Genomic DNA, 110,499 nt, shown 5'->3' with positions numbered 1-110,499 from the left:
CATTCGAGGAAGTGCAATGGAGGAAGTGGCTCTCGAACCCTCACACTACTGTTTAGTGGTAATTGGGGATTTCCTCTGGGAAAAAGTTCCAAATGTGTTTTGAAATGCACACAACGGAGAGTGTCTTTGTCCCTGGTGGGAAACTTAAGCTTTCTGTATTTTTTGAGATCTCCATCAAAAGCAGACAGGGTTGGCTGCTTCTCGTCCCTTAACATCGGTTCCTCTGACCCCCAGGCTTGTCCACCTGTCCTCACCCCTTACCCCGATACCACAGTCACTCCCCAAGGGTGCAGAGAGCATGGGGTTTGGAGTCAAGCCTGGTTTGGCGTCCTGGCTCATTACGTCTGAAGCAGGGCCTAGTTGGGACCCCTGTAAGAGAGGCCTTGCAACGTCTCTGGCTTCACCTCCTCTTCATCCACCTATAGCTTAACGACAGATCACCCCCTGTGGCTTAAGCTCTGGATGTTCCCCATCCTACCCAGTTCCCTATTTTAGAAAATTACCCTGAAATTTATGATTAATACCTTTAGGCTTATTAACCACAATCTCAATGGTCTAGCTTTCTTTCCAGGCTACTCCCATCATTGTTCCTGGGTTGCTGACACCACGAGAACCACGCTGCCAGAGGGAAGGCTCCATGCAGACCCCTGGACCATCCCATAGCCTCTGGAGGAACACCCAGATTTTTCCTTAAACATCCCAGGCTGGGCTGAGAATGTTAAAGCAGTTTTTGGAGCTGTTAACCCGCTGCCTTCTCAGACCACCCTTGCTCTGACGATAAACACTTATCCTATACCTCAGCTCCTGTGTCAGTCTGTTGGCTGAGCTGCGTAGGCAGCACGAGCCCTCTGGTTTCACATCCACACTCTGAACCTCTGCCTCTTCACTGGTGAAACTGAGCTAATGATATCTGCTTGTAGGTCCAGAGAAGAGTTAAAATAATGACTATAAAATGCTTGGCACATAGAAGGTGTTTTGTTTTAGGTCCTGAAATAACCCTGTGTTCTTTCTATTGAAAGTGAAGGTTCTTTCTAATCCTGGGTATTTTCAGAAGTGGCCAAAGTTGTTTCAGTGTGCTGGGACCAGTCTAGATGTGATTTTTCCTTTAATCTGTGAAGCCAGATGTGCCAAACATTCCTTTTGTGATTTATTTCTGGGGGTCCACTTCCTTGTGTTGCTAAAACATAAATAAATAAATAGAGCTGGGTGACAATCTCTGTTTCAGCCCTAAGATTAGATCACTTATAGATAATCAATGCTGCCTCCCACAGACAGCATCATAGGACTGGAAAGGAACTCCTGAGTCATTTAATCCAGTTCCTACAGTAATCGTGTATCACCCACTGCCCATGTGACAAAAACTTGACCGTGATGGGAGGAAAGGAAAGGATCAATGTCACAGTTACTTTGATAGATGATGTTCAAACATAATTTTTTCCATTAATATACCTAGTAAACACCATTTCCTAATTTAATCATCTTGACAATGCTGCCTGCCAACAAAAAAATAGCACACTGAAAAAATAACAGTAAGTTATGGTTATGAACACTTTAACTTGAGACTTGCCTCCATCCAGTAAGTATGTGATTAACAAACAAAGTTAACTCCTCTACTAGCTCTGTGCACTTAATTAAATTCCCACAACATAATTTAGTTCCCTCAGACTTTCTACGAATGTTCCAGGTTCACTGGAGAAAGATCTAGAAAGATTTCCTTTGAATTAAGTGTAGAAGAAAGAAGTGGGAGATTAGCATGTCATTTCAGAGTTTCCACCTCACAGAACAGCTCTTCATTTTAGATCCCTATTTGGTCACTGGACATAGTTACCTAATTGTATTCATTCATTCCTTTCCTCCCCCACTCATTTAACAAGGATTCAATGTGTAAGTGTTGGGAATATACAAATCAGTGAGAGAACTCTTCCAAGTTAAGATAGCAGAATAAATACTGGGGATGCAAAAAAAAAAAAAAAAAAATACACACATTTTAAAAGATGTCATCTATGTATTACTTTTTGAAGTTGAGTTGAATTATGGTAGCAATGTGTAGTATGACACTCGCTCAAAAGATGGCTTCATTGTATTACAATTTTAATACAGTGTTTTTCTTCCTTAAAATGTGTATACATTTTTTTGGCCCCCTCTGTATGTATATACAAAGTAAAAGAGTGAGTCAGATGGTAAATTTGCTAGTAACAGGCAGGCTTGATTCAATGCCATCTCCTAAGAGAAGTCTCTTAATCACAATTAATCTTTCTCTCCTTTACACTCCAACAGGGCTGGTACAGAATCTTTGGTATTAGTAGTTTTCATGGTCTATTTGTGTTTTAGTGAAATTACTAGGATCAGAAGAAGGTACAAAGATAAGTAAGAAGTAGATTTTGCCTTCAAGAAGTTTACAGTCTATTAGCAGCTTTACAACAGGGACAGTAGTGATAATTCAAAGTATCTGGTAAGTGTTAAAGGATGTGTGAGCCAAGAGCAACGGAGGGTCGAATACACGAATCAGAACATCAGTTAGCTATATCAGGGAAAGAGTCAAGTGGAGGAGGCATATTTGATAGGGGACTTGAAGTCTATTTCAACAAGTACAGATGGTTGAAATTGTCACTCTAGAAAGAAAAGGGCATGAACAGTTCTGCTTCAGTATCCAAAAGAGTTTCTCAGTCTGGTTTGGTGTGAAGGTAATGCTGGCCTCATTTATTTAGTGAGAAATGTTTTATTCTTTCCAATTTTCTGGGAGAGTTTGTGTAGAATTAGTTATATTTATTCCTTAAATGTTTGGTAAAATTCAGCAATGAAAGCCATCTAGACCTGGAGTTTTCTCAGCGGGAAAGTATTTAACTACAAATTCAATTCCTTTAACTGATATAGTATAGGCAGGCTATCAATTTATTCTCGATGAGCTTTGGTAGTTTTTATATTTCAATAAATATATTTATCTCATCAGAGTTGTTGAATGTTTTAATATAAAATTTTTCATAGTTCATTATTGTCTATCGAGTCTGTTGTGATATCTTCTGTCTCATTCCTGATATTTGTAATTTGTATCTTCTCTCTCTCTGTCTCTCTCTCTCTCTCTCTCTCTGTCTCTCTCTCTCTCTCTCTCTCTCTCTCTCTCTCTCTTTCTGATCAGTATGGCTAGAGGCTTATCAAATTTATTTATATTCTCAAAGAACTAGCTTTTGGCTTTTAATTTTCTCTATCCTGTTTTTTTTATTTCATTGATTTCAGCTCTTAAATTTATATTTATTTCCTTCTGTTTAGTATGGGCTTATTTTTCTCTTCCTCTTCTTTATTCTTAGGATGGAAGCTTAAGTCATCAATTTGAGATCTTTCTTTTCTTTTCTAGGCATTTGATGCTATTAATTTCCCTATAAGCACTACTAGCTGCATATCACAAATTTCAATGTCATTTTTTTTCATTTTCAAAATGAAATTCATTCAACATACTTTTTTTTTTATTTCCTTTTTTATTTTTACTATAGACTATAGGTTATTTTCAAGTACATTGTTTAGTTTATAAATATTTGGAGATTTTTTTCCAGACAGCTTTCATTATTGATTTCTAATTTAATTCTATTGTGGTCAGAAGAAAAAAACTTTGTATGATTTATATCATTTTAAATATATTGAGAATTGTTTTATGTCCCCAAACATGGTTTATCTTGGTTAATGTTCCCTGTGTTTTGAAAACAATGTGTATTCTGTTGTTGAATGAATTGTTCTATAAAGGTCAATTAGGTTGATTAGATTTATAGTGTTGCTCAGTCTTCTATATTCACTGATTTTCTGTCTACTTATTCTATCAGTTATTGAGTAATACATGTTACAACCTCAAACTATAATAGTGGATTTATCTATTCCTTCTTTCAGTTTTATTGTTTTTTGCTCAATATATTTTGATCCTCTGTTATATGCATGAATAGGAATGGGTTTGGGGAGAAAATCTATACTTCTTTACAGCTCTGTAGCTGGTGAGAATGGGAGGTAGAAGGAAGAATCAAAATAAGCCTGTACTTGCCTGGTATCTGTGCGTTCAGGTATTTATGTAAGTCACTGGGCCAGGATACCGCAGTCAAGGCTAGCGTAGGCCAACGTTTTTTCAAAGTCTGTATTTAGGGCTCATTATTTTGTCATTTTCCCCAGAGCCCAGTGTTCTCTGCTCTCTCTCCCACTCATGTCTTGTTCTCAGATGCTCAATCTTACAAAGATGTAAGCAACTCGTCTTCACTAAGATATAAATGGTAGCTAAGGACTATTACACCTATAGTAAGCATTAGTTTTTTAAAGAAGACTTAAAATTTGAAGGTAACAAGATGTAGTTTAGCCATGAGAATCTCAGGCATTAGCCAGAGGACAACCAACATCTCTAAGGCAAAGGAGCGGAAATCCTTTGGGAACAGCTGTTGACTATTGGCATTTCTACTTGGCTCAGGTCAGCCTGGTTTTGGGTACAATGAGTGCTCAGTGTCCTCCAAGTTTGAATTGCAACTGTTAGCGGAGAGTGGGTTGCTCTTGGCGCAGTGTCCAGCTCCTTTGCATCTCCAGCAAAGACTTGAACGAGACACAGAAATAAAGTGGTGGAAGAATAGTTTATTAGAAGAGATGTACACGCCAAAGAAATAGGACTGGACCGAGCAACAGAGAATGGCTCAAGGGCCTGGACTAATGAGGCCTTGGCGGTTTTTATCCCTTTTTCTCTCAAATGGCTGTTCCTTTCCAGGCAGGATGACTTGATTGACACCTGTGATCGACAAGAAGCTATTAGCTCTGTAGAGCCAGTGGCCATTCAACCAGTCATTTAAGTGGCATCAATTGTCCAGAAGCTGGGCCCAGAATGGATTGGACAATGATTACTGGCCTGGGGGCAATGTTAAAACCTATTTGGTCTCTGGGATGGAATTATCCAAGAGTTAGGTCTGGAATGGCATGAGGGATGTTGGGAAGTCACAGGCTTTTAAGTACTTATCTGAGGCAGGGGTGAGAAACATCCTGTGATTCAGGTTAGGAACAGTCTTTAACCTAGGATTCAGAAACTGATTAGAAGAGTAATCAAAGCTAGGGGCTAAGGAGCTAAGAAACTAGGGAAAAGGAGACTTAAAATTTTTATAGTGAGGGGCTCTCCCATATCATAACTATTTAAGCATCTTCCAACATTTTTACCACTAGAAAAATGAAACGTGCCTTGTTGCTTTGTGTTGAAAATGTAAAGTAACATACTCTTCCTGCTCTCCAGAAAAATCCAGTTCTGACCAAATTCCTTACAGCATATGAATCTGAACCTGAATATAAAATTTCACCATTGCTTTCTCCCAGTATAAATGCATGCTCTGCCACAGGCCTTACGGATTGTGGGGACAGAGCTAGGAGTGCAGTTTCCAGGCTCTCGGTCTCACATAGAAAAGTGCTGGCTCAGGTAGTAAATGGCCATCAACTGTGATTGGATGGGCATCAGCTGTGGCTCGTTGGCCATCAGCTGTAACCAGTGAGCCATTGGCCACTAATATAACTGCCGTGGCTACGCTAGCAGAAAATGGGGGCTAGCAAGAAGATGGTGGCTGAGCTAGCAAGAATGGATTGCAGTTAGCATAGCAGATTGCAGTTAGCAAGTGGGGTTGGTTGGTTGGCACAGAAGTGGACAAAAGGTTGCAGATCGTGTGGATCCTGCTTCCTGTATCTCCAACCCGGCTGCCAGCGAGAATATAGTGGTGTGACTCCCCTATCTATGGCTCCGTGGATGTGTTGGCACGGTTTTTCCTGCAAGCTCCATCCCCTTATTGGAGCTGCCTCCCTCCATCCCCTTATCGGGGATGTCTTCCGCGGGCACTATGGTTAGAGGCCTCCCTGTCAAAACAATGTTGAGTGATCACATCTGCTAGGGACGGACCTCCCCAGCACCCCGGCCAGATTTCCCCTTAACCCGGAGGCCTAACCCTATAAAACAAAGCTCCTGACCCCAGTTAGTGCTCAGTTCTTTGGGAACAATCCCACTGAGCCCGCTGGCTTAATAAAGCTGTGTTCTCCCTGATCTCTGCGTGTCGCTTGAGTCTCTCGGTCCTTGTCATTCTTCCGCAACAGGTGTTCCTTTTTGGCTTTACCATATCCTGCGTTCTTATGCAGGGAGCGGGACCAGAGACCCCGCATGACACCCTGCATGACACAGATCATATTTTTAAAAATCAACAAGAATTTTTTTTTTTTCAATTAAAGTTTATTGGGGTGACAATTGTTAGTACTTACATAGATTTCAGGTGTACAATTCTGTATTACATCATCTATAAATCACATTGTGTGTTCACCACCCAGAGTCAGTTCTCCTTCCATCACCATATATTTGATCCCCTTTACCCTCATCTCCCACCCCCCTCCCCCTTACCCTCGTAACCACTAAAGTATTGTCTGTGTCTATGAGTTTTTGTTTCTCATTTGTTTGCCTTGTTCTTTTGTTGTTTTTGGTTTATATACCACATATCAGTGAAATCATATGGTTCTCTGCTTTTTCTGTCTGACTTATTTCACTTAGCAAAAAATCAACAAGAATTTGTCCCATAATGCTTCAAACTCAAACCAAAGTTTAGAAGCAATAATGGCAGTGAAACAGCCAACCTCTTATCTTATAATTAAACCTGATGAATCTATCAGTCTATTTCTGCTGCCTGATAATTCAGAAACGCAAAGGGACTTTATTCTATGTAGGAGGAGCAGAATAGGGTTAGCTTTGCTGAAGTTATGGGAACAATGAAAAGAAAAGATATAGAATCAACAAGGAAATTGTTGCCAGGAAACAGGCTTGGTTGTTAAACAGACAGCTCTGTCTTCAATAACAATCCCTGAGCAATCTTTGATAACAGCCCCTAAATGCCTGAGCTAGATAGAAAATGTCTACATTATGAGTGGGTTAAGGGAAATACTTTCCCAAAGAACCAAAGCATCCAACTGTCCCATTTCATTCCATAAATATGAACCATCCTGTAAATATAAGGCCTGAGGGTCCTGCACATTTAAGGAGTGTTGTGTCCTTGCTCACTGGAGTATTTTGTGGCTTTTTTCTTTTTTTATAGTTGTTCTCCCACCTGTGCATAACATTTTTACTCAGCACAATGAACTGCGGTCCAGGATACACCCAAATTTTGCCCCCAAATCTTGTTATGCAAACCTGGAGGAGTTTTGCTGGCTTGATCACCAACACGTGGTGAGTGAGTCCCATTTACAAACTGGACCATGACCAGACATGGAGACTACAGGACGTTAGGGTTTGCAGGAACTTACAGAACACTGGGCCCACATTCTTCATTTTCCCAGATAAGGAATGTGGCTCCTGTGACTGATATGCCAATGTCCATTTCCTTTTGCTCTTTGAGTCTACCATTTCAAATAGAACCTGATCTTCATGTTGAGAGTCCTCTGCAGCTGAGCACAAACTGTCATCTTCCTCCCTGAAAGGACTCTTGGGACAGCAAGGGCTCTACTGCACTAGCTATTAGCACAGTGCACTGAAACACTGGTACACGGGAACATTAACACATCAACCTGAGCAGTGATCTTCAAGACAAGCAGTAAATCTTAGTCATCCTGAGCTTGTCTTGAACACATCCCCACCCAGTGTGGTGGCTAAGAGCACAGACTCTGGAGCCAGGCTGTCCAGGTCAAGCCCTGGCTTTTGTGACCCTTAACAACTTGCGTAATATCTCTATGCCTCAGTTTTGTCGTCTGTGAAATGAGGATATTGACATCAGATTACTGAGAGGATGAAACAAGCTCATATCAAGTCTAGAAAAGTTTCTGTCATATAAGCACTATGGAGTATGAGACATTATCTGCCTTTTAGGGTTTGATCTACATCAATATCATCCTTGACCACGTCACAGAAAAATCTCCCCGGGGTTACAGATTAGAGCTTGGAAAGGCTACACTGCAAAGGATCGCCAGAGGGCAAGGAGCAGGGTTTAGGGGAAAGGTGGTGAGAAGACAAGCACCTTTCCTTTACCTTGGGGTTTTTACTCTTCTATATGACCCTCTTGATTGCTGGGTTAGTGATTCATAGCAATACAAATTAAGTGATCGTTTGGCTTTTCCCCACTACTATTTCCCATGTTAATACTAATTTTGATTTAATTTTATTTCTTAAATGTAGCAGGCAAAAAAGCCTTACCAAGAGTTTTATTGATTTTTATAACAAAACTGGTTGAACAGCTCAGAAAGGAAAATGTTCCTGCTTAACTGGTGACAGGATGCTTATATTTAGAAGGCTTTTTTAACAGCCAAGAGAAAAGAGCAAGCTAAAGAAAGAAAAAACAAATAAGGCAAGAATTCCTTATTATCATGTGTATATAAGAGCCAACCAAACACAGAGCTTCAGTTCTAAAAGATTTTGCTTTTTTCACAAGGTAAGTTGGTCATTCAAAGGATTTATCATGGGCTTCACACATACTGGGGAAGCCAAAAAAAAAATGTATACAAGTGGACACTTTGGTCAGCATTGCTCAAGCAGTAGTTCGCCATAATCAGCAGTGTCTGGACACCGATGGTAACCACTTTGAGCACCTCTTGTAATTACAGAATCAAACGTGACTTGTATTCATCTTTTGTTACCAGTGTATATTGAGTATTGCAATTTTATTAGTTTTTTCCCTTTCTTAAAATGTGTATACATTTTTTTGGCACCCTCTGTATGTACGAACAAGCTGTAACATTAATTCCGACAGTATATAGATAAAACTCCTCTAAGGTCTTTAGAAAGTAGAGGAGCGGTTACCCTTTTAGACTTTTAGAATGCAGGGAGAATTCTACTTCTTGATCTGGGTACTGAATGCATAAGTGTGTTCATTTTGTGAAACATTTTGAGCTGTACTATTTAAAAGTATTGAAGCTACTATATAAAACACTAGCTAATTCTTAGCAAATGTTATTTATCAAAATATAGACATTTCTGAAGAGCTTTATCAGTTTTGTATAGTCAATTAAAAGTGATCCTTAGTTAGGAAAATTGACAGTTACAATGACTAAACAAAACAAACATTATCAAAAAGCAATAAAAAGAACTGAATAGTAATGTGTGAATTAGTCACCTAGGTCAAGAATTAACCCACCCTTGCCACCCTGTAGGCAAAATTAGTCATTTCATTTCTCCCTTTGAGAATGCTATGACTCTGTCCTGCACCTCTCATACTTTTCCCATCCCCCTTCTTCTGCCTCACCCCTCTCCAGTTCAAGCCGTTGTTTCTCAGTCTAGTTGTGTAGGACACAGCTCCCTGGCCCATGCTGGTGTTATGGGCAGCTCTCGTCGGACTGCCAGCCACCCACGGCAGCCCACAGCAGTCCGCGGCAATCTCCGGCTGCTCATGGCAGCCCAGCTCCAGGGAGAGCTGTTGTTCACAGTCTTAGTTGTAGAGAGCGCAGCTCACTGGCCCATGCGGAAATCAAACCAGTGACCTCGGCATTAGGAGCACGGCACTCCAACTACCTGAGCCACTGGGCCGGCTCCACCTCTCATACTTGATTGTGCTAATTGTGTTGTGGTACTAGTCTTCCCAAATAGACAGCCACCTTCCAGAAGAACTTGTCTTATTCACCTTTTGCTCTTCAGCATCTGGAGCAATGAGAGACACATACTTTGGTGCACGTTTTCTACCTGTTGAATGGGTGGGTGGACAGAGGGCTTTCCATCTGGTCCTGGTCAGGGAGCTTCCTAGTCCCTGTAGAATCACAGGACCACAGGCCCCCAGTAGTCATCCACTCAGCCCCTGTCCCTGATACATGACATTAAAAAAAAAAATCAGTGGGTTCCTGGGGTGACAGACGTGTTCTATATTTTGATTGGGATGGTGTTTTTGAAGCAGGGCCCAGCTGGATCCCCTGTACTCAGAATGCTCCAGGCGGGATGTCCTGTCCCCATCCAGGTGGGCTTCACAGCCCTGTGGCTGAGCTCAGAATGCCTCCAGGATGTTCTGTCCCGGTTCCAACTCCTTATCTTAGAAGATCACCTTGTAGATGCTTGCTAAGTACAAACTCTATTGCTTAGCATTTTCCTAGGTTACTCCCTCACCATTCCTGGACCACTGGCACCACAAGAGATGCAATGACAGAGGTGGGCATCATGAAAGAACAGATGTCCAGAACAGGACCTCTGGGAGAGTGCCCTGGTTTTCCCTTAAATACCCCCAGCCAGTCGGAGAATGTAAAGCAGTTTTTGGAGGTGTTACCGCTGCCTTCTCAGACCACCGATGCTCTGATAATAAACACTTATTCTGTGACTCAACTCCTGTGTCAGTCTATTGGCTGAGGGGCATAGGCAGCATGACTCCCAGACTCGTTTGGCCTCCAGGTACAGTTTCATGGGTATATACATTTATCAAAATTCCTTTATGCTTAAAATGGGTGATTATATGTAAACTATGCCTCAATAAGTTGGATTAATAAGAAAAAGCAGCTATGCTATTTTATTGCCACAATCTTGCAGTCACAAGTTGTGCTTTGAGCCACTTCCATTTGGCGTCCACTGTCACCATTCTGTATACATTGTCTTGCTAAGACCCCCAGTGATCTCCATCCTGCTAATTCAAAAGGACAGTTTAGTCTTCACCTCATTTGACCTCTCTTTAGAATTTGAGGCAGTTTATGCACTTTCTCCTCCTTGAAGCACTTCTTTGAATGGGTCCACTGACCGCTCCCTTTCCTGGTTCTTCCCATCTTGCAGGCACCTTCCCTTTGGCCTTCTTTGTTGGTCCTCATTTGCCAGCTGGCCCTGAACATCAGGTACTTCTGGGTTCTCCTCCAAGCCTTCTCATTTTCATTGACTCACACCAGGCAATCTCATCCACTCCTGTGGCTTACACGACCAAATGTATAAGTCCTCCCAGACCTCTCTTCTGAGCTCTACATCTGTACATCCAACTGCTTGCATGGTGTTTCCTTCTGGAAGACATAATGTTCATGATTAAATTCCCAACTTTCTAACCGGACCTGCTCTTCCTCCAGTCTTCCCATCTTAGTAGTAGCACGTTTATCCATCCAGTTGCTAGAAACCTGGAAGAAAGTTTTGATAATTTGTTTTCTTTCAGCCTCCACAACTTACCTACTGCCGAGCTCTGCTTCTAAAAACTTCTCAGGTCCATCTTTTAATACCCACCACCAATAGCCCCTGGTTGAAGCCACTCTCATCTCTCACCACTGGAATAGCACCTAAGTGATCCTCAAATTTCCATTCCTGTCTACCCTCCAATCTGTCCTCACCTGGCAAGCAGAGTAAACACCTTTCATGTGAATTAATTCACGTCACTGTCTGCTTTAAAACACCTCAATAGCCATGAGGTCATGGCTTTTCTACTTAGTGTTTTAACTGTTTCATCTTCGGTACCTAAAACAGTGTATGGGACATAACAGGATGAGTGGAGTAGTTGCACTTAAGATAAAAACCCAAGTCCAGCTTGCCTTCACTGCTCCACATGACCCTGCCTCTTTATTCCTAGCCGCATCCTCCTTGCTCTGTCAGTACTTATTAATCCTCAATCACACTAGGGTTTCTTAACACTGTGCCTTTGCATGTTCTCTTCCCTTTGCAGGGGAGTCCCTACCTGTTCCTGGATTAGCTGTGCCTTGGGGATTCACAACTCTGTTTCATCAGTACACCCAGGGGAAGCAGATACCAAAAAGTATGCACTGATAACTAGATAAGCAAAGACGAGCTAATCATGCAGTGCCAATTTACTAAGTAATGTAGAAGATGAAACTTCCCAGAATGTCGGCACTTGATATTGAAAACAACCCCTTGCATTACAACAGAGGGAAGGATACGAGCAAAGACACAGGGTTAATGTGCCAGCTACCAAATTGGTACCATTGCTAACCAGTGGGTCAGTTAATCAAATTAATTATTGCAGAGCTGTTTTATGAGCTAGACCTAAACTAACTTAGAGCAGGGACCTTGTTTGTGTCATTGTTGCGTCCTTAGGTCCTAGTACAGAGCTTAGCACATAACATATGGTGAAAGAATGTTAATTAAATGAACAAATGAATTTAAAACCAGAACAGAGAGAATTTTTTGAACAATCTTGAGAGGTGTTTCATGCTATTTTCATGGTTCAGTAGAAGATTGAGAACCTTGAATATGAAGACTCTTACCTGTTCTAGATTAACAATATTTCTGGAGTTAATATATTTTAACTAAAAAACCTCATGATTAAAAAACATGAACTTTTGAAAATTAGTTCAGCAAGCAATAACAGCAAGTAATGTAGGACATAAAGTATAGTGAGAAATTAATAAATTTAAAAAGCACCTAAGTCCCCACCTTTTAATATGGTTATGTCATGTGAAAGAGATTGTAACAGATTTACAAATGAGAGAAAGACTGGTGCAAGAACTCTGAAAACCTCTTTCAATAACCTCCTCTTTTTCTTGCTATGCACTGTTTTTTTTTGTTTGTTTGTTTTTTATTGTCTCTCCTGTGTACCAGAAAATCACCTTTGTTCTATGACGCATGAAGTCTTACACTACAAGCTATGCTTTGGCAGAGTGATTTTGGACTGATTCATTCACTCCACACCTTTCTACACACACCCTGTGGGTTGGGCCCTAATCACAGCAGCTACTGACTTTTTTTTTTTTTTTTTTCAGATCAGAAAGTGTCTGCTGTTGAAATTCTGTATATGCAATTAGAACCCTGGGAGTTTAGATGAAGAAATGCTTTTATACTTTATAGTCTGTACATGTTTATGAGTCATCGACCTCTGCAAGGTTGAAATATAGCAGATCCTTCCTTAGTCCTGAATTGTTTTCTAAAATGACAAATTTGTCCTCTACTACATTTCTTACCACCAACCAGATGTACAATTTTTTGTAGAACTCTCAGCTCTTCACAGTGACATTGGTGGGGAACAGCGTGCTGAACTTGTGCCATGTAAAAAGGATGACTCTGCAGGTTCTACTGAAATGCCATTTACCTCCTTGTTCTAAGCACTTCCTGGTTATATTCTGCCTTTTCAAAAGCAAGTTTATTTGAGATTGTAAAATTATTGAAGATTTTGCTTTAATTGGCTGAGAATCACAGGTGAGGGTAAAAGCATAACATTAATATTGAAAGACAAGAACCTCTTAGAGTAGCTTAGAGGGGCATTTCTCATTCCTCTAGATGAGACTCAATGGTGAAACTCAGGGACTTCAGCTCATGATGAATCAGGATGATTTAAGCAGAGCTTTGAGATAAGTGTCCCCATTCTTCTCTGAGATCCTAAGCAGGTCACTTATTCTCATCTATAGAATGAAGACAATAACACCGACTTCATGAGGTTGATGTTAATACAAATGTATAGATGCAGGGCTGGACCTGTGTCATTCCTCATTAAGTTTCAGTGAGTCTATCCCTGCCCTAAGCTGGAAGAATAGCTGTGGTCAGATACAGGTCTAGATTACAATGTTATGGTTTCTTTCTGAATAAAGAAGAATTTGAGATGGCAAAATATGGCAGTAATCTGTTAAAAGAAACAAATCAATGCAGAAATCACATGACGAATTTGACTTAATTTTGGTGATTTTATTTTATTTTTTTACTTTTTTTTTTTTAATTTTATTGGAGAGTATTGGGGAACAGTGTGTTTCTCCGGGGCCCATCAGCTCCAAGCCATTGTCCTTCAGTCTAGTTGTGGAGGGTGCAGCTCAGCTCCAAATCTAGTTGCCATTTTCTTATGTATGTATGTATGTATTTATTTATTTATTTATTGGGGTGACAATTGTTAGTAAAATTACATAGATTTCAGGTGTACAATTCTGTATTACATCATCTATAAATCACATTGTATGTTCACCACCCAGAGTCGGTTCTCCTTCCATCACCATATATTTGATCCCCTTTACCCTCATCTCCCACCGCCCACCCCCCTTACCCTCTGGTAACCACTAAACTATTGTCTGTGTCTGAGCTTTTGTTTCTCATTTGTTTGTCTTGTTCTTTTGTTGTTTTTGCTTTACATACCACGTATCAGTGAAATCATATGGTTCTCTGCTTTTTCTGTCTGACTTATTTCGCTTAGCATTACACACTCAAGATCTATCCATGTTGTCACAAATGGCAGTATTTCATCTTGTCTTACCGCCGAATAGTATTCCATTGTGTATATATACCACAACTTCTTTATCCATTCATCTATCGAAGGACATTTTGGTTGTTTCCATGTCTTGGCCACCGTAAACAAAGCTGCAATGAACAGTGGAGCACACGTGTCTTTATGTATAAATGTTTTCAGATTTTTTGGGTAGATACCCAGGAGAGGGATTGCTGGGTCATATGGCAATTCTATTTGTAATTTTTTGAGGAACCTCCACACTGCCTTCCATAACGGCTGCACCAGTCTGCATTCCCACCAACAGTGTATGAGGGTTCCTTTTTCTCCACAGCCTCTCCAACATTTGTTACTATTTGTCTTGTTGATGATAGCCATTCTGACTGGGGTGAGGTGATATCTCATTGTGGTTTTGATTTGCATTTCTCTGATGATTAGTGATGTTGAGCATTTTTTCATATGTCTATTTGCCATTTGTATGTCCTCTTTGGAGAAATGTCTCTTCAGGTCCTCTGCCCATTTTTCAATTGGGTTGTTTGTTTTTTTGTTGTTGAGTTGCATGAGTTCCTTGTATATTTTGGATATTAGCCCCTTATCGGAGGCACTGTTTGCAAAAATCTTCTCCCATTCAGTTGGTTGCCTCTTTATTTTGTCAATGGTTTCTTTTGCTGTGCAGAAGCTTTTAAGTTTCATATAGTCCCATTCATTTATTTTAGCTTTTACTTCCATTGCCTTTGGAGTCAAATTCATAAAATGCTCTTTGAACCCAAGGTCCATAAGTTTAGTACCTATGTTTTCTTCTATGCAGTTTATTGTGTCAGGTCTTATGCTTAAGTCTTTGATCCATTTTGAATTAATTTTGGTACATGGTGACAGATAGCAGTCCAGTTTCATTCTTTTGCACGTGGCTATCCAATTCTCCCAGCACCATTTATTGAAGAGGCTGTCTTTCTCCATTGTATGTTTTTTGCTTCTTTGTCAAAAATTATCTGTCCATATTTATGTGGTTTTATTTCTGGGTTCTCAATTCTATTCCATTGGTCTATGTGTCTGTTTTTCTGCCAATACCATGCTGTTTTGATTATTGTAGCCCTGTAGTACAAGCTAAAGTCAGGCAGTGTGATACCTCCAGTATTGTTCTTTTTCTTAAGATTGCTTTGGCTATTCAGGGTCTTTTGTGGTTCCAAACAAATCTGATGATATTTTTGTTCTATTTCTTTAAAATATGCCATTGGGATTTTGATGGGGATTGCATTAAATCTGTATATTGCTTTGGGTAATATGGCCATTTTAACTATGTTGATTCTTCCAATCCATGAGCACGGAATGTCTTTCCATTTCTTTGTGTCTTCTTCAATTTCTTTCAAAAATGTCTTATAGTTTTCAGCATATAGGTCCTTCACATCCTTGGTTAAGTTTATTCCTAGGTATTTTATTCTTTTTGCTGCAATTGCAAAAGGAATTGTTTTTGTATTTCTTTTTCTGAGATTTCATTGTTAGTATATAGGAATGCAATGGACTTTTGTACGTTGATTTTGTAGCCAGCAACTTTACTGTATTCGTTGATTGTTTCTAATAGCTTTTTGGTGGAGTCTTTAGGGTTTTCTATATATAGCATCATGTCATCTGCAAAGAGTGATAATTTAACTTCTTCATTCCCAATTTGGATGCCTTTTATTTCTTTCTCTTGCCTGATTGCTCTGGCAAGGACTTCCAACACTATGTTGAAAAGCAGAGGTGATAGGGGACAGCCCTGTCGTGTTCCTGAACGTAGAGCAAAGGGCTTCAGTTTTTCACCATTAATTATGAGATTAGCAGAGGGCTTGTCATATATGGCCTTTATTATGTTAAGGTATTTTCCTTCTATACCTATTTTATTAAGTGTTTTAATCATAAATGGATGTTGTATCTTGTCAAATGCTTTTTCTGCATCAATTGATATAATCATATGATTTTTGTCCTTTATTTTGTTTATGTGATGTATCACATTGATGGATTTGCGGATGTTGAACCATCCTTGTGCCCCGGGGATGAACCCCACTTGGTCGTGATGAATAATCTTTTTAATGCATTGTTGTATTCGATTTGCTAGAATTTTATTTAGGATTTTTGCATCGGTATTCATCAGAGATATTGGTCTGTAGTTTTCTTTTTTTGTGCTGTCCTTACCAGGTTTTGGTATCAGGGTAGCGTTGGCCTCATAAAATAAGTTAGGGAGTACTGTCTCTTCTTCAATTTTTTGGAAGAGTTTGAGCAGGATTGGTATTACATCCTCTTTGGAGGTTTGGTAGAATTCACTAGTGAAGCCATCTGGTCCCAGACTTTTGCTTTTGGGAAGGTTTTGGATGATTGATTCAATTTCGTTACTGGTGATCGGTCTGTTTAGATTTTCCAGTTCTTCATGGTTCAGCCTAGGAAGGCTATATGTTTCTAAGAATTTGTCCATTTCTTCTAGGTTATTGAATTTGGTGGCATTTAGTCCTTCATAGTATTCTTGGATGATCCTTTGTATTTTTGTGGTGTCCGTGATAACTTCCCCATTTTCAATTCTGATTTTGTTAATTAGTGTCTTCTCTCTTTTTATCTTAGTGAGTCTTGCCAAGGGTTTGTCAATTTTGTTACTCTTTTCAAAGAAACAGCTCTTTGTCACGTTAATTTTTTCTATTGTCTTTTTGTTCTCTATTTCATTTAGTTCTGCTCTGATTTTTGTTATTTCCTTTCCTCTGCTGACCTTGGGTTTCCTTTGTTTTTCTTTTTCTAGTTCTTTAAGATGTAACATAAGGCTATTTATTTGGGATTTTTCTTGTTTCTTGAGATAGGCCTATAATGATATAAATTTCCCCCTTTAAACTGCTTTCGCTGCATCTCCAAAATTTTGGTAGGATGTATTTTCATTGTCATTTGTTTCTATGTATCTTTTGATCTCTCCTCTAATTTCTTCTTTGACCTGGTCGTTCTTTAAAAGTATGTTGTTTAATCTCCATGTATTTGTGTTTTTTCCTGCTTTCTTTTTGCAGTGGATATCCAATTTCAAAGCCTTGTGATCAGAAAATATGTTTGGTATAATTTCAATCTTCTTAAATTTGTTGAAGCTGATTTTATGTCTCAATGTATGGTCTATCCTTGAGAATGTTCCATGTACACTAGAAAAGAATGTACAGTCTGATGTTTTAGGATGAACTGCTCTATATATGTCAATTATGTCCATTTCACCTAATGTGTCATTTAGGGTTGCTATTTCGTTATTTATTTTCTGTTTGGATGATCTATTCATAGCTGTCAATGATGTATTTAAGTCCCCTAGTATAATTGTGTTTTGGTCAATTTCTCCCTTTAGTTCTGTTAGTAGTTGCTTGGTATATTTTGATGCTCCTTGATTGGGGGGCATAAATATTGATGACTGTTATGTCTTCTTGTTGTATAGTCCCCTTTACCATTATGAAATGTCCATCTTTGTCTCTTGTTATCTTTTTCACCTTGAAGTCTGTTTCATCTGATATCATTATGGCTACACCTGATTTTCTCTGGATACCATTTGCTTGGAGTGTCAATTTCCACCCTTTCACTTTGAGTCTATGCTTGTCCTTGTAGCTGAGATGTGTCTCTTGGAGACAGCATATGGTTGGGTTTAGTTTTTTGATCCAATCTGCTACTCTGTGCCTTTTTATTGGTGAGTTCAGTCCATTTACATTTAGGGTGATTATTGATATGTGAGGATTTCCTGTCATTCTATCTTTAGTTTTCTGGTAAGGCTGTGTCTCCATTGTTTCTTTGCCTTTTGTTGTTGTCTATTATTTCTGTGTGGTGGTATTCTATGATGTTTCCCTCTGTTTCTTCTTTTATTACAGTATATATTTCAGTTCTGGATATTTTTTGAGTGGTTACCTTTAAGTTTATGTAAAAGAAAGTTTGATATTTAGAGTATTACATTTTCTTCAGCACGCTTACTTTCTCCATTCCCATGTTCTGGTTCAGGCCATTACTCTCCCCCTTTTTATGTTTTGGTTGCCACAAATTGTCCCTGTTGATGGTGGTCGAATAGGCTCCTTTAGTATTTCTTATAGTGCAGGTCGTGTATTAGAAAATTCCTTTAGTTTCTGTATGTCTGGAAAGGTCTTTATTCCTCCATATCTAAAGGATATCTTTTCTGGATATATTATTCTTGGCTCATAATTTCTCTCTTTCAATAGTTTGAATATTTGGTTCCACTACCTCCTGGCTTGTAGAGTTTCTGCTGAAAAATCTGATGATAATCTAATGGGCTTTCCTTTGTAGGTTACCGTCTTCTTTTCCCTGGCTGCCTTGAGGATTCTTTCTTTGTCGTTGATTTTAGACAGCTTCAATACAATGTGCCTTGGAGAAGGCCTGTTGGGATTGAGGTAATTAGGTGTTCTATTTGCTTCTTGGATTCGAGGATCCAGTTCTGTCCACAAGTTTGGGAAGTTCTCATCGACAATTTGTTTGAATATATTCTCTGTTCTCTTCTCTCTTTCTTCTCCTTCTGGTATGCCCATTATTCTTATATTGCTCTTTCTGATGGAGTCAGAAAGTTCTTGTAGAGTTCTTTCATTTCTTTTAAGTCTCAAGTCTCTTTCTTCTTCCATCTGTGTAATTTCCAGGTTTCTATCTTCGATGTCACTGATTCTTTCCTCCATCTGGTCAACTCTACTACCTAAGCTGGTTATTTCATTCTTAATTTCTTCTATTGAGTTCTTAACCTCCAGAAATTCTATTTGGTTCTTTTTTAAAATTTCAATCTCTTTCATAAAATGGTCATGTAGTTCTTTGATTGTGTTTGTGAGTTCATTAAACTGCCTTTCTGTGTTTTCATGCATCTCATTGAGTTTTTTCAGAACTGCAATCTTGAATTGTCTGTCATTTAAGTCACATATTTCCATATCTTTAAGTTCCTTTTCTGGAGACTTTTCACTTTCTTTCTGAGCTGTCTTGTTGCCTTGGTTATTCATAGCAATTACTGATTTATGATTTCTCTTCCCGGACATCTACAGGAGTGGGTTCTGCAATAGTTTGATAGGAAGAGGTCTTTCTTTTATTTTCCAGTACTTGTTGGTAGAATGTGTTATTTTCTGTTTGACTGCGGCCTTTTTTTCTTTCTCACACTGTACTGCTATATTTTCTCTGTACTATTCCAGCTTCTCACACAATGGGGGGATTCCCTGGGAGACGGGCTTCTCCTCTGTTAATAGTTCGCCCGGGTCACAGGGCGCAGTGTCCTTGTGGGTATGTGGAGAGCTTTTGAAGTTCCAAAGCTCTTCCTGCACCAGATTCAGAGCCCATATGTTTCAGCAGTTCTGTTTACTCTTGCAGGGATCCGCCCAGATAGGTGGTGCCAGGGGCGGGGTGAGTTGTGAGAGGTGGCCAGAGCAATGGTGGCGACCACCACCACAGCCAGTCTTGCTTCCACAGCTCCCTCACCTTTGCCGGAACTAGTTGGGCTGCGAATCTGTGTCTGCGGTCCACAGTTCTCAGAACAGCAAATATTCTGTTCTTTTGATCTGACACTGCTACTGTTCTGCTTCTAGCAGCGGGCAGGTGGGGGTGGGGTGAGCCCTGGGAGGGTAGGGATGGGGCCACTAGTCTCATTGCATAAGGCTTCCATTCTCTGCTTGGCAGTGAGGGCTTAAACCACCGTTTTCAGCCTTCCTCCCTCAGTCTTTTCTCCGAGGTTTCTGCTGTGAGCTTTGGGTTCAGCCATGTTATATGCTGTCCCCTCAGCCCTGTGGGCCATAAACAGAGCCCTAGCAGTCCAAATTCTTCCCTCTCCCCCCGCTGTGGTAATTGCAGGATGCAGCGAGCTCGGAGCACAGAGCTAGGTCTGCGTCCTGCACCCACGCGGCTCCGTCTCCACAATTCTCCCTCCCCCTTCCCCCCCCCCCCCCCGCTCGCGCGATTCGCCCACCTTTAGGTGAATTCAGTAGTGGGCCTCTTCGTTTTGCCTTTCTGCTGTGCAGGGAGTCCTTTGTGGAGTTATAGTTGTTTGATTAGTTGTAAATTCCAGGGGAGAGTTACAGAGGCTCACCTCACCACCATCCCATGCGGGAATTGAATCAGCAACCGTGTTGAGTGCTCATCCTCTAACCAACTGAGCCAACTGGCTGCCCCTCTGGAAGCTCAGTGGCAGCTCGTTGTCTTCCATCTAGTTGTCTTCAATCTAGTTGTTCAGGGCACAGCCCACTGATGTGTGGCAATCGAGCCAGCAACCCTGTTGTTCAGAGCTCACGCTCTAACCAACTGAGTCATCTGGCTGCGCCAATATTGGTGATTTTAAAAGCACTCTTGACTTTGTAATACTCAACCAGATTGCCCTTTTTTACCTCCTCAAGATGGGCTGCTACTTTCCTTGCATCATCTATGGTAGTGTTTCTGGTATATAAAAATTAAAGATATTTGGAAGCCAGTTCTCCCAAACTGTTACTTCACAAAGTCTGGCTGTTTTCAATATATACAAGGTCTGGCAATTAAGTTCGTGAACTTGCCACCGTGTTTTTACATTGGCAGCACTGTATAAAGAGCTCGGTAAGGTTTCATAACCTTGGTCTATCAGTGTCTCACAGCTATGTTCGGGTCGACATGTGGTGGTGTCTTGCTGAGTGGCATTCATTATTGTTGCTGTATGTTTTTGTGTGCCATACGAGAATGTCTTAGCTTGAATTAGAGCAATGAACAAACATTAAATTTCTTGCTAAACTTGGCAAGAGTGGAAGTTAAATCAGGGACATGTTGGTCCAAGTTTATGGGGATAATGCCATGAAGAAAACAGTAGTGTACAAATGGATTAAATGTTTTTCTGAGGGAGGAGAATGCGTCACTAATGAAGAGAGGTCAGGGTGGCCTGTAATGAGCAGAACTGATGAAAACATTGCAAAAATTCATCAAATTGTATGCCAAAATCATTGGCTGACTGTGAGAAACATGGCAGATCAAGTAAACATTGAGGGAGAAACAGTTAGGAAAACCTTAACTGAAGATCTTAGCATGAGAGAAGTGTGTACAAAAATGGTCCCAAAGGAGCTCAAAGATGAACAAAAGCAAAGGAGGGTCGAAGTTTACCAAGACCTTTTGGAGAGGCTAGAAGATGTTTTGGGCCATGTTATCACTGATGATGAATCATGGGTGTACCAATACGACCCTGAAACAAACTGTCAAAGTGCACAATGGAAGTCAGCCAGTTCTCCACAACCAAAAAATTTCCATCAGTCCAAATCAAGAGTCAAAACAATGTTGCTAATTTTTTTTTATATCAGAGGGATTATTCATTAAGAATTTGTACCAACTGGACAAACAGTTAACCAAGTTTACTATTTGGAAGTGCTGAAAAGGCTGCGTGAAAAAGTTAGACGAAAATGACCTGAACTTTTTGCCAATAATTCATGGCTCTTGCATCATGACAAAACACCAGCTCACATGGCACTGTCTGTGAGGGAGTTTTTAGCCAGTAAAGAAGTAACTGTATTGGAATACCCTCCCTACTCACCTGATCTGCGCCCCAATAACTTCTTTCTTTCCCGGAAGATAAAGGAAATATTGAAAGGAAGTCATTTTGATGACATTTAGGACATCGAGGTAATACTATGACAGCTCTGATGGCCATTCCAGTAAGAGTTCCAAAATTGCTTTGAAGGGTGGACTAGGCACTGGCTTCGGTGCATAGTTTCCTAAGGGGAGTACTTCGAAAGTGACCATAGTTACATTCAGCAATGAAGTATGTAGCACTTTTTCTAGGGTAAGTTCGCGAACTGAATTGTCTGACCCTGTGTGTGTGTGTGTGTGTGTGTGTGTGTGTGTGTGTGTGTGTGTGTGTGTACGTAACCTGGGAGATAACAAAGTGGGAATGGCTCTAGAATTGGAATCCTGCCTTTGGTGACATTCTTCAGACCCTTACTTAGATGTTACCCCTCCTTGGTTTGTTGGCTTATATCAACTTTCCTGAGGCTTGCCTTTTCATTCTCTCAATGGTGTGTTTTGCAGAACTGGAGTTCTTAATTTTCATTTGGTCTAATTTACATAAAAATGTCCAAATGTCTAGGAATAAACCTAACCAAAAAAAGTGTGTGTGTGGTCCTGTTAATAAAACAGTCTATCTACAAGCTCATGAAGATATATTCTTATATTATCTTCTAAAAGCTTTTTTGTTTTGTTTTCACAGTTAAGTCTACCTTCCACCTGGTACTAATTTTTGTTTAGGTTTAAGGCAGGAATCAACTTTAACATTTTTCAATATGTTTTCCCAAATGTCCCAGAATGATTTATTGACAATTTTCTCCCTTCACTCCCAATTTTGAAGTGCCACAGTTTTCAGAAATATGATGACCATATGATTTATTATTCAAATTGATGAAATTTTGAGAGTACAAGAGGGCATTGCTAATAATTACCATAGAACAAGTAATAAACAGACTCTTTTGAGAAAACTGGGATCATGGTCATTCACCATAAAGCGGGTTCATATTGTGTGATGCTATCTCTGGGCTCTCTGTTCTTTTCCATTTCTGACCATCTTTACACCCAAACTCATTCTGTCTTATTTCTGCTGTTTTAGAGTAAGTCTTCATTCTATCAAGTCTCCTCTCCTCTGGTTCTTCTTCATGATCGTCTTGGATATTCTCAGCCTTTTACCTTGTCATAAATATTAGAACTACTTGCCATATTTCACCAGAAATAAAACAAAACAAAACAAAAAAAGCCTATTGGGTCTTTTATTGGAATTGCATTGATTATGTAAAGCAATTGACATTTAAAATAATGAATCCTGGGCATCTATCCAAAGAAATCCAAAACACTAATTCCAAAAAATATATGCAGCCCTATGTGTATTGCAGCACTATTCACAATAACCAAGACATGGAAACAACCAAAATGCCCATCAATAGATTATTGGATAAAGAAACTGTGGTACATTTATACAATGGAGTATTACTTGGCCATAAAGAAGAATGAAATCTTACAACTTGCAATGACATGGATGGGCCTAGAGAATATTATGCTAAGTTAAATAAGTGAGACAGAGGAACACAATTACCATATGATCTCACCTATATGTGGAATCTAAAGAAGAGAATAATAATTTTTAAAAAACACACACAGAAATAGACTCAGAGATATAAGGGGAGCAAAAAACTGGTGGTTGCTGGACAGGAACAGGTTATGGGGGAGAAGGTAAAGGGATTAGAAAGCACAAATTAGTAGTCACAGTATTGTCATGGGGATATGAAGTATAGTTTAAGGAATATAATCAATAATGTAAAAATTATGTGGGGTGCCAGATGGGCACTGGACTTATTAGGGAGATCACTTCATAGACTGTATAGATGCCTGACCACTACAGTGTACACCTGATGTTGAAGTTGAATGATATTGAATGTCAACTATAATTTTATATATATATATATATATATATATATATATATATATATATATATATATATATTCACAGGATGTGGAGTACAGCATAGGGAATATAGTCAATGGAATTGTAACGGCTATATACGAAGTCAGATTGGTAGTAGATTGGGAGGGGTTATCACTTTGTGAGAGGTATAAATGTCTAACTATCACATTGTTTTGTACACCTGAAACTAATTTTAAAAAATGAATCATGATCCTGGTATAGCTCTCCTTTTATTTAGAGCTTCTTTATTTTCTACCAATAATGTTTATAGTTTTCTGTATGGAGGTACTCAAGATCTTTTGTTGGATGTATACTTGAACATTTTTTAACGTTGTTATAAATGCCTAAAAAAATTTTTAACTGTTGATAATACATAGAATTAAAAATTAGTTGTGTAAATTGCACTTGTAACAAGCAAACCTTACTTAACTCACTTTTAAATTCTAATAATATAGACTTTAGATGAAAATAATCATCTGAAATATTATAAAGTTTGTTCTTACTTTCAAATTATTACATATTTTATTTTTCTTAAGTTACTATATCAGCTAGGATCTTCATTAAATTATTGTGTAAGTGGTGGCAACCTACATCCTTATCGTTTTGTCAAATTGGTAACTCATTTGTGCTTTAACTTCTTTCTACTTTTGTTGTTTCATTTTGAGGGCTTACTACTAAGGGCATACAAATTTAGAATTGTTATATGTTCCTAGTGAGCTGAATCTTTTTATTATTATGAAGTGTTTGTCTTTATGTCTAGGTCAGGAAAACCTACTTTGCCTAATGTTTATAACTACATCTACTTTCATGGTTAGTATTTGCATCAGATATCTTTTCCATTCTTTTCCTTTAAACTTCATTTTTATGTTATAGATATATTTCTCATAAACACCATATAGTATTTTTTCAATCTGGCCTAACCATCTTTGTCTTTTAACTGAAATAGTCAATTTACATTTTAAATAATTACTTAAATGTTTGGAATTTAATATTACCACCTTGCTGTTTGTCATGTCTGATCCGTGTATCTTTTTCTCCTTTTTCTTCCCTCCTTTTGGATTGATTGCATATTTTTTGTTTTTCCTTTTTTCTCTTTGGTTTATTTTGTAAGTTATAAACCCTTTTACTATTCTTTTGTGGTTACCTTAGACAGTACAAAATGCATCCATGACTTATGAAAATCTAATTTAATTGTACAGCCATATGTTGCTTGCCTACAGGGTACATTTTAAGAACTGCATCATTAGGCGAGTTGTGAACATCATAGAGTGCACTTATACACCCTAGGTGACATAGCCCACTACGAACTCAGGCTTTATGGTATAGCCTATTGGTCCCAGGCTACAAGCCTGTACAGCATGTTACTGCATAAACAACAAGAGATTCAATCAATGCAATCAAGAGATGGTAAACACAACATGTATGAGCCTGCTGCCATTGTAACATGGCATACCCTCTTTCCCCGAAAATAAGACCTAGCCAGCTAATCAGCTGTAATGCGTCTTTTGGAGCAAAAATTAATATAAGACCCAGTATTATATTATATTATATTATTATATTATATTATATTATATTATATTATATTATATTATATTATATTATACCATATTATATTATACCATATTATATTATACCTGGTCTTATATTATAGTAAAATAAGACTGGGTCGTATATTAATTTTTGCTCCAAAAGATGCATTAGCGCTGATTGTCTGGCTAAGTCTTATTTTCAGGGAAACACAGTACTGTTTTACAGCAAACTTTTTTATACATAAAATATATACTCTAAAATAATAGTAAAAATATAGTATAGTAACTATATAAACCAGTGACATAGACATTTATCATTATCAAGTATTATGTACTGCACATAATTATATGCACTATATTTTTATACAACAGGCAACACAGTAGGTTTGTTTATTCCAGTATCACCACAAACACGTGAATAATGTGTTGTGCTACAACATTATGGTGGTTATGACACCACTGGGTAATAGGAATTTTTAAGCTCCATTATGATCTTATGGGACCACCATGGTAGATGTGGTATGTTGTTGACTTAAATATCGTTATGCGGTGCATGACTGTAATTGTACTTTTATTCTTTTCCCAGACAATGCAAGCACTTTAGAATTTTACGTCCATTTTTCTCCCTAACTTCTATGTTATCATTTATTTTAATTTTGCATATATTTGCAATTCTGTAGACATTATTATTTTTATATGGTCAACATTTATTTAAATTTATCATATTTACAATTGTTTTTGTTCTTCATTCTTTTTACAACTCTGATATTCCTTTTGTATAAAGAATATCCTCTAGATTTTCTTTTTTTAAAGTCTGCTGATGTTGAATTCTCTGTTTTTGTTTGTCTGAAAATATCTTGAGGGATATTTTTCCTGGATATGGAATAATTCTGGGTTGGCAAGTTTTTTGGTGGCGTTTTTCCCAGTGTATTAAAGGAATCAGTCTATGATCTCTGGCTCTCAGAATTTCTGTTGATTTATGTGTTGTCCTTCTAACTGCTGCTCCTCTGAGGGTACTTTGTCTTCTTTTCTTTGGTTGTTTTATCTGATTTTTTTTAAAAATCATCATCTGTTATAGTTTTGGACTTCTACATTTGCACTAGTACGTGTCTAAAGATGGATTCCTTTGTAGTATCCTGCTTGGGGTTTGAGTAGTGTTTCTAGAACCTGTGAATTGATGTTTATATCTGTTTTAGAATACACATTTTGAATGTTAACACTTTAAATATTCTTCCCCATACTGTCTCATCTTCTCTTTTCCTTTTAAGCATCTTCTTACTAACTGCTTTGAGTTTCTTATCCTCCCCTTTATATTTTCCAATTTTTTATCTTTCTGGGTTTTACTTATTATATTTGTCTTTCTGGAAGAAATCATGGATAATTTCTTCTGTTCTGACAATTAAAAAAACTTCTCTTTTTTGCTATCTCTAATTTGCTGATGAATTTTAGCTATTTAGTTCTTCATTTATAATTGTATTTTTGAGCTCTAGGATTTCTACTTCATTTTTATTCAAATATGCAATGTTTCTTTTATATTTCCAGTTATCTGCTGAAATGTTTAACTTTTTCTTTTATCACCTTGATCATAGAAAAGTGTTGCTTTATAATTTGTGTGTGATAGTCCCAATACTTGAAGCCCCTGTACTTCTATCTGTATTATCTGGTGTGTGTGTGTGTGTGTGTGTGTGTGTGTGTGTGTGCGCGCATTTGCGCACACCCGCACATGCTAGTTTTAATTTATGTTGTCATCTTTGATTGTGTACTAGATATTGTATTTGAAAAGCTGGTTGTAAACATAATTTGAGGTTTATGCATAATCTTCCCCCAGAGATGATTTTTGTTTGCCTCTGCCATGTTTCTGGGTAGTAGCAAACCAGAATGAATGTCATCCAATTCCAGGGATTAGAATTTGGGGGACTGTCCAATGACTTACATCAAGACTGTAATCTGAGCTGGTTCACTCATACTCATAGGGTGTATCTCTTAGGGTGCCAAATGAAAGCACAGGAAGTATAATGGGGCTCCCACTCTAGACCGACCCGAACTCCACCTGCCTGGCCTTGAACATCATCAAAATCCCTGCTTCACTTCTCATTTACCTCTTTTGGATTGGGAAATGCCCATAGGGCAAAATTTCCATATTCACCAAATTTTCCTGGATTGGCTTAGTAATTCTTCCTGATCATGTCAGCTCTCACTTGGTTTTGGGCTGTTTCTTTGGTTTTTCACTTGTCCTAAGATGTCTGAGTTACCTAGCTCACTATTACAAGAATTAGATGTCCTCCAGATAAATATGAATTGTATTCTAGTTTCTGCTCTGGAATTCAGTAGTTCTTGTGACCTTCAAAAATTTACTTATAGCCCTTGGGCCTGTTCCCCCATATATAAAATGGATTTGAGATGAGTCACTTTGGGGTCTGCAGTTCAGATTCTACTTCATCAGCACAATTTACTCTTATCATTGAGTAGATTTTAGGATAAGGAACCAAAAGACAAGAGTTACAGAATGCAGTGACTATTGATTTTCTTGTTTTTCCTATAGCTAAGATAACCTGGAATGTAGTAGGTGATAGTATTTTAAGAAACAAAGAAGGAAGGAAAGCTTCTCAATAGATTTGCTAAAATTTTGTTTTTATTCTGTGGAGTCACTCACTACCATCATGGATGTCAGTATTGTCAGTCCCAAAACCCCATTTTATAGACCTGTCTTTTCTGCGATTGGGGAGAAACAAGAAGAGGACTTGCTGGCAGAATCGTAGGAAACTTTATTAGCTTGCCCACCAGCTTTGTGGGAACAAGAAAATGCAGCATTTCAAGCTCTGTACCAAGGAGTACATTTGACAAAGACTTATGTTAATCAAAGATCCCCCCATCTCCCACCACTGATGCTTGTTTAAATGGGACAGCATTCCATAAAGCTGTAACAGGTTGCCATAAAAACCTGTACCAGATGATGGAAGTCAAGAGCCTTTATCAGAAAACACACAAGCTGGTTAACAGTGAGATCTTTGCATCCCGTTTGCTTAACGGTTTCTCCTACCACATTTTTATTTTTGCAGTTTCTTAGCATCTTTTATGATAAGATACCTACTTCTTAACTCTTTGTGACCCCACACAAACTACATGATCAGGTAGGATGAAGGAGAACAAAAAGGGAAGGCAGGTTATCACCAGGTGCCTCTTTAATAGTTTGAAAACTAAAGGGCTGTCATAGAATACTAATCCTATAGACAAAGGGCCCAAAATATTGGCCAAGGCAAATTTGTCTTTATAACTGGGGCCCTTCATTGGGGTGCTACCCTATATTTCAATTGAATAACTATTTTTAAGCCTCCCTTCAACAACCAGTGTCTCTCTATTATAGCTTCCAAAAGTCTATCTGTGAAATAAATTACATTATTATAATGTTTCCCAAAGCTAACAGAAGAGAACAGCAATTCCATAGATTATAACATTGTCAAGAATCTATGCATGTGATTGATGCATTCAGAGGCATTCACTGAAAATTTTCAATATAAAAATAAGAAAATAATGGGTGTAAACAGCCAACAGAGGTGGCATTATAAAAGAAATTAAAGATCTGGTTTTGGAAGGTAGTTTTATTGGTAAAGATATATGAAAATTGTCACCATTGAAAGTGCAGGTAATAAAGCTCTGAGGTTGGTCTTGTATTTCCAGTGCCTAAGGGGAAGAAAGTCTACCTAAGAACAGGATGTTAGTTGAGGGATTGTGTCGAATGAAGAAAATGAATGGATGGTCGGCCACAAAGTTTTCTTCTGGCATCAGCATGCAGAAGGTGGCAATGCCTGCTGTGGCTGCCGCTGCCTCTGTGCCCTCCTCATTCACTTCCACAAAAGACTTGTGGACAACTTTTGATATGAAAAGATCTCTGGCTCCTGACATGCCGGACAGATCAGCCTTGCTATTAAAGAGATCCTCTATACCGAGGCGGGCTAGGTGAGAGTTTAGGTTGTAGCTCTCTTCCAGCTTGAACCTGGGCAAGCTTACATTGATTTCTATGAGATCCAGATTCTCAGGTTTGGTCCACTCACGCAGTTTTTCCAAAGTCAATTGTTTCTCGATCTGGAATGAGAATGGGCAAAAAGAAGAGGTGAGAACAATTTCATATAAGCAAGGCAATGAAGTATTATTTAAATGAACGGACTCATAATATCAGTTGCTAATTAGTTTCCTTCACGTGTTGTGCCAAAACAGATTCCACTTGGAGGATATCATTTCTTTCCAGCAATTGGTGATAAAAAAACCAGAGTTGTGTTCCAAGCCATTAAGGGCCCAATGTAACAGGAACATTGGACATCTATCCAGTCCATCAACCATCAATGCATCCACCCACCCATCTATCCAGGACTTACCAAGCCCCTACCACACTGGGTTACTGTGATAAGCCATGACGGCTGTTATTACTCTAACTGGTTGAGTGGAGCAAGGGAAATTTTTAAAGTTTTCTATTTAGCCAAGGCAAATTTGTCTTTATAATTGGGGAGAGTTATTTATTCTGTTTATTCTGAACTCCACTGATCATAGGGTTATCTGTGAATCTCACACAACTGAAGTAATCTCTAATAGATTTAGCTTGTAGGTAAAAATAGAATAGGGCCTAGTTCCTTACCTAAAATGTGGGTAATAATAGAACCTACCTTACAGCACTGTTGTGCACATTGAATGAGTTAATGTATATAAAGTGCTTGGCATATAGTAAGTGCTACATAAATGTCAGCTATTATCATTACTATTATTACTACCATTGGACTAGAACAGAACCATCATTCTACTTGTTCTATTGTTGCTGATTATTCCTTGCATGGGGTTAGAGAATGTATCCCTGTAATCAGAGAAGAGATGAATATGGAAATGAAATTGAAATAAAGAACACATTGATGTTAATATATACTTTATACATGCAAATGAGTAATATTGGACCTCTTCCTGAGAGCAAGTTTGGTTGAGTGTGTGTGTGGGGGGGTGGGGAATGGAAGTAGAGAAAAACCACACAGCAGGCTAGAGATACTAAAACAAAAACAAAAACATAAACTTCACAGTTTTTTCTAGTTCTAGCTTGGCAAGAGACGCCATAGCCTTTATATTATATGTAATAGAAACCTCATACAAAGTTCATATTAGAAAATAGGCTTAGCTCTCAGCTAACATGTCACATGAGTCTTTTCTGTCATGTAGCTACTGGAAATTTAAATCACAATCAATATGAATTGTGGTGAGAATGAGCAGTGTAATAATAGGCTTTCACAGTACAAGATGAAACTATATGCTGATGTTCTGGGGTTTAACATTTTAAAATATGTGTTTCAATTAACCAATTCTCATTTTACTGCACTTTCCTCTAAAGTTCATTTAAGAGGGTTTTTGTGAGCTGCCACTGACCAGTATTACATTTAGTGTAGATCTTTAGATGTTCCCCACCACAACTGTTCCCTAACAGCAGCTAAAAATTTAAACTTAGGGCTTCAGAGTAGTAAATGTTCATGGGCTAATTTCCAAAGGAATGATAAAGAATCAGAAAGGAAAGCTATGTTACACTAGTAAACACATAACAAGTACCGACCACACGACATACACACAAGGCAGAATCGGTAGGTCAAAGGAAACATGAGCATGAGGTGTGGGAGCCTTTACCTTCTTCAGACCCGTGGACTCGTCCTCAATGTCATCCGGCAGCAGGATAACCATGCTGAGCTCCTCACCTTGGTAAGGCAGTTCCAGCACACGGCACTTAAGGTCCTGGATGTAGCCATATGGAAATTTCTTCTTCTGATACATCATTTTCACTATTTTTGTGTCTTTCTGAACAGTTGATAAAACAAGTCACTCACATTATTATCTGCATTCTTTCAGAGCAAAGAGTAATTTTATACAGTTACCTCGCCTTACCTTATTCAGTCTGAATGGTGCATCGGTTGTGGCCTCTTTCATGAATTTCTCCTGCCAATTTCCTTTGAAATAGATGGCATTCACTAGCACAAGTTTAGTCATGTTATCAACCACACCTGCAACCAACAGTTCTGGAATTTTCCCTAAAAAGATAAAGTAAGTTTTATAAAAATTCATATATATATATCAGAATTCCAAATTTGAATTGACATTTAATCAGCACTGAAATGCAATTCAAATGTATACTTTCTATTTAACTTCCTTTAACATATTAGTTTAAGAAAACCCTACCAGTGTGTTTTGACTTGAAATAAACCAAGGGTTTAAGGGATAAAAACAGGAAACCTCCTTTTCTGGAGTGTTTGATCAACAATGAGCCTTATTTTGTGAATGACCATTCTTTTTCAGGCATAAAAAATATTCCTTAACGAAAATGTTTTTAGTCACTAGTAAATAAATTACTTCTTCAAATCCTCCAAATGGAAGCTACTCTCACAAAAAACATTTTAACAAATATCCAAAAGGTAGGACAATTACTCCACTGAAACACGAACTCCCCGTGACCACATCACGGCCATGAATCCTGGTATGGAAGACAGGTGTTCAGCTGGTGCCTTGACGCATTCCAGGACTAGTAGGTTAGAGAGAGCTGTAGTGGAGAAACAGCTGAGGGAGAGTCTGTCCCACCTACCATCCCTGATTGTTTAGACAAGATGTTGGCAAAAATAGTTATGACCACAGTAGTTTGTGAATATTGAGTCACAAGTGTCAGGAAACGTCTTTCCATATGTGTATTAAGAAAGTTAGGCCAGGCTGGATTTTCCTCAAAACTGTATTCCTTTTACTCTACATTCAATGCTAGTTTTAATTTTAGAATGTAGTTTGGGGAACTTTTGGGGAAAAATATTGAGCTGCTTCAGTTATTATGTTGAATTTCCACTTTGAAGAATTTCTACATTTGAAAGCTTTCTGGCACTCGGCAGTGGCACAGGGTCAGAGGAAAGGGAGAGGGAATCATTTGCAGGTTGAGAAGGTAGAAGGAGGAAAAGAACAACCAGTGTGTAATGACTACATTCTGCCCACTCTTACCTTCTGTCTGCCCTTTGACCCACTCATTTATCATCTTCCTTGCATCTTCAGAAGTATGCTGAAAATCCACACTGGCCAATTCAGCACCATACATTTTTTTAGTTGAAGCTAAGAACTCCTGTGAAAGGGTGGGAAAGAGGAAAGGAGGGAGAGAGGGGAAAAGTCATGAATAAGGCCTACAACGTACAGAAATGGTTTTCTAAAATCCTTAAAAGCAATAGAAATTGTCCTAAAAGGCATAAATTTCATTATAACAAAAATTCTAACCCTTCTACTTTTTGCATTGCAGTAAAAAAATACATTACCATCTTAACCCTTTTTGTTTGTTCAGTGGTTTTGGTAGTGTATAAAATTTACCAATTCTCTTCTAACCTTTGACTAATATTTTCATAAATAAGCAAAATCTGATTGTTCTTGGAAGTAAATTATGGAATTCACTCTTGCTTTAGTAAAACAGCCAGGATAGATCTTTTCACTCTGAAGACTATAAAATGAAACCACATCAATTAATGGGAATACTGTCTGTCATATATTTTTATTCTGTATTGTTTTTCTGAATGTTTATAAAAATTAAAACTAACTTCTCTGACTTGATTGTGCTGAAAAAAAGTCCTCATCGTCTAGTGAGTTTTAGAACATGAGTGCAAAATACTTACAGGGAGGAAATTATACGTTTTCTCTCCATATAATCTATTAGCAAGTTTCAGAATATAGGGAGCTCCACGCTTGTTGATATCAGCATTCAGACTCTGAAACCTTGAATGAATCTCCTCAACCGTATTGAAATATAGAGCCTAGAATAAAAAAAAATTATTTCTATAACCAGTGATTTTTTGAAATTATAAATGGATTCCTTGGCATTTGCGTCCATCAAATTAGTGTTTTTATTACTAATTATTGATAATTCCCAGCCCAATACTTTATTAATTTTTCAATGGAAAACAAATAATAGAATCTAAAATTTGTAGTTTTGTGAGACATAATAATTACATTAGAAACTTTTTATATCACTTTTTTTTGTAACTGTAGTTCCACAAGTATGAGTGGTTAATAAACTAAATATTTATACACAGCTGCTTTTTTCTAAAGAAAATCATAAATGGTATGTTCAAATGTATATTCTGTATCAAATATAATTTTACTGAAGTTCTCAGAAATAAACAGTAAAAATAAGAATCATCACCTATGCAGAACCACAAAGATATTACAGATTGAGGGTTTTTTTAAATTACACTATTAGCACCAGTAACTCACTTATTTAAAAATAACGTCTACGAGTATACACTTAACTTTTGGCAAAGGTTTAATTCCCATGTTACAAACCAAGAATCGCTTTATGGTTTTATGAGGCCTGGGCTGGTTCCTTGTTTTAACACACAAAGAACAAACCTACACAGTGTACAAAGTCCAGTTACTCACCAAGATATGGAATGTTTGTGTAGTTGCTATGATCGATCTACTTTAATGGAAATGGGGTGGGGGGTGGCCTTAAAACTATTCTTTGCTGAGGTAATAAAGTCCCTGGAAAGACTCAAAATAGAAGCAACTGCAAGAAGCAACTAATAATAGTACCAGGGTATTTTTAAAAAGTGGATTTTTGAAAACTTTAAAATGCTTTCCTATCTGCAGTGATACACATGGTTGGTTTTCCATAAAATACAGTAATAAAAGCTCTACAGCTGGAATAGTTCCATAAACTTGAATCCAGGGCTGGCCTTCCCTAGTTACAGGTGGCATATAATTTGTGACCATTATGTTAGAAAGACCTCCTTCACTTTTGGCACTCCATTCCCCTAGGTTTCAAGGAAAGCCAGAGTTCCCCTCTCAGAATTAAAGAACATGTAGCACAGAAGTGCCCTGCACACCCAGTAGGAAGGCTGGGCCTTACTGCTGCTTCTCCTGCTGTAAGAGTGACCTGCCATTTAACCCAGAGCTTGGTCCTGTCTGTGGCTGCCACACCCCACCGCTCTCCTCTCCCTGCAGGGCCCTCCTGCTCTCACACAGGCACTTGGTGCCAGGCACAGGGCTAGGCCTGGAGAATACAGAACCACATGGCTGTTGCCTGTTCCCTCAAAAAAGTGACACCGCCAACATCTCCACTATGGTGCTTTTCCTATGTGTCATTATGCTCAAAAGTATCATTACATAACAGGCATTATGGGTAGCAGGCCATGTGCAACACAGAAACTGGAAAATCCTAGTCTGGGAGGAGAAGCTGTCAAACCTTTGCCCACTGGAATAGAAAAGTGGGACACTGCAGGGATTTTTTGTAGCTTTCTTCACTGCTATATCCTCAGTCAGACACAAACAGCACCTGGCACACAGTATGTGCTCAGTGAAAACTCGATTGTGAATGAAAGCCTGCATAAAAAAATGGATTGTTCTCGGGGCTTTTCTGAAAGTCTGGCTTCACAATGTATAGTTGTTGAACACAGAAATCCAGTTTTTAAAACACTGTAAGAGCTCAAAGGCACACGTTTTTAGTATAGACTTGCATGGAAACCAGACTATTTTTGTTTGTTTCTGCTGACCTTGGACAACTGTGCTGCAGTAGTGCCTCTGGTCCCCATAACAACCATGGCCAGCGCTGATGAAATGCTTATGGGAGAGATGAAGATGTTTCCAGTAGGATTATTCTCATTCAAGGTGCGGAAGAGGTCCAAGGCGAACCTGGTGTTTGCTGTGCTCAGCTGCTCCATGGCGAAGGCTACAACACAGAACAGAGGTCCGAGCTGCCCACTGCCCACACGAACAAATTAGGCAATGGCATTTCTCCATGTCTACCTCAACTTGTGCCAACTGCCCTGGAACAGCCTAAACTTGTACTTTCTTTTTTTTCTTTTTCCTCTTTCTTCTTTCTTTTTCTTTTCAGGAGGGCAAAAACATTTTCTCATGTGCACAAATGTGGGAACTAGAGATAACTGGCCAAGAATCCATCAGTGACCCAGGATCAGGACCCAGGGTACCCTAAAGGGCTCTGACCTTGCAGACACAGCAGCCAAGGCTGGGCCTTTCCTGCTAAGTTTGTGAGCACATATGTTTCCCACCATTTGGATTGCCTCTGATTCATTTGGGCAATAAAGCCATTGCCCACATTTGCCCGAAATAAAAATGCTTCTGTTAGAAAACCATAGCTACTTATTACACATTAAAGCAAATTCCAGTAAAGTAGATATAATTATCCTTATTTCTGAGATTCAGTTGCTAATGCTTGGAGACGTTAAGTGTCCCAAGTCTCATAGCTGCTGTAGGGTATGTGAGTTTGAAAACCGAGCACAGGTCCCAGGGCTGGTCGAGGTGTCCAGACTGGGAGAAGATGACAAGTCTCCTCTCTGACACTCCCGTAGTGTCCCAGGCTAAGCTCCGGACCTTCCACCTCAGCTCAGCCTGCCCATTTACCCCTCGCGACTTCTCCCAGAGCCTTAGTTTCCCCCACATACAGGCAAGGAAGAATAATAGCTGTGCTGGCTGCTTCGTGCATAATACATTGAATTATTATTGTTGTTGAAAAGTGATCTCTAGGATCTCATGGGCCTCCTCTCCCTCCCTCCACCCGCAGAAAGGAGAAGCGGGTTCTGCCTCGGGGCTGCTTGGAAACCGTCACGAAGAGCTCGGGGAGGAAGGGAGTTCAGGAAGAAAAACATTCCGATCTCAGGCTCCAGGTCTGCCTCCCAGCCACCGTTCCCCAACCGCCGTCCCTCACAGGGCTGCCAGGCCTCGATTCCCCGACGCTGTGCGGGCGACCCGGGGTCGCCCCCGGGGCGGGGCGCACAGCAGAGGGAGGTGGTATCGCGGGCGCAGATGGGCGGTGCAGGGAGCAGTCCTGGCGAACAGGAGGGGACTGCGGTGACCCCAGGCCACGGAGGGTCCGGGGTTGGTGCTGGGCGGCGGTGACTCCTGTTTGGAGCCCGGAACTCTCCGGGGGTGGCCGATCTGGCCTTCCCGACCTCGGTATTAGGCGTGGGTGGGGGAAGGGGAGCTTACCCTCTGCTCAGCAGCCTGGGCGGGGCACAGGATCTGGGAAGCTGCGCAGAGCTTGCGTACTGTGCTTATATAGCTGTGTAAGTGGAGTGCTTCACGGGATCAGGGGTGGGGCGGACAGGGCGTTGGCCCTTCCCCTAGATATGTTCTTAGGAGTCTGGGCTTGGTCATGTATAAGCGTTTAAGAGGAGGGAGGGGCCTCCAGGATAAGATAAAATAGAATCAGTTCTGTCAACTGATGGTCATTGCTGTCAATTCAACACCAGTAGAAATCCTCAATTCGGGATGCAGTGAAGAAGGAAACTTTATTCAGTGCAAACAGCTCAACTGTGATACAACACAGCTGTGGAACAGCTCAATAGTGTTGCAGCTCAATTATAAAGCAGCATGGCTGCAAGGCTGCCCTCTCTGACTAGACAGCTCTGTTCTGGTCTGCTCTGCAGTGATGGCTGCCATGTTTCACCTCCTCCGAGCAGGGGAAACACAATCTTCAATCTTCAGTAGAAAGAGAATGTGAGCTGGGATCAAACTTAGAGAGAAATCCCTGCTTTGGTCCCTAATTGGTCTGTCCTCATGCAAATGAGGGCTCCAGTTCCTCAGTTTGATTGGTCCTAAAGGAACTATCTTGGTCAGAATGGAGTTGCTCTGATTGGTTGGTGAAAATGCTAATGGGGATCTAGCTGTGCAGCTTCCTCTGGATGGGGAAAGCTTCAGTCCTACTGGTTGAAGTACATACAACTCCAGCAACCCCTTTATAAGGACTGGCTCAGATGGCAGGAACACAGTGCAGGCAGGTGGTTCAGTGCAGGCTTATCCCTGAAGTGCAGTTTGTGTGAGAGGCCCCTGTGTAGAAATGGCTTCTAAGCTCTGTTTTTAAAATTTGAGCCCAATTAGCCACCAGTCCTTCTTGATAGATACCTTCTTTCTCAGAGTCCACAATTCCAAACAATATCCTTGATGTCACTGTCTTTAGGTACCAAAATGAGTTCAGATAATTCTGCATTCATGAAACTTCCCCTATGTTTTTTTGCAAATCTCAACGTGAAACAGGGATAAAGGAAAAATTCTGTTTTATTTATTTATTTTTTAAAGATTTTATTGGGGAAGGGGAACAGGACTTTATTGGGGAACAGTGTGTACTTCCAGGACTTTTCTCCAGTCAAGCTGTTGTCCTTTCAATCTTAGTTGTGGAGGGTGCCGTTCAGCTTCAAGTTGTTGTCCTTTCAGTCTTAGTTGTGGAGGGTGCAGCTCAGCTCCAGGTCCAGTTGCCGTTACTAGTTGTAGGGGGCGCAGCCCACCATCCCTTGTGGGAGTCGAACCGGCAACCTTGTGATTGAGAGGACGTGCTCCAACCAACTGAGCCATCCGGGAGCTCAGCGCAGCTCAGCTCAAGGTGCCGTGTTCAATCTTAGTTGCAGGGAGCGGAGCCCACCATCCTTTGCGGGACTCAAGGAATTGAACTGGCAACCTTGTGGTCGAGAGCCCACTGGCCCATGTGGGAATCGAACTGGCAGCCTTTGGAGTTAGGAGCATGGAGCTCTAACTGCCCGAGCCCCTGGGCCAGCCCTATTGTTTTATAAGTATGGATAATATAGTGTGAATGGATTTGTAGATTTTTTTAAAAGGTTTTTTTTTTTTAACTTTTATTTATTTAACTGTGTTTTTCCAGGACCCATCAGCTCCAAGTCAAGTAGTTGTTTCAATCTAGTTGTGGAGGGCGCAGCTCATGTGGGGATAAAACCAGCAACCTTTGTTGTTAAAAGCACTGTGCTCTAACCAACTGAGCTCTCCGGCTGCTCCTAGATTTTTTTTTTTTTTTTTAACTCTGAGAACTTGTTTATAATGTAAAGGGGCAAACAAGATCCAGTAATGAGTAATAAAAATACTATCCATAGTTTAAAAAGAAAGCAGCAAGAGTTTAATAACTACAATTGTAGAGTGCTTTACAGTTTATTAAAATAAAGAAACCAACATTTATTAAAAGCTACTCATAGCTAAATTGTAGTGGTTTGATCACATCTGGTAATCTCTCTACCATTTCTCACAAACTAGAGAACCACTCAGTAGCTTCTACAAGTTCATTATGAGAAAGTCAAGAACGAGAGATGGTACTGAGAAGTTGTTAAATTAAAATCTGAGACACATAAACCAAAGAAAAAAGTATTCATCAATCATCAATCAATATATGTACTGCTTAAGGTTGAGACAAAGTAACTATTCTGTCAAATAACATTGGAATGTTCTACTGGTGGCTTTAAAATGTAAATGGCTACTGTCAAAGGTCAGAGATACTCATATACTCGTGATGGCTCAGCCGGTTTGGTACAGTGTTTGGTGTATCTACTAAACTCAAGCACATGCTTACCTTAGCTCCCATCCAGCAATTTCACCCTTGGGGCTTTTCCCAACAAAAATGTGTATGAGCGTGTACACCTGGAGATATGTACAAGAATGTTCATAACAACATGGATTGTATTAGATTCACACTGAAAACCATATAAATCCCATCAACAGAATGGATAAATAAATACAATACAATAGTATAATGGAAATGGACAAACTACAGCAATACACATCAACATGGCTGGATCTCACAAATACGCTATTGAACAAAAGAGCACAGACACAAAAGAGATGTATGGTTCTCATTATAGAAAGTTCAAAAACAGGCAGAACTAATCCATGGTGTTTGAATTCAGGAGAGTGGTTGTCTTTGAAGAGTGAGGGGGGTTGTATTGACTATATCTTCTTATTTTCTGTATTTTTGATGCTGTGGCATTTGAGGCCTTGATTCTGGAGAGACTGGCCCCATCAGGATTAGTTAATTTCTAGAGATAACAAATGACTCCCCTGATATCCCTAGGTTGTCGCAAATGGAAAAATTCCATTCGTGTTTATGGCCGAGTAATATTCCATTGTATATATGTACCACCTCTTCTTCATCCATTCATGTATTGATGGACAATTCCATTGCTTCTATATCTAATACTGCAGTGAATATAGGGGTGCATATGTCTTTTCAAATTAGTGTTTTGGGTCACTTCAAATAAATGTCTAGAAGTGGAATTTCTGGGTCATGTGGTAGTTCTATTTTTAATATTTTCAGGAACCTGTTTCCCATAGTGGCTGCATCAATTTGCAATCCTATGAACAGTGCATGGAGGCTCCCTTTTCTCCACATCCTCGCCAACACTTGTTGTTCGTTGATGTCTTGATGATAGCCATTCCGACAGGTATGAGGCCATATGTTATTGTGGTTTTAATTAGCATTTCCATGATGATTAGTGATCATCAATAGTGGAGCATCTTTTTATATATCTATTGGCCATCCGTATGTCCTCTTTGCAGAAATGTTTATTCAGGTCCTCTGCCCATTTTTTAATTGGATTGTTTGGGGGTTTTTTGTTCTTCTACTGTAGGATTTCCTTATATATTTTGGATATTAACCACTTGCTGGATATATCATTGGTAAATATCTTCCTTCATTCAGTAGGTTGTCTTTTCATTTTGTTCACCATTTGCTTTGCTGTGCAAAAACTCTTTGGTGAGATATAGTCTCATATGTTTGTTTTTTGTTTGGTTTTCCTTTCCTGACAAGACATATCCAGAAAAATATCACAAAGAGTAACGTCAAAGAGGTTGCTGCCTATGTTTTCTTCTAGGAGTTCTATGGTTTGGGGTTTTACATTTAAATCTTTAATCTATTTTGAGTTTATTCTTGTATATGATGTAAGAAATTGATCCAGATTCATTCTTTTGCATGTGTCTGTCCAGTTTTCCCAACACCAACTATTGAAGGGACTATCTTTACCCTACTGTATATTCAGGCCTCCTTTGTTATAGATGAATTGACCATATAAACATGGGTTTATTTCTGGGTTCTATATTCTGTTCCATTGAACTTTGTGTCTGTTTTTATGTCAGCATCATGCTCTTTAGATTACTAGAGTTTTTAGAGAATTCTTTAGGGTTTTCTACATATAATATAATGTCATCTGCAAATAGTGAGAGTTTTTCTTCTTCCTTTTCAATTTGGATGCCTTTTATTTCTTTTTCTTGACTGATTGCTGTGGCTAGGACTTCTAATATTATGTTGAATAAAAGTGGTGAAAGTGGACATCCTTATCACATTTCTGATCTTAAGGAAAACACTCTTAGCATTTCCCCGTTGAATATGTTAGCTGTGGGTTTGTCATGTATGGCCTTTATTATGCTGAGAAATATTTCCTCTAATTCCCACCTTGATGACAGGTTTTTTGATAAATCAATGCTGGATTTTGTCAAATGCTTTTTCTGCATCTATTGATATGATCATATGATTTTTATCCTTTATTTTGTTTTTATGGTATATCATGTTAACCACACTTGCAACCCATGAATAAATCCCACTTGATTATGGTATATGATCTTTTTAATGTATTGCTGAATTTGGTTTGAAAATATTTTGTTGAGGATTTTTGCATCTATGGTCATCAGGGATATTGGCTTATAGTTTTCTTTTTTCTTTCTTTCTTTCTTTTTTTTTTTTCTTAATGTGTTTGTCTGGTTTTGGAATCAAACTAACATTAGCCTTATAAAATGAGCTTGGGAGTCTTCCCTCCTCCTCAACTTTTCAGAATAGTTTGAAAAGGACAGGTGTTAATTCTTTTTTCAATGTTTGGTAAAATTCACCTTTGAAGCCATCTGGTCCAGGACTTTTGTTTGTTGGGAGTTTTTTGTTTTGTTGTTGTTGTTTTCATTACTGTTTCAGTTTCATTAGTAGTTATCGGTTGGTTCAGATTTTCTGTTTCTCTTTGATTTAGTCTTGGAAGATTGTATATTTCTAGGAATTTATCCATTTTTTCCAGGTTGTCCAATTTGGTGGCATATAATTTTTCATAGTATTTTCTTATAATCCTTTGTGTTTCTATGGTGTCAGTTGTCACTTCTCCTCTTTCAGTTCTGATTTTATTTGGGTCCTCTCTCTTTTTTTCTTGATGAGTCTGGTTAAAGGCTTACCAATTTTGTTTAACTTTTCAAAAACCAGCTCTTGGTTTCATTGATCTTTTGTATTGTTTTTTCTTTTAGACTCTGTTTTGTTTATTTCCACTCTGATCTTTATTGTTTCCTTCCTTCCATTCACTTGGGGCTTTGTTTGCTTCCATATCCTTGGGGCTTTCTTTTTCTAGTTCCATTAGGTATAAGGTTAGATTGTTTATTTGAAATTTTTCTTGTTTCTTGAGGTGGGCCTGTAGTGCTATAAATTTCCCTTTTAGAACTGCTTTCACTGTGTTCCACAGATTTTGGGTCATTGTGTTTTCATTTTCATTTTCATTTGTCTCAAGTTGTCGTTTGATTTCTTCCTTGGTTTGTTTGTTTGTTTATTTATTTATTTATTTATTTATTTTAGATTTTATTGGGGAAGGGGAACAGGACTTTATTGGGGAATAGTGTGTACTTCCAGGACTTTTTTCCAAGTCATCAAGTTGTTATCCTTTCAATCTTAGTTGTGGAGGGTTCTGTTCAGCTTCAAGTTGTTGTCCTTCCAGTCTTAGTTGTGGAGGGTGCAGCTCAGCTCCAGGTCCAGTTGCCGTTGCCGTTGCTAGTTGCAGGAGGCACAGCCCACCATCCCTTGCGGGAGTCGAGGAATTGAACTGGCAACCTTGTGGTTGAGAGCCCACTGGCTCATGTGGGCATCGAACCGGCAGCCTTCGGAGTTAGGAGCACAGAGCTCTAACCGCCTGAGTCACCGGGCCGGCCCTCTTCCTTGGTTTCATTGTTAACCCATTTATTGTTTAATAGCATGTTATTTAGCCTCAGTTTTCTTCTTGTAGTTGATTTCTAGTTTCATATCATTGTGATCGGAGAAGATTCTTGATATGATTTCAGTCTTCTAAAATATGTTGAGACTTGTTTTGTAGCCTAATATGTAGTCTATCCTGGAAAGTGTTCCATGTACACTTGAAAAGTATGTATTTGCTGCTGTTTTGGGGTAAAGTGTTCTAAAAATATCAATTAATTCCATCTAGTTTAATTTGTCACTCAAGGCCACTGTTTTCTTATTGATTTTCTGCCTGGATAATCTATCCATTGATGTCAATGAGGTGTTGAAATCCCACTATTACTGTATTACCGTCAATCACCTGTTTTTGTTTGTCAATATTTGCTGTATATCTTTTGGTACTCTTGTGTTATAAGCATAAATATTTAGAAGAGCTATATCCTCTTGTTGATCTTTTTATCTTTATGAAATGTCTTATTTGTCTCTTGTTATAGCCTTTGTTTTGTTTTTAATTAAGGTTTATTGGGGTGGCAATTGTTAGTAAAGTTACATAGACTTAAGGTGTACAATTCTGTAATACATCATCTATATATCACATTATGTGTTCACCACCCAGAGTCAGTTCTCTTTCCATCACCATATATTTGATCCCCTTTACCCTCATCTACCACCCCTCTCCCCCCTTACCCTCTGGTAACCACTAAACTATTGCTTGTGTCTATGAGTTTTTGTTTCTTCATTTGTTTGTCTTGTTCTTTTGTTGCTTTTGGTTTATATCCCACATATTAGTGAAATCATATGGTTCTCGACTTTTTCTGTCTGACTTATTTTGCTCAGCATAATAATCTCAAGATCCATCCATGTTGTTGCAAATGGTTTCATTTCATCTTTCCTTATGGCAGAATAGTATTCCAAATCTTTGGTGTTTTTTTTTTGTTTTGTTTTGTTTTCTCATTTAATTACATTTATTCCTCTGATCAACTTTAGGAAATAGTACTATTATATTTTTTTTTTATTGGGGTGACAATTGTTAGTAAAATTACATAGATTTCAGGTGTACAATTCTGTATTACATTATCTATAAATCCCATTGTGTGTTCATCACCCAGAGTCAGTTCTCCTTCCATCACCATATATTCGATCCCCCTTACCCTCATCTCCCACCGCCCACCCCCCACCCCCTTTACCCTCTGGCAACCACTAAACTATTGTCTGTGTCTATGAGTTTCTGTTTCTCATTTGTTTGTCTTGTTCTTTTGTTGTTTTTGGTTTATATACCACATATCAGTGAAATCACATGGTTCTCTGCTTTTTCTGTCTGACTTATTTCGCTCAGCATTACTCTCTCAAGATCCATCCATGTTGTCACAAATGTTCCTATATCATCTTTTCTTACCGCCGAATAGTATTCCATTGTGTATATATACCACAACTTCTTTATCCATTCATCTATCGAAGGACATTTTGGTTGTTTCCATGTCTTGGCCACTGTAAACAAAGCTGCAATGAACATTGGAGCACACGTGTCTTTATCTCTAAATGTTTTCAGATTTTTTGGGTAGATACCCAGGAGAGGGATTGCTGGGTCATATGGCAATTCTATTTGTAATTTTTTGAGGAACCTCCACACTGCCTTCCATAATGGCTGCACCAGTCTGCATTCCCACCAACAGTGTATGAGGGTTCCTTTTTATCCACAGCCTCTCCAACATTTGTTACTATTTGTCTTGTTGATGATAGCCATTCTGACTGGGGTGAGGTGATATCTCATTGTGGTTTTGATTTGCATTTCTCTGATGATTAGTGATGTTGAGCATTTTTTCATATGTCTATTTGCCATTTGTATGTCCTCTTTGGAGAAATGTCTCTTCAAGTCCTCTGCCCATTTTTCAATTGGGTTGTTTGTTTTTTTGTTGTTGAGTTGCATGAGTTCCTTGTATATTCTGGATACTAGCCCCTTATCGGAGGCACTGTTTGCAAAAATCTTCTCCCATTCAGTTGGTGGCCTCTTTATTTTGTCAATGGTTTCTTTTGCTGTGCAGAAGCTTTTAAGTTTCATATAGTCCCATTCATTTATTTTAGCTTTTACTTCCATTGCCTTTGGAGTCAAGTTCATAAAATGCTCTTTGAACCCAAGGTCCATAAGTTTAGTACCTATGTTTTCTTCTATGCAGTTTATTGTGTCAGGTCTTATGCTTAAGTCTTTGATCCATTTTGAATTAACTTTGGTACATGGTGACAAATAGCAGTCCAGTTTCATTCTTTTGCCGGAGGCTATCCAATTCTCCCAGCACCATTTATTGAAGAGGCTGTCTTTGCTCCATTGTATGTTTTTAGCTTCTTTGTCAAAAATTATCTGTCCATATTTATGTGGTTTTATTTCTGGGTTCTCAATTCTATTCCATTGGTCTATGTGTCTGTTTTTCTGCCAATACCATGCTGTTTTGATTATTGTAGCCCTGTAGTACAAGCCAAAGTCAGGAAGTGTGATACCTCCAGTAGTGTTCTTTTTTCTTAAGATTGCTTTGGCTATTCGGGGTCTTTTGTGGTTCCAAACAAATCTGATGATTTTTTGTTCTATTTCTTTAAAATATGCCATTGGGATTTTGATGGGGATTGCATTGAATCTGTATATTGCTTTGGGTAATATGGCCATTTTAACTATGTTGATTCTTCCAATCCATGAGCACGGAATGTCTTTCCATTTCTTTGTGTCTTCTTCAATTTCTTTCAAAAATGTCTTATAGTTTTCAGCATATAGGTCTTTCACATCCTTGGTTAAGTTTATTCCTAGGTATTTTATTCTTTTTGCTGCAATTGCAAAAGGAATTGTTTTTTGTATTTCTTTTTCTGAGATTTCATTGTTAGTATATAGGAAGGCAATGGACTTTTGTGCGTTGATTTTGTAGCCAGCAACTTTACTGTATTCGTTGATTGTTTCTAATAGCTTTTTGGTGGAGTCTTTAGGGTTTTCTATATATAGCATCATGTCATCTGCAAAGAGTGATAATTTAACTTCTTCATTCCCAATTTGAATGCCTTTTATTTCTTTCTCTTGCCTGATTGCTCTGGCAAGGACTTCCAACACTATGTTGAAAAGCAGAGGTGATAGGGGACATCCCTGTCGTGTTCCTGAACGTAGAGCAAAGGGCTTCAGTTTTTCTCCATTAATTATGAGATTAGCAGAGGGTTTGTCATATATGGCCTTTATTATGTTAAGGTATTTTCCTTCTATACCCATTTTATTAAGTGTTTTAATCATAAATGGATGTTGTATCTTGTCAAATGCTTTTTCTGCATCAATTGATATAATCATATGATTTTTGTCCTTTATTTTGTTTATGTGATGTATCACATTGATGGATTTGCATATGTTGAACCATCCTTGTGCCCCGGGGATGAACCCCACTTGGTCGTGATGAATAATCTTTTTAATGCATTGTTGTATTCGATTTGCTAGAATTTTATTTAGGATTTTTGCATCGGTATTCATCAGACATATTGGTCTGTAGTTTTCTTTTTTTGTGCTGTCCTTACCAGGTAAATCTTTGTTTTAAAGTCCATTTTGTCAGATATAAGTATGGCTACACCACTGTTTTGTCATTTCCATTTCCATTAAAGATCTTTTTCCATCCCTTTGCTTTTAGTCTGTGTGTGTCTTTCTATCTGAAAGGGATCTCTTGTAGGCAGCATATGTATGGGTCTTGTTTTCTTATCCATTCAGCTACCCTGTGTCTTTTGATTGGAGCATTTAATCTATTTACATGTAATGTAATTATTGATAGTATGTAGGTATGATAAATATGCCTTTTTATTATTTATACTTTTTATCTTTTTTCTTCTTAAAGAAGTTATTTAACATTTCTTGTAATACTTGTTTAGTGGTGATGAACTCATTTACTTTTTCTTGCTTGGGCAGCTTTTTATTTCTTTTTTGATTCTAAGTGATAGCCTTGCTGGGTCAGGTAATCTTGGTTGTGAGTCCTTGCTTTCCATCATTTTGAATATTTCATGCCAATTCCTTCTGGCTTGCAACGTTTCTGCTGAGAAATCAACTGACTCTTATGGGAGCTCCCCTGTAAGAAACTGCTTTTCTCTTGCTGTTTTTAACATTTTCTCTTTGTCTTTAATCTTTAGCAATTTAATTATGAAGTGCCTTGGTGTGGGCCTCTTTGGGTTCATCTTGTTTGGGACTCTGCACTTTTTGGACTTGTATGTTTATTTCCTTCACCAGGTTAGGGAAATTTTCAGTTATTACTTCTTCAAATAGGTTTTCAATCCCTTACTTTCTTCCCCTTATGGTACCTCTATATAGAGAATGTTAGTGAAATTGATGTTGTCTCAAGAGGTGCCTTAAACGCTCCTCATTTTTTAAAATTATTTTCTCTTTTTGCTGTTCTGATTGGGTGTTTTCTGCTATTTTATTTTCCAAATCACTGATTCGATCCTCTGCTTCATCTAATCTACTGTTGATTTCCTTTAATGTATTTTTCATTTCAGTTGTTTAATGTATTCTTCATTTCTGACTAGTCCTTTTTTAATTCTTTTCTATCTCCGTTTTTATGTTTCCAATCTCTTTGTTAAAGTTCTCACTGAGTTTATCTACTCTTCCTCTAAGTTCACTCATCATGCATATAACCAGTATTTTGAACTCTGCATCTGGTAGAGTGTTTGTTTCCATTTTGTTAATTTTTTTTTTTTTAATGGAATTTTGTCCTGTTCTTTCATTTGGGACATGTTTCTTTGTCTCCTCATTTGGGCTTAATCCCTGTGTTTGCTTCTATGTGTTAGGTAGATCTGTTGTGCCTCCTGGTCTTGTCAGAGTGGCTATGTAGTAGATGTTCTGTGGTGCAGTCTCCTGGGTCACTTGAGCCATGTGCTTCAGATGTGTACCTTGTGTGTATTATGTGTGCCCTTATGTTGTAGTTGAGACTTGATTGCTCTTGGCTTGTGAGTGGGAGGGATTAACCCTCAGGCAGACTGGCTATGAGAAAAGTCCATGACTACAGTGGATAAGCTGTTTTGTGAGGGCTGATCCTGTGGGGAAGTATGCATTTTATTGAAGCTCTCATGCCTGCCCAGTCTGTCCTTTTGGTGAGTTGTTTGTGGAGCTGGTTGGGTGGGGCTCTGGTGCAGTCTGAGGCAGGCTACTGGATGTGTTGGTTCTGGCACATCTTGGGAGGGGGTCTGGTGCAGGCCAAGGTCAGCTGCTGTCTATGCCTTGCCTAGAGCCACTTTGAAGGAGGTGCAAAGTGGTCTACCGGTGGTTGCCACTTGTGCTGGCCTTGGAGGTGCCTGGGAGAGGCTAAGCTGGGAACCAAGCCTGGCTGCCACTAGTGCTGGGCTTGGGGCCACTTAGCAAGAGGTACAGGGCTTGTCAAGGCCAGACACTACTTGTTTAGGGTTTGTGAACCTTTGAGAGATTTTCAGAAAGTCCAGAGCATGAACCAAGACATGAACAATTTGTGCGGAAAAGCTGCCGGACGAGGTCAGGGCAGGGCACTTAAGTTGAGTGGGGCAGGGTCTCAGGGAATCACCAGGGCAGGGTGAATGGTGTTAGCCAAGTTAATGAAGAGCTCAGGTTTGGTGTCCACCTACATATACCAGCTGGGTGATGGAAGGGATCAACAAAAGAACAATGGTGTTTGCCAGCACTTCTATCCTCAGAATCAGCTGCCCTGATCCCTTCTCTCCAGTCCTTTCCCAGAGCTAGTCAATTCAGCTTCCTTCCTCCACCCCACCCCAATGTCCCTGGTGCTTTTTGAGCTGCTATCCAAATGCTGGATCTCAAAGTGAGTAAGTCCATGAGCAAGTAAGTTCATTCCCAGGCCCTTTAAGAGAAACACCTGGGACTCCAGCAGCTCTCCCTCTCACTCAGCCACTCACTCAGCCAAAATCCCCACTGCCTTTCAGTTAGAAGTTATGGGGACCTCTGTTTCCAGCAATGGAGCCTTGGGCTGGGGAGCCCAGTGTGGGGCTGGGACCCCTCACTTCTCAAGAGGATGCTCTATAGCTGCCATATTCCTCTTGTTTCTTAACCTCAGCACTACGATTATGGAACCTGCCCATTACAAGTCTCTGCCCCTCCTGCCAGTCTCAATATGGCTTCTTTTTATTCTTAGTTGTAGAGGATCTGTTCATCTAGTCTTCAGGAAGTTCTCAATGATGATTGATCTGTAATTTAGTTATAATTTTGATGTGGTTGTGGGAGGAGGTGAGCATAGTGTTTATTTACTCTACTATCTTGACTGGAAGATCTTCTGTAACTGACTTTTTTTTATCAATCACAATCCCAAAAAATATTCCAAAGTAAAGATGTGTGTGTGTGTATGTGTGTGTGTGTGTGTGTGTGTGTGTGTGTGTGAAAGTAGGCAAGCTGATTATAAAATTTGTGTGGTGATAAAAATGGTCAAAACAGTCTTGAAGAAAAACAAGATAAGAGGATATGTTCTACAAAATATCAAAACTTATAAAGCTATAATAATTAAAACAGCATGGTATCGGTGCAGGGATAGACAATAGATCAATGAAATAGAATAAAAAGTTCAGAAACAGACCTTTGCATATACTGATGTTTGCTATATGATGGGGTGGCAAGGCATCCATGGGGAGATGATGGAATACTTAATAATTTGTAGGGACAATTCCATATCTATATGTAAAAATTTAAAGAAAGATAGAAAGAGAAAAAAGAAAATAATTCTTACCTCACACTATACAAAGAAACAATTTCATGGAAATTTAAGATCTATGAAAAGCAATGTGAAAAATAAAATTAAATAAACTTTTAGGAGAAAATGTAGAAAAATTTTCCATGAGTTCAGGTTAGGGAAGAAATTTTTTTAGAAAACAAGGAAAGCATTTACTATAAAGAAATTGATTAATAAACCTGACTGCTTTAAAAATAAGGATTTCTGTTTGTTACAAAGACACCATTAAGAATTGAGAAGATATGACACACAATTGAAAGAGAATTAAAAGGCATATAATGGATGAAGACTGTTATTGTGTGTGTGTGTTTGTGTGTGTGTAAGTTCTACAAATCACATTTAACAAACACACTAGAAAAATAGGCAAACAATTTGAATAAACACTTAGAAAGAGGAAATACGAATAGCTTATAAATGTATAAAAGTATGTTAAATACAAATTTAAAATATAATGAGATACATTACACGAACAATGGCAAAAATATAAAATTCTGACAATTTTATATGTTGGCCAGGATATAGAGCCACTGGAATTCTGTCACTCGTTGGGGAGATTATGAACTGGTAAAACTACTTTGGAAACTAGTTAAATATTATTTAAGAATGTTAACTTGGCAATTCTTTTCCTAGAGAAATGTGTTCACATTTACATCAAAAGACATTTACAAGAATGTTTAAAGTAGCTTTATTGGTGAGCCTGAAAGATCAACAACAATAGAATGAATACATATATTGTGATATATTTACCCAATGGAATACTATGCCCCAGTGAAAATGGACAAATTATTGCTGCTTTGACAACATGGATGAAATTCCACTACGTAAGTTGAGCAAAAGAAGCCAAATTCAAAAGACTACTTTTCGACATTATTTCAGGCTAAAGCAAATTGTACAGCTTAGGGATGCAACAGAAGGGGTAAAACAATAGAGAAATGCTGTGGAATTATAACAAAAGTCACAAGAGTTGTTACGTGTTGGGGAAGACAGGCTCTGATCAAAAGGGGTCATGTGGAGAGGAGAGGCAGCTTCGTCTGCACTGCAGGACTTGATTTCTTGACCTGGGATTCTTGGGTGCGTGCTTTATAAATAGCTGTTCAATTATCCGTATGATGTGTGCACTATATTTCACAATAAGCCAAATAAAGTAATGTCAAGTGATCTAACTGACATAGCTCAAAATGCTTGACAAGTTGCTATGTTTATAATTACAAAGTTCAGTTGAGAAATGAGTAAAATGTAAGAGTGAAAGATAAAGTTAAGTAATGGGCAGGGGGCGGCCGGATGGCTCCGTTGGTTAGAGCATGAGCTCTTAACAACAAGGTTGCTGGTTCAACTCCTGCATGGGATGGTGGGCTGCACCCCTGCAACTAGATTGAAGGACTTGGACTTGGGGCTGGTCTGCGCCCTCCACAGCTAGATTGGGGGACAGCGATTTGGCTTGGAGATGATGGGCCCTGGGGAGGCACACTCTTCCCCAATATTCCCCAATAAAAGTTAAAAAAAAAAAAAAAAAGAAGCAATGGGCGAAAGTGTGAGCAGATGAGCTATTCTTTATGTCAACCCTTCCTCCCTTGACAGCCCTCACATAAGATTTGTCCCTTGTTTTATGTTGTTCGTTCATAGCCTCAGGAGTTGTGAAATTCAAAACTGCCCCTTTTATATGGAAGACAAGGGGAAACCAAAGAAGCAGGCAGAGCACTTCAGATTGGTAGGTGGCAGGTTTAATAAGCAAGGGAGCTTACATATGAATCTTGTCTTGGGCAGTTGCAAGGTGAACAGAGAAGCCACCTGCGGAATCTTAAGAGCTTACACAGAGGCCTGAATGGGTTCAGTCACATACATAATCCAGATGATCTTCACAAGACATTGCTCTCTCAAGACAGCATCTTTGAAGTGGCTCCTAGTATGAGAAGAGTGGGCAGAACGTACACTTCAAGGACAGAGTAGGGGCTAGGGAGCCTCTCACTCCCTGGCTCCAGCTTGCAGGTCAACCAGCGGTCATGTTCTCTTGACAGCTTGTTTGGAGGTCCTAGCAGGGGAGCACAGCTACTTGTATACCCTTGACTGAAGAACAGTCCTCTCCTGTATGGGGGAAGGTCGACCTCTTCGACCCAGCGTGCAGCTTCTGGAGGGACGCACATGGAACCGAGAGGGAGGAAGCAGACACCTGCCTAGCCAGCCAGATCAGCCGAATCAACCCTGGCGATCAATGGGGTGACAATGTCACAGCCAGATCATCCTCACATCCAGGTCATGTTCTCTTGATGACCTCCAACATATGTGAGGCTGGAATTCTCCATGGTAGATGCAGCCCTGACAGTGGAAAACTGTGAGAAGGTTGTCACCAGCGTGATAGAAAAGGGACTGAAGTCAGTCCTGGAGGGACTTTGTCAGGCTGTGACAGGGCTGTCTAAAGACATGTTGCTAGACCCGTTCCTCTGAGCTGTCTGCTGGAGTTGGTAGTACTATGCAGTAATCGCTGAAATCTTTACAGTTCTCTTGATTTGTTCAGAAGATTTCAGTTGGATAAAAGCTGGGGCTGGGTGGTGGGGGCAGGAAGTGAAGAACAGTTTGCTATGAACGTGCTGCATTAATTGAGGATAAGTATAATACAAACTAATTAACAATTTTAGCATTTTTATAACAGAGTATAAAGAGCTAGACTCGTCTTTAAAGACTGCCAGCCTTAAGTAAGAGTCATCCAAAATACAAAGGCACTGTATGAAAGCTGAGTACTCCCAATTTTATGCGAGTGAAATAGACTTTCTAGAAAAAGAACTGGAAAAAGCGAAAATCAGAGGCTCAAAACAAGGTAAAAATTGATAGAAGGCATTATAAGGACACAATCATTGAAGGTGAATTCAAGTCCATCAAATCACAGGTGCTTTTTCCAAATAGAACACAGTGAATATTTTTCTTTTTTTTTAAAAGTAAAGTTTATTGGGGTGACAATTGTTAGTAAAGTTACATAGATTTCAGGTGTACAATTCTGTAATACATTATCTATATCTCACATTGTGTGTTCATCACCCAGAGTCAGTTCTCCTTCCATCACCGTATATTTGATACAGTGAGTATTTCCATCCCGTCCCTCATCAGGGGGCAAGTCTTTTGAAAAGAGAAGTTTCCCCCAGGGTAGACACAGGCTCTCTGCAAGGTGGCACGCACCCTCCTTCCTTCCAAGCTGAGGTCTTTTTGCTGGTGGGTCTAAAGGGCTCTTCCTGAGAAGAGGAACTGTTCTCCCTCTCATCTCAGGAGAATGTATGGACACTCTCAACGTTACTTCCCACCGCGTCTTCCCAACCCACTCGTCCTACCCTCGTGAGGAGGACTGCTTCTGCTTTCAGGGGTTTTCCTCATGACCCTCCACCTGAGCCTGAATTATTCCCCCTGCCCCCACATCCTCTAGTAGAAGTGACTAACTCTTACTCCACCTTCACTCAAGTAATTACTGATCATCCAGAACGCCCACAAAAATCTTGGTTTCTTTTTCTCTCTCTTCAAAGGGAAGTTTGAATTAGCTTGTGTTTTTGATTCAGTTTAAGAAACTGTAATTAAATGAATTCTTATACTTTTTAAGCTCGGTAGAGTTATAGGTCTCACAACTGTGTTTTGTATGTTAAATGTGATTGTTATGTGTACATTATTTCCATGTTATTGTACTCCTAGATAATAAGATATTTTATTTTAGTAATCGATCTCTCAAGACATAGGCAAAATTTATAATTTCCATGAGCATGGAAACATTTTAAACTTAAGAAGTAATTTTTGTATATCAAGAGCTATATTTCAATAGTTAAAAGAAAAATATGAAAATGACTTGATATTTACTCAAATAATTATTAAACTTGTTTTTAATGGCTTATTTTTAACTTCTAAAACAACAAGAAAAATGACTTAAAATCACTCTACAAATGTTTTTCTACAAATGGTCTGAGGGTTTTAGGTGAGACAGAGCAATTTCATGACAATGAATAGTTCTGGCCCCTGGGCTATGGTTGCAAGTGACTAGACAGACACTCCTAGGAAATTCTACATCAGTTATAGTCTCAGATCTTGGGTAGTTTAAATGATTGGGATCACAGAAATGGTTAAAATAATTTCTCAGAGTTCTTTCTAGTACTTTTATTTTCTGCCAAACAACGGAACAAAACTAGCATTAAAATTTCAGCTGTGTAACATAGCTTTCTCCTCTAGAGGTCCAAATTTCATCATTACAAAGTAACCACGGACTTTCTGCTGAGATAGCTGAATGCCAGAAACACTGATGTCATTTTTCTTCTTCAAACAAGCTCAGTTGTCCTGTCTAAGGTAGCTGAAATTTCCATAACACTAATTTTCTTTTATAAATATAAAAAGTCAGTCGAGGTTTTCCTTGATCTCACGTCCTCCTCCTTCCCCCTTCATTTCACAGGCCATCTGTCAGTATCTAAAATGAAAAGACCTACTTTTCCAGGATCTTTGTCCCTCCTATTGCCTCTTCCTGGAATGACTGACTCCTTCTAATTCTGGTCTCAGCTCAATGCTGTCTCTTCCTTGAGATGTTTCCTGGCCACTGGGCCTCTGCGCTCATCCCAAGTTACTTTCTGCTTACTTTCTAACATCCTTCACCATCAGAAATTATCTTGTTTATGAATGCATTGTCTGTCTCCTGTGATGTCTGCCACATCACAGGAACAGAGCTTTGACCCAGCTGTTTACTGCTGTACCCCCAGCATTCAGAACAACATCCAGAACATAGCAGATGTTTAGTAAATATTGTTGAATAAATGCATGACTGAATGAATGAAGGCTGTAGCCCAGAACAAAGTGAGCTGTGGAAGTAGATGATGTGATGTTGCTCAATAAAGTCTCTCAATGAATGATAAGTGGAAGAGAAGGCATTTCAAACTGAAAGGATAGACTACCTCTAATTTAAATGGAAGCGGGCCCTAATCAACAGGAGTTCAAATTCCAGAGCAGCCAACTATAACACAAGGGAGAAAATGATATATGTGGCTAAGATGGTACAAAGAAATCTGCCTTGGCAACTCAGAACTGAGGAAAGCATTTACCAAAACCTCTCATTATTATTCACAGGACAAGATAAACAAGAGTAAGACGATACCATGTTTCCCCAAAAATAAGACCTATCCCGAAAATAAGCCCCAGTTAAGATCGTCAGCCTGACAGATGCATTTAGTACGTTATGACAATGTTCCAGAAGATCACATGTATTTGAATAAATGTAGATTGCTGTTCATGAAAAAATAAGACATCCCCTGAAAATATGCTGTAATGTGTCTTTCGGAGCAAAAAGTAATATAAGACCCAGTCTTATTTTGGGGGAAACACAGTAGTATAGTAAAGGATTATTAGCTGGTCATATAAATGACCAGCTCATTTGTGGCTCATTTGAGAGAAATCTTTCAAGGTGTGCCACAACTTTGGTGTGATACTGTCTCACAACCTTAAATGAAATCATAGAAAGGCACAAGGAATAAATGTGCAAAAAGCACAACCCTATTGCAAGGGATGACAGAATTGAGATTCAAAATATCTCCATTAACTGAAATGTCATCCCAAATCAATATGAAAAATGTAATAAAAATATAGATATTTTAAGTTTAGATTTTAAGAAATCAATTTTGCAAATTCCTCAGGTCACATGAAAAAATTTAACGTATTCACTAATTAAATTTTTTAAAATATATTCACCAATACATTAGAAAGGTCTTAGTGTTATTAGAAGCATAAAGTGCACATGTAGGGAACAGGCCATTACACTGCCCCATTTTGGCCTCATCTAAATAGAGAATGGCTTTCAGATGTGGGTATCACAGATATTGGGAGGGACACAATTTATTGGCAATTCTGATAGGTGTGAGGTGATATTTTATTGTGGTTTTGATTTACATTTCTCTGATGATTAGTGACATTGAGTAACTTTTCATGTTCTGCAAGGAATTTTAAAAAGAATTGAATTTGTGTAATTCAAAGAGGAAATGGGCAAAGAGAAAACCATTGAATTGCTAAGTCCATTTATGTTGCTGCAAATGGCAAGATTTCATTTCTTTTATGGCAGAGCAATATTCCATCGTACATGTGTACCACTAGTTCTTTATCTGTTCGTTTTTTGATGGCCATTTTGGTTGTTAGCCTACCTTGGGTGCATGTATCTTTTCTAATTAGTGTTGTAGATTTCTTTAGATAAATACCCAGGAGTGGAAATACTGGGCCATTTTTAATTTTTTGAGACTCCATACTGTTTTCCATAGTGCCTGCACCAATTTGCAATCGCACCAACAGAGCACAAGAGTTGCCTTTTCTCCACATCCTTGCCAATACTTACTGTTTGTTGATTTATTACTGATGGCAATTCTGATAGGTGTGAGGTGATATTTTATTGTGGTTTTGATTTACATTTCTCTGATGATTAGTGACATTGAGTAACTTTTCATATGTATATTGGCCATCTGTATGTCCTTTTTATAAAAATGTCTATTCAGGTCCTCTAACCATTTGTTAATTGGATTGTTGATATTTTGGTGTTGAATTGTATGAATTTTTTATAAATATTGGATATTAACCTTTATCAGATGTATCATTGGCGAGTATCTTCTTCCATTCAGCAGCATGTCTTTTCATTTTATCGATGGTTTCCTTTGCTGTGCAAAATCTTTTTAGTGTGATGTAGTCCCATTTGTTTATTTTTTCCTTTGTTTTCCTTGTCCAAAGAGCTATATCAGTAATATATTACTAAGGATGATGTCTGAGAGTTAACTGTCTATGTTTTCTTCTAGGAATTTTATGGTTTGGTGTCTTATGTTAAAGTCTTTTATCCATTTTGTGTTTACTCTTGTATATGGAGTAAGAAGGTGGTCCAATGTCATTTTTTTTTTGTATGTGTCTGTCCAGTTTTCCCAGCGCCATTTATTGAATAGACTGTCTTTACCCCAATGTATATTCTTGCTACCTCTGTTATAGATTAAATGATCATATAGGCATGAATTTATTTCTGGGCTCTCATTCTGTTCCATTGATTTGTGTGTCTGTTTTTATGCCAATACCATGCTGTTTTGATTACTATGGCCTTATAATATAGTTTGATATCAGATAGTGTGATACCTCCAGCTTTGTTCTTCTTTCTCAAGATTGCCATGGCTATTTCGGGTATTTTATGGTCCCATATAAGTTTTAGAATTATTTGTTCTACTTCTGTGAAAAATGCCATTGTATTTTGATAGGAATTGCATTGAATCTATAGATTGCTTTGGGTAGTATGGACATTTTAACTATATTAATTATTCCTATCCATGAACATGGTATACGATTCTGTTTATTTGTATCTTCTTTAAATTCTCTTTTCAATGTCCTATAATTTTCTGAGCACAGGTCTTTTACTTCTTTGGTTAAATTTATTCCTAGGTATTTTTTTTTTTGATGCAATTCTAAATGGATTTGTTTTCTTAATTTCTCTTTCTGATAGTTTGTTATTGGTGTATAAAAATGAAACTGAATTCTGAATATTAATTTTGTATCCTACTACTTTACTAAATTTATTTGTCAGTTCTAATAATTTTTTGGTGGAATCTTTGGGGTTCTCTATATCATGTTATCTGCAAATTATGACAGTTTTACTTCTTCCTTTCCAATTTAGATGCCTTTTCTTTCTTTCCTTTCTTTCTTTTTCTTTTCTTTTTGGTCTGATTGCTATGATTAGGGCTTCCAGTGCTATAAATGTTGTGAAAATGGACTTCCTTATCTTGTTCCTGAACTTAAGGGAAATGCTTTTAGCTTTTACCTGTTCAGTTCGATGTTAACTATATGGCCTTTATTATGTTGAGTTATGTTCCTCCATTCCTACTTTGCTGAGAGTTTTTATCACAAATGTATGCTGGATTTTGTCAAACACTTTTTGTGCATTTATTGATATGATCATATTTTTTTATTTTTCATTTTGTTTATTTGGTGTATGATGTGAATTGATTTGTGGATATTGAACCAAACTTGCATCCCTGGAATAAATCCCACTCTATTGTGGTGTATGATCTTTTTAATGTATTGCTATATTCGAATTGTTAATATTTTGTTGAGGATTTTTTGCATTTGTGTTCATTAAGGATGTTGTACAGTTTTCTTTTTTTGTAATGTCTTTGTCCAGTTTTGGAATCAGGGTAATGGTGGCCTCATAGAATGATCTTGGTAGCACTTTTAATATCCTTCAAGAACTTTTCCTTCACATTCACAACTTGACTAACTGTTTGGTGCAAGAGACCCAGCTTTCAGCCTATCTCATCTTTCGACAAGCCTTCCTTACTAAGCTTAATCATTTCTACCTTTTGATTTAAAGTGAGAGATATGTGACTTTCACTTGAACACTTAGAGGAATTGTGGAATTATTAATTGGCCTAATTTGAATATTTTTGTGACTTAAGGTATAGAGAGGCCAAGGAGAGGGAGAGAGGTGGGAAATGGCCGGTGGAACAGTCTCACACATGACATTTATTGATTGACTTTGTGCTTTGTGGAGCTCCAAAACAATCACAATAACAACATCAAAGATAACTGATTACAAATCATCATAACAATATAATAATAATGAAAAAAAATTGAAATATTGTGAAATATTTTTAAATTACCAGAATGTGACACAGAGACACAAAGTGAGCAAATGCTATTGGAGAAATGGTGCCAATGGACTTGTTCAATTCAGGGATGCCACAAGCCTTTAATTTGTAAAAAAAAAAAAAAAAAAAAAACCAAAACAAACAAACAAAAAAACCCACAATATCTGTGAAGTGCAATGAAGTAAAGCACAATGAAATGATGTATGCCTGTATATCCATACCAAACTCCCTGCCTGCTTCTCCCAAGCCCTGGCAACCACCAATCTGTTCCCCAGATCTATAATTATAGATCTTCTTTGATTTTTGATCATCATTTTGCAATTTTCAACATAATTTTCTACACATGATTTATTAGATTTATGCCTAAATACATCATTTTTCTTTGGAATAATTGTAAAAAAATTTTACTTTTTGTTCTATTAAATTTATTGGGGTGATATTGATTAATAAAATTATATAGGTTTCAAATGTACAATTCTATAATACATCCTCTATATATTGTATTCTGTGTTCACCATCCAAAGTCAAATCCCACATGAGTGAAATCATGGTTCTCAACTTTCTCTGTCAGACTTATTTTGTTTAATCTCAAGATCCATCTATGTTGTTGCAAACGGCAGTATTTCATCTTTTCTTATAACTGAGTAATATTCCATTGTATATATGTACCACATCTTCTTTATTCAATCACCTATCAAAGGACACTTTGGATGGCTCAGTTGGTTAGAGCATGAGCTCTCAACAAGGTTGCCAGTTTAATTCCCATATGGGATGGTGAGCTTTACCCCCTGCAACTAAAGATTGAAAACGGCGACTGGGCTTGGAGCCAAGCTGTGCCCTCCACAACTAGATTGAAGGACAATGACAGAGCTGATGGGCCCTGGAAAAGGAGGAAAAAAAGGACACTAGGGTTGTTTCCATCTCTTGTCCACCTTGAATGATGCTGTAATGAACATATGGGTACATATAGTAATATCTTCATAGGTAAATGTTTTCAGGTTTTTTGAGGTAGATACCTAGGAGAGGGATTGCTGGGTCATATGTCAATTCTATTCTTAATTTTTTGAGGAACCTCCATACTGTTTTCCACAGTGGCTTCACCAATTTACATTCCAGCCAACAGTATATGGGAATTCATTTTTATCCACAACCTCTCTAACACTCGTTACTTGTCTTTTTGATGATAGCCATTCTAACAGGTGTGAGGTGGTGTCTCACTGCGGTTTTGATTTGCATTTCCCTGAGAGCTAATGAACTTGAGCATCTTTTCACATATCTGTTGGCCATTTGTATGTCTTTTGGGGAGAAGTGTCTGTTCAGGTCCTCTGCCCATTTTTTAATTTGATTTTTGGTTTTGATTGTTGAGTAGTAAGAGTTCTTTATATATTTTTAATATATCAGATTGTTGTTTGCCCCAGATTGTTGTTTGCAAATATCGTTTCACATTCAGTTGCTTGTCTCTTTGTTTTGTTGATGGCGTCTTATGCTGTGCAGAAGATTTTTAGTTGATATAGTCCCATTCACTTATTTTTGCTTTTACTTTCCTTGCTTTTGAGGTCAAATTCATGAAATCCTCTCTCTAAGACTAAGGTCCATAGTTTAGTACCTATGTTTTCTTCTATGTATTTGATTGTTTAAGGTCTTATATTTAGGCTTTTGATCCATTTTTAGTTAATTTTGGTGTATGGCGACAGATAGTAGTCTAGTTTCTTTCTTTTGCACATGGCTTTCCAATTTTCCCAACACCATTTATTGAAGAGGCTTTTTTTTTTCTGCATCCTAAGCTTTTGGCTCCTTTGTTGAAAATTATTTGCTCATATATATATGGGTTAATTTCTTGGTTCTCAATTCTGTTGTATTGGTCTATGTGTCTGTCTTTCTGCCATTACCATTCTGGCTTGATTGTGGTGCCATTGTAGTAAAATTTGAAGTCAGGGAGTGTGATGTCTCCAGCCTTGCTCTGTTTTTTCTCAGAATTGCTTTGGCTGCTCAGGGCCATTTGTGGTTCCATACAAATCTGATGATTTTTACATTCAATTTCTTTAAAAAATGCCATTGGGACTCTGATGGAGATTGCATTAAATCCGTATATTGTTTTGGTAATATGGCCATTTTAACTACGTTGATCTTTCATTCCATGAACCCAGAATATCTTTCCCTTTCTTTGTGTCATCTTCAATTTTTTTTAAGAATGTCTGGTAGTTTTCAGTGTATGAGCCGTTCACATCCTTGGTTTTATTTATTCTTAGGTATTTTATTCGTTTTGTTGCAATTGCAAAAGGAATTGGTCTTTTTCATGGATTTTTCTGAAATTTCATTGTTAGTATATAGGAACACAATGAATTTTTGTATATTGATTTTGTATCCTGAAACTTTACTGTATGTGTTTGTTGTTTCTAATAGGTTTTGGGTAGAGTCTTTAGGATTTTCTACACAAAGAATTCTGTTATCTTCAAAAAGTGACAGTTTGACTTCTTCTTTCCCATTGTGGATACCTTTTATTTTTTTCTCTTGCCTGATTTCTCTGGCTAGGACTTCCAACACTATGTTGAATAACAGTGGTGAAAAGGGTATCCCTGTCTGTTCCCGATCTTAGACGAAAAGCTTTCACTTTTTCACCATTAAGTATGATATTAGCTGAGTGTTTGTTGTATATGGCCTTTATTATGTAGGGATACTTTCCTTCAATACTCATGTTAGTGTTTTCATCGTAAATGGATGTTGTATCTTGTTAAAAGCTTTTTCTGCATCTATTGACATGACCATATGATTTTTATCCTTTTTTTTTGTTTATGTGGTGTATCACATTGATCGATTTGCATTTGTTGGACCATATTTACTCCCCTGGGATGAGCCTCAGTTGGTCATGATGTATAATCTTTTCAGTGCATTGTTGTATTGGATTTGCTAGCATTTTGTTAAGGATTTTTGCATCTGCATTGATCAGTGATACTGGTCTGTAGTTTTCTTTATTTGTGTTATCCATACCAAGTTTTGGTATCAGGGTAATGTTGGTCTCATAAAATAAGGTAGATAGTGTTAGCTCTTCTTCAATTTTTTTGGGACGAAAACAAGTATTAAATCATCTTTGAATGTTTGGTATTATAGAATTCACCAGTGAAGCAACATGATTCTGGACTTTTGCTTTTTGGGAAGTTTCTGATGATTGTGTCAATTTCCTTGCTGTTGATCAGTCAATTTAGATTTTCGAGTTCTTTGTGATTCAGTCTAGGAAGGTTATATATTTCTAAGAACTTATTTATTTCTTCTAGTTTATTGAATTTGGTGACATTTAGTCTTTTGTAGTATTCTTGTATAGTCCTTTATTTTTCTGTGGGGTCCATCATAAGTTCTCCTCTTTCATTTCTGACCTTGTTTCTTTGAATCTTTTCTATCTTTCTCTTAGCCTAGCCAGAGGTTTGTCAATTTTATTTATTTATTTATTTATTTATTTATTTATTTATTTATTTATTTCAAGTATACAAACAATGTAATATTTAGATATTTAAACCCTTCACAAAGTGATAACCCCCAATCTATTTCCCATCTGACATCGTATAGAGCTGTTATAATTCCATTAACTATATTCCCTGTGCTGTACTCCACATCTTGTATATACCCATGTCAACACATATGACATTCAATATTATTCTACTTCAGCTTCAGATGGACTTCGCAGTGATCAGGCATCTACACAGTCTATGAAGTGGCCTCCCTAATAAGTCCATTGCTCATCTGACTTTGTCAATTTTATTAATCTCTTTCAAAAGACCAACTTATTGTTGCATGAATTTTTTCTGTTTTTTTTTGTTCTCTATTTCATTTAGTTCTACTTTAATTTTTATTATTTCCTTCCTTCTGCTAACTTTGGGTTTCATTTGTTCTTCTTTTTCTAGTTCTTTAAGGCATAATGTTAAGTTATTTATTTGGCATTTTTTTGTTTCTTGAGGTAGGCCTGTAATGATATATATTTTCTTATTATTACTGCTTTCACTATATCTGAATAATTTTGATAGGATGTATTTTCATTCTCATCTGTTTCTATATAACTTTTGATATCTCCTTTTATCTCTTCTCTGACCCAGTCATTCTTTAATAGCATGTTGTTTAATCTCAACATATTTGTGATTTTTCCCACTTTCTTTTTACAGTTGATCTTCAATTTCAAAGCATCATGGCCAGAACATATGCTTGGTAAGATTTCAGTCTTCTCATATTTGCTGAGACTAGTTTTGTGTCCCAACATATGGTCTATTTTTGAGAATGTTCCATGTGCACTAGAGAAGAATGTTTAACCAGGGGTGGTGGGATAAAAAGCTCTGTAAATGTCCATTATGTCCATTTGGTCTAATGTGTTATTTAAGGCTGATATTTCCTTATTGATTTTCCATTTGGATGATCTAGCCATAACAGTCAGTGGGGTCCCCTGCTATAATTGTATTTTTGTTAGCTTCTCCCTTTAGTTCTGTTAGTAGTTACCTTACATATCTTGGTGCTCCCTGATTGGGAACATACATATTGATAAGTGTTATGTCTTCTTTATGTATTGTTCTCTTTGTCATTATGAAGTGTTCATTTTTGTCTCTCATTACGTTTTTTTTATCCTGAAGTCTCTTTAATCAGATATAAGTATGGCTACACCCACTTTTCTCTGCATGGTGTTTGCTTGGAGTATCATTTTCTACCCTTTCACTTTGAGTTTATATTTGTCCTTGCAGCTGAGATTTGTCTCTTGAAGACAGTGTATGGCTTAGTTGTGTTTTTTGATCCAATCTGCTATTTTGTGCCTTTTTATTGGTGAGTTCAGTCCTTTTACATTTAGGGTGATTGTTGATATACGAAGATTTCCTACATATATGAAGATATATCAAGAAGCCATTTTATCTTTTGTTTTCTGGTAGCTTAATGTCTCCATTGTTTCTTTGCCTTTGTGTTTCTGTTGGTACTTTTGGTTTGGAGGTATTCTATGGTCTTTTTCCTCTTTTTTCATGTTATATGTCTCAGTTCTGGATTTTTTTAATGGTTTCCATTAAGTTTATGTAAAACAAAATTTTATGTCTACAGTAGTCCTTTTTCTTCTGCATGCATCTTATCTCCATTCCCCTTTGAAAATTCAGAACTTTGTCTTTTGTCCTTCTATGTTTTTATTGTCACAAATTATTCCTATTTATTCTGTGAGTTTATTTCCTAGTTGCAGTAGCAGTTGTCTTCTTCCTTGTTTTTTTTTTTTAATGTTTTTACCTCCTTTAACCTTCATGTTATATGTCAGTGTATTCTGAATAAAGGTTGCTGTTTCCTGCTCCTGTCTGCCTGTTAGTCATCTTACTCATAGTTCTGTATCCTTTTGTCTTTTTGTTTCAAATAAAATAATCCCTTTCAGTATTTCCTGTAATGCAGGCCTTGTGCTGGAAAATTCCCTCAGCTTCTGTATGTCTGAAAAGCTCTTTATTCTTCTTCTATAACTAAAGGATAACTTTGCTGGATACATTATTCTTGGCTGGTAATTGCCCTCTTTCAATAGTTTGAATATTTTATTTCACTCCCTCCTAGCTTATAGAGTTGCTGCTGAAAATTTGATGATAATCTAATGGTATTTATTTCATTGATAACCCCTTCTTTTCTCTAGCTGCCTTGAGGATTCTTTCTTTGTCATTAATTTTGGATAGTTTTAATATAATGTGCCTTGGAGAAGGACTTTTTGGATTGAGATAATTAGGTGTTCTGTTTGCCTCTGGGATTCAAGGATCCATTTTTTCCCCATAGGTTTGGAAAGTTCTTGTTGACTGTTTGAATAGGCTCTCTATGCCCTTCTTCCCTTCTTCTTTTTCTCCGATTATTCTCTTGCTCTTTCAGATGGAGTAAGTTTTTGTAGAGTTTTTATATTTCCTTCAACACTTAAGTCTCTCTTCTTCCATCTGTGTCATTTCCAGATTTCTATATTCAATACCACTAATTCGTCCCGTCCTCTGGTCAGCTTTATTTCCTAATCTCGCTGTTTCATTCTTCATCTCTTTTATTGAATTCTTCAGATCCAGAATTTCTATTAGGTTCTCTTCAAAAATCTCAGTGTCTTTGGTAATTATTCCTCTTTTCCACTGATTATATTTCTGAGTTCATTAAACTGCCTATCTGTGTTTTCTTGCATCTCATTGAGTTTTTTTCAGAACTGCATCTTGAATTCTCTGTCATTTAAGTCATGTCTTCTAGTTTATTTTCCCATGTCTTCTAGTTTATTTGGGGGGGGGAAGGGATTTTTAAATTTTCTTTCTGAGCTGCCTTATTACTTTAGTCATTCATTGCATTTGATAAATTATTTTTCAGCCTAGGCACTTATGGGAATTAGCTCTGCAGCTGGTTAATCAGAAGAGGTCTTTTTATTTTTACTTTTTCCAGTAGGCGGTGCTGGAGCATTTTATTTTCTCTTGCACTGCTCTGGCTTCTCTTGAAAGACGTCTTGTATTCCCTGGGGACGCAGGCATTTGCTCTGTGACCAGGTGTCCTCAGTGTCAGGGCACCACCCCAGTGGGAGAATGTGAGGGGCAATCTGGTTTTGAGCTCCTGAAATCCCAGCGCTGCCCCTGCAGTTAGATGCAGTACTGCTTGCCTGAGCCATCCCAGGTGCCCCCGCTGGTGGTGGCAGTTTGGGCTTGGAGTGGCTGCTGGTATGCTTGTGGCTTTGTTCTTCTCCCAGTAATGGCAACTACCAGACCTCTATATCTCCACCCTTGTTACTGGGATTACCTACAGTGTATATCTGCCACTCAGGAACTGTCTCTCGAGTACTCCATGCTGTAGATATTCTGTTCTTTAACCGAACACTAAGTGCTACTGTTTTTTTCTGGAGCCCACTGCTAGCCTTGGGAAGGTGCAGGGAGGCAAGCTCTGGGAGCAGACGGGAAGGCAGCCAGACTCTGCACTTTGCTTTCTGCCTGGCAGTGTGCAACCACAGTTGTTGCACATTTGTATTCGATCTCTGGCCCAAGCTCTCTGCCCTGATCTCTGGATTCCGCTGTATTACATGCTGGTCATTCCGGCAAGAATGCTCAAGGCCACAGGGAGTGCACCTGCAGCCTGGATCTCCCCCTACCCCGGGATCAAAGTGAGCTCTGGGCTGCGTACATTTTTCTTCCCCCTCTCCTTCTTGCCCTGATTCACCCACCTTTAGATGTTTTGATGTGCAGATCTTTCGAATGTGTTTGGGTGTTGCACAGGGAATCCTTTGTTGAATTATAGTTCTTCAACTTCTTGTAACTTCAAGGGAAGAGATTAAGGGGAACCACTCATGCCACCATGTGTCTGATGTCACTCCCAATATTATATTCTTAATTTTGTTTTCCACATGTTTATTGTTACCATACGAAAATGTGGCTGACTTTTTGCATGTTGACTTTGTATCTTGTGACATTGCTGAATTCACTTATTAGTTCAAAGAGGCTTTTCTTTTGCACATTCCTCTGGAGTTTTCACATAAACAATCCTTTCATCTGTGAATAAGAACAGTTTTATTTCTTTGTTTCTAATCTATATGCCTTTTATTTGTTTTGTTTTTCTTGCCTTATTGCACTGCCTAGATCTAATATCACTCTGGTTTCAGTTGACATCTCATAAGGCTCTTTCTTTTTTAAAAAACTTTTTATTTTAGAATAGTTGTAGACTTACAGAAAAGTCGCAAAAATAGTACAGTTTCCCCTATTGTTAACATCTTACATCAATATGGTACATTTGTCACAACTAATGAATCAATATCGATACATCATTAACTAAAGTTAATACTTTATTAATATTTTTTTAGTTTTTACCTAATGTCCTTTTTTGTATTCCAGGATCTCAGCCAGGACACTGCATTACTTCAGTCCTCATGTCTCTTTAGTCTCATCGTGTGTAAGACAGTTTCACAGACTTTCGTTGCTTTTGATGACTTTAACAGAGTACTGGTCAGATATTTTGTAGAATGACTCCTCATTTGGGATGTCTGATATCTTTCTCTTGGTTAGACAGGGCTTGCAAGCATTTAGTGAGAAGACTGTAAAGGTAAAGTGCCATTCTTATCACATCATCACATCATATCAAAAGTCCATACTATTAATATGATTTATCACTATTGATGTTGACCTTGAGCACCTGGTTGCGGTAGTGTTTGTCAGATGTCTGCACAATAACTCCACCATTCTAACAGTGAGAAACCTGGCTCACACCAACCACCATCCGTTTACTTAATTGTCCAATTAGTAATATCACTTTCAATCAAGAGATGCATGTAGAGTCCCTCAGATTCCTTGAAATTAATGCAATGCAAGAAATGTTGTCTAGTCTCAATTCTTCAAGTGAAATTCCCTCAAATGCCCCCACAGTTTCATTTCATTATCTTCAATCTACCTCATTACTGAGGCTGATTAGTAATGAGAGTGAGCATACTTGCAGCTAATATTATACTTACAAAATTTGTGTGAGTTGCCAACATTCAAATTTTGGAGGATGTCCAAAAGCTCACAAAATTTCCTGTTCAGTTATAAAAGTGAATTTAAACCTTACTCTACAGAAATCAAACTGCTCCCTTTCCTGGGTAAACTGTCTTTGTAATTTCTTCTAATAACCTACAGTCTATTATGCTTATGTGGGTGTCCAAATAGTCTAAAATTCTCTTGTTTGTTATTATATGTAAGGCTGTGTTTGAAGATCCTGTGCCTCAAAGGGAACCAGAACACATAACCAATGCCAAGTACAAGTTTTGAGCAAGAACGTCTCTCTGTGAAATGTACCACGCCATGACCACCCTGTGGGCCAAAGTGGTAAAGAAGGACATACACATGGGAGAGATGATAACAGCTGCTCTCTACAAGAGAATCACAGTCCAGCCACGTGAACCAAAAGTCAGGAAGTTCTATTAGCTCTGACTGATCTTTGTTAGGTAAAGTCTGTCTCAAAAACAAGTATATTGTCCCTTTTATTTTCCCACGGCATCTTTCTATCTCCTTTCTTTCTGCTACCAACGTGCTTCAAATGCATTTTCAAGTGTTTAAAAGGGAAAAACAGAAGAGGCATCTTTATCCTGAAAGCAGAGGACAGAAAACTGTCAGTACAGAGATGAAAGGGTAGGTGGCTTGAAGCCCTGGAAGACTTCAGAAGGGTCAAGGTGTGACTGCTAATAGAGACATCCAAGGGATTGGAGATACACCTTTTGGAGAGAAAGTTTGAGAACAATCTGTAAATAGCCATTCACTCTCCAAATCTCGACTAGGCAAATTAACATTCCATTCCCGTTCTAATTTCCAGTGTACCTCATAGCATCATATAGTTGTTTGAAAGTTGGAAGTGCACACATATCATTAAGCTCAGAATTTCAAACGAACTCTCCTTTATTAGGGGGTCTCCCAAATGGGGTACTGAGATAAACTACAAGCATATTGTGGTAGAAAAGAACAGAATACAGCAAAAGCAGCTGGAAAGGAAAACATTCCATACAACAGAATGTATTTTGCTCTGTAGTGTTAGTGGAAAGGAATGGAGTGGTCTGTGTTAAAACTTTCCATGGGGTTTGCATTTTACCAGCTCTGTGCCTTACTGTTGACCTCCACAAAGTATCTGTGTGCAAATTTGGACAGGGACAGGCCCTCTCTTGGATGTCAAATAGAGAGAAATCAGCCTTGCCATTGTTGAAGGCATTAGTAATTCCAAAACTGCCAAGAACAGACCCCATACTGCAGTTTTCTTCATTGTCCATTGTACCTGGTTTTGTCCACTTGCTGAGTTTTTCATGCATAAGCTCATTTTGCACTGGGAAGAAGAGAGAGCCCTAGGGTACAGATGGGCCAACCACTCAGGCCTGCACTGCTTCCCCATGTAATTACCCAGGACCATGGCATTGGAAGCCGCTCTCCATGAGCTAAGGCTTTGACAAGATTCAGAGAACCCCAGCTAATATAACTTTTTGAGTCTCTCAGTATAATGAAAAAATGAAGAAATGCCAAACTTTATGGTATGTTTTAAAGTGTTATATTAAACAAATTAATGCTTTATGAAATGCAATACAATATAAATGTGCCATTCCTAACTAGATGATTTATAAAACATTATTCTACAGTTTTTTTAATGGAACATTTTTATAATTAAAATATTTTCTGTCCATCTTTTCAGTGTATCTATCTCTGTGACTCTACATATAAACTCATTAGGAAATAATTTCAACAGTTTAACTTTGAGGTCCATGGTAAGTGGGCTCTAGCCACAGGCTCTGTTGCCTGACATTGCACAGCCCAGAAACTATACTAGATCTCCAAGTACCCTGACATTAGTTCCCATTGGTCAGCTTGGCCCTGTAGACGTATGTTTAGTTGTAAGTGACAGGTCAAAATGGAGTTAAAGTTCAGGAATATTTGACTTTCTCATAACCTACAGCTGGTTTATGATGATGGTCAAGTTGATTTGAAATAATTGATTAGTTGCTAATTAACAATTGGCTGTATTTTTACATATTATTGGCTACTCTAAATCTATTCATGAATTGCTGTAGAGCTGACAGTAAAGAGTTTCTCATTTTATTGGTAAAGAATTTAGCCTGCATCTTTCAGCCTTTCAGCAGTTTTGCATCTGACCTCCGAGTAATTTTGAATTACTTGGTGCTAAGAGACTTTGTTCTTGTTATATTTTCTTCCATCTCAAAATGAAAATGAAACTCAGTGCAAAAAGCTGTGCTATGATAAAATGGCCAAACAATTTATACAAGGAAGGAGCTGTGTACTGTTGGACTTTCAGAAAAAGAACTCACTTTTTAAAATTAAACCCATGATGCATTTCCAGGGATGTAAGAGTCAGAAGCCCTATTTTCACTTTACCCACATAGCTATTCTTGAAAAGCAGGTCAGTTGTTTTGTATAAAACAAACAGTGGGATAATTTTGAACAGTGTCTACCAGCCTGTGCCACAGAACAAGAGATGCCCCTTGGAGCACAAAGGCACCTCTATGAACTCTGACAGACATTGAGGCCAGAGGAAGACAGGCTAGAAGAGGCAGAAGGCAGTTCTCAGATTATTATATGAAGAAAATGGCATGGGTTGTGCTGCCTTGGAGTTTGGTTCAGGGCGAGGGAGGCGGAGCTGCAGGCTGTGAGGCGGGTTTGGGGCAGCAGCAGACAGGGGCTGCTTCGCTGCAAGGACAGGGTGGAACTTGATGTGGAGAGTGGGTCTGCGGAGATGCAAACTGAGCCATGCTGGGAAGACCTCTCATCATTGAAAAAGTGAGCAAAGGAGCAGCACAAAATGTTCCCACGTGAGGATGCAGAGAAACTGGAAACCTGTGCACTGTTGGTGGGAATGCAAAATGGTGCCACTGCTCTGGGAAGCAGTGTGGCACTTCCTCAGAAACTTAAATATAGAATTACCATACGATCCAGCAATTTCACTTCTGGGTATCTACCCTGAAGAATTGAAAACAGGGTCTTGAAGACATATTTGTACATCCACACTCAGAGCAGCATTATTCATAGTAGCCGAAAGGTGAAAGCAACCCAGTGTCCTTCGAAGGATGAATGGACAAAATGTGGTATATAAATACAATGGAATAGTATTCAGTCTATAAAGGAAGGAAATCCTGACACATGCTATGATGTGAATGGACCTTGAGGAAATTATGGTAAGTGAACTAAGCCAGTAACAACAGTACAAATACTGCATGGTTTCATTTTTAAGATCTATCAGGAGGAGTCACATTCATAGAGACAGTAGAATGTAAATATGAAAGTAGAATGGTGACTGCCAGGCTCTGGAGGGAGGGCAGATGGGGAGGTATTGTTTCATGGGTACAGTGTTTCAGTTTTGCAAAATGAAATGTGGATGGATGGTGGTGATGGCTGCATAACAATATGAATATACTTAATGCCACTGAACTGTACACTTAAAATGGTTAAGATGGTAAGTTTTATGTTATGTGTATTTTACCACCATACAAAAATGGAAAACATAAAATAAAAAAATTAGTAAAGGAGAAAATTAAAGGGTTCCCAAGATGTGGTTAAAGCATCCTCTTCTCGCTTTCCCTAAAAAAATGCTATTTTATGTTTTGGGTGGGTGAGAAGGGTGGAGGACTTTTTGTCGTCGCTTCTCTTTTTCAATGTTATTAAGACAAAAATGTATATAGCCAAGAACTGATTGGCCAGGGGGTAAGGGAAGGTGGTGTGTGGAGAAGATTTTGCTATGTGGAAACAGGAGTCCAAGGGTTTGTTCATATAAACCCTTGACCATAAACCATGCTCACATCCACAAATTGGGAGGAAATTCCTTACTTAGAAATGGCCATCATTTGATTAGTCAGTTGCAGTTCTCTTTAATGCTGGACACCTGGTTTCCAAGGATCAAAGACTTGAGACGCTAGACCAGGAAATGGGAGGAGCAAGGCAAGGAAGAGAAGGCATCAGGGGTTGGAATTTCTGAAATGAGCATTAATGTCACAGAAGGCTTGACACAATGAGGCTGGCACATGGTTTTAGTGATTGTTTTTGGCTGCCTATTTGCAATAAGAAGTGAGACTGGAGAGGGGCTTGCAATTTTCAGGATCTGATGCTGCAGCAGCTCTTTAGCTCTCCATATCCATTGCCAGACAGTGGTTCAGAAAATCTCTGGAGACAGCTGACAGCTTCTCTGGGATCTGAAGCTCCGGGGTCCCATTGGTGGCCGTGAGGTACAAGGCTCTCAGAGGGTTTTCATTGAGGTATGGTGGCTCCCCTTCAATCATCTCAATGTCCAGGGACCAGATGTCAACCTCTGTTGCCATCCAGTACAGGTACCACTGTGGTGCTCCATTTGCTCTGCTCTGGAGTGATCTGAGCACAGAAACCAAACTCAGCCTGACAGAGCCATCCATTTGCAACATGATGTTGTCACTCTTGATGTCTCTGAGAATGACCTGTTTGGAATGCAGAAATTCCAAAGCCTGTGAGTGCTTATGGCACACAGCTGCAGTCTGGCCTTGGCCATGCAGGTTTCTTCCACCATGTCTGTCAAAGAGCCTCCAGCTAAGGATTCCAGCTCATCATCTCCCACAAGGTCACTGTCTAATAGTTCACAATATTTGGGTTCTTATTTTTCCCTCATGAACAGGATCTCATTAACAATCAGCTGTTTCTTCAGCTGCCACTGCAATTTCATCTTCTTAATGGCCATCTCCTGTCCTGTGGCCACATTCACTGCAGTGTACACAGTGCCTGAAGCACCTTATCTTCTCAAACCATGTACAGTTTATCTCGGGAGCGCCCACACTCCCTATTCTCCAGAATTTCTCCAAGATCTCTTCATCTGACATTGTAGACTTCTTCTGCTTCTCAGTACTAAGGTTAGAACAACTGGAAGAGTGATATTATTCTCAGTAGGTGAAATGGGAGATGTAGTCATGTCCCAAGTCGGAATAATGGAAGTGGTCACATCACAGACCATGTGCATACAGGTTTTGTGTGCTCTAGGTGTGGGGCAGTCCCTGGAGCTGGGCATCATCATCATCGTCATCTTCATCTTCATCATCATCATCATCACTTTCATCTTCTGGTGAAGTAGAAACTGGTAACACTTTCGGGGTCTCAGACGCTATCTTCCATTCATTCAAAGTGTTAGAAGAATTATAATCCTCAGCTAATTTGTATGTAAAGCTCATGTACTTCTGGCTGTTGAAGGTCTGTGTTGAGTTATAGAAAGTTATAGACTTCAAATATATGGTGATGGTAGGAGAACTGACTGGATGGTGAACACACAATGTGAGATATAGATGATGTAATACAGAATTGTACACCTGAAGCCTATGTAACTTTACTAACAATTGTCACTCCAATAAACTTTAGAAAAAAAAAAAGAAAAAGAAAGTTGTAGACTTCCAATACACCCATAAGAGCCTGTGGGTTTTCTGCTGCTCTAGCTTAGTGATATTCAATGTCTGAAACAAGCAGACCCACTGCTCTGTGACAGCATTGAAACCAATGTGAATCATGTGCTCAGAATCTGAAGGAAGCGAAGTCTGTGGCCTTTCCTTCTGCTTTTTATTTGTTTTATCTCCAGGTAAGATGGCTCAGTGAAATCAGTCCTTTTTCTTCTCTGGATTTGGAAGCAGAGGTTTGGAACCAGGGTTTAGGGTTCCAGCATAGTTGCTGCCAGCTCCAGTCATACTGCTAGTCCTTCTCATTGGAGGGGCTAGGGGTTTATCTTGAATGTTTAGGCCATTACTTGACACTGTCATCACCACTGGCAGCTACTTCTGTGCTTGCTGGCTCAACTCAGCTCCTGTGTCATTGCTTCCGACCTTCCCATCTGAGTCATCTGCAAAGGGCATCCTGGATGTGTCACAAGCCAAAGTGACTGTCATGTGGCCCAAATAACTGTCCCCATATCCCTATTACTAAGGGCTGGCACTTCCATCACATTTTGTGACAGGAAATTTGGTGGCTTGACTACTGAAAGGTACTTATGAATGGGAAAGTATCTTTCCTTATATAAATATAGGTAAAAAACGAAAAATATGAATGCCTGGCTGAGACATCATTTTAGGTAAGAGGTTATTAACCTAAAAATAAGAGGCAAAAGTGAGAGGCAACAGCATTTATCTGAGATCCAAACCAATAGCTCCTCAGGAAGTGCTGACTCAGGCAGAAATTCGAACAGTGTTTTGATTAGGAGGTGAAGTCAATGGATATTTATGAGAAATGTAAGGGGATTTTCTGTATGTGCAGATAAGCTAATGTAGCAGTGCTAGTTCTAAAAGATGTTTTCAATTTTCAGTCCAATAGTCATAATACCTGTCATAAACCAAAATTAATTTTAGACTGTAATAAAGAATAAAAAGCATTTATTTGAACCAAAAGAGTGCAACCCTGGAGACACAGATTCAGGTAGCAACCTAAATTGTGCCTCACTGAGACAAAGAAGAGGCCACCTTTGACAGAGAAACTTCCCACCCATGGTTCCCATTTTGGTCCATTTCATGAAAATAAGGTTTCCAAACTGTGCAGTTCTCATTGGTCACGGCAGGTCACAGTCTATTGGCTGGATGGTAGCATGGCCTCAGAAGGAGGAACTTTCCTGCAGAGGTCCACTCAGATGCTGTAAACAGGCAGGATGCTGCGGGCGGTTAGAAGTTCAGCCTGTGGTTCCTCCCGCAGTGCAAGTCTGTGGGAGGCGCCTAGCAGCAAAGGCTCTTAGGCTCTAGTTTAAATATAGATCCAACCACAGAGAGTCCATCTTGACAGGTGTATTTTTTCTGGGGGTTCACACTCCTTGTTATCTTTATAAACAGTTGCATGGGATACAATGCTACTTTAAGCCCAGTCCAAAGGTTATTTTGTCCTGTTTTAACATCCAAAGGTTTGAGCTATAAAACATGAGAGGCAGCTCCTCTGCAATGACAGCTCTGAGTCCATTTTAAAGTGGTTCTGTTTATACTATTTTTTTATAAGGCAAAGTGTTAATTAACGAATTATTGAAAACACTTCTGTGCCAAACTCTTCTTCAGTGTTGGACAAACTGGGTGCTTACCCTGCCCTCGTAGAGCAGACCGAATAATGGGTGGGAATTTAAATGAATCCCTCAGTGGCACAGAGCACTATGAGTACTGAGCAGGATGGCTGGGGGTTATAGGAACACATGGTCAGGGGCGCAATCCACACAGGAAGACTGTGGGCATTCCTGAAGAAAGGGTCTATAAGTTGAGACACAGAACAACCAATATAAACAAGTGACTATATACTATTTTCTTGTTTGTATGAGAGGGAGAGTGAAAATAGCCCAGAATTAAATTCTTGACAAGGGAGGAAAGATTACTGCTGAGAGGGGAGAAAGGAACATGAATAATTCCCCTGAATCAGGGCTCAGCTGCGTTTATGCCAAGGGAGCTAGATCATAGGCCTTCAGAACTCTGCCTGTCTTCTCTCCATCACACCTTCCCTCTCTCTGTCTCTTCTTTCTTTCCTCTGTCCTTCATTCTTTCATTCTTTTTACTTCCCTCCCTCCTCCCCCCCCCTTCCTTTCTTTTATCAGGCAACAAGGAAAAGAGACAGATCTGAGTCAAAGTTTCCAAAAAGTAATTTGGTTTTATTTTGTTTATTCCAATTAACTGCAGGCAGCTTCCTGGCCAAAACACTCTGTCTTCTTGAGCAAACAGAGCACTACCAAGTTCTCTGGAAGGAGCCCCCCACCCCTGCCTTGGCGCAGGCCCTTCTTACTGCTTCCCCCACACCCAAACCAGCCTCTGTCCAGTTGCCAGGTCATCCTCTGAGCCAGGGCTTCCATTGTTTTTACAATAAACATTCATGGTGCACTTTTGATTAAAGTGCCAGGAATCTGGTAGGTTCTGGAATGAAAAAGAATTAACAGTGTTCCAGCCTTCAAGATTATGTTACCCCACTGATCATAAACAATGGCCTGGAGTTAAGTACTACAAAGGAAATATGGCTCCAGTCCTTGCATCTCTGGTCCCCATCGCTTCTCTGTCTGTCCCTTCTGGGACCATTTTATCTCTCTCTTTTTTTAATTAAAGTTTATTGGGGTGACAATAGTTAGTAAAATTACATAGATTTCAGGTGTACAATACTGTAATACATCATCTATATATCACATTGTGTGCTCACCACCCAGAGTCCATTCTCCTTCCATCACCATATATTTCATCCCTTTTACCCTCATCTACCACTCCCTCCCTCTTTACCATCTGATAACTACTGAACTATTGTCTGTGTCTGAGTTTTTATTTCTTTATTTGTTTGTCTTGTTCCTTTGTTGTTTTCAGTTTTATATCCCACATATCAGTGAAATCATACAGTTCTAGACTTTTTCGGTCTGACTTATTTCGCTTAGCATAGTAATCTCAAGATCCATCCATTTTATCACAAATAGTACTATTTCATCTTTTCTTATGAAAGAATAGTATTCCAAGGACCATTTTCTCTTTTTACCAAACTAAAGGGTTTGATTTCCGTGCGTGCACGGCACAGGAGCAGGGCTTTGCAGCAAAGAAAGTAAAGGGTTTTTTTTAAGGAAATGGCATCAAGCTGGGAGACACAGGTGAGCTAGTGCTCAAACACCTGGCTCCCCAGGCTTATAGGTTACAGATCATATAGGTAAAGTCACAAGACATTGTGGGTTAGAGGTTCAAGGTCCTGTTGGGAGCTGATTGATCCGAGGTGAGGGAAGGGTAATGAATCATTTCTTCAGTTCTTGAGGAAGTTCTAAGGCTTTTTTGCCCCAAGTCTCTCTGTCTGATCTCATGGGAAAGAACCCAGGGGGTTGTTGAAACTTAGCGCTCCAGAGCTGAAAGATAACTGAGGGCAAAATGTTATCTTGAGCCTGCCAGAGGTCTGGACAGTGTGACCATTAGTCAGGTCCCTGCAATTGTCTTCAGCTGCCTCAGGGGTTACTTATGGGGGGCGGGGGGGGGGGGGAAGGCTAGGTCTCTAAGAGCAGAGAGAGAGAGAGAGATGAGTTTTAGAACTAGGATTTAAAACAAAATTTAATCGAAATCATAAGGACCCTCGGTTTCACTGTCCACACCATTGTCCATGCTGACCCTTTGTCTTAGAACGTCCTGTGTATCAGACGTTCAGCTCATCAGCCTTTTTCTTGAGTTTTTCAGTTTAACCTCCATCCTCCTCTATTGTTGATCTCTCTGTGCAATCAAACACTTGAATTTTAGTCCTGAGTCTTGCCACTTGCTATCTGAATGATCTTAGGGAAGTTACTAAATCTTTTTGTCCTCAATTCCTCATTTGTAAAATGAAGATAATTTTCTTGCGTTGCCTGTGGCCTAGAGTTGTTATAAAAATCAAATATACAAATGGATTAAAAATGCTTTCTAATTGCAAAAGTATTCTACACATACATTTTATTATGTTCTATCTCACATTAATTGTGGATTTGTTTTTCTTTCGTACATTGTAAACTCCTTGAAAAACAGGAGCACATTTGAACTATCTTCATGTTTCTCAGTGTTCCTAGCAGATTTCAACAATGCTGTGGGCCTCAGCCAGAGGATGAGCAGGGTACCCTCCTCCAGGGATGACAGGCCCATCACACACTCAATATGAATGGCAGCCCCGGGAGCTTTGCAGACAAAAGAGGCCCTCCCCTCCCCCAGGACAGGATCCTAACATCCCAGAAAATGAGTCAGCTTTGCTCTGCCACAGCTGTAGTTGTATTTAATTTTTAAACCATCTCTAACCCCCAAGAACAGGTACTCAGGAGGGTGTGTGTTAGATGTGGGTGTATATAGCACAACACCAAACCATGACTCATGACGTTTAGATCCACATCAATGCCAGTGAGTGGAATGGCCACACTTGGTTCCCCAGCCACATGGGGCAGCTCCTGGACCCGGGCCTACTCTTCCTCTGCATAGGACATGAAAGCCTGAGCCGCTACACATCACCTTCACCTGATTGTTCTGATTCTAAAAGAAAGCAGGTGTAATTCAACCTGATGACTGTGAACGAAAAAGGGGTTCTATGGAGAGAAGCCTCACAGGTTGACCTGATCATTAATTCCTAACTGGGCAGGTCATGGAAGATGGTCAAGCCCCAAACCTATAACATTCAGTGCAAGTTTTTAAAGCCAGCCTTGTCCATTGTTCTTGTGCATCTAGATTACCACACCTTTGAAATGCCACATGTAATACCATCAAAGGGGTCAACACCTTCAAGTGAGCTCACAATGTTAGCTATCCTGTACTATGATCCCTCCCTTCATTTCTCCCACCTTCACGTAATCCTCCTTACGTTCCCTACGTAATTCCAAATGCATAAAAGGAACTGCAAACTGTTATTCTCTGGGTCATTTCAGATCTTGCTTCCCAGCAATTGTCATTTGACTCAAATAAACTATTACAAAAATTCCCCAGAGGTTTGGATGTTACATAGGTTGACATGACAACAACCATGCAATGAAAAGGGGAAGACAAAGGTCTTAACAGATTACAAATGTAAGCTTGACTCAGAATACGCACATGATGCAGAAGAAGAGAAAATCACCTCTGGTGTTTGGGTACTCATTTGCATTCAAAAACCCTAAAGAGGGCCAGCCCGGTGGCTCAGGCGGTTAGAGCTCCATGCTCCTAACTCCGAAGGCTGCCGGTTCGATTCCCACATGGGCCAGTGGGCTCTCAACCACAAGGTTGCCAGTTCAATTCCTCGACTCCCGCAAGGGATGGTGGGCAGCGCCCCCTGCAACTAAGGTTGAACACGGCACCTTGAGCTGAGCTGCCGCTGAGCTCCCAGATGGCACAGGTGGTTGGAGCGCATTCTCTCAACCACAAGGTTGCCGGTTCAACTCCCGCAAGGGATGGTGGGCTGTGCCCCCTGCAACTAGCAACGGCAACTGGACCTGGAGCTGAGCTGCGCCCTCCACAACTAAGACTGAAAGAACAACAACTTGAAGCTGAACAGCACCCTCCACAACTGAGATTGAAAGCACAACAACTTGACTTGGAAAAAAGGCCTGGAAGTACACACTGTTCCCCAATAAAGTCCTGTTCCCCTTCCCCAATAAAAAGAATAATAATAATAAAAACAAACAAACAAATAAATAAATAAATAAACAAACAAAAACCCTAAAGAAATCATTGTGATTCTTGAAATATGAAATAGTTTCTTGTGGCTGCTATAACAAAGTACAACAGTCTGGGTGGCTTCAACGAGAGAAGTTTATTTACTCATAGTTCTGGAGACTGGAATTCCAAGATCAAGGAGCCAGCAAAGTTGGTTCGTTCCAAGGCCTCTCTCCTTGGCTTGCAGATGGCCATCTTCACCATGTGTCTCTTCACATCATCTTCCCTTTGTGTCTGCATCCAAATTTCCTCTTCTTATAAGAACATCAGTTGTGTTGGGCTAGGGCCCACCCATGTGACCTCATTTTACCCTAATTACCTCGTTAGAAACCCTATCTCCAAATGAAGTCACATTCAGAGGCACTGGGGGTTAGGACATCAATCTATAAATTTGAGGGGGCACAATTCATCTCATAACAGTGTCTCAATGTTTCCAGACAGTTTCCGCACAAGTACACGTAACCTAATCTTGCTAATTTTAAAAGGCTTCTCTTCTTTTATTTCATCAAACTCCTGGACTAGAATCCATTGAAATATAGGTCATTGATGTAGACCAGTTTAGTCAATAAAGCAATTAAATTGGCAGACAATACCTCTATAATTTTGTCTTTCAAAAAAATAATAAAATAGGTCTAAGTAATACTTAAACACACATGCTGTGATAACACACATAATGAATATATATGAACTGAGGATTACCTTCTCAAACTATGCTGTAGTTATCATGCCTTTAACTCAAACCAATATAAATTTGCTCTTACCATCAATCAGTAATTACTGAGTTTTCACAGGGTGTTTTTAACAATATGGAGTTCAGAGAGTTTGGGCCGCCTGTTGTCTGTGCAAGAAAGCAAATTATAATTCTTTTAAAAAGTAGTTAGGAATAAACAAAATATCTTAAATAGTTTATAAAATAGAGAATGTTTATAAAATGAATGAGGAGATAGTGAAATTGTAGCTGCATCTGGCTTTGTGAAGAAAGCTTTCCAAGACTGTAGGAATGAAAGAATGCAGAGAATCCTGCCACTCCAGGGGTGCAGAAATCCAGAGTGCCATTAGGAGGATGACATGAGGAAAACGCTCCTGTGTCTGAGTGGAATGGCAGTGTGAACAGTTTGGAAGGCAGGGTGTCTAGGATTAGAAACTGATGACCTCACGGGGACCTACCATGTCCCAGGCATTGTCCCCAAGGACTTGAGATAAATTAACGTCATTAATCCTCACAACACATCCCCTAGGAGGAAGGTCCCCACAGGATCCCCACAGGATGCTGGGAGTAATGAGGCTTCTCACAGTGGCCCGATGGAAGGCTGGCTTGGGCCACTGAATGCAGGAATCACTCCCACCTGCAATGTCAGTCAGAGATCTACAAGGGTAATTTTTTTCTTTCATTTTTGTATCTCCAGTGTCTGGGCCAAGGTCAGCATTCATATGTGTTTGTTAAACTCAGATGAACTGGAGGAAACCGCCTCAAATACCAGGAGATCCTTTGGCTGCTATGAGCATATTCCTGAGCTGTGAGGCATATTACTGATCCATTGATAAGTGCAGAGATAACGAAAGGAAAATTCATTTGCTGATGACCATTATTGCAAAGCTTTATTTAAATCTCTCAGAATTAAGAATAGAGCACTTTATAGTCAACAACTTTTCCTAAATAGTCGATAACTTTCCTGAGAAATAAAAATTCTGAAAATAGTGCTGACAACATAGTCAGCTTCCTATCAACAATTCCAGATTGTCTTGCATACAGGACTACATGGTAAAGAGGGTAGAGTGGTCACTGACCAGCCACACACAAATGGAGAAAATGGCAGCCTTTTGTGGTGAGTATCAATTGTAAAACTCTGTGTACCTCTCCCCATACCTTGCCCTATATAGTTATATCCTTTGTAATAAATCTGTAACTGTAAGTAAAGTGCCTTTATGAATTCTATGACACATTCTAGCAAATTATTGACTATAGGGGAAGGTCACAGGAACTCCAAAACTGTAGTAATCTGGGCAGAAATATAGGTGTCCTGGGCACCCCATTAGTGGCTGGCATCCCCACTTCAGGGGGCAGTGTTCTGGAACTAAGCCCTTTAATTTGTGAGTCTGCACTATCTCTGAGTAGTTAGTACAAAATTAAATTGAAGTTTTGGACACCCGGTTGGCATTGAAGAATTGGTTGGTGTGAGAGAAAACCTCTCGAGCATCTTTACTCCGACTTCCTGATAGCATTGCTAAGTTCACAACTGTTTTTCTTCTCAGTCATGATCTCATTAGACATGATTACCAAGAGGAAATCATGTGTTCTCCCCAAAGTGTCTGTTGGACTTTGGAAGCAAGTACTCACTCAGTTCCTGGATGGTTAATGTCAATGACAAGTGACTGGTACCCTTCATGAGTGTCTTTACCTCTATTGACAGAAAGTCCTTTTTGAGAAAAGAAAAATAGAGTACCTTAAGTGTTGCCCTTCAGTTTCCCAGAGAATAATGTGTGTTCATTCAGGAAATCTCTGTACTTAGCTCCACAGGGTCTTTTCCTGCCTTAAAAGAGAAATGGATTGCCCTTGTTGGGAGGTTCAGACATTTGGGGGAAGATCACGTGATAAAATTAGAACGAACCCAAGCAGGAGTGTTAATATTTGATAGACTAAAACTTACTCTGCTCATAAGTAATCAACAATGAAGAGAAATGACAAACAGCACATCTGATCTGAATGCGAACAGAAGTGCTCTGAGTGCTATTAAACCTGTTATGTACACATACTTGTGTTCATCATTTGTGGTTAATTAATCAAAGGGCATTTGGAACACTTTGTGCTCTCCCTGCTCTAGTCATGCAAGTTGACTTATTCCTCAAGACAGAGCTACATATGCAGGGTATTTGGGGGGAAATCTGCCATGTCTTTGTCCGATAAAACTGAATTAACTAATATAGTATCTTCACTATTTTTAATAAACACAAAAAACGTGTTACCTTAAAGACTTGGTTTCTCAAATGTTAGTCTGAAATAAATTCCAAAGTAGATTAATACAAAAAAATAGCATTATAAAAACTCTAAAGAAAAATATAGGTAATTATTTATATAACCTTATTGTCAAGAGGCCTTTCTATATATGACATGAAAGGAAGAAGGCATAAAAAAAAGTGATGTAGTTGACGTTAAAATGAAAAGATGGCATAGAAATGTAATTATGGACACTGAATAAAGTCCATGTGCTATTTTTTGAAGTGAAGTATTTATAGGTAGGACAACTCTAGCTATTTAGCAGCTAACATCATAAAGATCCAGAAATAGTTGATTTTGTGCATCTTCTCCTAACCCAGTTTTAGCTGAAATCAACTAAAATGGGTACCTACAGCAATCTTGCTTATGGGACATTGTACAAGAATGATCTCTTCTGTGTCAGTGTCTCAGAAAATGAAGAGAACAGGATGCTCAGATGCCGTCCTGATAACAGAGTTTTAAGAGACATAACAATGAAATACTATGCATAACTCTTGAATGGGTTTTCATTTGAAGAAACAAGCTGTAAACAGTATTTACAGGACGTCATCAAAATGGCAGCGTGAGGTGAGCCTCTGGAAATCTGCCCTGGAATTTACAACAAATCAAACAACTATAACTCTACAAAGGACTCCCTGCACAACAGACAGGCAAGACGAAGAGGCCCACTACTGAATTCAACAGTATTTACAGGACCACAGGGAGTGGTCCTGAATATGGACTGAGTTTGAGGAAATAATTGTTCCTCTATTCGGTCAGTGTGAAGATGGTATTATGGTTAGGTAGGAAAATGTTCTCTTTAAGAATAACAAATGCATACTGAAATATTTAGGGGTAAAAGTCATGATGTATATAATTCACTGATTTTTTTATGGCAATGTCCAATCTGTTAAGCCCATCTACCAAATTTTTCATTTCAAAATTTTCAGTTCTAGAATTCCTTTCTTAAATAGTTTCTGTTTCTCTATTGTGTTTCCCCATCTGTTCACTCACTATGCCACATATTTCTAAATCCTTTAACATATTGATAACAGCTGTATTGCAATCTTTGCTAATTCCACCAACTGTATCATTTTTGTGTCTGTTTCTATTAACTGCTTTTTTTTCCCTGGTTATTGGTCATATTTACTTACCCTTTTGTATATTTAATAATTTTGTAGTCTATGCTAGACATTATTGATTTTGTTGCTTTCCTTTCAACAGAGTTGAGTTTTGTTCTTACTTGATGGCTCAGCTTGATGCTTCAAGGGTTAGGTTTTGGGGAGGCTCTATAATAACCATGTTTAAGGGGCTATATTAACCCTAGTTCTAAGTCAGAGTCTTTCTGGACTCTCAGCTAAATGCTCGTGGTGTTCAGCAGAGGTTACTTAACTCTAGTGGGTCGGAAATTTAACACTGTCCACTGCCATGCATCTGGAATCTCGGTTCAGCCCACTTGACCCAGTCTGTACTCTGCCAAATGTCACAGAATCTCATCCTGTGCTTGCAGCTTAGTATTCAGTCAAAGACTAAAGGAACCTCCTATGCATATTTTGAGGGCTCCTTTTCTGTGTTTCTCCCTCTTCGCTGGTGCCATGTCCTGCAAATGTACGTTGCCCCAAGCAGATCTCTGTTTGTTCTGCCCAGTGAGACTGCTCCTTTCTGTTTGGGCTCCTCTTCCCCGTGCTGTCCCCAGACACAATGTGGACCACATCTCATGTGCTGCACTATCTCAAAGATCACAGCCTTGCACTGTCTGCCCAGTACCTGAAAGCAGTTGGTTCACATCTTGCCCAGCCTTATGGTCAATCATAATGGGAGTGTAAATCTAATGCTTGTGACTCCACAGTGGCTAGAACTAGAAGTGACATCAACTTGCTTATTAACCTCTGAGCCTCTGAGCCAGATCAGTGGTTCTCAAACTTGAGCATGCCTCAGAACCCGCTCCTGGAGGCTCTCTTTCTCAGAGTTGCTCAAGTTGGGAAGGGATGCTCAAGTATTTGCATTTCTAATGAATTCCCAGGTGATTCCAATGTTGTTCATACAAAGACCATATTTTGAAGAACTGCTGGGCTAGATCCCTGTTTTCAACCCTGGTTGGTGGTACATAGAAATCACCTGGAGAGGTTTTAAAAAATACCCACATATGCACCAACCAAAGTTAATTTAATTAAAATCCTAGTGGAAGCTAAATAGGAGATGTTTGTTTGTTGTAATAGTAGGCTACCTTTTAAAACTGTTCTGTCCCTCCTTACTCCTTTTGCAGGAGAACTAATCTATGTGCAAACTTCAATATACACATCATTATTTGCTTTGTATTGAAATATACTGATAGTTAAAACTACATGTGTAGTAAGCAAAAGTTAAAACATTGCAAGCAAGTACCATGAAAACAATGAAAAATCACCAAGAGATTTCCTATGTGGCCAAAAGGACAACTCCAAAGCCCGTGTTTCTAGTGTCCATTCCAGATGCAAGTTTCTAGAATTCCATGACATACAGAGGGGAACTTGCAGAGAGGGAGGGAGGGACAGGAAATTATTTACTCTGGGAAGACAAAGCAAGATGGTAGGACAAGGAAGTCTCACCCAGTAGAATCCTCACTGCAAAAGATGGGACACATGAGCACCCCAGGACAGATGGCATCCAACAGAGAACCCTCAAAACTGCATCAATTTGCATTAGGCAGAAGTTCCTCACACTCCTGCAGCTGTATGTCTGGTGTGGATTCTGCCCACATTCAGAACTAATTCTAGGCCAGGCAACACTTGCTCCATCTACAATATGAGTTTCAGTGTAAAAGTTGGATTTGTTTACTTCAGCAATTATACAGCCAATATTTTTATAGCTACTATATGTAGCCACACAACAGCTTAACCTTTTGTTTCCTTCTACCTGCCCCCATAGAAAGGAGAGTCTGTAAGAGGATCCTTTCAGGGACTTTGCTAAACCTTTGTGTTTGCATCCTATGCCTCCCTGTTTGGTCCCAGAAAGATGACTGGACAGTCAATGACGAGTAAGATTCCTCACAGAAAGAACAACTCAAGCCAGATGCAGTCATGTGGGGACCAACAGGAGAACCCACGGGGTTCACAGAGGTGGGCACAGCCTCCCACCTTCCTCAGGCTAAGGAAAGCCTCAGCCTCTGTGGCTGCTGTTCCTTCCCAAAACCTGCAAGGGAAGTGATTCAATGGGGTGCTCTCCATCTATTCATATGCATATAGTTTTTGTCCCTTGGGGAAGTTGAGACTTACTGTTCAGCTGTCTGCAGGCAAGGGTGATTGACTGCAATAGGTTTTCTATTAAGATGTATGAGATTCACAGACCGTGGAATAATTAATGCTAATACCTTATGTGAATATCAATAAAAGCCACTAGTCAGCTTGATTCTGGGCTCCAGTCTTTCATGACTGTGAGGCCCCGGCCTTCTGAGATTTAACTGCATTAAGTCTGTTTCTTTCTTTTTTAAAACTTAACCCGAAGCCGCCTCTTTTCATTCCCTCACTGCCCATGTTGCGCTGGACGTGACAAATATACACAATATTTTATAGTTTATAAAGCATTTTTACTTACACATTTCACTGGATTACAAATATCTCATTTGTAGTGGGCTAAACTGAGATTATCTTTTTTTTTTTTTTTAAAGACTCCATTGGGGAAGGGGAACAAGACTTTATTGGGGAACAGTGTGCACTTCCAGGACTCTTTTCCAAGTCAAGTTGTTGCCCTTTCAATCCTAGTTGTGGAGGGTGCCATTCAGTTTCAAGTTGTTGTCCTTTCAGTCTTAGTTATGGAGGGCACAGCTCAGCTCCAGGTCCAATTGCCATTGCTAGTTGCAGGGGGCACAGCCCACCATCCCTTGCGGGTGTCAAACCGGCAACCTTGTGGTTGACAGGACACGCTCCCACCAACTGAGCCATCCAGGAGCTTAGCGGCAGCTCAGCTCAAGGTGCCGGGCTCAATCCCAGTTGCAGGGAGTGCTGCCCACCATCCCCTGCGGGAGTCGAGGAATTGAACTGGCAACCCTGTGGTTGAGAGACCACTGGCCCACACGGGAATCGAACTGGCAGCCCTCGGAGTCAGGAGCACGGAGCTCCAACCGCCTGAGCCACCGGGCGGGCCCTGATAGTATTTTTTATAAGGCTCTGAGAAGTTATGAGATTAGGAAAGGTTCACAGTGAATCGGAGGCAAGACCTGGACTTTAACGCTGATCAACTCACTCCAAGCCTAGTGCCTTCCCACAAGACAACAAAATCTCTGAGTTTTTATAAAAAGTGAGCCCTGGAGGAAATTATCACAGACCTACAAGGTCCTACCACATTTTTTCAGTTCTTGTGCCTTTCCAGTAGCATTGGCTGAAGTCCCCATGAGCAGCTCTATGAAGGTGTGGATAGGTATGATTGTATCAGTCAGGATAAGGTTGGTTACACTGCGGTAACAAATAACCCCCAAATCTCTGTGGCTTAAAACAACAAAGAGTCATTCATTCTTCAGGCTATATGTCCGTCAGTCATAGACAGGGGTGCTGGGGGACCTAGGCCAATGAAGTAGCCATCGCCTCAAATGTTGCTGATGCCGTGCTAGAGGGACAAAAAGAATTCTAGAGGATCTCAAACAGTCAATTAAATAATTCTGTGTATGTTCTCTTACAGGCAACTCGATAGCCAGAACCGGTCATGTGGTCCCACAAGGGAGCCTAACAGAACAATTACGCCATGGGCTAGAAGGGAGCAAAACCAAAAACTTTTGGCAAACAGCTCCAATGACTACACCCAATTCTTCCTCCTTTTGCGGTGGAGGCCTCTGGGCATTTGGGCTGTGGTGTTTTCTTTTTGCCCAGAAAGAACCTGGCCAAAGCAGAGGAGACATTTGGGAGTAAAAACACATTGTGTGAAAGGTTTTCTTCACCTAGTTTCTCAAAACGATGGGTGGCAAGGGTGCCATTTGCCTCAGAGCGGCCTCCATGGTGAGCATAGTGAGAAATGGATCATTCCTTATGTGTCTGAAAGTGTGTTATGCTCAAGGGCAGGCCCCTCTATGAAGCAGCAGGATGTTCAAGGATGCCTGGCTGGGAACGGTGCTGCCCCAGGCTCTGGCCTGAGAGAGGCACAGGGCTCTTCCCTTGGATCCCAGCCTGGGGCTGCCGTCTGCAGCTCACCTCTGGGCCCCTCCACTGCCCCAGAGAAGAGGCCTCCCAGGAGGTGGGAGGGGGCATAGAGCTCATCTGCCAGAACGCCAGGCCAGGGACTAATTCCAGGTCCCAGGTAGTTAGTGTCTAAAATCAGTGCTCATATAAGTATATAACCTCTTGGTTCTCAGTGCCTTCCCTCCCAGCTTCTACTCTACTGTGTGGTTCTCAGAATAGGGATCAAGAGCCATGCCCTTGAGAAAACGGACATCGAGGTGTTGTCCCTACAAGTGCAATTGCAGTTAAACAACCCAGCCCTCTCTATCTTTGTTTCCTAATTCCAGACACACACCAGATCCCTAGATCCCGTTAGTCTTTCCTTGCCTTCCCTCAAAGCCAAAAGGAACTCTGCTCGGGCCCCAGGGTTCCCTTGGGAGACACTTGGCAACAGCTGGCTGAGACCCAAAACAGTAGACCAGGTTCCCGTCCCCCTCTCCTAAAGCTCCCAGGGGCCCTCTCTCCTCTTCTGGGCTGGGCCACAGGGCCTCAGGGGCAGGGTTGAGGTGGGGCCTGGGCAGCATGGCCCAGGATTCAAGGGGAACTCCATCCTACTGCTAAAATGCTCTTCTTGCTCCCCCATCCCATCACCCCGAGGTCTGGGAATTAATCTCTGGGCCGACTTACTTCATGCTAGGGATTTCCTACACTGAATAACACCTCATCTTGTCCAAACAGGCCTAGTTCCCAGGTGATGCTGCAGGCCCTGGTGTACCTAGAACCATTATCCTTGGAGATCCAGCTTCAGATCCCAGCTACTGTCTCCCTCCCCAGTCTGCCTCTCCTTAAAATTCCAGCAGTAGAGACATTCCTTAATGTTTAAGGAAAACAAGGACAAAACATTGGCAGCACATTGTTTCCATTATGGAACAGACTAGGCTTCAGGGAGGACTTCTGGGCTAGGCGCTGAGCATGCTGCATCCGGCCAGGGGTGGGGTCAGGGGCAGGGTATGGGATGACCTGGCCTCTGCTGGCCCCACCAGGAGGGGTGAGGGTGCATTGCCAGGCCAGGCTAGAAGATGACGAAGGAACAAGAACGGGTTTGTCGGAAAGCATTGACTGTAATCTAACAGCCTTATCTTCCTTCCCCCTGCCTGCCTCTTACTAGCGAAGGAAATGAACAAGTTGCTTTTAACCTCTCTGAGCCTCAGTTTCCTTATCTGTAAAATGGGGTACCAATATTTACCTCCCTGGAGGCTGAGAAGACTAAGTAAAATAGTGCTTGTGCAGTGCCTACCACAGTCTGGCAGGTAGCATGATTTAACAAATGCTACTTACTCCTTCCCCCCAAAAAGGATTACTAAACCCACTTTTCTCTTACAGTTTTCAATGGAGTCCACCTCTTTTTTGGAGTAGGTGGTTTAAGCTGCATTGATACTATCTTTACCTGATGGTCTAAAAGAAGTCCAGAAACATACATCACAAAGTGTACTTGTACAGACTCAGATGGTACAGCCCACTACACACCTAAACCTTATGGTGTAGCCTTAAGGTGGCTGCTCCCAGGCTGCAAGCCTCTATAGCATGTTACTGCAATGCACACTTCAGGCAGTTGTAACACAGTGTGTATTTGTGTATGTAAACGTATATAAACATAGAAAAGGTACCGTTACAATATGGCATAAAAGATAAATGATAGCACACCTGTATAGGGCCCTTACCGTGAATGGAGCCTACAGGACAGGAAGTTGCTCTGTGTGAGTCAGTGAGTGAGTGGGGAGTGAGTGTGAAGGCCAGGACATGACTGCACACTGCAGTAGACCTTATAAACGCTGTCCCACAAGCCCTCCCTTTCTCCCTTCCAAAAGGGCCAGAAATAGAACAACTACCTGCCAATACTGCTCCATGAACAGGGATGTGGGCTGGATTGACTGGAAATATAGAGGAGAAACTGGCTGCACAGGCATAGATCACTGTAATAGTGACTGTCAGGAGGGAGTGAAAAGTGGCCTGAGGATCAGTAGGAGTAAGAAATCAAGTTGGAGATATAGAGGAACCTAAGGGCTTGTCATGGTGATGTGATTTTGGCTATTGTATGCCGGAGCAGTGATCAGATTAAGGAACCCTGTGGTACTCGTGCAAAAAACAAAGGGGGGGGTTTAGCATGGAGAGGATATAGATCCGAGGACTCAGTATTACGACTTTAGAAATTTGTTTTGGGTTCCATTGACCATATCTGGAGTACAGGATTCTCTCTGGCATTGAATTGATGGAAGAAATAAAACTTACCTATGCTTTATGTCATTACAACCTGAAAATATTTCGAAGTACAGGCTGGCTCCACACCACCAGAAAGCTTTCACTAAAGCGTCAGTGACACTTAATACTTGTTAAGATGGCTCCTGTGGACCTGTGTCCTTGTACAGGGTCTTAAGTCCTCAGCAAAGAATGTATAGCACTGTGCTCTGAGACCATCAGGCTAGCTCTGGGAGGGCTTCTGTGCAGGCTTCTCTGTGCTGCAATGGTTCCGTGGCTGCCTGACTGGGGTGGAATCTGTGCACTCAAAATTAAGGTGCTGGGAGAGAAAAGGTGTCTATTGCCAAACTCCACAGATATCGGTCCCATCAGAGAGAAAAAAATCCCTCCTGAAGCACATGTCCTTCCATTCATGACAGAAAATTCAGCTTCATTATAATCTTATGGGACCACAATTACATACGCAGTGAGTCATTGACCAACACATCATAAAGCAGCACATGATCGTACAGTCACATACTGAGGTACTAAATTTGAATACGAATTTTGGATGGAACAAAACTCAGTTCATAACACACCGTGTTAGCTCTATGAAGGAATTTAATCTTTGTCCTAAAAGCAATGAGAGACTACCAAAGCTGATCTCAAGACTCAGGTCCTCTTCTATCTGGGCACAAAGCTAGACCTTATGTTCTAGGCTCCTTGCAATCAGGCATGGACGTGAGACTGAGTTCTTGCCAGCAGAATGCAGACAGAAGTGGAGTGTGCCATTTCCATGCACTGCCCACCATGCTCTTTCTTCTTCCGAAGTATCCTGAGAAGGTGGGTGTTGAATGTGCCAAGACCCTAGTTCTCTGAGTCACCGCTTGGAACACCCATTTCTGACTTTATGTGAGCTAGACATAGGTTCTTACTGAGATGTTTATGGCCTTGCTGCTAGCATTACCTAGTTGGTAAGGGAGTAGAGAGAGGCTGTGTAGAAAAGTGCTTTATGAATCTTTCCTGTTACTGGTTTACGTTTAGGAAAGACCTCCCTGCCAGTAATGTGGAGAATGGGTTGGAGGCATGAAGAAACGGCAGGAAGACACGTGAGGATGCTGTTGCAGCAATCAGCTGAGCAATCATGGTCGCCTACAAGTAGCATCTAAGTTTATATTCCAGAGTGACAGAGGGAAGAGTGTATCATGCTGTCTCGTGTGGATAACTGGGTGGATTGTCTTGCTTTCACTTCGCTCTGATTAGTGTCTAATCTGGACCAGACACTGGTCTATGTGGCAAGTGTGCAGAGATGATCAAATGAACCTGATTGCTGCTCTCGTGGATCTTAAAGGCCCAGAGCTGAAAACTAAAGAAGGGGAGTTAAAGTGTGGGGAGGTGGGCAATGATCTCAGCTTTGCATGAATTGAGATCAAGGTACTGGTTGGGTGTCCAAATGGAAGGAGGAAATGGGAAACTGGACATGGGGTCTGGAACTCAGGAGAGAGATTCGAGCCAAACATTCAGATCTGGAATGCATCGGCTCTGGGCTGGCAGTGAGACCATTGATGTGAACCACATCAGCTTGGAAGAGAGGCTGAAAAGGGGACCAGGCCAGCCCTGGAAGCAGTAGCAGCATTTAAAGAATGGACAGAGGAAAGCACTACACAAGGAGACTACGCAAGAGATGTCAGGAAGCTACAAGGAAGATCAGGACCCAAGGCAAAAAGTACTTTGAGGGGATGTCACCAACAATGTCAGCTATTTCTAGAAATCAGGTATCTATTGAATTTAAGAAAAAGGATGGTGCTGGTGACCATTTAGTGCAATGGTGGAATATAACCCAGTTTAGAGCCTGCTGAGCAGGGAGTAGTTGGTAAGGGGGTAGAGAGAGGCTGTGTAGAAAAGTGCTTTATGAATCTTTCCTGTTACTGGTTAGCCATCTGGGGGAAAGGTGGATACCTATTTCATAATTTATACCAAAATTCATTCCCAGATGGATCAAAGTTTTAACTTGAAAGATGAAATCATTGAAATACTGGAGGAAACAGGGAGACCGTTATAAGCAGTCAGAAAACTTGAAAACTAATATTGATACATTTGACTACATCTAAATCTAAAATTTTTTTAACATGCTAAAAACACCATAAACAAAAGACAAATGAGAAACAATAATTCATTTATATTTTACTTTATAGACAAAGAGATAATTTCTTTAATATATTAAATTTTCATACTCATACACGACCTTGGGGAAAATATGGGCAAAGTATATCTGTCAGTTCACCACAGAGTAAATAAAAATGGCTCTTAAACATAAGGAAAGATGGAAATAAACCTAAGTCATTGAAGAGAAAAAGGTCAATCTTCAAAGTCATTCTCATTAAAAACATTTACAATATACGATGTCAGAGGGACAATAGATTGGGGGAGGGGAGTTATCACTTTGTGAGGGGTGAAATATCTAACCATTGCATTGTTTTGTACAACTGAAACTAATAAAAAAAAACGAACACTTACAAAAATCAATAATTAAAACTCTTGATGTGGATTTCATCGTCATTTCATATCATGTCCCTCAGTATTACACACATGGCTGTGTCCAGGAGTCCTTCTTTCCTTAAATTATGTGCAGATTACAGGATTAGATTTTCCTACTTAAAATTGTAAATAATGGGGAAACAAAGAGAAAAATATGGTAGTTCTCCTCCTGTACCCCCTTACTCAAACCTATCCCAGGGGTGACCTTGTTAGCAGTGAAGGTACATCATTTTAAAGCTTTTCCCATGGATTCACATACATATCTTTACATATGCACATGTAGAGTTTTGTTGGATAGACATCATACTATCACAATGTATTGCAAATTACCTTTTTCACTTAATTTGTTTCCATGATCTTTTTCAGGAAGTTTATATATAGACCCACAATTTAAATTATTTTCTACACAGTATTCCATCATATAAACGAATTACATTCTTGTCCAAACTGAGGGGAAAATTAAAACTGGATTGCTTCCACTTCATTCATTACCTTTGTGTCCTCTCTTGTTCTCTCATCCTCCTTCCCCCTTCTTCTCTTTTTCTTTTATTCTTTCATTCTCTTTCCTTTTTTGCTATCAAAAAAATAATGCTAACTGCATACTTAGCAATTAAGATGATATACTTTATGTTATGTGTGCTGTTTACCACAATTATAAATAATAATTAAAACCCCTGGATATCTGAATTATTATTATTTTTTACATAATGCTGAAAAGAAAAACCTGGAACACATCTGAGCATGTATATAAATATTTCTGTTGAACAGGCACCTAAAGTGAATATGCAGTTCGAAAGACAATATTTATTTAAAATTAAAAGATTTTGTTAAATTCCCGCAAAAACCCTTAACTCGCACACACAATGTGTAGGAGTGCTCATTTTCTCATATTCTCACCAATACTGGGTATTAAACAAAGATCAGCACAGAGATTCTCTTGACAACTGGATAATGCAAAAAAGACAAAGACAAAAGAAAAAAATTAAAAACAGATACAGGGGATGTAACAGTTAAAAAGATGTGTTCCCTCTTAAGATGATATGCCTATTGTATAATCATATAGCAGAAAATCCAAGAGAATGTATTGAAAACTCTTAAATTACTAAGAGTTCACCAAATTGGCCATATACATGATAAATGTGGTGACATAAAGAGTGTATCTACATTTGGTCTCTGCCCCACTGCCTGACACAGAGCTCCTAAAAACCTGGTAATTTCCTGAGTGGTAGCAGTGGTAGGAGCACGTTTGTCCTAATGTTTGGTCTTTGACCCGGGTTCCCTAACACAGGGCTCCCAAATCCCTTTGAATTTCCTGAGTGATTTGCAAGAGCGTCTTTTGTCCTAATGAGGCCCTGTTGCTAGGCTTCTAGATAGCTTCAGGATGGGGGCTGGTCACCAGAAAGGCCCAACCATGATTAGGAGCTTGGACCTTTCAGTCCCAGCCCATCCTCCAGGAAGGGGAGAGGAGCTAGTGATTGAGGTAATAACCAATCGTGCCTACATGATGAAGCCTCCATAAAAACTCCTCCGTGATGGAGTTCGGACAGCTTCCAGAGTGGGGCCACAGCGAGGTGTTGGGAGCGTGGTTCACCTGGAGGGGGTGGAAGCTCTGTGCAACCTTCCCCTTTGCTCTGTGTGTCTTTCATCTGGCTGTTTCTGAGTTTATCCTTTATGGTAAACCAATAACAGAAAGTACTTTCCTGAGTTCTGTGAGTCATTCAAGCAAATTATTGACCCTTCAGAGGGGTGTGGGAATCCCATTTACAGCTGGTCAGTCAGAAGCACGTGTGACAACCTGGACCTTGCAATTGGCCTCTGAAGAGTGAGCAGTGTCATGGGACTGAATCCTTAACTTGTGGGGTCTGAGCTAACTCCAGGCAATTAAACGTTGTAAGTAGATTAAATGATTCAAATAATTTATATGCTTGATGTTCAATTAATTCCTCCTCCCCAAATCTCAAACTTAAAAAAATTATTTTACAGGGGCAACCGGTTAGCTCAGTTGGTTAGAACACGGTGCTCTGAACAACAAGGTTGCTGGTTCGATCCCCACATGGGCCACTGTGAGCTGCACCGGCCACAACTAGATTGAAACAACTACTTGACTTGGAGCTGATGGGTCCTGGAAAAGCACACTTAAATAAATAAAAAATTTTTATAAATTATTTTACATGTTGAAAAATTATTCTAAAGTTCACCTGCAAGAACAAAAATGAGAAAATTGGTCTGAACACTAGGGAAACACAGATTATTCTACAAACAATGAGGAGAAATTGGCTATTTGTAAATAAATCAAATTATAATTTCTCCTGAATGTCAACAAAACAAAACAAAAAAATTTCAGTTGAATTAAACAGTTGATTAAAAAATAAAATCTTAGAAGAAAAAAAATAGGTGACTAATGGATTTCTCAATGGAAAACTACTTTTAAAAATAAAAGCAGTGTTAGAAATCATTAAGAAAATAACTAAATTTGAGTCTGGGGGGAAAACCCTCATTAATAAAATATCACAAAAATTTATGGAAAAGTTCTCACTGATAATAAAGGAAATGCAATAGATATGTATCCTTGTATAATATATAATGTTGCAGTTGATTTTAATGTGCATAAAAGATATTGGACTATATTCCTCTTTCTATCTCTTTTGTTGTTGGTGGTGGTGTCTCATAATATTTTTTTCCAGTATGGTCATGGTATTCTGCATGGAATGGATTTTATATAAGCAGATTAATTTTTCATCTCATCACTTGTTTAGATATCATCTTTCCTTATTGTCTACTATCAACATATTTTTCAATTCAAAAACAGCACAGGTGCTGGGACAACTGGATATCTCATATACAAAAAAATTAATATGGACCCCCTACTTTATATTGCATGCATAGAAATGGATTAACATTCTAAATATAAGAGCTATAACCATAAAAGTCTAATTAAAAAACCAGCTGTAAATCTTCATAACTTTGGATTTGGCAATGGATTCTTAGATATGACACCAAAAATATGAACAACAACAAAAAAATTAGATAAACTGGGCTTCGTTGACATGAAAAATATTTTTAGATCAAAGGCATCACCAAGAAAGTGAAAAGGCAACTTAAAGAATGAGAGAGAATACCTGCAAATCATATCTCTGATGAGAGTTTAGTATCCAGAATATATAAAGACCTCTTACAACTTGACACCAAAAAAAAAAAAAAGAACCCAATGAAAAAATGGACAAATAATTTGAAAAGACTTTTCTCCAAAGAAGCTATACAAATGGCCAATACGCACATGAAAATAAATGATGTTCAACATTATTAGTCATTAGGGAAATGCAAACAAAAAATATAGTGAGATATCACTTCCCATCCACTAGGATGGCCATAAAGTAAAAAAACTAAACAACAAGTACTGGCAATGTTGTGGAGATATTGGAACCCTCATACATTGCCAGGGGGATGTAAAATGGGTCAGCCACTGTAGAAATAAGTTTGGTTCCTCAAAAAGTTAAATGTAGAATTACTGTATGACCCAGCAATTCTCTCCTAGGTATATACCAAAAAAATGGAAAACGGTATTTAAAAAAATACATGTATATATATATATGCCTGTTCACATCAGGATTACTCACAAGTAGACAAAATGTAAGAATGAACTGAATGTCCATCAATGGGTGAGTGGATAAACAAGTTGGGCTATATCTACACAGTGGAATATTTTTCAGTCATAAAAAGGAAGAAGTACAGACACACGCTATAACATGAATGAATCTTCAACACATTATGCTAAGCAAAAGAAGCCAGACACAAAAGGTCATATATGATTCAATTTATATGAAATATCCAGAATACTTAAATCCATAGAAATAGAAACTAGTTTGGCAAGGGGTGGAGGGAAGAAGGAATGGAAAGTAACTGCTTAGTGGGTACAGGGCTTCATCTGGGGTGATGAAAATTTTTCTGGAACTAAATAAAGGTGGTAGTTGCACAATATGAATATACTACTAAGGGCCAGTGAATTGTTCACTTTAAAATGGTTAGTTTTAGGCGTGGCCAGTTAGCTCAGTTGGTTAGAGCATTGTGCTAATAACACCAAGGTTGTCACTTTGATCCCCATATGGGCCACTGTGAGCTGCGCCCTCCTTAAAATTAAAAAGAATAAAAACATAAATAAAACGGTTAGTTTTATGCTATCTGAATTTCACCTCAATACGAAAATTTTTTAAAAATTAAAGTAACTGATATCTAATCATTTAAAAATTTGCAGAGCTCATCTATGATCAGATTACTTATCACTACACTATCAGTAGTACATAGATATGTAAAATATAGTTCCAAACCTGATGAACTCAAGGTCTAGTTAGAGAACAGATAATCAGTAAATAGAGCAACTACCACAAGAGAAATGCCCTCTGTCAGTGTCAATGAGAGTTCCAAAATGCCTATGTGGTGAGGCAGAAAAGGAAAAATTTATCAGCGATGATATTGTAAATGAGCCTTAAGGCTTGAATGGAATTTTTACTGTTAGAGATGGCAGTGGACAAATACAAAAATGTAAAGAAAGGTGTTCACATACAAAGGCATCACGTGATAAGTTACACAACATGGTTGAGGTAAAAGTGACATCATTCAAGCACGGGTATTAAAGACCAGGTGTCAAAAGATCCCCAGAGCCTGATACAGTGTTTAGCATATACTTGGTGATGCGTGAATGTTGCAAAAATGATAAAATAAAAATGTGCACTAAGAAACTTCCTAGGAACTCCAAGCACCAGAAAAACGATAAAACAATCCAATAGCTAGCAGCTTTATTACAATCGAAACAGTCAGGCTAAGGCAAGTATGTGACAAGACTTGAGGTACAGGGCAGAGCACAGTGTAACTAGAATGAATTGCATGAGGAATACGTGGGGAATATCTAGGGCCATATAGGAAAACTTCGCATGCCCGCCTACGAGATTTGGACTGTATCTTAGATACAACAGGGACTCATTGAGGTATGTGTCCCACGATCTTGGTTAAGTGGTGTAAATGAGTGGTCAGTATGGGGGCAGCTGAGTGAGGAGAACACGGCAAATCGTTCAGCAGATGAGGAATCTGCCCTCACCTTTGCACTTGGCTGTGATCAAGCTGTCGAGTGAGATTTGGGGACACAGAAAGAGGGAACGGCTCACAGGCACAGTAAGTGCACCCCCTTATGGGGAGCAAAATCTGCCACAGAACAGAATGCAGTCGGCTTTGTTGTGCCTGATGAAGAAAAGGAAGGGGTGGTCCGCACAGAACCTGGGCCCATCTTCCAAGCAACATTCCACAACCACACTGGCCGAAGCAGCCGCGGCCTCCGTGCCCTCCTCGTTCACCTCCACAAAAGCCTTGTGCACAAACTTGGACAGACACAGGTCTCTCTTGGCTGACATTGCGGAAAAGTCAGCCTTGCCCTCTTGAAAGGCATCAATTAGTCCCAAACGTTGGAGCACAGATTCCATGTCATAATCCTCTTCCAGTTTAAATCTTGGGAGGAGAACTTCAACTTCTGTACACTTCATACAGTCTGGCTTGGTCCACGCTATGAATTTCTCAAAAGTGAGATTTTTTTCCACCTGAAAGACCAGAGGTAGACTTCAGGATTCATCCTTCAGCCCATATAAATATGCACACAGACATACGCAAGTATGCTTTCCTCTCCTATAGATGATGGGTGTTGATGGTCACACAGGACCAGCGGCAACTGTGAGACCTTGCACTTGTGCTGTTACACACACGGCTTCCTAGCCAAGAGGGGAGACCTCAGACCGCCTAGAGGTACAAAGGCCTTGGCGGCTCCTCTCCTGACCCAGCAACTTCTGAGAGAAGTTCTCTTACCCTGACAATTGTCAATGCCCAGCTGTGCGTGCTTTTTTCCTTTTAACTATTTTTGGTTTGAAGACAACAAGACACTGCTGCTAAGAAAAAAGATTGGAAAAGATATGGTGCCCAGCATAGACCCCCATGAAGGGAAAGCTGCCCAGAGGGGCATCCAGCATGCTTTCTGGACAAGAGATGTCACAGGGAGATGGACCGAGGGAGAGCAAACGCTGTAGCTTCACTCACACAGGCCCCTTGGGACATGGGTGCACTGCCTGCACCCCAACGCTAGTGTGGGGCCTAGAACCTCCTAGGCAATGCTTGATCCCCTCACCCTAAGAACCCATGCGGAAAGAAAACAAGGTGGGTGGCAAGTGCCATTTTGGGCTGTTCCTGGCTCTGTGCCCTGAGTGCTGGCCGCCACCCTCATCCCCTTCCCCCTTGTTAAGTCAATGTGTAAGATTTTCTCATTCACTGTTTCAGGTTCTGGATCGAGACAACGCTTCTCAGTTTTTAAAATAGAATGCTAATAACAATGACTATGAAAAGAATAGTGGATCCCATTTACACAGGGCTTCTATGTACCAGACAATGTGCTAAGCTTGTTCCCTGAATCACTTCCATTTTGTCTTCCTTAAAACCCTACCAGGGAGATAGCATCATTATCCCCAGTTTAGAGATGAGAAAACAGAGGCCGAGGTATGGTAAAGAACTTGGTGAGGTCACATAGTTACTAATGGGAGAAGGGGGTCCTGAGTGACAGTTTGAGCCAGTGCCCACCTTCTGAGTACGGCGCTCCACAGCCCGGCCGCCCGCATCCCTAAACCCTAACTGGAAAGGCAAACACAACAGGTGAAAGCAGTGCTGCAGTCTATCCGCTAAGGAAGGACACAAAGGGGTCACCCGGCCCAGCTCACCGAGCTCAGGTCCACGTCGTCATCCGGGAGCACGATGAGCATGCTCAGCTCCTTGCCCTCGTAGGGCAGCTCCAGGACCTGGGCCTGCACCTCTTTGATGTAGGCGAGGTTGAACTCTGCTTCCTGCATCATCATCTGCACCGGCCTTTGCTCCTTCTGACAGGGATACACACATGAGCACCGACATCAAAACAGACCCTGGAAAGGGCAGTGAGCATTTCCAAAGAGCGCAGTTGACTCCTGGAGCGTTTTTAGCACCCGCGATGGAAACAATACTTGTACTCCAGCTGACACCCACTCCTCCATCATCATTACAAGGTATCGGTTGTGAGTGGACCTGGTGCTTGCCATGGCACCTTAAGAAGATGATTTATTCAGCTGAATGAATGTGCTACTCCGAATTTTCCAGAGGGGGAAGACGGACTTTCCTCATTTAAAACATGCCCCACAAATAAACTTAGCAAATAATATAATCAAATGATTTCTATTTAATTAGGAAAAGGTTTTATGGTAAAGTGGGATGAAACTTATAGTTTCACAGCACTGTGATTGGCGTGTGGATGGAGATGCCTTCTCAGAAAGCGGTGTGGCAGCAAGTATACAGAACCACACATACCTTCATGCATTTCAATTCCATTGTCCGAATTCTGATACTCTAACCCAAGGCAATAGTTTGCAAATTATTAAAAGGTATATGCATGCAGAAGTTACTTGAACTATTGTACTTATTACATTAACTTTTAAAAGTTGATACGCACTACCGACTGTAAAATTTAAAATAGTTTCTAAAATTAATGCTGGAACAGTTCTCCCCCTCCCCATTTTGCAACAAGAGAGCGGATTACATAAAGTACACCTTATACCAAGAAAAAGGGAGTCAGGTGCTACCTGTGTAAGTTTTCTAATTTTATTAAAATGGTATATTTTAGGGCCTGGGGGATTTGGCTATTTTAATGACTGCCTGAATTGAAGTTATACTTCAACGTCAAGACTAAGGTCTTAGTTTTCATGTTAGAAATTTATAAATAATTTGTGAATGATGATACATGAATTAACAGAAATTCAACCTATATTTATTTTAATATTTAGAATACCTGATTAAAAATTATGTTTTCACATTCTCTGTCTCTATCTCCCTAACACACACATATGTCACATTTCCTTTACACCTAATTTGTTTTGCTTTACATCTGAACAACTTGGGCTTAAAGTTGGCAGAACTAGGTGTCAGCAATTAATGTATGAGAAATTATCAGAGGCAACAAGGGCAGTGATAAAATGCAAACAATTACAGGCAACAAATATTTTTATTCCTTTAGTTCTTTTCTACTGAGTTTAAATTCTCATTCAGAAATGTGTTGTTTCAATTATTTTTAAACAATCATTTATGCTTCTACAAAGTCAAATTTTTCCATTCAATTCTTTCATCAAACTAGCTGGACTTTTGAAAGCTTCCCCCACCTGGTTTATTTTAAAAGGCATTTCCATTGTGCATGTTTTGTCAAACTCTTCAGTCCATCTTCCTTTGAAGTAGATGGCGTTGACAAGAACCAACTTGGTCTGTTCGTCAATAGAGTTACCTGGCAACAAGTCCCGAATTTTACCTTTTGGGAAAAGGAGAGAAGATATTCAGTCGATTGTTATAAAAGCATGATTAGTAAACCATGGTAAGGTTTATCGGCAGCTCCTTGATTGTTAGTCAAGAACCGAACATACGTTTTTCAAATTTGCTAAGTTTGGTTTGCGACATACAGAGGTCGAAAACAACACATACAAGTGGCATTCGTGATCACCAATACTTCAGGAGCATCTACAAAGTTAATGGTGTTGAAACACTTCTAAATCACGTAGGGAAAACACTACACCAGGTTGGAGAACAAAACAAGCAGGAAATGAGAGATGGGCTGGAGGGGCCTTGGCTATTTCATGTGGTTAAGTGGAGGGTTGTATCTAATGCTCCGAAGTTACATGCAATGATAACATTCCACAACCACGTGTGGACACGCCTCAGGAAGCCAGAATGAATGGCTCAAAGGGGAAATAGCTGGCAATGGGCAGCAGGTGTATTGAGAAGCTTCTGGAAGCCTCTAGAAGAGATTTCACTATTTGATCCTCCAAACACAACACAAGACATTCCTGGAAAAGCTAAGGTGGAAAAGAGAAGGATAATCCCTCTTCCCCTGGATATCAAGGTGTACCTTTTCAATGTAGTAAGAACATCTCTGCTAATTCACTGCCTCCAGATGGCATAAGCGGTAAATATTTCAAGTGGTAACAGGACAAGACATTACTGTCTTGTTTATTAACAGCAATAGGAACGTTCCCAGTGGTACTAAGTATGGTTGGTACAGAGGGGCCTGAATGGTTAAAACATCACACTACCATGGATCGAGGGGTCCAAGATCCGAACATGCCACTCTCTGAAATGAAAACACATAAGGCTCAACCCTACACAAAGGGTGATTTCAGTCTGAAGAACCGAACAGTCCTCATCCAGGGTTTGCAGTGGGCCTGTCACAACAAGGTCTATCAAGTCTAACTCAGGGAGTGCAAGTGCAAGACATGAAAGAAGCAGTAGAATAAGTAAGCTTAACGTGTAGAGTGAAGACGGTGGTGATGGAGGGACACAGAGAATCTGGAAAGAGGAGGCCCAAGTGTATGACTCAGGGAAGATTTGACCACGAGTCTCCTTCCTACAGAGATGACGGATTCACCCAGCATGTGAGCCTTACAGCCCAAGTAAAAGCATGTCCACTTGCAGTTATTAAACTGGAAATGTGGCCTGTGAGTTTCTTTCGACATCTGTATCAGTCACTCTGGTCCTGGGAGAATGGACAACATTAAGTCTCTGTTGTTGACCTGCTGAGCATCTGTGAGTAGATTAAGGTTCAACTCTTCCATGAGGGCCAGCCTATCACCTTACTCTGACCCTCTGAAACACTAGTGAAACCAGAGAAGCAGGAAGAGGAGGGGCAGGAGAAGGGAGAGGAGCAGGGAGCAGAGCAGGAGTGGGAAGATGAGAGAGAGAAGGAAGGGGAGGAGGGGGAGGGAGAGGAGAAGGGAGAGGGGGGTGACGAAGGGGGAATACCATGCGATTCTGACCTTCAGTCTTTTTTGAGACCCAAGTGTTGATATGTTTCCTGGACGGCTCTGCAGCTTTGGCAAAGGAAAGCTGCTCCAGCTCAGCATCGTAGAACCGAAGACAGGATTCCTTAAAGGTCTTTGGAGAGAAAAGTGTTCAATGAGGCTACAGTCCGAAATAAAGTATCAGCAAGTTGCCAAAAATCCTGCAAATTACATGTTTTTTATAAAAAGGAGCATACATCTCTTCAAAGTGACCATATCTTAGTCAACGAGATCTTAAACTATCTGAGTTTATAAATAAGCAAGTACTAAGCCATGAATACCAGAAAGGGATAAATGAATATTGGAAGTAGTCACATTTTAAATATTCAAGTTATAGTTATAGAAGTATGATTTTTTAAAACAATGTTTACCATAAGCTTCAGATCTCTAGTGTCTTTCGCTTTGACTCTATACTTTAAATACAACTTTTATTGTTCTGTTGATTCAACTTACTGAGAGGAATTCATACGTCTTTTCTCCAAAGAGCCTGTTGGCCACTCTGAGCAAGTATTTAGTGCCAGGTTTGTTCACTTCAGCAAGAAGTGACTGGAAACCCCCATGAATATCCTTCTCTGTGTTTAAAAAAAGCACCTGTTGAGAAAAATAATTTAAAATTGTCAACATTGTTCTTGGATCTCAAAAAAAAATTGTAAGCAAATTTTTTCTTAAATTCTCCTCCCAATTTTCCTTTAAAAGGACATTGTTTTTTATTTAAAGTGGGTATTTAGGATGTACTAGAGAAGCAACACCTTGAGGGGGTAGAGGGAAGATGCAGAGGGAAAATAACAGAGAAAGAGGGAAGGAGGGGGGAGGGAAGGAGGGAGGCAGGAAGAGAATGAAGGAAGGAGAATAAGGAATGAAGAGGAGCAAAAGAGTTGGCTTTCTGCCTAAATAGATCTTTTTCATATAAAGATGAGTAACAGGGAAAAATGACAAGACAAGAGGGCGTCAGAAAAGAAGTTATTTAAAAATCTTGCATCCCAATGAAAGCTTGAGTATGTACTAACTAGAGGAAAGTTACCCCAAAAAATGTAGTTAAATGCATTAAAAATTCAAACAAAATGGGCAGAAATACAGAAATAGTGGGAAATACATCGCTTTGAATCTGACAACTTAGAAACCAAGAGCTAGTCCTGGAGTGCCCGTTGTTGTCTAGTATAGGGTATAAGGAACTCTCAATGTCACACCTCCTAAAGTCACCACACAATTTGGGGGCTCTCAGAAATCACTCCTTTAAGGGTTCACAAGCTGGCTAGCCTAAAACAGAGGAAACTTCATCAAGTATGAAGAACACCCCCCCCCACCACACACACACACACACACACAGGACCAGTGAATATTTATAGTTACAAAGAACAGAATAACGAAAAAGGCAGTCCCCTCTTTCTCCCAGGGGACACAGAGGCAGGTTTACCTGGGCCATCTCAGCAGCGGTGTTTCCTCTTGCCCCCAGGAAGACCATGGCCAGGGCAGAGGAGATGCTCACAGGAGAATAAAACACATTGTGAGAAGGATCGTCTTGACATAGTACCTTTAGAAGGTGGAGGGCAAAGAAGCCATTTGCTTCAGAAAGAGCATCCATGATGCAGGAGCTGGAAGCAGAATAAAGAGAATAAAGAGAAAGGCTGCTCGATACATCTCTGGATGTTATTGACCTAATACATGATAAGTTTGAAACTGTACTGTTTTTTAATTTTAAAACTCATAAATATTTTCAGTGAGGAAAATCCATTTACTGTTGCTCTCCGTGTAGAAAATAATTCAAGTCCACATTTTCGGGTAATTAAGTAAGTGTGGTAGTGGCAGTAGATCAAACTCACAAGCTCAAAGCCCCCTTGATTTAAATGGCACATCCTCCACCACCTGGCACCCCCCCCCCCCATTCAGCTTCCACCTCTAGCCACCCAGAAACCTTTCCAATCCCCAGAGCCACCTCTGAGCCTTTGAAAACACGTCAGCTGACTCCCATCCCTTTCAGCAGCGTAATGGCCCCAACATCACATCCTCAGGAGGCTTCTGATTCGTCCTCTAGACACAGTTCCCTGCACTCCTTCCACCCGCTCTCCCCAGCATCAAGCCCCAGTCTCTATTGTAATTCCTTCTTCAGTTGGTCCTGGTCCCACTAGATGGATGCTCTGAAGGCAAGGGCTGTCTGGCGGGTCTGAGCGCGCAGGAAACAAGAAGGACTCAATAAATTTTACTGAATTAATGAAAGAATTAGGATGGATCAGAAGTGTTTGGGTTTGCAACTGGGGACTGGTGATTTTAGCAGGACAGAGAAGAGGGAGGGCAGAGGTCCTGTGCATCCGAAACAGAGAAGAGTGAGAAATTAGGGCAGGCCGGTGGGAACGGGGCTCCCGGGTGAGGACCTGCAGAGGGGAAGGGGGCGACGCTGCAGCTCCGGAAGAGGCATCAGAGGGCAGAGAGAAGACACTGAGGGTGGGCAGTGTCTGAGGCTTACTGGAAACCACCAGGCACAGGCCCTGGGACCACACTCAGCCAAACCCCAACTGTGCTACAGACGAGCTGCGATCCAAAGAGCCGGATTTCTGTAAACAAGAAGGCCCGCCCTCTGGGGTTCGCTTTCCACAGAGACAGCCCCTGCGTCCTCGCGCTGGGTCTCTAAATGGTAGCCTGGAGGTCTCCTCCCTCCGACCCCCGACCTGCCCCGAGATGCCCCCACCTTCAGCACCTCCGCACTCCTGCTGTCCGGCCCTCGAGCCTAGACCCTCACCACCGGAACCGCAGACCTGGCCCTCTGCCGTCCTGCGCCTCCGGTTTGCCCTGGTCTTCGCCTCCCACCGATCTTAAACCCAGGCCCGCTGGCCCTGGGGAGAATTGCGCACATGCCGAACCTCAGCGCGTGGGTGGGGTACCGGGGCGGAGCCTTTGGTGGTTAGCGGCAGGGTCACCAAAGCCCCTCCCTGCAGGCCTGGGTTGGAAAAAACGCCCTCAAATGTCAGGGTAGAGTTTAAAGTGAAAGTAAGTTTGTTCGCAGAGTGTAAGCAAGAAAATGCTACTCCACAGATGGAGTGGTGGTCTCTAATCCCTAGTGGAAGAGAGACTCCTCTGCCCATTTGTGTAGGGTTTATTGGTGTTTCTTGTTCCCATGGAAAAGTTCCTGGTGTGGGGGAAAGGAGGAAAGAAGCAAGAGACAAAAAGAATAGGGGCAGGCTTATCCTTAGTTTTTGTAAGGTACAGCCTGTGGCTAGTGTGTAGTAGGTGTAATTTCGGGAATGGCCATTAGAATGGAATGTCTTTGCTGCATAGGCTTCAGATGGTCTGTTCTGTGTGATTGATTACTGTGTGCCTGAGATCTGTGTCTGGTAGCAGGCAGGTAGCAGGCTTGGAATACAACCTCCTACTTCTTCTTCTGTCAAAATAATCCCTATGCCCCTTCTTCATCCCTATATTACTAGTACCTGAGTCGTTTCCACTCCTGGTTCCTGGACTGTGGTGCTGGTGTGCAAGTAGCTCCACCATGTGCCTCCAAAGTGCCTGCAAAGTGACAGAAACAGAAACTGAAGCAGACTGGTGGCGACATGGGGTCACAGGCAGGGTGGGCTTGGGGCTGGTTGTTTCAGGGCAAGGCAAGCAGGGTGACTAGGGCACAAAATTTTCAGAGGCATGCAGTCTTAGCTGCCATCCCAGCACTTATGTGACCCTGAAAGTGAGTGCCTTCTTAAATTTTGCACCCTCGATGCCTCCCTTTAAAAAAATATAACAGCTTTATTGAGATATTGAGCACATGATAATCTGCACCCCTTAAAGCACACATGTTGAAACAGGGCCCAGTTGGAACCCCCACAAAAGAGGCCTTGCAATAACCCCTGTCCCAGTTCCCTGCTTTAGATAATTACCCTGAAACTTATGCTTGCTTGCTGATCACAGCCTCTAGGCCTAGCATTCTTTCCAGGTTACTGTCATCACTGCTCCTGGGTTGATGACCACATTGGAGAGCCACAACGCCTGAGAGAAGGCTCCGTGCAGACCCCCAGAACTATCATGTGGCCTCTGGAGGAATGTCCAGATATCCCTTAAATATCCCAGGCTGGTCTGAGGATGTTAATGCAGTTTTTGGAGGTGTATCCCTCCTGCCTTCTCAGACCACTGGTGCTCTGATAATAAACGCTTATTCTATGACCCAACTCATATGTCAGTCTATTGGCTGAGCAGCACAGGCAGCATAAGCCCAGGACTCGTTTGGCCTCCAGTTTCAATATTGGTGGTTTTTAGTTTGTTCACAAAGTTGTACAACTATCACAACTATCTAACTTCAGAACATTTTCATCACCTCAAAAAGAAACACCACACCCCTTAGCAATTAGTCTCCATTCCCTCGTCCCCCAGGCCTGGCAACCACTAATCCATTTACTGTCTTTGTGGAACCCATAAAGATGCCTACTATAGGCATCTCATGTAAGTGTAATCCTACAGAATGTTCTACAGTGTTTTGTGACTGCCTCCTTTCACTTAGCATAATGTTTTCAAGGTTTGCTCTTCATGGTTCAAGGTAACATTTATCTGTACTTCCTTTTTTTCTACATATATTAATAACTCATTTATTGAAGACCTACTCGATGCCTGGGATTTTATTAGTTAGTATATATATATATATAATGTTTCATTTAATTTTTTATTAGTTTCAGGTGTACAAAACAACCTAGTGATTAGATATTTATGTACCTCACAAAGTGATAACCCCAATAAGTCTGTTACTATCTGACACTGCACATAGTATTACAATATTATTGACTACATTCCCCAGGCTGTACTTTATATCCCCATGATTACTTTTTTTTAATTATGGTTGACATACAATATTATTTTATATTAGTTTCAGGTGTACAGCAGAATGATTAAACATTTATATAATTTATGAAGTGATTCCCCCAATATGTCTAGTACCCACCTGACACTACACACAGTTATTACAATATTGTTGACTATATCCCCATTCTGTACTTTACATCCCTGTGACTCCTTTGTAACTACAATTTGTACTTCTTAATCCCTTCACTTTTCTCATCCAGCTTCCCAACCCGCCTCCCCTCTGGCAACCATCGTGTATCTAAGATTCTGTTTCTGTTTTGTTTTTTCATTTATTTTGTTCTTTAGATTCCACATAAAAGTGAGATCATATGGTATTTGTCTTTCTCAGTCTGACTTATTTCATTTAGCACAATACCCTCTAGGTCCATCCATGTTGTCACAAATGGCAAGATTTCATTCTCTTTATGGCTGAGTAATATTCCGTTGTACAAATGTACCACAATTTCTTTAGTCGTCTATTGATGGGCATTTCAGTTGTTTCCATATCTTGGCTATTGTAAATAGCGCTGCAGTGAACATAGGAGAGCATGTATCTTTTTTAATTAGTGTTTTGGATTGCTTTGAATAAATACCTGGAGGTGGAATTACTGGGTCATAAGGTAGTTCTAATTTTTGAGGAACCGACATACTGTTTTCCATAGTGACTGCACCAGTTTGCAATCCCACCAGTAATGCATAAGGATTCTCTTTTCTCCACATCCTCACCAACACTTGTTGTTTGTTGATTTGATGATGACCATTTTGACAGGTGTGAGGTGTTATCTCATTGTGGTTTTTATTTGCATTTCCCTGGTGATTAGTGACATTGAGCACCTTTTCATATGTCTATTAGCCATATTTATGTCCTCTTTGAAGAAATATCTATTCAGGTCCTCTGCCCATTTGTTAATTGGATTGTTCTTTTTTTTTGGGGGGGGGGAGTTGAGCTGTATGAGTATTATATAAATTTTGGATATTAACCTTTTATCAGATGTATCATTGGTGAATATCTTCTCCCATTCAGTAGAATGTCTTGAAATTTTGTTGATGGTTTTGTTTGCTGTGCAAATCACTTTAGTTTGATGCAATCCCATTTGTCTATTTTTCCCTTTGTTTTATCAGTAAAATATTACTATTTTTTCCTTTGTTATATCAGTAAAATATTACTAAGGGTAATGTCTAAGAGTTTATTGCCTATGTTTTCTTCTAGGGGTTTTATGGTTTCGGGTCTGACATTTAAATTTTTAATCCATTTTGAGTTTATTCTTGTATATGGAGTAAGAAGGTGGTCCAGTTTTATTTATTGAATATACCCCAACATATATTCTTTCTTCCTTTGCCATAAATTAAATGACCATATAGGCATGGAGTTATTTCTGGGCTTTCTATTCTGTTTCATTGATCTATGTCTGTTTTTATGCCAATACCATGCTGTTTTAATTATTATGGTAGTATAGTTTGATATCAGGTAGCATGACAACTCCAGCTTAGTTCTTTTTTCTCAGAATTGCTGTGGCTATTCAGGGTCTTTCATGGTGCCAGGTAAGTGTTGTGATAATTTGTTCTGGTTCTGCGAAAAATTGGTATTTCATTGGAGTTGTAGATTGCTTTGCATAATATGGACGTTTTAGCTATATTAATTCTGTAAGAAGGGGAGAGTGTCCTGGTGATGCCACGCTAGATGGGCAGAGCAGGCACCCAGGGAGTCACCAAAGTAGTAGGCACATGGATTTTGCCAGACCAATGTGATCTCAGATTTAGCCCTGTGGGGTTATATTCAACACAAGAAAGATGGCACCCTAATGTAGGCTGTGTGTGAGGTGGGGTCTACACAGGGATAATGGCAGCTGCCCCTCTACCCTTGTCCTGTAGGCACAAAACTCAGTCTTTCCCTGTATATATCTGATGCCTCTCTAGTTGCCATCTTTCTGTCTGGGTCCTGGGCACTGGCATCTCCTGAGGAGCCTGGCAGTGGGGGTGGGGTGGGGTGGCAGGACACAGAGCTTCGAGGATCCCAGGACAGAAGAGCAGAGGGAAGTCCTTGGATCCCTGAGATGCTCCAACCATGCCCACAAATAATGGGCCCAGTCTGGGAGGGTTGCCATCCCAGAGCATGTAGGGAGAGCAAAACCACTCAAGGGCACCCCAAACACTCCAAAACAAGCACAGCCTTCTCAGCCCCAGTCTTGAGCTATCTGAAGCTTCAGTTCGTCCCGGAGGCTGTGACATGCTCAGCACAAACATTCACAAAGCTCCCAGGTGCACACACTTCATTTTGTCATTCAAACCACTACATAGATCTGGTCACCCAAGATTTAAATTAAGACAGGTAGGCAGAAGGGGCAGGTGTGCATGGACAGCAACTGTTTTTTTCCAGAGAAGAGAAACTGCCGCAGAGCACACTGCTGCTGGTGTTGTACTGCCTGGTGAAGGCGAGGAAACGATGGCCTGCTAAACCTGGTTCTGTTTTGCCGCACTAGGCAGTCCAGAGCACCGCAGCCACTTCCCTGCCTGCGTCACTGGCCTTGGCCAAGTGTTTGCACTCAACCTTGAGCACATACTTCTCAGTCAACATCCCAGAAAAGTTGGCCTTGGCTTCCTCAAGCACACCAATCATCTCTGGACTTCAGAGAACAGACTGTAAGCCATAGCTCTCCTCCAGCTTTAATCTGGGAAGGAAAACTTGAACTTTACTGAGTTGGCTTTTCTGGATTTGTCCAGGCTCTGAACTTCTCATATGTAAATGCTTTTTCCACTTAGAAAAACAGAGTAAAATCCTAAAATCCAGATGCGACATCATGTGCCCACTTATTACCTCACTAGCTGCCTCCCATCCTTACACCCCTGAGAAACTAGGTGGTGAATTCTGGTCCAAAACAATCCACAAACTTTTTTCTTCTCATAAACACACCAAGATTCTTCCCAAACTGTCTCATTTTCCCTGTCCTATGGACAAAAGAATAAAACAGCTAGAAAACACCCATGACAAGCAGAACGTTTGAGAAAGAACTATTTGCCCTAAACTCATTTAAAAAGATTTTTGATTTAAAAAAATCTCATAGCCAATTGCTATATTTACATTTGTGCAATACACATTACTGTTCATCAGAGGATGGTCTGCCAAAGGAGACACAAAGACAGCGCCTCAGAACTCTGCCTGCCAGGAGAAGAGGAAATCGGGGATCTGCAGCAGGAAGGGTGGTGTGCTTTCCGAGAGGAGGGGTTAGAAATGAGAGTCACAGGGGTTTTGTTTGGGGCATTTGCCCTCCCACACCAAGCTAACTGCCTGCCCTAGAGTTAGCTCTCAGTCCTCTAGAAGCTGTGGCTCCTTCTCTGTGTCCACAAGGAAGAAAGAAAGGCAGGCAGGAGAGGGGGCTTCCACTTGCACCTGCTCCTTCACGTACCACCTGGAGCCATGTCCGTGCTTCCCACAGTGACAGCTGTTTGGACATTAGCTCTATTCCCAATCTCTCCTAATTTGTCTTCTTAAGTAGCCTCATGACATCGACTAATTTTCAGGCCTTTGGAGAGACAGCTCTTGTTAGAAAAGATATTATTGGCCAAAGGGAGTTATACTTTATCCTGAAAAGTTGCCCAGTTACTTCATTGATTTTATAGCTTTGGTTTTCTTGGGGACGGGACCTTGACAAGATGTGTAGGGTCAGTCATTTTTAAAGCTTGCATCAAATACATTTTATACTTTTACATCTTTGAGCAATATGCTTTTTATTAGGTGAATGGAAGCCAAATCCATGCTGTTGATCCCTTCCCTCATCACACCAAAGGCAGTGTAGGAAGTGTTTACAGCTAGCCTTCACATCTAGTAACACTTTTTTCTTGTGTTCATAATTGTAAAGCCGTGACTTTCAAAGCAACAGTTAGGCACAGCTCTCACTGCATTGCCAGAAGGTGTCTGAGTAAAAGAAGATCATGATAGCATAATACAAAGGTGCTGGCTGCCTCTGTGCTCCAGGGCTTAGCAGAAACTCCCCTGCAATCCAGACATCACCAGGGATAGAAGATGCACTTGACCAACAATGAAAAAACAGAACTCTCAATAGGAAAATGAAAATGGTTTTGGTTCTTTCCTCCACAACCCCTCAGTAAAAGATATATAGTAGTGAATCAAGAGATTTTGTAATGCTATTTATTTTGCCCATCAAAATCTTTCCCATCTTACTAATTTAAGAAATTAGCAATATATCTGAAAAATATTTCCCTATGTGGTTGATTTTTAAAGGCTTCCCAGATAAAAGACAAACAGGACCCCAAAGAGGAAGCATGGGAAGTATGGGATTTTCCAGCAAAGTCCAGAGGGAGGAAGTTTAGGTATTTTTCAAAACTTACTATTTTATGACCTGATGGGTCCAAGGGAAAAACAGAATTGTGCTGCTGGCATGAAAACCTGGCCAGCACACACACAAACAAGCATCTGGTAACAGGCCGGGCCATGCCTGAGGAGAAGCCCAGCCCAGCCCAGGCCAGTCCCTGTCCTTCCTGACTGCCTGTGAGTCACCTGCCAGCCTTTCCTGAGGCCCAGTCGTTATGTGTTTCTGAACTCTTCTGCAGCTTTAGCAAAGGACAACTCCTCCAGCTCTGCCTGAGAGAACTCTGACAGGATTCCCAAAGGCCTACAAAGAGCAAATACTGAATCTGGTCCTGTTCTACAAAGCTTTCCACAACTTCAAAAACATTTTTTCCCTCTTCACATATTTCTACATAAGTTCTTACACAGGTCACACTGCATTTTAAGACTCATGAACTCAGTTAACAGAACAGTGTTGACTACCAGCTGTGCCAGGCCCTGTGCTAGGTGCTTGGCACCAAGCTGAAGACACAATATGTGACCTGAGGTGGCTCCATCTGTTGAGAGAGACCAAATTTACACAGAGATACTTTCAAGGTGTTATGAGAACACAGACGGTGGCAGCCACACCCCAAACACCCCAAGAATATCCCTGTCAGACACTTAACCTCTCTATGGACCTTCTGTTGCATCTTATGTCTCCCCCACTAGACTGTAAGCCTTAGGACAGCCTAACTCTTCTTTACTAATTTTTGTATCAGTAGCATCAACCATAGTGTCTGAAACATACTTGTTGAATGATGGAAAGGTTTCGTGGTGGGATGTGATTATCAAGAAATATTATAGCTCTCCAACTGGACAAAAATGGGAAATGTATTTTAGATCTAGATCATGATGGCAACTTAAGAGAACAGGAAGCAGGGAAGGGCCTCTGGGAATGTATTGGGGTAGAGAGCGGGGTGTGGGGGGTCTGTGTGTGTGTGTGTGTGTGTGTGTGTGTGTGTGTGTGTGAAGGAGGGGAAGGGAAGGGATTAGGGAGAAAATGGAGGCGGGGAATGAGCCTTGAAATATAAGTTGGGGCCAAATCAGGAAGGGCCTGGACCCTATATACTAAAATCCAGTTATGTCTCCTATAATTACTTTGTTTCGGATATAGTGCTTGGCAATTGGCTCCCATCCTCTGCTCATCTCCCGTTCTTAAATATTTTTGCTTCTATAGAAGAAAGAGGAGATATAGGGTAAGAGCAGCCAAGAAACCAAGAAAGGTGGCAGGTGGGTCCCTGTGTCCCCAGTATTCTCCAATATTGGGAGGTCAGGCTGCTGCTCAGAAACGAGCATCAATTAATCAGGAGCTTCCTGGAATCGCCATTGCTTATCCTGGAAGATCCAGCGGGAAGATATGCCACAGGACCCATAATCATCCCCAGTGAGATCTGAGCCCACAGCCTGAGCACACAGCCTCTATGGGGTGGCATCAGCAGTGGCAACAAGGATATATTTGAATCTTACAGAAGAACACTTGGCACTGCCAACCAGTCAGATGGCCAGAACCACTCCATCAGTTCATTCATCTCACAATAACACCACCCTGAATACTAACTGGTAGAAATTTTTTGGACTTCACTTATTGCATTATGGAAAGGTTTTTCTGGACCAAGGAATTTTGTAGAAATTTAAAGCGTCAGCTTCACAAACAGATTTTTATTTAGAAAGACTATTCTGTCAGTAGTGCAGATTTGTGAGACAGAGGAAAGGACCAGACGACTTAGAGAGACCAGTTAAGAAACAATTCAAATATTAGTGGAGAAGATATGGTGAGACTCTGAACTCAGGCAATGGCAGTAGGACTCAGAAGAGGGGACAGACTTAAGAGACCTTGAGAGGGAGCCAGCCTGAAAACCAGAGGTGAGATTGGGGAGGATGCATGACGGCTGAGCTTCCCACCTTCTGCAGCACAGTGGGGAATAGGGAGTCAGTGGGGAGAAGCAGGTTAGGGTGCAGGAGGGAGAGATATGTC

General features: G+C 40.0%; 2 protein-coding genes and 1 pseudogene across 5 annotated transcripts; all 3 read right to left on the bottom strand.

Annotated features, from left to right (window-relative positions):
* Window positions 1-27,743: 27,743 nt before the first annotated feature.
* SERPINB1 (serpin family B member 1) lies at window positions 27,744-36,129 on the bottom strand. The gene is made up of 7 exons (XM_019752400.2): window positions 35,979-36,129; window positions 34,526-34,701; window positions 32,651-32,788; window positions 31,995-32,112; window positions 30,906-31,048; window positions 30,651-30,818; window positions 27,744-29,081 (listed from the first exon to the last, which is right to left on the bottom strand). Exons 2-7 carry the CDS (start codon window positions 34,691-34,693, stop codon window positions 28,680-28,682), a joined length of 1,137 nt encoding a protein of 378 aa, XP_019607959.2. The 5' UTR covers window positions 34,694-34,701; window positions 35,979-36,129; the 3' UTR covers window positions 27,744-28,679.
* A 33,425-nt stretch (window positions 36,130-69,554) lies between these two features.
* On the bottom strand, window positions 69,555-74,368 carry LOC141572329 (serine/threonine-protein kinase PAK 1 pseudogene; annotated as a pseudogene).
* A 19,895-nt stretch (window positions 74,369-94,263) lies between these two features.
* SERPINB9 (serpin family B member 9) lies at window positions 94,264-102,250 on the bottom strand. Of its 4 annotated transcripts, none has more exons than XM_074335307.1 (7): window positions 102,099-102,250; window positions 100,779-100,956; window positions 99,818-99,955; window positions 99,341-99,458; window positions 97,700-97,842; window positions 96,239-96,394; window positions 94,264-95,077 (listed from the first exon to the last, which is right to left on the bottom strand). In XM_074335307.1, exons 2-7 carry the CDS (start codon window positions 100,944-100,946, stop codon window positions 94,673-94,675), a joined length of 1,128 nt encoding a protein of 375 aa, XP_074191408.1. In that variant the 5' UTR covers window positions 100,947-100,956; window positions 102,099-102,250; the 3' UTR covers window positions 94,264-94,672. The 4 variants fall into 4 exon arrangements, with proteins under 4 accessions (XP_074191408.1, XP_074191405.1, XP_074191406.1 ...); XM_074335304.1 differs by having other exon boundaries at window positions 102,048-102,244; XM_074335305.1 differs by having other exon boundaries at window positions 102,057-102,244.
* Between the last annotated feature and the right edge of the window lie 8,249 nt (window positions 102,251-110,499).

Source organism: Rhinolophus sinicus, linkage group LG06 (assembly GCF_036562045.2).
Source record: "Rhinolophus sinicus isolate RSC01 linkage group LG06, ASM3656204v1, whole genome shotgun sequence".
NCBI lineage: Eukaryota > Metazoa > Chordata > Mammalia > Chiroptera > Rhinolophidae > Rhinolophus > Rhinolophus sinicus.
The sequence above is the reverse complement of the archived record's forward strand: the minus strand, read 5'-3'. Positions and strand labels throughout refer to the sequence as shown.

Coding starts and splice junctions, on each gene's coding strand:
- SERPINB1 (XM_019752400.2), bottom strand. CDS start 34,693: ATGGAGCAGCTGAGCACAGCAAACACCAGGTTCGCCTTGGACCTCTTC. Junction 32,113..32,650: donor AAACGTATAATTTCCTCCCT/GTAAGTATTTTG, acceptor ACCCTTTCACAG/GAGTTCTTAGCTTCAACTAA. Junction 29,082..30,650: donor AGTCCACGGGTCTGAAGAAG/GTAAAGGCTCCC, acceptor TTCTCATTCCAG/ATCGAGAAACAATTGACTTT.
- SERPINB9 (XM_074335307.1), bottom strand. CDS start 100,946: ATGGATGCTCTTTCTGAAGCAAATGGCTTCTTTGCCCTCCACCTTCTA. Junction 96,395..97,699: donor TGCCTTTTAAAATAAACCAG/GTGGGGGAAGCT, acceptor TATCCCTGTCAG/AAGGAGCAAAGGCCGGTGCA. Junction 95,078..96,238: donor ACGACGTGGACCTGAGCTCG/GTGAGCTGGGCC, acceptor CTGGTCTTTCAG/GTGGAAAAAAATCTCACTTT.